At 30.6% G+C, this 144179-nt stretch overlaps 11 protein-coding genes across 17 annotated transcripts; 6 read left to right on the top strand and 5 right to left on the bottom strand.

Moving 5' to 3' along the window:
- Positions 1-18745: 18745 nt before the first annotated feature.
- On the bottom strand, positions 18746-24990 carry LOC107942311 (plastid division protein PDV1). Its single transcript, XM_016875961.2, has 4 exons — positions 24952-24990; positions 22699-22767; positions 20946-21438; positions 18746-19702 (listed from the first exon to the last, which is right to left on the bottom strand). The coding sequence occupies exons 3-4, from the start codon at positions 21405-21407 to the stop codon at positions 19193-19195; spliced, it is 972 nt and encodes a 323-aa protein (XP_016731450.2). The 5' UTR covers positions 21408-21438; positions 22699-22767; positions 24952-24990; the 3' UTR covers positions 18746-19192.
- Positions 24991-28453: 3463 nt separating this feature from the next.
- LOC107942304 (mitochondrial carrier protein MTM1) lies at positions 28454-32834 on the top strand. The gene is made up of 10 exons (XM_016875951.2): positions 28454-28922; positions 29012-29101; positions 29230-29358; positions 29532-29591; positions 29709-29879; positions 30100-30199; positions 31246-31337; positions 31481-31630; positions 31830-31888; positions 32243-32834. Exons 1-10 carry the CDS (start codon positions 28650-28652, stop codon positions 32373-32375), a joined length of 1257 nt encoding a protein of 418 aa, XP_016731440.2. The 5' UTR covers positions 28454-28649; the 3' UTR covers positions 32376-32834.
- Positions 32835-33583: 749 nt separating this feature from the next.
- Positions 33584-36406, bottom strand: LOC107942310 (uncharacterized). Of its 4 annotated transcripts, none has more exons than XM_016875960.2 (4): positions 36260-36375; positions 35223-35884; positions 34105-35119; positions 33584-34008 (listed from the first exon to the last, which is right to left on the bottom strand). In XM_016875960.2, the coding sequence occupies exons 2-4, from the start codon at positions 35869-35871 to the stop codon at positions 33822-33824; spliced, it is 1851 nt and encodes a 616-aa protein (XP_016731449.2). In that variant the 5' UTR covers positions 35872-35884; positions 36260-36375; the 3' UTR covers positions 33584-33821. The 4 variants fall into 4 exon arrangements, with proteins under 4 accessions (XP_016731449.2, XP_016731447.2, XP_016731448.2 ...); XM_016875958.2 differs by having other exon boundaries at positions 36129-36351; XM_016875959.2 differs by having other exon boundaries at positions 36149-36351.
- A 458-nt stretch (positions 36407-36864) lies between these two features.
- LOC107942305 (dihydrofolate synthetase-like) lies at positions 36865-39936 on the top strand. The gene is given in 11 exon segments (XM_016875952.2): positions 36865-37197; positions 37292-37389; positions 37480-37630; positions 37704-37766; positions 37909-38070; positions 38305-38496; positions 38615-38714; positions 38940-39071; positions 39225-39274; positions 39276-39357; positions 39445-39936. Coding segments are annotated over 11 exon segments (1653 nt in total). The 5' UTR covers positions 36865-36927; the 3' UTR covers positions 39798-39936.
- Positions 39937-50534: 10598 nt separating this feature from the next.
- On the top strand, positions 50535-52722 carry LOC107942308 (transcription factor SPEECHLESS). The gene is made up of 3 exons (XM_016875954.2): positions 50535-51227; positions 51323-51856; positions 52306-52722. Exons 1-3 carry the CDS (start codon positions 50844-50846, stop codon positions 52375-52377), a joined length of 990 nt encoding a protein of 329 aa, XP_016731443.1. The 5' UTR covers positions 50535-50843; the 3' UTR covers positions 52378-52722.
- A 12829-nt stretch (positions 52723-65551) lies between these two features.
- Positions 65552-86897, bottom strand: LOC121211478 (probable WRKY transcription factor 53; the record flags this gene model as incomplete). The annotated part of the gene is made up of 3 exons (XM_041084244.1): positions 65552-66155; positions 86385-86513; positions 86590-86897. Coding segments are annotated over 3 exons (897 nt in total), but the record flags the coding sequence as incomplete, so codon positions are not given.
- A 5806-nt stretch (positions 86898-92703) lies between these two features.
- On the top strand, positions 92704-95984 carry LOC107929486 (RNA polymerase sigma factor sigE, chloroplastic/mitochondrial). 2 transcript variants are annotated; one of them, XM_016860920.2, is made up of 6 exons: positions 92704-92852; positions 93194-93933; positions 94048-94194; positions 94684-94920; positions 95240-95503; positions 95611-95984. In XM_016860920.2, exons 2-6 carry the CDS (start codon positions 93229-93231, stop codon positions 95806-95808), a joined length of 1551 nt encoding a protein of 516 aa, XP_016716409.2. In that variant the 5' UTR covers positions 92704-92852; positions 93194-93228; the 3' UTR covers positions 95809-95984. The 2 variants fall into 2 exon arrangements, with proteins under 2 accessions (XP_016716409.2, XP_016716411.2); XM_016860922.2 differs by having other exon boundaries at positions 92730-92856.
- A 6920-nt stretch (positions 95985-102904) lies between these two features.
- LOC107929517 (bidirectional sugar transporter SWEET3) lies at positions 102905-104874 on the top strand. Its single transcript, XM_041083671.1, has 7 exons — positions 102905-103004; positions 103143-103189; positions 103287-103323; positions 103415-103637; positions 103728-103889; positions 103991-104110; positions 104468-104874. The coding sequence occupies exons 2-7, from the start codon at positions 103153-103155 to the stop codon at positions 104645-104647; spliced, it is 759 nt and encodes a 252-aa protein (XP_040939605.1). The 5' UTR covers positions 102905-103004; positions 103143-103152; the 3' UTR covers positions 104648-104874.
- A 1320-nt stretch (positions 104875-106194) lies between these two features.
- On the top strand, positions 106195-111315 carry LOC107929595 (polypyrimidine tract-binding protein homolog 2). 3 transcript variants are annotated; one of them, XM_041083670.1, is made up of 11 exons: positions 106195-106351; positions 106512-106725; positions 106818-107027; positions 108516-108578; positions 108667-108740; positions 109069-109164; positions 109485-109542; positions 109843-109947; positions 110048-110129; positions 110407-110519; positions 110673-111315. In XM_041083670.1, the coding sequence occupies exons 2-11, from the start codon at positions 106540-106542 to the stop codon at positions 111000-111002; spliced, it is 1317 nt and encodes a 438-aa protein (XP_040939604.1). In that variant the 5' UTR covers positions 106195-106351; positions 106512-106539; the 3' UTR covers positions 111003-111315. The 3 variants fall into 3 exon arrangements, with proteins under 3 accessions (XP_040939604.1, XP_016716563.2, XP_016716562.2); XM_016861074.2 differs by having other exon boundaries at positions 106221-106351; positions 106485-106725; XM_016861073.2 differs by having other exon boundaries at positions 106294-106725.
- A 1333-nt stretch (positions 111316-112648) lies between these two features.
- LOC107929605 (abscisic acid receptor PYL8) lies at positions 112649-115752 on the bottom strand. The gene is made up of 3 exons (XM_016861089.2): positions 115032-115752; positions 113870-114085; positions 112649-113152 (listed from the first exon to the last, which is right to left on the bottom strand). Exons 1-3 carry the CDS (start codon positions 115170-115172, stop codon positions 112937-112939), a joined length of 573 nt encoding a protein of 190 aa, XP_016716578.1. The 5' UTR covers positions 115173-115752; the 3' UTR covers positions 112649-112936.
- A 12439-nt stretch (positions 115753-128191) lies between these two features.
- Positions 128192-135162, bottom strand: LOC107929511 (probable trehalose-phosphate phosphatase D). Its single transcript, XM_016860948.2, has 10 exons — positions 135011-135162; positions 130045-130221; positions 129810-129950; positions 129667-129738; positions 129489-129587; positions 129346-129399; positions 129168-129269; positions 129007-129084; positions 128794-128934; positions 128192-128718 (listed from the first exon to the last, which is right to left on the bottom strand). Exons 2-10 carry the CDS (start codon positions 130219-130221, stop codon positions 128563-128565), a joined length of 1020 nt encoding a protein of 339 aa, XP_016716437.1. The 5' UTR covers positions 135011-135162; the 3' UTR covers positions 128192-128562.
- Between the last annotated feature and the right edge of the window lie 9017 nt (positions 135163-144179).

Below are 144179 nucleotides of genomic sequence, written 5' to 3'. Positions count from 1 at the left end.
GGGTTATTAGTAGTTTCAAACATTTTATCGAAAAGAGCATATATAATCAAAATTTATAATGAATTTTTTTTAAAAATACTTAATATGCAAGAAATCAATAATTTTTTTAAAAAATAACAATTTATATATATAATATTTTAAAAATTAGCAATTTAAATTGTTGTGTTTGTTGATAATTAAATTAAATTAATTTTTATAATGTACGGGAATCAAATTCAAATAAATTAACTATATTGGTTTCTCAAAATCAATCCAACACTAGACTTACTGCGAATTGCTAACATAATCATAAATATGCAAATGACTGATATGCATATATCATAGGATAAGATAAGCATGTGCTAAATTTGGATAAAAACCAAACTAATCTTGTAATGTACATTAAATCAAAAATATATATATATATTGTGATTTACATGTATCTAAAATGTATTTATTATACAAAGAAGTGTCAAGTCGGATAGTAATGTATATATAAGAGAGATTGCATATTTAAACATTAAAAACGATATTATTAGAAAGAGAAATCATGAACTACGAATATAAATCGTGAAATAAATATGAAAGATATAAAGAAAATTATTTATTATAGACCAAAATTTAAAATGTTTTAAACTTAAAAGGCTTAAATAACATAAAATTATATTTAGGAAGTCAACATAAAATTATATAAATAGGATTTGTTTTAAAATCATGTTGAGAATTGAGAATTTGACTAATTAAATTTTTAGTATTTTTTTAAAGTTTCATACAAGTATAAATATATATTTGACTAACTACGATATATAATAAAACTAGTGGAAAGCACAATGAATAAAAAATCGGGAAAAAACAAAATTAAACCGAACAAAACCCACACATAAAATATGCAAACGATAGGATTGAAAACCTATATTATAATTGCGTACGAAAAGACTCGAACCTAGATACTGAAAATTCGAAAACCTTCACTTTAACTAATAAATACAATACCAATATTACATTGACGATTTTCGATATTTTTATTTGGTACATTACAATTCATGAAAAGAAATATTTGAACAGGAATTAAACTCCAATAAATAAAATGCTTAATAAGGTCATAAATAATGTAAAATGATTTGCAACATCTTATTAGATACAATATGAATTCTCAATTAGACTATTAAAAAAAATAAACCTCAATTTGGTAATTATTTATTATTTTTTATGATATTGTAGAAAATAATATTTTGTGGTTTTTATGAAGTCAATTCCATGTTGTCCAATAATAAAAAAATCATATAATAATCTGATCAATTATTTAAAGGTTGCTTGAACTGTAGGAAATTATAGACAATAATGTAGAAAGATTTTTTTCTTTTTTCTAAATTGTGAGAATTAATGTCGTAGAAAATTTTGTGTATTTAACGTAAATTGGATGCTTAAAACATTAACATAGGATGTTTGACTATGTATCAATGTCGGAATTATTGTTATTGACCTCTTCTAAAATATATTGAATTTTCTTACATATACCCTTTTTCGACAAAATAAATTATTTCCTTTTTTCGTCCACAAACTTTGGATTTTTTATATAAAAAAAATTCATCTTTATTGGCAGCTTCAAGCAACTGTTTAACTACAAGTATCTTGAATTCTTTTTATTTCCATTAGTTATTGTTGTTTTACATTTATATTTTAATGATACTTAATTTATGATTTAGTGGATAATACCTGTGTTTTTAATATTATTATTATTGCTGTTGTTTATAATTAATAGGAAATTAAGTTGAAATTTCTACTCAAACCCTCCCATTTTTTTATTTTCCGAATATGGTAAATTGCTGCTGCCAATCCTTCATGAATTCATCATGAACGTCAACTTAGAAACTATGGTAATGATGGTAAAATCCTATTTATTTTCAACTAATTTTGTTGGCTATATTAGTACCCTTCATGATGTATTTCATATTTTGATGTTTATTTAAAAAATTGTGATGATAAAAAACATTATTTAAAATTAGATAATTAACACTATATTGTGAATCAATTATTATTAATTTTCTCATCCCATTAATATTAAAAAAAAAGAATTTATATCTTGCTTTAATGAAATAACTTTATGTTTTCCTGTTTGATCCAGGAAAAAAAATATTTAGAAAAATAATTATGCAATTGACTATAATCTCATATGACAATTCTAAAGTAATTTAGAAAATAGAAATTTACAAGACATACCATGAGAGTGATGGCAGGAATAATCTTAAGAAAGAAGGAGATGAAATAATTGGAAAGTGGTGGCTAACTAGTTTTGCTTCACTATTACTCAAAGAGGGATGGCAATGGAAAATGCATAAAGTTCTAATAATTATGTCTATATATCTCTAATAAAACATTATGATAGCAATATTTATTTATTTATTTATTTATTTTGCAAGTGATAATAGAGAGCCGTGGACCAATGAAAAACTTAAAAAATACCCACTACTACCACCACGCGCCTTTAACATACCAGAGGTCGACCGCTAACCTAAATTTTACAATAATTATGTCTATACAAAACCGGTGTCGGATTGGATTTGTATCGAATCTATATATAAAATATGAGTACATGTTTTATGCAAGTTAGTATATATCTGTAAATGGTTAATTTAGTCTTATCTTAGGTATATTATTATTTTTCATCTGTTATTTTACATGGTTTTTCTTTTATGGGATAAATATCAAAATTATATATAAATTTTGATTTTGTATAATTTTATATATAAAATTTTTATTTGATTCAGTTTTCAAAAATTAAAAAACAATAATGTCGAATTAGCATAAATTTTGTTGGATATTACATACACAAATAATTATATTAATCCAGTATGAACATAAATGTATGTTTCCATTTCTTTAAATGTGTGAAAATTGAATGAAAATGAAAATTTCATGTATAAATTTGATATATATCCCTTCTTTTATTAAAAAATTTAGTTCAGACAACATTTTTAATGTTTTTAAAATAGTATTGTATAGTTATACATTTACTTATGTGATATAAATGATATAATATCTTAAGATAAACTACAAAAGTATAAAACGAGTCATGCAAAACCTGAATGTTGAATCCAAGCTTGGTCCATGTTTTAAATAGGACTAATTTTTTTCCAAGTTTGTTTTTCTAGCCACGAACTTTTGTTTAAACCGTTCCATATTCTGAGCATGCCTTTAAGCTTATGCGAGTAGTTCAAACCGTGAAAAAGTATGTTATTACAATAAAATTATACATTAAAATTTTTATTTTATAATTTTTTTATATTCAATATTCGAGTATGAGTGTAAGTATATGCTTAGTTATGATATATGGAAATTTAAAATTTTAATATTCATGGTTGGACTAGGGCTTGGACAAGGAATATTTCACCTCGATCCTATCAGAATTCAATATAAATAGTTAAAAGAATTCGTTTCAATTTAATTAAAAATAAAACATGTTTGTTTAATTTATAGCTATAAGCTAATTTAGGGGACCTAAATGCAAAAAACAAAGAAAATGTGGCGAGACAAATTATAAAAGGGGAAAATAAATAGACCTTTTGAAAAATGGTGAACAATGAAAAACATGTTGAGAAATTTGATGGGAAAATGACAGAATGTGAAAGAGATCAATGAATGGGGTATATTTTTCAGGTGCATGCGGTGAATTTGGGATTGATAGTCAAATAATTAATTGTAATTAAAGTAAATTTCCTCAACTGGAAAGTTTCCATTTTTAGATCCACCTTTTAATTTACATAAATAAAATATAAAAAAACAAAATATACACTGTGGAGTTTTGATTTTAGTGTCTGAATTAATGATTTCAAGTGAGTGATGGAATTGATTAAATTATTAATTTTTAAATGATTAAATCAAAATTTTATCATTTTAATGTGTTAAAATATCAATTTTATATTTATCAATTTTAAAATTTAAAAAAATTTAAATGACCTAAATAGAAAATTTTCCATTTAAGAGGGGGCCGGGGCCCTTGCCAGTCCCCTGGTTACGCCCCTATCGATCCGATAACAACATTCAGACACTTAATTTCAATCTTTCAAATTTATATATAATTAATTATTCTCATCAATTCATCGTAAAACCATATACTTTTCATTACAAAACTAATAAACCAGAAAATGATTGATTATTTTGTGAAAGAATTTTTGGACCTATAAAAAGTGGAATTTGTGCTTGTGGAAATTATCGAGTAATTGGAGATCAAAAGGAGGGCCCTAAATTTTGTGAACAATGCGTAGTTGGATTTGTTGATTCTCGGATACGAAGATATCAAATGGGATATATAAGGCTGGCATGTCCAGTAACTCATGTATGGTATTTGAGACGTCTTCCTAGTTATATGGCAAATATGTTAGACAAACCACTTAAAGAATTAGAGGGTCTAGTATATTGCGATGTGTGATTTAATTGTAATTATTAGTTTACATATTAGGGATGAGAAGCTGTCATCCCATTCAATTGAATTGGGATGCTCTGGATCTGAGATGTCTCTTGGGAAGAGTAACATGAAGCTCAGAATTATGGGCATATTCAATACTCCCAAATAAAAAGGGAATTAGTCTATGGTCATGTAACGACCCGAATTTTACCGTTACCGAAAAAGTGTATTTTCGGGTCTTCGTTTCTGAAAAACAGATTCGTAAATATTTATTAAAAATATTTACGAAGTAAAATGAGTGGTTAATTAGAGTTTAATTAAGTGAATTTAATTTAATTAAGAGTAATTAAGAAAAATAACTAAATTGAATAAGGGGTAAAAGTTGAATTATAGACTAAAAGAAAATAAAAAGGACTAAAAAGGAAATTATACAAAAAGTATAAATTGAGGCGGTTTACCGTGAAGAAAATCTAATATTTTTTTTATGTTTAGTATATTATTATATTATTATATTATTATATAATAAATATTTTTTATGTTTTAATTATATTACATTATATAAACTAAAGAAACAAAAGAAAGGAAATAGAAACAGAATGAAACGAAACAGAGAGCAGGGGAGAAAAAGAAAGAAAGAAAGGGAGAAAAGAGAAAATTTAGGGTTTGAAGCTTTAAGCTTTAATAGGTAAGTCAATTAAGCCATTTTTACTTAATTTTGATGTTTTAGAAGTTTTAGAACAAAGTTTTGATGAAATTAAGTTGATATTTTGAAAGTTATTAGATTTCTAGATATTTTCCATGTTAAATAAAATGATGAATTAAGGGCTAAATTGATAGAAATTCAAGTTAGAAATGATATAAGGATTAAATTGTAAAGTGATTCATAAGTTTTATGCTTTAAGGACTAAATTGAAAGAATTTCGAAATTATGATTTTATGATGAAAAATAGATAATTATGTCTAAGTTTGGTTAAAAATTGAGTAGAAATAAAGTATGAATTAAGATAGAAAAGTAAGTGAATTTAGTTAGGATTAAATTGAAATTAAAGTAAATCAACATTTTATACTAAGACTATTTTGGACAGCAGCAGTAGTCTAAGTTTGAAAAATCGCCAAAAATTGTAGAACTTGAATTAGAGGATGAATAAAATATGGAATTAAAGCTTATTGAGTCTAGTTTCTTATAGAAGAAATGGTATAAGCAATTGAATTGTAAATTATGAGATATAATGAATTTTGTGAGACAAGGTCAGAATGAATTCGGGTTTCCCTGTTCTAACTTTGGAAAATCACCAAAAACTGAAGAAAAATAATTAGAGGTTTAAAGTTATATGTTTAGAATTCCTAATGAGTATATTTTTAGGATAAATCAACGGGAATATTATCCGAGTTCTGCACTGTGAGATAATTAATTTTTAGTGAAGAAGTGACGAAACTGTCAGAAAGCAGAATAGGGGTGAATTTAAAGAATAAACTGTACTTAATGGCTAAACCAAAAATTTTGGAAATTTTATTGTAAGAAGATTTGTGAGTCTAGTTTCAGGAAAAATTAGCGGATCTTAATTTAGAATTCTATAACTCAAGATATGAATTAGTAATGTATTAATGATTATGAATTGTATTAATTTCGTAGTCAATGTGGTACCGGAAATCTCGGCTAAGAAAGGACAAGACAAAGTCAACAGGAGTTAGCTCGAAAATTACGGTTTGTATTTCTATAATCCGAACTCAGTCATTTTTTGTTGAATTAATGTGCATAATTGAAATATATTTGTTGAATTGAATGAAATTGTATGAAATTGTATGAATTGTGAAAATGGATAAATATGTGTAATTATCGGAATGGGATATTGATGAAAGAATTATTAAATTGAGAGAGTGAATGAAATACCCTATTAACTAGTCAGGCTAAGTCGGATATAGTTGGCATGCCATAGGATATGGAAGTGTACGGGATTTGTCGGCTTTACCGATCGGTACTTTATGTGTCGTATTTCAGGCACCTCGTGTGTCGTATCAGGCACCTCGTGTGTTGTTTTAGGCACTTTATGTGTCGTATACTGATCAGGCACTATGTACCGTTTTAGGCACAATGTGTCGTACTGGTGTGTTTGGGTTGGAATCCGTGTATCCGTCAAAGTTCGGGTTTGTTAATAGGGGTAAATAAGGGAAAGATAAATCGAATGAATTTGATTGATCAAGCTATTGAAATGAAACAAGAAATTGAATTGAGAATTGAAAATTTATATGAAATTGAAAATATGAACCAAAGGTTCATGAAATGATTGGAGTTCGAATTGATGATATATGATGCCACTTGATGAATTGAAATGTGATTTGAGATATATGAATCGTATGTATATACTGAAAGCTATTAGGGATAGTAAGTTGATATGATATAAATGAAATTGACTGTTATTGAAATGAATTAAAATGGAATATAATTGATAAGTGTATAGTTGAATATAGTTTAATGATATTGAATTGTGAATAAATTGAGGAAAGCTATACCGAATAGTAAGTGAAAGAACGGAGTAAATAGTAATGGATTTATTTAAGAATTGAACAATTATGTTATTGTGTTTATTATATGAACTGTATAAAATTTATATGGTAAGTAGTTGAAATTTATCTATGAATAAATAATTGCATAATTGTAATTGTTATTATGATCTTAAATATTTGTTATATTATTAAATGTTTGGATTATAGAAATACCACTGAGTATACCATACTCAGCGTACGGTTTGTTTTCGTGCGCAGGTTAAGTAAAGATAGTACGTTGAATTAGTATCCCAGGACGATCCCGAATTCATTAAGGTAAAGTATGTTGAGTATTGATAATGGCATGTACCCAGGATGCTTAATAAGAGTCATTTAGGTTGTAAAAGTATTGATGAAATAAGTAAATTATGGTTGGCAACGGTATATAGTATGAATTTTGAAATTTACTAAAAATTCGTAGTGATTCTAAATTAGTTCCGAATTGAATTTACTGTTCATATTGGATCGTAAGGGCCCATTAAAGGGACTACATCTTAAAACTAGGATGTGTGTGAATATTTATTTTAATTAATGACCGGAATTGGACTGTACTGACTGGTAATGTCTCGTAACCTTGTTCCGGTGACGGTATAGGGTTAGGGGACGTTACAGGTCGAGTCTATACAAATAAATAACTAGGAATTTTGAGTTGTACCTTGTTAAAAAAAACACTTCTTTTTTTTGGGTGGAATTAACCGTTCTCATTTCTTTTAGTTCTTTTAGAAAGAAATGAAATTATGTCATGGTTGCAAGAGTCTATACATCGCACAGAGGCTTAGGCTATACATAACTTAAAAAAAAAATATTCCAAATCACATACAAATCATAACCAATCTAACTTATTAATTTCAAATTTCTATTATTTAATTGTATACATAATTATATAAAAAATATTTCATGAAATCAAGTATATAATTATTATGCCCATATTTATGACTAAATATTTCAAAATTGACAAAACAATCTCTATTCCTCAAATTTTACAGTTTTACAAAATAGTTTGTGAAATTTTGATTTTATAATATTTATGATTTAGTCCCTAAAATCCAAATTTTCACTGTTCTGCAATTTAATTCCATAAAAATAGTTTTTTCTTATTCTATAGTTTAGTCCTAAATCCTGTTTTTACAGTTTTGCAAAACAGTTATTTTCAAAAATTTCTAAAATTTACAATTCAGTCCCTACAACTAAAATTGTCAAATTTTCCACAAATTAGTCCCTAATTTTCAAACCATTAAACTCTCATATTTTGTTTTTCAGAACTGTAAATTCTCAAATCATATAAACTAGCACTAAAACTCACGTTTTGAAATTTTTACAATTTAGCTCCTATAGTTTCAGACTTTACTATCACTATTCAATATATAAGCTCTTACTTTTGGGGAAAATTTGCTATTTATCTTTAAAAATACTACTATTAGTGGCATTAATATTTTTTTGGGTGTTACAAGAAGTAGTAAATAGATCAATTCCAATAGCTTTAGGCATCAATGATGAGAAGTGCAGAAAAACAAAGAACACATAATGTGTTTACGCAGTTTGGTTTCCCTATATCTATAGGGTCTTGCCAATATAGAATTTTCACTATCTTAGCGCCTCGTATAACAAGTGTTTTGAAGCTCTAACAATCACAAGTTTAGACTCCTCACCTCTGTACCTAAGATCTAATACCTCCCCACTAAGTTTTCCCCTTGAAAACTTAGGATATTAACCAAGTCACTCACTTGATTATAACACTCACCGCATTCGAATAAACGTTCCAAAATGAATAAGATAAACTGCTTTCAATTTTGCACAAAACCAATATATAAGTATTTGAGACTTGCTAACATACTATATCTTTTATAATCAATCTTCTAGGCAGGATAAAATGTATAGAGAATATCTTCAAACAACACAATATAAGTCTTTGAATTTTTCAGGATATGCTTTCATGTTCTGCCCAATTCTATTCAATCTATCAATCTTAAGAATTTTATTTCTTTGACCCAAATCCAAAGATATGTTGCTATGTGTAATTTGGATATCAAATATGAGCTAGTAGTAATCCAAAGTAACAACAGGAATCACAGTTTAAGAATTTTTATTACCAGAATTTGTCAACTTAAACATAACAAATTTTCTAAATAGACAAGGTCATTACCAGTTAGCATAGGTTAAGGCATTGCTTAAAAACTGTCTTAACGCAAGTAAGAAACACATTAAGAAAGTCCACAACTAATTAAACACTTAGATCCAAAGTTAACTAATAAGATTAAATATTTTATTTATTTATCATTTGGGTCATATTTTTTTAGGTTTTATTTATAAATTTATCGGTTTGGATAAAAGGATATGCTACTTGGATGTTATTTGACTCGTTCAACTTGTTTCGATTTTAAATTTAATAATGAATTTAATAAAATAATTCAAAATCCAATTTGATTACCCTATTTAAACCAATATACTCGTGGATTCTTAATTTAACAAATCCAACAAACCCATTAAATGCAATTAAAGGGTATATGTTTAAAATATTTGGCTGTATTAGGGATTTATTAGAAAAGACATGGACGATAAATAGGATTCTATATATAATAATAAAAACAATAAAAACTAATAAAATAAAACATTAAAATATAAATAATAGGGCATGGAAAATATGAAAAAGGCTGGTGTACCTGTAAATGGAGATGGACATAACTTTATAATTATCTAAAACCAGAATCATGCTTTTTACATAATTTGAGATAATTTTAATTCTTTAAATACTTTTCTTAATATAATTTGAGATATTCACTGTACGTTCAAAAAAACATGTTTGTATGTTAAAAAAAAACAACATATTTTTGGATCTCCCTAACTAAAATTAGGGTTTTATTATTATTGTTACTTTTTTGGCATTGGATACTAAGACGTAGGTACTGTTCGAGATTTAGGGAGCCTAAGAAACAACATGTAGGTCTACATTTCAAGAAAAAGTGGTAGCAAACAGACAATTCAATTGTTTGTTTTTTTCCCCTTAATATAGAATATATATTTTAGGTGTAGTAGGGTGAGTCCAAGTCAATGGTTTTAAGAGGAAACTTGTAGCTGCTCCAATTTTTTCTTATAATTAATACTGGGATTTCCACCTAATCGAATACCGTTTCTAAATAACTAATTTATATTTAACAGTGACTGAAAAAAAAATTGTGTTAAATATATTATTAAAATTTATATAGAAATTTATGATGTTTGAATTAGATTAGATAATTGGATCAAAAATCAGATTCGATATTGATTCAGAAATGGTATCAAGCTGATTGGATCAAGAATTAGTATGAATCAATTGAATTTTTTTTAATTAATGTTTTTTAATTTATATTATAGTAATATTTTATTAATTGAAAAATATATACTAAATTGAAAAAAACTAAGAAATCAAATTAAGTTTTAAATTATTTCGAAGAGAAATAAATTGCCTAGGTGGTGGGTTCAATGTAGTGCTAACATATGTCGATTTTTTAATAAAAGAAAGTAATTTTAAGATGTCACAATATGTTATTCTTATACAAAGATAGAAACTATCATGTCAGGTGATGGTTTCACTAGAGAATAACACTCGGGGGGCGAATATAGGAGTTGGCAATGCTTTTGATCTCGAAAAATAAAAATTTATTCATATAATCCCTTCAAAAATATTGTTTTAATGATTTGAACTTTAACCCTAAAAAATGAATCATTTTTATCCCTAAAACAATTTTTTTAATTTTACCCTTAAAAATTATTTTTTCTTGAAAGAATGACACGTGCTAAGACACTAACATCATTTGACATAACAAATTTTCTCTTCTCAACTTTTGAAAAATTATTCTACTTTTGCAAACAATTTAAAGATTAGCCTACTTTTCTAAATTACTTTTTCAATTTAGTACATTTTATTGAAAAAAAGAAGCCATAAAACCTGCATAAAATTGATGCAAAAGAATTGTTTTTATTGAGAAATTTAAGAACCCATAAGAAAAGCACATGATAAAAAAGAAAGCCTAGGCAGTGGCTGTTTCACCCCACATGGAGTTCAGTAACTCCATAATACACAGACATTGGGGATTGAAATTTATTTACTCTTTGGGACAGAGCAAGTAAACTAATCATGCTTTTACATCATTTTGTCAATTCCAATGTCTTTTTCTTTTTTTTTTATCATTATAAAAACTTTTTTACAATTTTACAATGTCTTAAAGGGCAAGGTTAGAGACACAGCTGAAACATACATACTGTGAAAGAAATCATCAGAAAATGATTGCCAAAATCATGGGGTTCTTTTTTCTCTATATACTTTTTAAATTTCTACTATATTAATTAAGATGATATTTATGATTAATTAAGGTATTTTTTAATTAAATAAGAATAAACTTTAATGGAATATATTGGTCAAATGTCATCGTTCACGTGAGATGTTAATTTACTTTATTTTTTTCTGCTTTATATAGATATACTTCAAATTCAAGTGATATTTTTCGCCACTGGTTGGTCTAATAATAGCTTTTGAACACGAGATTAGGTTTTCTATTCTACTAGATTATTCCATTGATACAGTGATCATGTTTTTTAAATATTATTTGTGAAATAAAAAGAGTCTTTCAATCTAATAAATGTGAATAATCGGATTTGAAATTAAAAAAAAAAAACCAAAATTATAAACTTTAAGTATATTTTAATTAATATATAAAAAAACTATGAGTTATCTTCTCTCTATTTTCTATTTTATTTTAATTTAAACAATAAGAATAATTTAATAATTAAATGACATATATGTCCTTCCACCAATATTTTAGATTATTTCTAATGATAGCTGTTCATAGATGGCATATAATATCGCTCAATATTTAAGAGAATCTATTGGCTACCCCAATATTAACAAAATAATGAAAAAATTAATTTGTCTGACTCTCGATTCCACAAATGTATAAACGTCTCCAATATCATATAATCTGAAGAGTTTATGCATGGTAAATTTTTGAGTATGGGAGCATCACCTTTAGCATATACACCATTTAGTCCTCAAGCGTTTACATTTGTTAATTTCTGGCCATTTTTTCTTTTTTTTTTTAGTTAAATTTAGCCATTGCCCTTTTAAAAAAAATGTCAAATTACAATTTAAAAGCTATAAAAAAATATTCAAAAAAATAAATCAAATTATAAAAGTTCATGAAAAATCAAATTAAAGAATTATCATGAAATACACATTGATTGCCATTCGGGCCACCATGTTAAAAAATTTAACATTTTAGTTAATATTTTCGTTAAAAAAGATCAATTGACTCTTTTTCAAAAGGTTAATGGTGAAAATTGATTATTTTAAAATGTTGAAGGCCAAATTTAACTAAAATAAAAAATAAATTAACAAAAAAATGTAAACATTAATAGCTAAATTTGATATTATAAAAAAAAAGGAAGAAAACTAAAGGCAAAACTGGACACTACCATTGCTTATTATAGTAAACCTATTAGATGAGGGAGGCCAACGTACTAACCATCATAAAAATTAAATTGAAGTTGCTAATAAGCTTCATTGGCCAAGACCCACCACCCTTTTAATATCCATTATTGAAGCTACTCTCTCTATATAGATTTATGTATGTAAATATCATGTTACATAATGTTGGTGGTCCATTGGCAGCAAAATTAATGAAAGCTATAACAATAGATTAAATAAGCAAGAGTTATTAGAAATAGAGCCACTTGTAGTGATGCATAAGATAGGGGGCTAACGTTTAGCAGAGCTCACTTGCATGCAGTGCCTGCCTATCGTATCACACCAAAAACAGCTATATATGTGTGTGTATATATATATATATATGAATGTAGTTGTGATAATATATTGTAGGGCTGCAGTAATAAATATTTATGAGTTAACGAACAGCGAAAACACTGCCTGTGCTTGTGCAAGTTGCGTACGTATGGGCATCTTTGTTTTTGCCTATTCATAAATCTACCCTCTTTTTAAGCCACCTTTGGTCCCCCTTCCTCACCTTTACATTATAACATCACTATCCGGTTGAATTGGAAACCCAATGGAGTACCAATTTAGAAAAAGACATTAGACCGTTGATTTGAGAATCAACACGAAACAGTTGAATTGGAATTTTTTTTATAAATTTTTAATAATTTATTTAATTGAATCGAACAGATTGATGAATTAATGACTTGATCGGTTCAACTACCGGTCTATTTCTGAAAACTTTGGGACTTGATTGAGTTAAAGTCTGGATTTAATATAAGAGGGCCAAAATAAAATTTTAAAAGATTGAGGATGAAAGGTAAAAAAGATGTTTTAGAAGTATCTAATTTGAATTTGTTGTAATTGAAAGGTATTAAAGTTAATACTATAGCGTAAATTGTATCTTTATTTTTCGTTTAAAATTAAGAATAAAAAAGTTTATGTATTTTAGGAAGAAAAACAAAAAACAAATTGGTGAATTTTATAACAACCAGAAAAAGAAATTATTAATTTAAGGTTAAACTATTAAAATAGTCATTTTTGTTTATCTTAAGTTATATTTTAGTCAATTATATTTGAAATGTTACGTTTTAGTCACTTATGTTAACATGTTGTAACATTTTAGTCACTGAATTGTTAATTGCCGTTAACGGTGTAACGATATATTGACGTGGCACGTTAAATCATCATTTCAGACAAAAAATTTAGATTAAATTATACAATTGATCCTCATATTTTATAAAATTTTAAATATTTTAAAACTTTTTCTTTATTTTCCATTTTTCTTTTATGTGGCGCAAGCAAGGAGATTTTAATTTCAGAACACAACACCATTTTTGGATGAAGCCAACCCCACTGTCCACTTATTAGAAAAAGTATATACAATTCTCTTGCACACTCAAATTGTATCTTAATTTTAAGTTCTCAAAAATTAAAATTAAAGAAAGAAAATATGGTATCCAAGGACGAAATTTCAATAATTTAGGTTCTCTTCTACAGGAACAATTGATTGATTAAATTCTTAAAAAAAAAAGAAAAAAGGGACTAGAATGAGGGTCTCAAACAAGAAATCTAGGCCCATCATGGAGCTTCGATGTTTGGATTATTGATTCTTTTGTGAGTATTTATGGTACTAGATTTGAGGATTGAAGTTGTGATATTGTTTGCATTGCAAGTGAAGGGTGGGGTGGGGGTAGGGATGGGCTCGAAACCGTGAAAATCCCTAGCTCCTACTTATCGGACTTTGGAGACTGTTTGGGACACCGATGAAGATGTGCCTGGTCCTAAGTGTGGTCACATCCTTTGTAACACCCCTAATCTATATTCGTCACTGGAACAAGGTTACGAAGTATTATCGAAGTTTACAGATCAAGTACAAACACTTCATACATTTCTCATTTATATCACAAATCAATCATAAACAATCATATTGTCCCTTATATGAGCTCTCGAGGCCCATAATATGCAATAGAAATAAGTCGGGATTAATCCGAGTACTCAGAGAATTTTTTGCAAAATTTTAAAATTTTTCCTAGGTGCAGGTTACACACACCCGTGTGGTCAGGCCGTGTAGCTCTCATGGTCAATAGACACGCCCATGTCATATGCTGTGTATGCTTTCGAAATAAGCCACACCCTATTAAATTTGGTCATTTTCATCAAATTAAACATGTAATCGGTAAAATTTTCTTAAAGAAATTTTTCATACGATATTTCTATCATAATTCAGACCATAAAATAATATTAAAATAATTTTTCTTTTTGGACTCGGATTTGTGGTCCTGAAACCACTGTTCCGATTTCACTGAAAACAGACTGTTACAACCTTACTACCGTCATTGCCACCAAGACCCAGGGTCCTAGGCTTACTTTCTTTGGTGTTGCCACCTCCATTAAGGGTGGTGCTTCCTCTTCTTCTCCTGGAATCAGTTAATATATCTCCCCATACTCTATAAGTATAAAAAAGTTATAACAAATGGAAAAAATAAGAAAACTACGCTAAAAGAGATGGAGAATGGAGGAAAACAGAGGGAGAAGCTGAAAAGAATGGAAAATAAAGGGGAAAAAATGGAAGTTAAAAAAACATAAAAGAAAAAAAATTGCTTAAAACGAAAAAAAATGAGAACCAATTATATAATTTAACCTTCTTTTTTTTTTTTGAAATGATGATTTAACGTATCACGTTAGCTTACCGTTACACCGTTAACGACAATTAACGGCTCATTGATTAAAATGTTACAACATATTAATGTAAGTAACTAAAATATAACCTGATGTAAACAAAAGTGACTATTTTAATAGTTTACCTTTAATTTAACGAAATACGATGAAATAATGTGAAATTTTTTTAAGTGATGTATCGTATTTACTCAACTCATTGTAATATAATTCAAATTTTGTGATTTAATCGGTGAATAGGGTATGTAATCAAGTCGAATTAAATACAGAATATGGGTTATGCGGACTTATTATATTATTTAAAAATATCATATCATATTTTAAAATAATCACAAATTATTTAATTAAGTTCATAAATTAACAATTTTTCTCGACTAATAAAAAATGGTTACTTTACTGTTTTTTAAATATTTTTTAAATACAATATTAAATTATACTATAATTCATGAACTTGTATATTTTGATATCAAGATATTTTTATTTATTTTTTAACAATTTCATTATAATTTTTAATCATATTTATTCTTTTTGGCATAATACTTAAAACTACCCATAAATTCTCCTCAACCCATAAAGAGAGAGATAATACGCTCAAACGCACTTAAACTCGCATCTTTCTCCATTAACAATAATAATCATATCAATTAACTTATGACAAATATACATCCTTATCTAAAGAAAAGAAAATGGTTTGTCAAAGGAGTGATCAAAAATCAAAATGCTGAAAATCCCGAGCATGGATGAACCACAAGTAAAGTGGTTGACAGCCGTCCAATCTAACCCTTTGGGTCCACAAAATCAAATTGATGGACTGAGCCCATTCACATGTATCTGTATGACCATTAGATTTTCTAACAGTGGGTCCAGACAATATAAGAAATTTTAAAAAAAGAGGGGCCCAGTAGACAATCAGGTGATAGACACGTGAAATTTGTATGGAGACTCCTGTACCCAATTACAGTCCCAGTCAAACTCGTCTTGTGTTTTTATAAATCCACGTGGCTATCATGATCAAGTTCCCAACAGGTTTAATCATGAGACACGTGGATTAGACATATTCATTGGTAGGTAATATTTACCTGTAGCGGAGCACATGGCAAGGAAGAAAAATAAAAAAGCAAAGTCTGAATTTGTTATTTCTATTGAACATAATTAAATAGCATACAAAGGTGGCCGAAGACTTTATTTTATTTAGAGGCATGTTTCTTGACTGTCGGATGCACGTAAAAACACAATCTTCTATTTTCGCAATTTTTAATGAAAGATGTGTGACCTTTCGTAATACAAATATTTCGTTCCATCTTATTAAAGTCAAAAGGGAAGAAAGTTATGTTGCTAAAACATGAAAAAATAAATTAGAAAATTATATATAGCTTGATTGATATCGATATTCTTGTCAGTGTCGGAGGACATGGGTTCGAGTGTATCGATGATTATTTAAGGATTGAGGAGGAGTTATAAATAGTTCTAGACACTGTATCAATAATAACATATATGAGAAGAACATATATTAAATTTCAAAAAATATATATACTACATACATAATAAATAGAAACATAATTATAGATTTAATTATTTTAAATTTTAAATATTCTTTTTCTAAAGAAGGAAATTTATAATATCTACATTATTTTTAAAATTGACTATAAAATAATATATTTTATTGTGTTGTGCTTATAAATATTAACTTAGTTTTTAGTAGATTTTCATGTATCATTAATATTATACGGTTACTTTCATGTGTTTAATTACTTATTTCTTATTGAAAACGAATGATTATATCTACTTAATATGAAAATTGTTATATCATGTAAACTCAAATTAGGCTCAAATTTTTACATCTATAATTAAATCAAAATGAAATTTTCATATACATTCCTCATATCATATATTAAATTGAAATTAAAATATCTATACCCTAATATAAAAGTTGTCTCTCAAAATTTTCTCTGAGGAGCTAATTTTATGACAATACAACAATGTCTTAAGAATTTATTTAGGAATGGTGGCTTGGAATCATAGAATATGATTCGTCTTTGGGTTTATTTAAGTAATTGTTCCTAAATTATTTGTTAAATTTTAAATTAGTTCCTAAATTTCAAAAATATTTTATTTGTATCTTTAAAGTATTATTGTTGTATCAATCATGCCATTATGTCTGCTTAGCTATTAATTTGGACATTAAAGGCTAGTTTGAATCCAACATGAAACATATGTAAAATACGTAGAACAAATTGTAAATACATGTGTACTTATTACATAAACATGTTGAAAATGTAAATGGAATGGTATCAAAAGCATTTTTTAAAAAAGAAAAAAAAATCAAATCTATATTATTCATACACAATTAAAAACGATGTCATATAATTTTAAATACATAGTATAGTTTTGGTGTTATCAAATGTTGTAATTAATTTTATTTTTTTCTATAGTTTTGGTGTTAGCAAAGTGAAGCCGTATTTTAGTAATATAGAAATTGAACCCCGTTATAAACAATAATGTGGATTGTTATCGAGGATATAAAAGAAAAAGTAGAAGATGATATTGAAACTTGGGCCAGGAATTAGTGTAAGTGATGGCAAGTGGTTGAGCTGACAAATTTACCCTATCACCCATGAATGAGTTATAAGAGTGACGCAACTCAAGCTCTGACACTGGAACTTATATGATAATCAATGAGATATTGGTGCCCCCTAAATGCTTCAACTTCCATTCCATATACAAGCATTATACTATTTTTTAGTACTCAACTCACAATCTTAATCCAACTTTTCATTTTTTATATTATAAAATTACATTCTCATTCTTATTATTTAGAAAAGGGGAAGTCGACTTGAGCTTAAAGTCGAGTCCAAGTTCAAGTAAAAATTTGAGACTGTTGGGCCCAACAAGAACTCAAAATATTTCAGGCTAGGAGTTCTTCTCGAAATTGGGAGGATCTCAGGTAGCTGGGCCTAAGAAAATATTTATATTTTCCAAACCCCCAAAACAACAGGCATTAAAGACTGTTGGGCCCAACAACAAACGACTTCGATGTTTTTGCATCTTAAAACTCCAAAACAGGCATTTGATGATTGCTTTGAATTTTAAGATTTTTTTCAAAAAAAAAAAAACTATATTGGATTGATAAAAACCTCTTTCTTTAAACAATTTTTTTAATTAATAAGATTTGAAACTTTAATCTTTTTTATTTTATATTAAAAACAAAATCATCAAATTAACCTGAATCAGTTGGATCAAACTTAAAATTTCAACAGTTCTACCACGAGTCTCAAATTTTTAACACTGTTTTGGGCGCTACTGTTGATAAAAGTACCATGGAACGGAAGTTCCAATACTAGGTGTCAATTTTCGTTTCGCTTTCTTTACTAAAAAAAATGAATAAATTAATCTTTATACGTCATATCAAAGAGCAAACTCATTTTGTTAAAATTTTCATCCATTTCTATTTTTAAAAACTGTCGTAATTGACTAAATAACCAAACATTTACATGGGACATACCACGTACAAAGACAAATTTTTAATAGTAAAAACCAATAGAAGGATAAGTTTGCTTTTTAAATTAACATGCATGGACTAATTTGTCAATTTTTTTAGTGGAAAGGGCAAAATGCAATTGAACTCTTAATACAAGTGCCTCTACTTTTCCCAACTATTTATTTTAAAGGATAGATTTAAGAAAATCCACTCAACATTATATATTATAGAAATTTCAAGACACTTGAGATGAGACAGAGCCATAGCCATAGCCACATCCGGCTCCCATATGGCTCTGCCATTGTGTGAGGTAAGGAAAATAACATACTTTGCAAACCGAAATCATCTTCTTCAGCTTCACATTCACTATCAAATTTAACAATAAATCTACTACCTCAACAACCAATACCAGCAACAGCAATCACAATTTTCACAACAGCTCAAACTATAGGACAATAGATTAGAAGCAAAAAATTAAAAAGAAAAAGGATAGTATTCTTTGCTAACCTGCTCAGCCAAAATCTTGAAACTCCTCCTATTGGGAGAATATGAGAGATAGCAAAGCTTCTTCAAATTTGAAAAAACAGCATGGCCCCCTATCCTTAAATAAGCTTCTAACCACCGTTTTTTTAATGTCTTTACCTTAACCGCGGGCCAAATACACATCCAAGTGGCTCGAATGATCATACGATGAAGGCCCTTCAAGTTGAGAATTCTTTCTCGGGTTCCTTCGGTTGTTGATGTTTTCTTCTGGTATTCCGTCAGTGAAAGCAATCTGATGCAGATGCATCATTGCTATCATGCTAACTGCGAATATAGCTGCATTGCTTAGTATCCCACCCATATGTTCAAATTTCAGGGATTTCTTTGCATAGTTGAAGCTAGAAACAATAAGTTTGATTAGCATATTAGTGTGCTTCCCTTCATGCGATGCAAGATTCTCTCCAGATGGACTAATCGGTGAACAGTAAAGGTTTTTAGGTGAGATGTAACGGCTGGCATCGTGTACGTCTCCCACGAAAGCTAGAGCTTCATCAATTACTTTGTATTTCTTACCATGATGCTCAGCCAATCTCAATGCAAGAATTATCCGGCTTTGTTCTAATCGTGCAATGGCAGCATCTCTCTCAACACGCTGCTGTATTTGTACTGTCTGTAAAAGGAACAAAAATATATACATAAGAGATCCATTTGCTAGGCCAATTATTTGTTCCTGGAGTCACAAACATAAAATGCAAAAGCAAACATGTAAGATCAGAAACAGAGAAGTTCCGGAAAAGAATGAACACCACAGCACCTCAAACAACCAACAAATTCAAGCCCGGTCTTTTTCAGTTGGGGTGAAATTTTGTACGGTTCCTAGCATTAACTCATATAAAATTCCTTCTATTACGTTTTGCAGTTATAAAACCATCTCCCCATTTTCTACAGGCTACAGAATCCACGAAACTAAAGTAACTTCGTTTCAGATAAAGCCCATTTCTATACAAGCTATGTTACACATATCATAAAACGTCCTCATATATCTCCTTAAAACATTCTCTCCAGATTCCACAAAACCAAAGCAATTTTGTTTCAGATAAAGCTCATTTCTGTTCAAGCTATATTACATATATTGCAAAAATAGTAACATATCTCCTCACAACATTCTTTTAAGATTCATCCACAAAACCAATGTAAATTTGTTTCAGATGAAATACGTTTCTATGCAAGCTATATAAAACATACCGTACGCTCCCTCAAGAGAATCTCAATGTAGCATTAAGTTACTAAGACTAGGGTTTTAAGTGCTAGACACGGCTATGTTAATTTTTTTTCTTCATGCATCTGAGATGGGTGTCAAACATGGCTGACAATTCATGTAAAAATTAGTGTAAAAGCAACGTACATGTAGCAGAACTTGACCTTGAATAATTGCCTAACTGACTGCATTTCCGCCCAGAATTACATGCATATCATCTTATCAAATACAATCAGTAGGCTCTCAGGTCCCTATATAACATTTTTCAGTGCTTGTTTTTCAACAGCCCGTTTGGTGCAATAGAGGTTGGTTAATAAGATTCTCAAATCTACAAACACATCAATGCAATGGTAACGAAATCATCACACAAACACATACAAAAAGAAACTATAAATCGAATTTTCTTTTCTTTTTCCAGATTTCACTTCAAGTCCTCAACAACCAAACAGAACTTTAAGTAAATTTTGCAGAACTAGAAGGAAACATTTAGAAATTCGGTTCCAACAAAAGAATTACAGCTCCTTTCAGTTCGTTCTATCGAGCCATTGTCACAATCACCCGTACATTGACATTTTCAGAAATTAATTAACGCTAAGCAACCAAATCCAGTAAATTAAAAAAAAACGCAATCGAAAACGAAAGGATTTAAACTCACGTGGAAAAATTCGAGCTGGTCCTCGAGATTCTCGAGAGCAGTTCTTATATCATTAAGACTCTTGGCCTCTTGAATTGCGGAGTCACCATCGTCGATTCTAAATTCCTTGACGAACACGAAGCCAGTCCTGTTATCGTCCGCGCCGACTACGACATCGTCGTAGAGCTTCTTCTTGTCGGATTTTTTTAGGGCTTTGATGGAGTTAAGGAAGTGAGCTCGCGAAATGGAGTGAATGGCGTCGCTGAGCTTGTCGTGTAAGTCCCAGATTTTCTCGAGAACTGCTTCGATTTCCTCGATCTCCATATCCCATTTCATTTCGACCACTTCGGGAAGAACGAAATGTGAATTATGATTTTTTCTTTTTCTTTTTGCTAGGGTTTGGTTGACCGTAATTTCAGTTATTCTAGACGTTCGCAATTTTGACTTGTTCGGTTCCGGTCCCTCCACACTAGCCCTGTCCATGCGCCGGGCGATTCAACCCAGCCCGAACGGCCTAGGAGAATTTTAATAAAAATATAAGTTAAAAAAATAAATTTAGACAAAAAAAACCGTTTATAAAATGGATTTTTTTTGCTCCAAGCTTAACCGGATCCAAATATACAAAAAATTTGCTTTTTTTTTTTTTTTGCTGTTTTCTTGGTATTTTTTTACTTTTTTTTTTGCTATTTTCTTGTTTTTTTTATTATTTTGTTATAATTTTAATATTTTATTATTATTGTTTGGATATTATATGATTTTTGTTTTATTGTTAATTTTATTACTATTTTAGAGACATTTGCTTGTTAAGTTGCACATATCTTATGTTATTTAAGTATACATATTTTATTTATTTATTTTTAATTTATTGAGAAATATTTATTTTAATATTTTTAGTATTTTTATGTATTATATTTAAAAAAAATTATATCAAAAAATTAATATGAGCTGGTCGGGCTGGGCTTGAGCAAAATTTTAGGCCCACTTTCTAAATTGGGTCTAGGTCTAGCAAACGGGCCTAAATTTTTTATTGGGCCTAACCCATAGACACCTCTACTCCACATAGGGTAAATGATAAGGTAAAATTCTACTATTAGTCCCTATAGTCTAATTCAATCAATTTTAATTTTATACTTTTCAAATTTTGAATTTTCAATTCTAAGCCAAATGGTAGCGGTTAAATTCTAGGGTACTAAGTTGGTTACTCGATTTTTTGGACACTTTTATTTTGGTCACTCAAAAAAAAATCCTTTCAATTTAGTCACTACTGTTAGAAAATTTTATCATTTGGTCACCAAAATAAAAGTGGTTGAAAAGTTAGATGACCAACTAGGTAATTCAACATAGATTTTATTATTAGTCATATATCATGTGTATGGTATAGATTTAATCAATGTTTTTCCAATTTGATCATTTTTATTCTCTATACTTTCCGAGTTTGAAAATTTAATCTTAACTCAAATATTAATAATTAAGCATATTAATTGTTTTTTAGTGAGTATTATGTAAAAAGTGCATTGTAACACCCTTCGCCCGTATCCCTTGCCGGAACAGGGTTCGAGGTGCTACCAGATTTAAACTCATCCATTTATATAAAACCAGACCGTAAAAATTTTTGATCAATTTTAAACTTTTCATACACACGTATATTATCCTTTAATCGGGCTTACAACGCCCAAAATATTCATGAGGCATTATTAAATATTTACCAATATCTTAGTCTTGTATCATTTACTTACTCAACTTTACAACCATATACATGCCAAGATTTACTTACGGCGATAGCATAGACTTGATAATGTGATAATATCTCTGACAGCCTCCAACCCGAGCTAACCTGGCAACCCTAGGGAATATGGGAAAGAAAAGGGGAGTAAGCTTTACGCTTAGTAAGTTCATAAGAAAACAATAAGCAACTCATTAACAAGTTTTATCAATGTTTACAACATAATCACAAATTCACTACTAGTTGTCTTCCTGAGCAATAGTCACTAAATTATTTATAACTGGAGCTACAAAACTCCAAATCAATTTCCATTAATTTTCCCTGAAATTATACTCATATATCTTCCATCCATAAAATTTTCAGAATTTTAGGTTTGGCCAATCAATACCAGATTTTTCTTAAAGTTTCCCCTGTTTCACTGTTTGACTAATCTGACCACTCTTCACTACGAATCAAATTTCTCATTGTATAGAAATCAAAATATGTTCTATTTGATTTCATTTGAAACTAGACTCATTAAGGAGTCTAATCATATAAATTTTATCTTATAACCATTTTTGTACAAATTATAATAATTTTCTAAAAAACAGAACAGGGGACTCGAAGTCATTTGACTCTATCCCACGCCACTTCAAATATCTCATTATCAGCAATTTTTTTGCTTACACGGTTTCTTTTATAAGAAACTAGACTCATTAAGCTTTAATTACATAAATTATTCAGCTTCTAACTCAACTCCAAAAATTTATGGTGATTTTTCAAAATCACGTTATTACTGCTGTCCCAAGCAAATTTATTACAAATTTACTCTTTCACACATTCTTTGCATTCACATTATTTAAACATGTATATCACCAATCAATTTCATCACATATCTATAATTTCACTCAAGCATAATATCAATACAATACATCATGCTCAATGATTCGCACACAACCGTTCAAATTAACAATTATAAGATGATTCCGCACATAGTCCACCCTTATCGATAATTTACGATGGTTTTGCCCTTACTCACATATATGACATAGGCATTTTCACCTATGCTTCTCATTTCACATTCATGATTCAATTCCAATCGATCTAACATGCATAAGAATATATCACATACCTGGCCAACTTAATGCATTAAACAAATTAAATTGCCGATTTAACACAAGGTCTCATAGTCTTAGACTTTTATCAAATCACCGGCATTTAGCCTGCTAGGTTTTAAACCCGATAATATTATTCACCAGCTTAAAGCTTGCTAGGCTCAAAGCCCAAATATCACCATTATAAAGTCGTCTCATAAACAATTCATATAATATAGCATGTATACCTGTTCATTTTGCTCTATTTAATCATTCAATCACAATTTATAATTTCCCTTTGAATCATTCGGTATTTTGTACACTAAGTGTCATTCTCAATCTCGCACACTAAGTGCCATTCTCAATATTTCGTACACTGAGTACCATATTTGATTGCCCCGCACACTAAGTGCCACATTTTGTCGATATGTCGTCAGACATTAAAATATTCACGTATATACAATTTATACAATATTAAAGCATTAGAAACATCAATTTAACAATGCTTATTGCATACGAACTTACTTGGCTAAATTGTAGAGATACCAAAGTTCAGGGGCATTTTGGTAATTGTCTCATTTTTATAGATTTTCCACCCGATCTTGATCTAAATTAATAATTTCATTCAGTATATTAATTTAGACATTAAAACACCTCATTTCATACAATTTGGTCATTTTGTCATTTTTACAAAATTACCCCTAAAGTTTTACTTTTATTCATTTTAGTCCCTGAGCTCAAAACATGCAAATTAACCATTTTTAACCATAATTAAGCTTAGCCAAATGTTCATGGTATCAAAACAGTCCATAATTCACTTTGTGGCAAAATTATAGTTTTGCCCCTAATATTTCAACTTCTTTACAATTTAGTCCCTATATCATAAAAATGCAAATTCATGAAATTGAGTAAAATTCTACTATAGAAGAATATCACTAGTGTCTCTAGCAGCCCACACATTTCATTTATTTGACATTTTAACCACAAAGTTTTCACATTTATCAATTTAGCCCTTAATTGTCAATTTCACAAAAATTCACTTAACAAAAAGTATTTAACTATCAACAAGGACTCATATTTTTCCATTAAAATTCAAAGCCCTATTATACTCATCAATGGAAAACATCAAACTATTCAATGGTTTTGCAAAATAGTCCCTTCATTAGATAGATTAAGCAACAACGATCCCGAAAATATAAAAATAATTAAAAACGGGACTAGAAATGCCTACCATGCATTAGCTGAAAGTTGGAAGCTTCTTCCATGGCTTCTCAAGCCTTCATATTCGGCTGGTAAAAAGAGAATGAAAAAGATGACACCTTGATTCTTTTATTATATTCATTTTATTATTATTTTTAACCAATTTACAATATTAACCTTTATACACTTTATTTATTACACCAAATGCCAAGCCATCATATCCCACTATCTCTTTAATGGGCTAATTATCAAATAAGTACTTCTACTTTTAAGTTCTATATCTATTTAATACCTTTAGGTTATAGAACACAACTTTTGCACTTTATACAATTTAGTCCTTTTTGTTTAATTAACTATCGAAACGATAAAATTTTTCAACGAAAATTTAATACCATCTTATTGCCACTACGTAAATATTTATAAAAATATTTACGACTCGGTTTATAGAAATAAGGTCCCGATACCTCATTTTCTAAACCCACTTGACCTTAGGGTCATACCACTTGAACTTAATAAGTCGCTTATAAAACAAAATTCACAATATCAAAAACATTTTTTAAAATCACAATTAACTCGTAAATATTAAATATAATATTTACCAACCTACTCGTTCGGATTTGGTGGCCCCGAAACCACAGTTCCGATCAACTTTAAAAAAAAACGGACTGTTACATGCATATTGACGTGCCATTTTACATATTATAATATGTTTTATGCATAATATTTTAAAAATAATAGAATTTAATGAATTTAACCATTACCTTGTAATTTCAATATACAAATATTTAAAAGAGCTAAAAATAATTAATTGACAAAATTTAACCTAACAACGATTAAGACGAAGGAAGGAGTGCAAGTAGGAGCCCAACCCCAAAAAGTTTGAAAATTATGCTTTATATCCTTCAAAATTTATAAAATTTTAAGTTAAAAATTAGTAAAATTATAGTTTGTCCTCCGAAATTAATAAAATTTCGATTTAATCCTCTAAAATATTAAAAACTATAAATATATAAGTTAATATAAGAATAAAATTACATTTCAATTCTTATAAAATTATATAACTTAATCTCATCCCGAATAAATTCATGAATTCACCACTTATAATGAGGCTTAAGGGTTAAAAAATTCCTAAATAGTTTTTTTCCAAATAAGTCAATTAAGTCTGTTCACAAAATACACACACTATTAAGCTTGTTGTTGTAAATATTAAGCACTTGTTTAAGTTAGTATCATAAATTAACTGTGCATCAATTCAATTGTGTAATGTTTAAAATATCACTTCGATACAAAGTAAATTATTTAATTTTGAGAGTGTGCTTGTTATTTTATATCTTTTAAATTGGTCCTCGAACTTCAAAAAATTCTAACAACATCCCCAAACTACAAATGTTGTATCCATCAAGTCATTTCCTTATTAGATTCGTTATTTAACCATTAATCGGCACGTGAAATCTTACGTGACGTAATTTGAAATGAATTTTTAAAAGAAAGTTAAAATGTTGTCACATGATTTTTAAAAGTAAAAACTAAAAATAGAGTAACACATGAAAAAAAAAAGAGTTTCAATGTTGGATAAAGCTTCTATAAAAGATTCTGAAACTTTAAAATCAATATATTTTTATACCATCCGTTTTTACAATATTAATTTCCTTTAAATTTTTCATTTTAAATTACGGTACATAAAATATAATTTCAATAGTTTAAGAATGCAATTAAAATATTTTAAAGTTTAAAGATTAATTTATAATAAAGGTCATAATTTAGGGATGTCTAATACAATTAATTCTGAATAATTACACACACAAATTGAAATTTAAACTTAAACTTAAAATACAATTTTTTTTTCAACATAAAATCACATTTGTTATATATATATATATAATATGTATTATGCCTTGAATGTTTATATTTTTTTGTTAGGCAAAGAGTTATCTCTCACCAATAGAAATATCTTGAAGAAACAATAGACTTGCTTGCTAACACCAATCTTTTATTTTTTATTTTTTTTTCGATTTCATGTGAGTTTCATAAAATAAAGAGATAAATAAATGAATATTTATAAATATTTTATATATAATTTATCGAGCTTTTAAAAATCTACAAATGAATTTAGGGTGTGACAAGTGTCACATTTATTTATAGGGAAATTATTTAATGCATTGTTACTGAAGTTTTTAGATTCCATAAGCAGAGCTAGAATTAATAACTGTCCTATAGGAATATAGTAAAAGAGTGAGTATTTGGTATACGAACAATATATATATTTTTGTTTCATTTTTACTCTACAAGCAATTTTAAAAAATTGATATGTGTTGTTTTTTTAAATATTTTACTATACCCATATAGGACACTTGTCAACCTCCTCATTTTGCTTGCGGAGTTTAAAAACTCCACTAGGGTAACAAATAATTTCCTATAGTAAAATATTTAAAAATATATTTAAAAATAAAAAAACATTTGTCAAATTTTAAAGGCTCATTGTAAAAGAAAAAGATACACTACCAATATACCAAATATTAACTAATATTTATATATATTTTTAATTTTTTAACTACATTGTACAAGATACTTGCCACACCCTAAATTTAATTATGGAGTCTACAAATTTTTACACCTAATATACAGAATAATTTTCTAAATATAAATTACCTTAAAAGCTTTTGAGCAATCTCACGGTTGAAGTCTAATTTAGCCCATGAAAGAAAAATTATAAATAGTATATTTTAAAAATTCCTAAATTATAAATACAGGAGATGATGTCAATTTCAGAGACCCAAATACGTATATGAGATAAAGAAACTAAAAGGAAAAAAGATTAAATGGTTCGAAAAGAAAAAGTATAAGGATTATTTATTTGAAATTTTCCTAAATTTTTTATTTGAAATAACAATATAACATGTCAAGTTAATTTGTTGTTCACCGTTAATAGTAGTTAATGATTCAATGATTTAAATATAACAAAATAAATTATATTAATAATTATATCTTAATTTTCTAAATTTTGATAATTAAAATGTAATTTAAATCATATATAATGTAAATTTACTTTTTCTTTAAATAAATTCGTGACTATGCTATTCCTCTGTGTCTTTTTCAAACGTAATATTGAAAAAAACAATACAAATATATCGTGATTGCGTGGCTAGAGTATGGACTGCCATATGGTTGCCTGCCATTAGGAGAAAAAGTGACGTTACATTAGGGTTTCACCAGTCTGAAATTTCTTATCCATGTTAAGTTAGGGTTTTATCGACTCGCCGTTTTGGGCGCCTCGTTTCAAGCGCTGAATAGAAAGCCCTAGAAACATACTCAAGCGGCAAAACTTTCACCAGTAATAAATATAAGAAAAAAAGGAAAAAAAATTCCCTTCATTTTTAATAAAAAATAAAATTAAAGTTTTAAATTATAATTATTTTTTCACTTTTAACCATATAAAAAACCACTGTCGCTTTCGTAAATTCGCCCAAACGCGGCCCAAAGCTAAGAGGGTTTTGTGCGTCTCTCGCTTTTTTTTTTTTTTTTTTTTTCTGGTAAGCATTTTCCACTCAATTTTTTTTAATAATATTAATTTCCTCTTCCCCAAGGAATTCGGAAAAGCCTTTCAATTTTCTCTTCTTTTTTCTTTTTTTAAAGTCAATAAAAATGTCCTGACATTAGGTTTTATGAGAATCAATTCCATCGTTTTGATTCTATTTTCACACTTTTGATTGTTTTTTTTTTGGAGAGAAGATGCAAGCAATAGAGATGGCGGAAACACAGCGGCGAACACATAATCCATGGATGAGTTCGGAGCAATCCTCGAGAGTTGAAATCAACGGTCACGATTTGTCGATCATGGAACCGACGATAACGGACATAGTTGAGACTGAACTCGGTGAGCCTCAGGATCAGCATGATAACAGTACTACCAATTCGAATCTAGGGATCGGAGAACGAGCTTTCTCTGCTGCTGGTGCTGCCGTTTTGTCCGCCATCATCGTTAATCCGCTCGATGTTGTCAAGGTAGTGATAAACTACGTAATCAGTACAGTTTCCTTGCTGTTTAATTGTGGTTTGAAAATATTGCCATGTTTCTTTCTTGTAATTAACAGACAAGGTTGCAAGCTCAGGCTGCCGGCGTACCTTACTCACACCCGTTAAGTAATCTAATTGGTCGAATGGCGTATTTCGGACCAAATACGGTACCAGTGCAATCTATTCCCTCACTTTTGATATTCTGAGAAAGGAATTCTTTATGTTGTGTGTTTTAATCTTTTGATGCAATGTTAGATTGTGTTTAATTTTGTCATATATGAATATGTTGAATTAGATGTTTGCTGATTTAAGATGTTCACCATCTTGCACCCGTGCTGGAGTCCATGGAACTGTATCAATTTGTCCTCCTGATTGTTTTCGGTACAAAGGAACATTAGATGTCTTCAACAAGATTATACGCCAGGTCGGTGCTGCAATGCAGTCATCTTATATAACTTGTTGATAAGATTGTTGTAATAACCTAAAGTGGTTAATTCTTTATCTTAACAATACATGTGACTGAGTATGTTTTCCTTTAGGCATTTGTTTGTGTTTACTACTATTTTCAAACGCATAACAGGATAATATTTTCTGCAGGAGGGGTTTTCTAGGTTGTGGAGAGGAACTAATGCAGGTCTTGCTTTGGCTGTACCAACAGTGAGTTCCCATTTCCATTAACAAACCTTACAGCAGTTGAAGAAAGCATTTTTGCATGCAAACATCATGTACTGATATCAATAGAGCTTTTTGACAGTTGCTTACATTTCTGTACAGGTGGGAATCTATTTACCTTGCTACGACATATTCCGCAACTGGATGGAGGGGATTGCAGCACAATATATGCCTAGTGCAACACCATATGCCCCTTTGTTTGCTGGATCTTTGGCAAGGTCATTAGCTTGTGCAACGTGTTACCCTATTGAACTTGCTAGAACTCGCATGCAGGTAATTTTGATGTTAATTTGTTTACTGAACTATTTAATTTGTATTTTCATGGTAAAAGTGATTGTATTGCTATTGCTGGTATTTAATGCTACTATGTTTTTCCTTTTTGACAAAAATAGGTTTGTTATTGCTTTGCTTTAAAAATTGAATATCTGTCAGTTCGTAGATACCTTTTGTATTGTTTCATCTAATTCATTTTTGTGTTCTGTTTTAATCACAGGCATTTAAAGACACTCAGATCGGAAAGAAGCCTCCTGGAGTTTTTAATACCCTTCTAGTAGTTGTCTCTGATGTCAAGGGCAGAAACCCTCAGAGCAGTTGTAAGTTACTCTACGGAATACCTGTTTCTGGTTATTGTTACTTTTCAGCATTTTAAGATTAGCCTTTGGGAATATACTTTTTCCCTTTGTCTTTTACTTTCTATGTCCTAAACATCAAAAATTTCATAATTCATTGTTGTTGTGGTGTTGCGCCCTAGTGCCTGACAACTAAAGTGCCTCTAACCCTTTCAAGTGAGGCGCATTTGATCAGCTACAGAGCTAATGCATTTTGACACTTTTTATTATGGCAGTAGGTGCAAAGAAGCTTGCCTGATTGAAGTTCTAGTTAATTTCTTTTGCTTCTAACTTCTTTTCATTAGCTATACCTTTCTAGTAAGAAATAAGATATTAAACTCTCTCTGCCTCTCAATATTTGAGTATTAAACAATAGAAATGTGTCAGTAAGGAAGTCGTGCACATTTTAACAAAAGAAAATTAAAATTTTGGATATTTTGTTAATAAACTAGACTACTCTTTAGAGTTCATTATCATAATTTATACCTTAAGCTTTACTGCACATGCATATTGTGCCTTCACCCACGTGGGTTTTCTGTTTGTGCCTTACACCTCAAGCAATATAAAATTAGAGTGTGCCTTGTGCCTTTTGCCTTTAACTTGTATTTCTGCAACGCTTCAGCAGTTCCAGGTGTGAAAGTTTATAGCAAATTGAGAAACTGATGTATGAGGTTTAAGCTTAATGGATATGGTAATTGCAGGCTAATATGTTCTTATATAGATGGTTTAACATGCCAACATGATGACTTGTGTCTGTTATTATTACTTTGGTGGAGTCATACTTAATAAACGAGTGTTTTTTCCTTCCATTTTATTAGAATTGAGTTTCATCCTAAATGATCACTGTATAAATAAGCGACACCAGTGGCTTCTGAGAAAACAAATATGGCAATTTTTGTATGCTCCTGGCTCATTTCCATAAGAATGGCAGTCTAATTGTTACTGAATGGGCATTTTGCTGTCATAATAAGACAACAAAATCCTTTTCCTCCACAATTCTAATAATGGTTTTTTTATGTTTCCCTTGACAGTGCAAGGGTATCGTGTCTTATGGACTGGCATGGGAGCACAGCTTGCTCGTGATGTTCCTTTCTCAGGAATTTGTTGGTCAACCCTTGAGCCTGTGAGTTCCCACTTCTTAGAACTCCTATAGTTTACCCCCCTTCCACAACCACCAGCAGTAAAGTTTCAAGGAAACCCATTGGCGTTTTCAAGTGAATACATGCCAACAACTGAATTTCTTGGTTTATGTACCTATTACTGCAGATCAGGAGAAAACTTCTGGGTTTGGTGGGTGAAGAATCCAATGTCGCTACTGTCCTTGGGGCAAATTTTTCTGCTGGGTTTTTTGCTGGAAGCCTTGCTGCTGCTGCTACCTGTCCTCTAGATGTTGCTAAAACTCGAAGGCAGATAGAGGTTTGTCTCCTTCAAAAGCTAATGGATGGTTCTTGAATATTGCTTCCTGTTGACTTTATGCCATATGCATTACCCAGTTAGTAGTTACTTTTGGTACATATTGAGCATTTTTGTTTTACCCCTGTAAGTACAAAGTTAACGAACTAGACTATGCTGTTTTATATATTCTAAAATATGCCATCTTTGTTGTAATTTTCAGAAGGACCCTTTGAGGGCATTGCGAATGACAACGCGACAGACACTGATGGAAGTTTGGAGGTATCTTTCTAACCCACTGTTAATTGAATTAAGCATCTTTGATGGAGATGTTACGCATGCATGATACGGTTCCATTTCCAAGCCTCAAACTTGCCCTATGACCTTTACGAATAAGTTGTGAATAAAGCTTTCTGTGGCAGCAATATGCTTGAGAAACGATTTTGTGTTGATAGAAATGAAAAAACTCGGATAGCATTAAACATTAAATTGCGTATGATCATGGAATTTAAATTGTTTTATGTTTGTCTATTGCTTGGTTGTGCTAAGAACCTATTACGTTGATAGATTCAAGCTGTAACTTGTATAATTCGGGAAGAGTTGTTACTTATGGACCTATACATTTGTTTGGAACAGGGATGGAGGGATGAAGGGGCTTTTTACAGGAGTGGGTCCTCGAGTAGGCCGTGCCGGCCCTTCAGTTGGGATCGTGGTTTCATTTTATGAAGTAGTGAAGTATGTTCTCCATAACCGTTACGCAAGTTCATGACCCACAAGAGCCAGCTGATCCCAGTTTTCTGGTCTACTAAGAATTTTGCTTCATCAAGGACTTGAAAATTTTGATTGGATAAAGGATACAAGTAGCAGCAGGAATATATGCTCTGATAATATGCAATTTTGGTGGTGTAGATTCCTTTGTGTAGGTCTTTGGACGTTTATAACTTTTTAAATGTGGAATATACAAGCATACACCACAGATTGTCGGTAATAACAAAGCGGGTTCATCGCTGTAAATCCTTAATCTAGGTCTCCAAAGCTCACAAAGTTAGCACGTTATTTTTTTCATTTCTTGCAAAATTTTGTTTTGTCGTGTTACTTTTGTTTCTCAAGGCTCAAAGTCGAGCGGAAATTTTGATTCTTGGATTTTATTTTATTTTTTTGCTGAGGTGGCCTCAGTTCAGTATAGTTTCCCCCTTGAAGAAATAAAGAGACTAATTTTATTTTTTTATTTTAGTTTATACAGATATTGTGATTGGTTTTGATCTCTCATTCTTATGCTTGAAATATATCATATCATGTATTTATATAAAATACGGACTAGTTAATAATTCACATAAAAGTTTTTTGAAGCATTCATGTATAAAATGGAAATGGCTTAATAAGGTACCTGGGTTTTTTTTTTAATATTTGTATTCAACAAAAAAAATATCATTTTAGTATTTAAAAGTAGTTATGTTAATTTTGTCTAATTTATTCAAGCTTTTAAGGTTGATATGATAACAATTCATAATTAATTAATGATTATTAAGTCGTTCCTAAAAATTGAAAGAAAATTTACGACCATTGAAGAGCATTCAGTATATTAAACTTGAAATTAAACAATTTTATAAAATCAATAAATTATGAAATTTTTTGTACCAAAATAAATAAATTATGAAAATTCAAATTCAAAATTTTAAGTTCTTTTTTTCAATAACGTGTATTTAAAAAAAAAAATTGTCAAACCCAAATAATACCCAAAGATATATAAAGCCAATATATATTTATGTTGTTCTTTTTCATATTCTGATAACCAGTGGCAATTGATTGATATCCGTACCCACTTCTTCATCTATGTTTCTATAAACAAGCAGCAAGCTTCTATCTTTTTAGTGCCTCCCTCCATTTTATGCGGGGCAATGATACATATAACTGACTGCAGAGTTCTCTAATAAGTTTATCGAACATATAGCCCATAGTCATAAGCAAAAAGCAACAGAAAGCAAAAGCTATAAACCTTATTAGATACAAGATAAAGTTTACATACAGTCTGTCCTAAGTTTCACCTAAGCTATAAACCTGACATTCGAAAGTTTTACCTATGTTAGCCATGTGACGTGTCCTCGACGATAACATATTAGTATCTAACAGCGAACGAGAACGATAAATAACCAAAAACAACATTCCCTAGCTCTCGAGTTCAGATATCTTTTAAATCAATTACTTGCAGAGAACCTTAAGGAGGAAGAAAATACGGATCCTCTTTGCTTTTGTAGATCTCAAACAATTGCTTAGAATATTTTGTTGCCAAATTTCTACACAACTCGACTGCATTCCGATCATATGCTTCCAATTCCTTCAGGGATTTCATTAAATCACCTTGCGGATCACCATCGGTCAGAAACTCCGCCAACGTACAGCCCCTTAAGACAGTACAAATTCCAGCATATAGATATCAGCCGCTGTGCAAAATATGACAATGATGTTCATCTAAATCATAAACTTACAAGTTCATATACCTGTAGGCGTCGATTTTATTAAAACCTCTCTGATTTTGGCACAAGGCTGCCTTGGAAAGTTTCTCCCCTGATGTTTGTTGCCGGTAGAGAGCACATACAGCTTTCATGCAAAGTTCGGGATCCTTACCAAAGGCTGCGAGCATTTCCCCCTCGAATTTCCAATCCGATTTATGATCCTTTTTCCTTTTAAGTTGAGAAATAATCATGTCGAAATCCACTTCATCATTCGAGTCACTAGAGACATCTTCTTGTCCACTACGAGCATCGTTGCAATCGGAACCATCTTGCAGCGAGTCACTACAACTATCGTCACAATTGGTAGTGTCGGTGTCCTCAACAATAAAACCATTAAGGCTATCGCTGTCACTCTCACTGTCTGACCCAATCTTGTCTGAACCGTCATCTTCAACATCCTCAGTTGTAGGGGTTCGTTTGCAGAATTCACTTTCACTTTCCTTCCTAGATGAGCACCTTTTTACTCCTTCAGATTGTCTAAGTGATACTAGTCTCCGCTTTCGAGGGGTAAAACTACCTCGGGTGGTAGCAGCAGGAACTGCTTCCTCGTGATGCATCTTCCTGAGTGTCGCAATTGGAACATTATCATCATCACTCTCCGTGTCACTAGTAAAAACATTAGAGGCTCGTTTTCTTTTGGAGACTGCAATAAATGAACCAGTATCCTCTTTTCCTTCCTGGTTCTGATCAGTAATCGTCCTGGTTTCGATTTCACTATCCACAATTCCTTCTATTTCGTGTTTACCATCCACATCTTCCCAGTTACTTGTCAAAGGTATTTCATCGTGGACCAAATTAAGTTCATCATCAGTATCATGAATATCAATTATAATGACTGAAGCAGGTTTAACACCAGCCGGGGTGGAAGGAGCCATCTGTTTACCGGGGCTTCTTTCCTCTCGAAATGGCAACAATCTTTTAACTCGTTTACTACTCTCAATTCCGTGATCTCCCTTCTCAAAAGTGAAAAGCTTATACGGTGTGTCATTACAAGGTGTCCCTGAAACAAAAACAAACACCAAAATTGAAGATGACGATTGTAAATCATTATAATACATGTCACTATGAAAACCACAGAATACCGAGAAAAGAATCATCATTACCGGCTGGTTGTAGATTTCCGATGCCTTTACCAGGGGAAACCAGAGTAGGTGCAGAATCCATGAAACTCACTGCTTTGTCTACGGCTGGCAAGTCGTTTGAAGTCACTCCATCTTTTGATTTAACTCCTTCATTCATCATATCAACTGGCCGCTCCGTGCTTTTCAAAACCGAGCTTTCTTGCAGCCGTGGCATCAATGATTCTAATTCCATGAACTTCAACTTCCAAAACTCGGCCTCGTTTTGAGCCTTACTCTTCTCACATTCCAAAACCTTATTATCCGCCATCAGCTTAAAAACCATATCTTCCTCATCGCTCTCTTCGGTCAAATCAACAGCTCCCTCAATCAGCCCTTTCCCTCCATAACCACCTACCATCCGGTCGCCTACTTCATTATTCCGACCCCTCAAGACCTTAATTTCATCCTGAAGAGCAAGATGCGCGGCTTCTAATGACCTGAATCGAGTCTCGAGTACTTCGTACTCGCTTTTCCTCATTCGAACCTCCGATTCCAACTCTAAACACCTCGTTTCGGCTTTCTTGCTCCTCGATTCCAATTCACTACACCTACAATTTCCCACCCCTCCATCATAAACAAAATCGGTTTTCGGTACGTTTTCATCAGCTTCCTCCAAATTTATCTCCATCATCAACTTCAACCACCTATAGCACCAAAGACAAATTTCTTTTTATAGTTTCTTCAACAATTAGCTATTACTAGAGCAAAAACCCTAGTTATATTAAAGAAAATTTCCTCAGAAAAACAATAATTAACAACAATGCAAAAAGAATAAAAAAGAAGCCACAAATCTTCTACTTTTGCTAGGTTTTTTAGAATGCTAAACAAGGGAAACAGTATAACAAGTATATTTCAGAACAAAATAAAAATTCTCCTCCTTTTAAAAACCTGAATTTTCCCTTTCTTACTTCTAACTTTCTTTGATCAAATTTCTCGGGAACCAAACAGAAAGTGAGTGAAAACAAAGCAAAACTAAAAATTTACAAGCAAAGATGGAAACTTAAAGTGCAAGTTTTCACCAAAATAAAAAAGAGTAAAAATGCAAGTCCTTTCGCTCTCCCGATTTACAGTTCTTTTTTATAAAATTTAGTGGGGAATAATTAAAGGGAAGAATTGTAATTTGTAAGAGACCGAGATTTTGGTGATTTAAAAGATCAGTAACGTATGATGTTAACACGTTTCAAATTACTATTAATTATTAATAATTAAAAAGGGTTAATATAAATTTTAGTCTCTAAAGGTATCAGTTATGTGCATTTTGGTACCTACTTTTTTTCTATTTTGATAAATGAACTCGACAAATAGGTCTGTTTAGTTAGTAAACTTGGGTGTTATCAAAATTTGAGGTGAAACTCTAGATTGTTTCATATTGTTACCTGAAATTTTAAAATGATCTTTTTAAGTTCTGACAAGATCTTAGGATGATAATGTCATCAAATTTTTATTCTTGTCAAGTTGAAGGACTAAATGGGCATAACTACCAAGTTTAAGAACCAAAGTGAAAAAAAAAGTGCAGTACCAAATTGGACCTAATTGATAAGTTCAGGGATTAAAAGTTATGTTAACCCTTAATAAATAATAACTACGTATTAAAGAAGCCAATGAATCGACGTCATTTGGGATTGAGTTAAAGTGAGTGCAGCATCTTTTTCCTGGGAAACAAACGGAAAATCCCCCCAAAAAAGGAATGCAAATCCGTAAGCTTATCGTCAGCCAACGCTCTACTCTCACTCACAGAAAACCGTTGTCAAACTTCCATTTGGAATCGAAACAATGGCTCTCGTCGTTCACGGAGGAGCCGGAGCTCGAAGGTTTTATCCAGTTCATCGATTCCCTCATAAACTACGAGAAATCCGGCGTCCCTAAAGACGCCGGTACCGATTCCGATGATGGGTTCGATTTGGGCCGAATGAAACGCCTTATGACCCGACTTGGCAACCCGCTATCCAAATTCAAGGTCCGTCCTCTTCCTTTTCAATAAATTATGTTCCTTTTCTTCCATTTTCAAATCAATGCTGACAATATATATATATAATGAAATGATTATATAGAGTGTTCATATTGCTGGGACAAAGGGAAAAGGATCCACTGCAGCTTATTTATCGAACATCTTACGCTCTGAAGGTTATTCTGTTGGTTGTTATACTAGGTGTGTTTTATGTTTGCTTTCTTCATATTTGGTTGTCGTTTTGGATGATATTGCAGCACTGTAATTTATATATGTTTTGTTTTTAAGCAGTCCACATATGCTTAGTATAAGAGAACGTATGTCAGTAGGAAAAATGGGGAAGCCAGTGTCTTCCAATGCATTGAATTGCCTCTTCCATAGTATTAAACGAAGTCTCGACGAAGCTATTGTGCGCGAAAATGGATGTCTTAGTCACTTCGAGGTTCGTACATATTGAGATTTTTCGTATCTATTAATATCTTTTTGTTGGATATAAGCTAACATGTTTTTCTCAGGTTCTTACTGCAGTGGCATTCGCTTTATTTGCCCAAGAGAATGTGGATATTGCAATCATAGAGGTGGTTTTTATTTGCCTAATGAATCTTCTTTACAGCACCTTTGGGTGTGTATGCATGTGCGGGGCGCAAGCAGTTGTGTCTGCCTTCATGTTGGACTTACTGTTCCTTTTTTTTCTTGTTTGGTTTGATTGTAACGAGACAGGCTGGTTTAGGGGGTGCTAGGGATGCTACGAATGTTATTTCTAGTTCGGAACTTGATGCGTCGATTGTAACGACTATAGGTGAGGAACATTTGGCTGCGCTCGGGGGTTCTTTGGAAAGCATTGCAATGGCAAAAGCTGGAATCATTAAACATGGTCGTCCAGTTAGGTGATTTTCCCTGAAAAACAGTTTTGTTTGATGTCAGTGTGTGCTTTTTGAGCTCGTCATTTAGTACCTTTCTTAATCAGGACCATGGATTCAAATCAAAACTTTGGTACATGATGTTCTTTTTCTTCATATATATATGCATGCGTCAAAACCAATGGATTGTTGCTTGATGGGTCGATTTTGTATTGGTTTTGAGATATAATGTCTGTTTAATGGTTCTAATTTTCAGGTGATTTTAGGCGGGCCTTTTCTTCCCCACATTGATCGCATTCTTCGTGATAGAGCATCTTCAATGTTGTCACCTATTGTATCAGCATCTGATGCTCGAGTTAGAACATCCATAAAAGGAATTGGCATGTTTAAGGGCAGACCTTCTCAAAGCTGTGACTTGGTGATAGAACTTGACCATGGCTCACAGTCGGTATGTTCTTTCAAGCCTTACACTGCAAATAACTTGAGTGCTTTTAACTTGATGCGTTGATCATAACGACGATAGGTGAGTAACATTTTCATGAACTTATATTGTTTAATCTACACAGTCCATAGAGTTACGTGATCTAAACCTGTCGATGCTTGGAACTCATCAACTTCAAAATGCAGTAACTGCAACATGCGCGGCACTATGCCTGCGCAACCAAGGTAGGTGCTTAATCTTCACTATTCTGATCGCTTGATTTCTACTGATGCCAGCATCATAGAAATTCGTGAGTAGCCCAGCAAACTAAACTTTAGGTAATGATAAAGCATGAATACTATGTGGGAATAAGTCATCAAGGCCTTGTTAAGTCCAGTTAAGTTTTTCTTTTTTGGGTTCTCTTTTATCATTTCTTATTGTTTCTTTGGATAATTTTGTGCATGCTTCAGGATGGAGAATCTCGAACGGATCTATTAGGGCTGGCTTGGAGAATACATTCTTGCCAGGAAGAAGCCAATTTCTGACGTCCAAAGAAGCTGAGAAGTTAGGATTATCGGGATCAACAGTATTACTCGATGGAGGTTTAGTCCTCTTGATTTCCTTTGTTTTCTATTTCTAGCTTTAGACGAGAAGAGAAATTAGGATTAACTGCCTATTCTCGTAATCATTCAGCTTATATGAACTTGTCATTCTCCTGGAAGGACTTCTCACGGTGTACTTATGTTGTTTTTCAGCTCACACGAAAGACTCTGCAAAAGCTTTATTGGAAACAATACAAACTGACGTTTCCGGATTCACAATTGGCTATTGTTGTTGCTATGGCTAGTGACAAAGACCATTTAGCATTTGCTAAAGAGTTCCTTTCAGGTTTAAACTGACACCCCATAAACTCTAGAATGGGGTATCATTAGTACTTGATAAATTTAACTCCGATTTTTACCATTACTCTCTCAGGTAAACAACTAGAGGCAGTCTTCCTAACAGAAGCCGACATAGCTGGTGGCACATCACGGACGACCTCGGCAACCGCTTTAAGAGATTGTTGGATACAAGCTTCCAGAGAATTGGGCATTGAAGTTCTTCGAAATAGAATGACACGGTTTAGAGAACTGTTTGAGGACAACTTCATTTCCTCGACAAGGGACTCGAAACATGAAACCATACTTGCTGCCCAGAACTCGCTATCGGATTCCTTGAGGTTTGCTAATCAAATTCTTAGAGAAAGAACGAGGAATGAGCCAGGTATTCTCGTGGTCACCGGATCTCTGCATATTGTTTCACTGGTATTAGCTTCTCTTAATAGGTAATGGTATTGGCTCAATAAACTTTTTACTAGTCACACTTTGCTATTGCTTTGCATGCCAGAATCAGATTTTTTTTTTTGAACAATCTCATTATGTAATAAATATATTTATTAAAATTTTATAATAAAATTGAAATGGTGAAGTTAAATGTTTAAAATTCATTGTCATAGGTTCAAATCTCAATAATTCATGTTGGCTTTGACACCTTCGTACATTCCTATTATATCATGGTTTTTTTACGTGTCGAGTCCAAAATTTCCAAAGCCGAACAGCACTCAGTTTTCAGGACAAACCCGGAGCACCTTGGCATCGAAATTTTGTCTGTCCGGAGCTAGAAAGACTGCCTGTACCCCATCAAGGTTAGGCTGAATAGCTATGCGACAGAAATTGTTGGGGCTTGAATTGAAAAATAAGCAATTTGCGGGTTTTCTTTCTTATTCCGGACCAGTTAACCGACCAGCCGATCCTATGACCTTAATAATTCGTATTCATACATTTCTATTTTATCATGTTTCCAAAATTTCCAAAACCAAACAGCATTCGGTTTTCAGGTCAAGCCCCGGACCGCCTCCGCATCGAATTGTCAGTCCGAAACCTGAAAAGACTTTCTGTTCAACTCCGTATCCCATCAAAGTTTGTTGGGCCTTGTTTAAGAAAACAAACAAACGAGAACCATATGGAAAACGGAACAATCAATTTGCAGGTTCTCTCCCTTACTCCCGATCGGCTGGTTTCAATAACTATGACCAAAGTTTCTTAACCAAAAGGCATTCAGTTTTTAGGTCAAGCTCAGACAACCTTGGTGTCGAAATTGTTGGGCCGGAACAGCTATGGGCAGAAGTGGTTGGGCCTTATATCAGAAAGCGAAGAAAGTTGAAAACGCAGTTGAAGCAGTAAAACAAAAACATGAGTAACATTAAGAAATAGAGGCCCCATGTGTTGGAAGATATTCCTGCATGAAAAATAGAAGGGTGTAGGCGGAGTAAGAGTGGGCCTTTAAAACACTAAATTTTCCATCTCCGCCCACAACTCCATCATTACGACCGATCTCACTGGTCACCATCATCCACACCCACATGAAAACCAAATATCAAACAACGTCTTCATTTTTTGTTCTTTCGTTTGCTAGTGTATAAAACATGCCAAAAGGGCTCGCCAACCATGGGGCATTTAAAGCTGGTTTTCGAGCCATTTCAATCCCCATAATTTACGTAATCTCCATGATAGCTCTCCACCCTCAAAACCATTCACACTTTATTTTTTTTGGAAAATAAAAAATGGCTCCACTTCTTAATAACCTTAACAGAAAAAAAATCCAACTCGGAATTAAATCGTTTAGTTGGTCATTGCAATTACTTTAAAAGAAATGGATTCGAAATCTTATTATGGGGGTGAACGTGACATTACATCGACGACATTTCCGACGTCTCAGAGTGAATTATGATGGGAAATAACACTGTGACACTGTTGGCCGTCGCTTTTTTTTTTTTTTTTGCATTGTAGTTTGGTTTTTTGTTTGTTTGTTTGTTTGTTTGGCTTTTTTCTTCAGACTTAACTGTTTGTTGTCCATTGATGTTCATTCGATTGGTTCTGTGTGTTCTGTTTTTGGAATTCTGTAATTTTATTTTCGTTAATCGAATACATTTCGAAATTCTAACCAATTTAATGCTCTGCTTCATTTAATTGAGATAGTATTTAACATACTAAAATTCAACAACTCATAATTACCCATAGTTCCAACAAATCCATTAATTCCTTAACTTTTGTTTATTAAATGAGTTCTAAATAAAATATAAATTTATCCTTTAAATATATATATTTTGTATTCTATTTTAATATAATTCCATGTTAAATTCCATTAATATAATTGTATCATAAATTGCATTCACAAAAATAAATCTTTTCAACAACTATACTTAAAATTAATCATTATAAAAACTGATATATTAATGTCTATACTATAATAAATATATACAAAGTTTGCATATAATGGGACTAGAAAATTACTTTGAGTTTCTAGATGAATCATTAATATTTTGGAGAGTTAAAAAGTGCAATTTTACCATTAATTTGACTTATAATTTGATAAACTTTAAAGGGACTAAAAGGCATATTTACGATTTGGGTGGAGGGATCAAAGTCATTGCCTGCCCCTCCTATTTACGCCATTGGACATAAACCATAATAAATATAAACTAAGAACTCAGACATAATTTACATAGAATGAGACATAAATCTAGTATCTTAAAGTTCTCATGATCTTAACCTTGCCATTAGGTTAAGGCCTTGTAGAGGGGGCCAACAGCATAGAGAGAAACCTACAAAATATTGTTCATTAGAAGGTTATATTATCCTTGATGGGCTCGTTAAGCGTCTAAAAAGGTGGATCATGCAGACACACATAGTCACTCATCAAGAAAATCTCAATATTTTCTTTTAATGGGATTTAAAATTGTCCGTTAAAGCATATACAATATTTATGAGTAACTAAACTACCACTTAAGCTAGCAATGATAATTATATTTTATTTTTCTCATCTCCTTTTACATTTTATTTATTGTTTAAATTTTTTTTATGTAAATACATAATGAATGTTTAACAATTTAATTATAATTTGAGATAAAATTATTATAATTTTTTTTCATTAAGGTTTAATTTTATATAAAATAATTTGATAAATTTATCTCAAGGTTATAGTTGCTTAAAAAATTCATTTAAAATATTTAATTTAAGTTCAAGCTAAATGTATTTTCTATGAAAGAAGTAAGTATATTTAAATACATAGCACCTCAATATGCAATTAAATTTTCATTATTTTAATTAAAACTAGCGAATTAAATAAACTGAATAGAAAAATATATAAAAATAAAAATAAAAATAAAAATAAGAATATAATTATATTTTATTTTAAATTTACTTAATAATACGAAATTTTATCTTTAAAATTAAAAAAAAATCAAAATTCTTAAAACTATAATAGTAAAAATATTTTACACTTGAAGGGTAAGTAAGTTTTATCTTAAAAAGTTACCAAAAGAAATGAAAAAGAAAGAAAGTCCATTAAATGAGTTTACATCTTAAATGCTAAAAAGGGTGGACAGTACATTGAAGTCCTACGAAGATTTTGGGGACTCCAAAAACAGGTTATTTTGTAGCACTCAATTGCTGTTTTTTTTTTTTACTTTGATTTGAATTTTGGGATTCTTTTACCCCATTAATATTACCAGTAGATAAGGTAGAGGAGACATTTAATTTCACACAAAAAACTTTTATTTCTTCCTTCTTATATGTTTCATTGTTGGGTCTGACACATTTTATGTATGGGTAGGGCCAATCTTTTGCATTCCAATTCTTGCAATCCACACAACATTTTCAATTTTCAAGTTTAAAATAAAATATTTAAAGAAAAGTGAATAGATGTCCTAAAAATTTTAAAACCTTATTTTAGTTTTAGTTTTTACTTTTAAAAGTTAGGTGGTAATATTTATTTTTTTAATTTTTCTTATTTTAAATTATATTATATAATATTTAACGTATCATCTAACGGTTAAATTATTGAATGATTTGATTAGTATAACATTAATAATTTGACAATATAATTAAAATATTTTGAAATTTGAAAATTAATTTAAAATAAGAATTGTAATTTAAAAATATTTGGTACAATTAACTCATTTTATATTGTTGTTGTTTTTTTTTTAAATTTTGAATTGGATTAGTATGGTGGAAAATATTTATAATCGTATTTTTTTCAAAAGCAAAATTTTGATGCAACTTCTTTTTATCACTAAAAAGCTATTCACTTTACTCTTGAAATATCATAAAAATATCCATATTTTTTACAACATTACATTTTAAAATATAATTATGTCTAAAAGTGACAATTGACAAATAATTTTTTGTCTAATTTTATTTTCAATCTCTATACTTTTTATACATTTGAAATTTAATTTTTCTATTTTCAATCCCAATATTTTAGTTTGATTTAATTATTGAAAGATCATCTAAGGAATTCCGTTAAATTTGATTACATGGCACTGTTATTTTTAGAGTTTACAAGTGCAAATACAATGCAATAATCATAGTATAATCACGAGCAAAATATAATTACAAATAGATGTCTAAGCAACTACAACATTGAACCAAACTAATAAAAAAGTTCAAATGGCCTAAGAAAGAGAGTAATCCGGAGAAAACTATCTCACCAAATTAAAACTTAGACATAATAGCAACACATGCTGGGACTGGAGATCCACACACAACAATTGTGCATGATGAGATCGGAAGCTAGATACATAAGGACCCAAGTCCTCTGTCTCTGCCTTTGCTTGCAATACCAATGTCTCGTTGGCAAATATAAGGCATTATTAACGTAAACAAAATAAATAAATAAATTTGCTCAAATGGCCAATTATTGACCTTTATGCTTATCTGAAACAATGTTGAAAAACCTTACACTTATAGATTCACTATTGGAAATCTTACCGTCACAGATTCAATTCAACAATTGTATTTACTTATCTGGCTTTTAAAGTGTATAATATTGACCACGAGAGCAATTCTTTTCTAAATGCCACAAAGTCCTGTTACGCGAAAGTTGTTTAATAATGTTGTCAATCGGACATTGTTTATTAAATAAAAATTGTAAAGGGATTAAATTTTTGGATTAAAAGTAAAGAAACTAAATTTCAAATATGTAAAGGAAATAGGACTTCAAAACATAATTAAATCATGTTCTTCTTTTTTCTCTCCATTGTTTAATTGAATTTCATGGAGTTCATAAGGACTTTAGTAGCAATGGTGAAAGAATTTGGACCCGATTGGTTCTGATTTAATTAAATTTGATAGAGTTTGATTCTTTTTAAAAAAAATTAGGTTTTGAGGCAGGTCTAATTCTTCAATTAGTTGGATTAGGTCGAAATTAGGTTTAGAAAAAAAAAACCTATATGTTGAAAATATGAAATTGACAAATTGATACCAGAGGGAGTGCCTACTCCCTTGCCTACCAAATCGGTGTGGAGGCAGTTTCTATATTTAAATGTTGGCAATTTATTGAACCTTATACCTGCGTTATGTTGATTATATGGTGAATATCTAACACATTATGGATGATCACTTCTTCTTAGGAAGACAAATATTGGTAATTGATTTGGATCAAAATTTTTTAAAATAGTCCTTTGAATAAATGTCTTTGGATTGGATCGTGGATCTCCTGATGAGCTACCATAAGTCCTTATTTACTTATTATTATATTGTATTACTTTTATGATATTAGTATTTTATTAAAATTGTATTAGATCTTCTTTTATAAGCAATTTTCGAAATCAATGTCCATATATTTAAGAGGCTTGCCTAGATAAATTATGTAATCATCTTCTTGTGTCTTGTGTTGTGCTATTTTTGGTCTTAACAACGTCCTTTTTGCTAACGCTATCATGTCTTGAGACAATTATCAATATAGCCTTATATATAATATTAGTTTAAAATATATGATATTTAGCTTGGCTAATATACTAAAAACATCCTTAAGTAATTAAACTTTAGTTAAACAAGCCCTTATACTATTTTATAGTTAAATAAGTCCCTAAATTATGATTTTTACTCATGAAAGTCTTTGATTTTAATATTAAAATAAAAAATATTTTTAAAATGGTTAAACTAATTTACATTTAATGCTTACGTGAATTTAATTAAAGTAGTTTATTAAATTAAAAAACAAAATAATTTTTAAAAACTAAAATAAAATAATATTTTAAAATTTATTGAAAGTGTGACACTCAATTATTCTTTTAAATTTTTTGTTAATGCTAAAGGGCGTGTAATTTATATTTCACAATCGACAATAATTTAACTAAAAATCAAAATATTTTTATTTTAATAAAAAACTTTTATGAATAAAAATAATAGATTAGAGATTTATTTAACTAAAAAATAGTTTAAAGCTTATTTAACTACCAATCGAGTTGAAGAGGGAAAAAAAAAAGAGAGAGAGAAAATCTAATTTAAAATGGAGGAATTAAAGTCGGGTGGAGTGGGAAAAAACCGCCCGGGGGTGAACCGTAGCCATCTCTGGGTTTTGGTGTTGAAGTTGGAGATAGGGACATGACATTAAAAGTAAACGAAATGGAAATCTAAATGAAGATATGTGAAGGGCCTAATGGGACCCATTGTTGTCCCTCCAATCAATCTCAACCGTAGGATACCATATTTTATAAACCACCCTTTATAGTACATAATAATGTCATAAATATTATAATCGACGGATTTAAATAACAGCAGTACAATTAAATTCAACTGCATTAACATACATTCCTTGCTAACTATCTAAATCATGTGACATATATAATCAATTTTTTTTTTATAAAATAAAGTCAATTATCTATTATAAAAACCATATTATATAAAATATTTTTTTGAATATGATATTATAAGAGAGAGAAAAGTGGAGTAATGTAAAGGTCATACATTTCGTGTGTGCTAATAAATGATATGTCTCAGATTGGGAAGTAAATGAAGCTGTAGAATAGAGGCCCCCACTCTTATTTAATTTCCTCTTTATTATTATTATAATTATTATAATTATTATTATGCACTTTTGATTTCAAATTTTGTCTCATTTTCCTCCTTTTTTTTTTACCTGTATCTCATTAATTACATATAGTATATAATATTAGGGTTTCTCAAATTCAAATTTAATTAAAAAAATTTTGAATTTTGAATTTTTGTTGGTTTTTTTCCTTTTTAAAAATATTTTTATATAGGAAAGTTTAATTTCTTAATTTATAAAGATACAAAGTTGATAATGAATTAAATGTTTCAATTTGTTTATAATTATTGATATAGATGGTAGGGTTTTTGTTACTAAAGATGGATTATTTAAGACATCACAATAGCTACAAAAAGATGTAGCAGTTTTCACTTTACATTTGAGACATCATCATGTTTGTCCCTATATGTTAGTACTGTTGAAATATTGATAGATAAAGATGTTTTATATATTCCTAAAATAGCTTCATGCATGCATGCAATTTATATGTATATATGATTACAATTTTGTGACATCCATGTGCATTTTCAACATAGTTTTTTCCTTGTAATTTTGTATTAGTTTTAAAGATAGAGTTAGGGATGATAAGGGGGCAAATCATATCAAAATTTGGATTTTATTATTATTTTTTATTTAATCATATAAAAACTATCTAACGAAATCAATGAAAAGTAGTTAATGTGTTATGATAATAATATGTTATATATGTTCAAAAAAATTAATTAAATATATATATAATTAGTTATAAAATTAATGTAAGGAAATTTTTCTTTTTCTTTTTTTTTACTATGCAAGTTTGATCAAAACCCGAATCATATTGCTACGAAGTTGATTGAAAAATTTCCACCCTTATAAGATCAAATCGAAACACCTCTAGATAGAACAACTTAATTAATTTTCACAAGCCAAAGTAAATAAAACAATCAAAGAGTTTTGCTAGGAATGTAAATGATGAGACACTTTGAAGAAAAAAACTTGAATTCGATTTGGTAATTATCAAGCTGAATTCAAGCAAATATAATACTAAACTTAAACAGGCTATTTGCTTAATCGAGCTTTTTATTTTAATATATTGAGTTTATGTACATTTTTGCCCTTATTACATAAAGAAAATCTTTTTAAGTATGAACAAACTTAATTGAGTTCGAGCTCGAATAGTTGAATTATGTCTCGAGTTGAAATTGAACTTAAAAATTGATGTTTGATCAAGTTTAAATCCAATATCAAATCCCAAATTTCAAGCTGAACTATAAATTAAACTCTTCACTATCCAAATTCCACTCGACTCTACTATATTCCTAAGTTTTGCTACTTGAATCCATATATATACACATTTCATTTGTGTGTATATATTTATAATAGTAGGTAGTCATGAAAGTCAGGGAATCGAAATATATCCATGATGGTTCCAATGATTTCAAAAAGGCTTTTACGTACTAAGATAATAATAATCAAAATATTTTTAAATAAATATTTAAAGAAAGTTAAATGGACTGATTGGTTTTTATCAAGTAAGAGGGGGGGTTGTTGAGGATGGTAAATGTGAGAAATTGATGTGTGATGGAAATAGTTATTGGATATACATATATGAATGTACATATATAATTGTGATAAAAACCGACAAATAGAAATAAAAGTGGTGCTTCAATATACTATAACCCAACGCTCCAAATGATGTTTTTTTTTTTTCTCTTTTGAAATAAAATTATATTTTCCTCACTGTTTTGTAAAAATTTTGCATTAATACATTCTTATTTTGCTTCAACTTTAGCAGCAGAATGTTTTACGCTTTCAAAATCGGTTTAATTATGAATTTCATCCTTATGATTTATAACATCTTAAAAGTTGAAATTAACTTTATTACAGTTTAATCTTCATATTCTATGAAATTCAAAATCTAGTCTAGTTATTTAACATATAGAATTGAATTGTGGATTTTTTTAATGCATATAAATTGCTAAAATACTTATTTCTAGGTCAGCAATTAAACGATAATGATTAAATGCACAATTTTTATAAAATTTGAGGATCAAATTTAAATAAATTAAAGTAGAATTTTTCATTTTTTAAAAAAATTAAAAATGGAATTTAGAAGTAGAGACCATTCTTGAAAATTCACTAATTTTTCATTGATTTGAGTTATTTTTCCTTTTTGGAAACTCATTTTCTTCTATCTTAAAACCCTAAAACAGAGTGCACTCTCATGAACAAGGGTGAATCCAAAGTTAGCAGCACTGGCCTTGAATTCCGAAAATGAAAAAATTACTTTGTATGCTTTTTAAAGAATTATAAAATTATAAATTAATATAATGAGAATTTCGACCCAAAAATTTATAATTCAATTGGGTCATTAAAATTTTCCCCTACCTTAACCCCTGCCCATGAAGAGCTGTTTGGGTGCACCTGCAACAAGATCTCTGCCCCCTACACATTCAAATGAATAATACTCAAAAGTTCTTAAAAATAAATAACCTTAGTTAAACAAGAAGATGTAAGAAATGAAGACACGGAGATGCCGTGTGTGGTCATCGAAAGCTAGTTGTAACCCCTATTTTAGCCCCCTTCTTTATATCATCAGAAAGGAAACTCTTATTTAAAACAGACACCACAAGTTGCAGGCTTTTGTCCCATGCCCACTACCTCTCTTCTCTCTTTCCAAATTTCCATACGTATATATGAAATTATGAATATCCCCCCCCCCTCCTATGCATCTCACAGTCACTCTCAAAGTTTACTCACAGTTATGTTCACTTTGTCGTGTTTTCAATGCTGTAATAAATCACTCCAGCCTTCCCATAGATAAGTTCCCTTCATTCTCTTCATTTTAGTTAAATAATCATTTATAATTTTTTTTAATTCGAGATCTTTCGATATTTAATAATCACATTGAATCTTGACTAAATTTGAAATTTAATAAAATTGAGAGATAAAATTCACCCATTACTTTTTCTTATCCCGAGATTGAACCAATGCTTTATTTAACTAACATTAAACTCCTTATAACTAGATTATATCGAACTAACATTTAAAACAGGGCATCAATGGCATGATTGCATTACCAGTTGCAGTATTTTCAAATGAATGGTAATAATAAGATGGTGGGCGGCTGAATGGGATATTGCAAAAGTCATTACCAGAAAATTACAAAGACAGCAGTAACCAACCAGACAGACAGCATTTTTTAAGAATTGAAGAACCGAACCTAACCATTACTGTGGGTATCTTTGTCATTTCACTGCTATCACTGTTTCCACATTTTTTTCCCTTAATTATTGGTTATATTTTAAGAGTATTCTAGTATTTATTATCTTTAGAATAAATGATTAATGTACATGTATTAAATGATTTTACTAAGACCTATCATGTACGTCAAATAGAGTAGGTGTTATTCGAATAAAATTACAATAAAATTAGATTACCTTTATTTTTTATAATTGGTTTTTTTTTTCAAAAAAAAAATTGAATGCATGGAAAAAAATACGTAAACTAATATAAGCAAAACATAAAGCATAACAGTTGTAAATAGGAAAAAAGTATATAAGCAAAATATAAAGCGCGTGAAATAAATGATTCTAGCTATATGCATGTAAGACAATCTTTTAGGGTAAGCAGGCATGCTACGACGAGACATTTATTTTCCTAAATTATTTGGGTTCGTTTTTAAAAAAAAAACATTTAAATTATATATATTTATTGCTAATCATTATTATAAAAATTCGAATTTAATTATATCGAATTTGAATTCCACATTTTCAGGTTCATATGCATTTGCAAGCTAAAGTTGAAAAGATTTTTCACCCGAATTTACTTTATATATATATATATAAAACACAACATGTTATAAAAGGAAACAAAATAATTAAGGTGACATGCATGCATGTTAATAATATATTTACGTTAAGCAGCCAAACTGAACCCTTAGCATTTGAATAAAAATCAAATAACCTAAAGCATTATTAATATATTTAAACTGTATAGTACGATCAAAAACTAATTAATATGTCACTCCAAGACCAACATAAAAATAATATATATATATAAATAAATCCCAATAAAACTCCATCATCATTCATCATATTGATCCAAGTCGAGTGTATCATTTAATTCACCCCTATTTAATTTTCTATTTAAAACCATCGAATTTTATCTACCTTATTTATTACCTTCTGTTAGCTCTTACCTATTTTTCCCATTTTCGAGTTGCCATAACCTTTTTTTTTATCACTACACCGTTTTTTTTTTTTTACTTTCGACCATTCTTTAGTGAAAACTCAAACCAGCAACATCATCAACCCAACTAGGGCAAATATTCAAATGAAATTTTTAGATACCCATCCTAAAAAAGAAGATTTACTTTGATTGTGATAGTTTCAAAGCTATACCACTGTTCTTTGTATTGTATTTCCTCCTTTTTATAGTAACCCATTTTCCCTTTATTCCCCCCCCCCCTTCACTGCTTTTAGGGTATAACGGTTTTCTTTTCCTTTTGTTTTTGGAGTGCAATGGATGATAATTTGTGTGAGTTTGCCGATGAGCCTGAGTTCGTCGGTGAAGATGATTTGTTTAGTATTTTTGAAAGTTTAGATGGTCTTATTGATTTCCCAGTACCTTTTACTCCGTTAGAAGAAATGACGACGGCTACAACGGCGGCGGCTGTGGGTGTTGGTGGTGGTAGTACACAAAAATCAACTCCATTAATGGAGTCGGAAACGGAGGAAACTTCACCGAAAACCAAGAGACAAAAACTGGGTTCTTTAGAAGAAACGATGAATACTGATGGGCCTCAAAGGATGTCTCATATTACCGTCGAACGGAACCGGAGGAAGCAAATGAACGAACATTTATCGGTGCTGAGATCTTTGATGCCGTGTTTTTATGTCAAAAGAGTAAGCTAAACCCGTCGGCCGTCATTTAAATCTTATTTAGTTTCTTGTTTTTGATCTTAAATTTGAGATTTTTTTCGTGAATTTAATGTTTATAGGGTGATCAAGCATCCATCATTGGTGGTGTAGTGGATTATATCAACGAGTTACAGCAAGTTTTACAAGCACTCGAAGCTAAAAAACAAAGGAAAGTTTACAGTGAAGTGTTGAGTCCAAGGGTGGTTTTAAGTCCAAGACCGTCACCGCTCAGTCCTCGGAAACCACCGTTGAGTCCTCGTTTGAACTTGCCGATAAGTCCGAGAACACCACAACCCGGTAGTCCGTACAAACCACGGTTGCAAAAGGGTTACCTCTCACCAACAATGGCGGCTAGTACTTCACTTGAACCCTCTCCCACTTCTTCAACTTCCTCCGTTGACAACAACAACGAACTCGTCGCTAACTCAAAATCACCGGTAGCCGACGTGGAAGTGAAGTTTTCGGGTCCCAACCTTGTTTTAAAGACAGTATCTCCTCGGATTCCCGGTCAAGCTCTCAAAATAATCTCAGCTCTTGAAGAACTCTCACTGGAAATCCTTAATGTCAACATTAACACCGTTGATGAAACCATGCTTAACTCTTTCACGATCAAGGTAACGAAAAAAAAGAGTCAAAAACATTATTATTTTTTCATAATTATATGTTTTTATAATTTAATTACAAAGAAACAAAAAAAGACAGCAAAAGGTAATCATTTTGTGCAATGATGTTCTTTTTTTTTCTTAAAGTTAGCAACGTTTATTTTTGTTCTTTACTACATCATCTTTGATTTTAAATGATTCGTTTCATCATTGATAAAAAGGAAGACATGAAACTGGTCCAGTGGTAACTCTTAATATTAATATTATGGACCAAAGCTAACTGGTTTTGTCGTAACATGAAAAAGAAAAACTGACATTGATGTGCTTCAAAACGGTACTTTGCTGTAAAAAAAAAAAACAAAATTTAGTGGCATATCTCACTGTGATGAAATGTTGTGTTTGTGTCTTTATGTTAATATAACATTATATATATATTTTTTTTCTGTTTTTTTAATGAACAGATTGGAATTGAATGCCAACTGAGTGCTGAAGAATTGGCTCAACAAATCCAGCAAACATTCGGCCATTGTTAGGGTTTTTATTACTCCATGGATCATATATATATACACATAGAGAGAGTTTCTATTTTCAGTGTTTTAAAATATTTACAGATTCATCCTGTTCTGGGAGTGGGAATCTGGGAATATATGCATTTTACTCTTCTTTTTTTTTAGAATTTCTATTTAACAAATTACATGTAATTGTTGATTAGTAATATTATTATGATTATCATGACTTTGCATGCATTTAGCTTAGATTTTTATAGTGTTTTAGTGTAACACTCATCCTTCGTACTTTTTGTAGTTTTTACTAGGTTAAAGTTTTTTGCATATTTTGCATGTAGGAAACATACAATTAATTAATTATCCATTTGTTTTAAGTTCAATTATTCTCTGTTTCTGGGATTTTTTTCTTTTTCTTTTGTTTTTGTTGGATTTTAGTTTTCTATTTTTTTACTTAAATTTATAATAAAATAACACGATGGAAATAAAGAACAATATTAATTAAAAATATATTAAAGAACCTTTTTATTTTAAAAAATAAATAATATTGTTGTGAGGGTCTTCTTATATAAAATCTATAAATAGTTCTTGAAGCCAAAACATCCTAAAACTTTGGGTAAACTCACTTAATGTGATTAAATTGTACATAAGTTTACATTTTGGTCATTTAATTTTAAAAAGTTGCAAAAATTATCATTGACTTATTCAAAAGTTTCATTTAAGTTACAATACTTTTAAATTCATTGTTATATGACCTTCTCTATTTGCAACACCTACACTAGTCAAAAGCACTCATTCCCCTTCCCTTCTACAATTTTGTTTTTTTTTCATAACATAATTTTGAATGTCACATATTTGCGAAACAAAATTCAAATAGTTTTCTTCTCCGATCTTTGACATTGACCTTCAAACCGACTTAGATCTATGGTATGTTCTTCCACTCATTGATGAATACTAATCCACCGTATCGATTATCAAATCATCACTTGAAACTTACTAACCGAACTTAAAAAAAAACTTAATAGTCTAATGACTCAAATAAAAACTTTTGAATAGTTTAATATCTTAAATGAAAACTTTCAATAATTCAGTGACTAGTTTCAAACTTTTTAAGGCTAAGTGACCAAAATATAAACTTATTAATAATTTAGTGACCTTGGTGTAGTTTACCCTAAAACTTTAATTTTTTCTAATGAGAAAGTGCAATTACACAATGAAAGAAATTATCAACCTATTCACACTTGTTGCACTTAGGCTATATCTTGTTAAAGCCAAAAGTTAGGTGTATTCGACTGAATCATCAAGGTAACGAGTGGTTGTGTCATCTCTTTTGCACCCTTTAGCCAATGAGTCTGTAACACCCCCTAACCCCAAACCGTTACCGGAATGAGGTTATGAGGTGTAACAGCCTGATTTTCAGTGGTGTCAGAACAATGATTCGAGATCACTAAATCCGATAAATGAGTAGGAAATATTATTAATTTAGTGAATATAAGTTAAATGTGAAGTTAGGAAAAATTTTGAAATAGTGAAATGTACAAAATATATATATATTAAAATAATTAGAATTGAAAACGAGGTATCGAGACCTCGAGAATTTTAAATCGAGCCATAAATATTTTTATAAATATTTATGGAGTGTTAATAAGTTAGTATTAAAGTTTCGTCAAGAAATTTTAAAGTACTGATAGCTAATTGAACAAAAAGGACTAAATTGTATCAAATGTAAAATTGTGAGAAATGATTAAATAGCTTAAATGATAAAAGAAAGAGGGTTTAAAAGGCAAATAGACCCAAGGTCTATTTGGGCTGGACTGCAAGAGCATGAAATCACCAAGAAAATAAAGGTACAATTGGAAAATTGCAAAATTTACTTAATAAAGCTAGGACTAAAGTGGAATTATCTAGATTTCTCTTTATTTTTCTGCATTCTCATCAGCAAAAACACCATGGAAGAGTTCCCTTAAGCTGGTTTTTCATATTTTTACTGCAAGTAAGTTCAATTCTTGATTATTTCTTGAAATTTTTGTGGTTTTGTGACTTTTACAACTAGGTCCATTTGTTGAATTCATTAGTTCTTGATTCTATGAAAGAAATTGAAAGTTTCTATGAATATGTGCTGGAATTATATGATGATTTTGATATAGAATTAGAGTTTTAAATTGTTTATATGCTGATTTTATTGAAAGAATTGAATAGAAAGTGAATGTTTGGGACCTAAATTGTAAAAGAGTTTGAAGTTCGAGTTTTATGTGGAAATTCTGAAGTAGTTATGAAATAACTTATAATGTCTAGGAAAAGTGTTAATTGAGAAAATTAGTTTAATTGAGGGGTTAATTAAGTAAGGACTGAATTGTATGAACTGTGAAATTTGGGGCAAAATGAAAATCAACATTTTGCACTAAAACAGTTTTGGACAGCAGCAATAGTCTAACTTTGAAAAATCTCCAAAAATTGTATAAATCTAATTAGAGGATGAATAAAATATGAAATTAAATCTTATTGAGTCTAGTTTCTTATAGAAGAAACGGTGTAAGCGATGGAATTGTAAATCATGAGATATAATAAGTTTTGTGAGACAATGTCAGAATGATTTCGGGTTCCCCTGTTCTGACTTTGAAAAATTATAAAAAAAATTGGAGAAAAATAATTAAGGGATTAAATTTATATGTTTAAAATACTTAAAGAGTCTATTTTCAATAGAAATAAGCAGGAACATCATCCGAATCTCGTACGATGAGATAATTAATTCTTAGTGAAGAAGGGTCGGAACTGTCAGATAGCAAAATAGGGGAAACTTTAAAGAATAAACTGTACTTATTGGCTAAACCAAAAATTATGAAAATTTTATGGTAATAAGATAAGTAAGTCTAGTTTCAGGGAAAATTAGCGGATCTTAATTTCGAGTTCTATAGCTTAAGATATAAATAATTTAGTGACTATGATGCAAATGGACAGTTTTGAAAATACATAAGTAAATAGTGAAATTATTGATAATGTTACTTGTTGCATGTTATATAAATTAAGGATGTGAAATGGAGAGGAGGAGGAGGAAAATATGTATGAATATTCAGCTAGCATGGCTAATTTGTATGTTTTAGGCTCATGGACTAAATTGAATAAAAGTAAAATTTTATGGGTAATTTTGTAAAAAAATGTTAAAAATGACCAATTTGCACGAAATGGATTATTTTATTATTTAAATTACAAAATTGAATGAAATTATTAATTTAGCTCAAGATCAAGGAAAAACATGTTTTAAGGATTAAATTGAAAAGTGTTGAAATTATGGAAAATTCTGACATTTTATAGAATTCATAGGTTGTTATCAATTTGTGTGAGAATAACGGCTGGAAATAAGGATTAAATTTGCAATAATTTTATTTTATTTTAACCTAAGGACGAAATCGTCATCAATTAAAAGTTTAGGGGTAAAATGATAATTTTGTTTAGAGTATTAGTTGAATGTATTATAACATGAAATAAATGAAAACGACGATCAAATTTCTTTATAAAGATCCGGATGACTTGAATACGAGACTTGAACATGGAAAAGAAAAGATATAGGATTAATGAAATATCTGATAAATGAATCGGTAACTCTGGTAATGCTCCGTAACTCTATTCCGGTGACGGATTCGGGTTAAGGGCGTTACATGAGGCATTACCGGACATATCAGACAACTTACGAATAATTTACAATTAATATAACTTTCATAGTATAATATAATAATTAAGTCCCTATCTTGAACTCTCGAAGTTCAAACACGTATTAAAAGTAGAACGGGACTTGTTCGAGTATTCCAAATTTTTTTTTATAAAAATTTCGGCAGCATTTCTGCTTATTTTTACCTAAACCTCCTGCAAATTCAAACCAAAACAACCAACACCGACATTTCACATTCATATAACTAATATTTATATCATTAACAAGATTTTAACTTAATAACTATCATAGCATCATTCAAAATTGATTAAAAACTTCAATCATTTAACAGCTTAATGTTCGTATATCAAAATATAATGTATTTTCCTTACCATTTCATTTAACCATCTAAATTTTATAATTCATCCTTCACTACCCAAAGTAATATACATATTCAAGTGACTAAACAACACCTATGTACATGCCACCTTTACCCAAAAGAAAAATATACATCACCAAATTTGTGTTGGAGTCGGGATTGTTCTGGATGCTGAGCCGGGACACTTGACTTCTACTAACCTGCGCACGGAAACAACTGTATGCTAAGTATGGATATACTCAGTGGTATTACTATAAATCAAGACTATTTAACATTAATAAATTACAAACATCATCCATAAATTTTATAATTATTTAAACTACTTTTATATATAATTATTTTACTTCATAAATCTTAAATTCATAATTCATTTTTCTCATACTAATTCAATTCATAATTTAATTCATACATTCTTTCTCGTACTTTTCAATAGTGCTAAAAAAATAATCTCATTTTCAAAATTTCATTTCAATTATTTACCCTATTAACAAAGTTTGGACTATGACAGATACGCGGATTTCCACCCAAACACACCAGAATATCCAACCCAAACACACCCGAAATATTGTAAATCCTCCATAACACACCGGTATAATATATCCTCTCAAACACACCAATAAGGCATTAAATGCCTATTCGGATAAACCGAAGTATATAATAACAAAAACATCTTCTCGGCCGAACTACAATCTCTTCATTACATCACAAATCCAATGGCATGCCATTTGTATCGAATCTAGTCCGACAAGTTAATAGGGTATTATTTTACTTTTTCTAATTTCAATTTCATTTACACAAAAATTTTCAATACTCATTCAATTCAAATATCTATTATCTTAATTCATATACAAATTAATTTTCACACAAGTGTATACCATCAACACCATACATTTGTCACAATTTATTTATTTTCAATCAATACACTTTTCAAATAATCACATATTCCATAATTCACTTATTCAATTCAATTTGATTCAATTTATATCACTTTCATTTTCACTCAATATTCATATCAATTTCACATACTTACCTCAAGTCTTATTTACCATACATAACAATTAAAATTTCAGCTATCAATAATAATTAAAATTCGAATTATAGTAATACACACCGTAATTCTCCCGTTTTAGTCCTCGATGACTTTCTCCTTTCCTTTCGATGCTGATGCTTTAGGTTCTTTGTTGGCTACGAAAATAATAGTAATTTACATTATTATTTACAGCATTAATTATAATAAATAATTAAATTTCTAAACAACTCCTACCTTATTCCCAATTTAATCCTAACCAAACTTAATTATTTTCTTAATCCAATTCACTCTCTTTTTCTATTCAAATTTTGTCTAAACTTATATTTAACTATAAAATTTCCAGCATATTTCCCTAATTTCGAAATTTCTTCAATTTAGTCCCTACAACATAAAACTTATAGCCTAGTTTACAATTTAATCCCTTAATCAATTCTAACTTAGAATTCATTCAATTAAATCCCTAATTCCATAATTTTTCCAACATGAACCCTACTTGGAAACATATGAACTCTTGAACTATCAACTTAATTTCATCAAAATCTTGTTTCAAAGCTTCTAAAACATCAAAATTAACTAAAAAGGACTTAATTGACTTACCAAATTAACTCCAAGCTTCAAATCCTTAGTTTTCTCTTTTATTTTTCTTTCCCTTTTTCTTTCTCTTTTTCTCCCCTGCTTCCCGTTTTCAATTCTGTTTCTATTCCCTTTTGTTTCTTTATTTCTTTAATTCTTTTATACTTTATTATTTTATTAACATAATATAATATTAATATCATATATTAAAATATCTTTTACTTTAATATTAAGTAAATTAATAATTATATAACAAGTGTACATATTTATATTATTACAAATGTCATTATCTAATTTGCTTATTAAATAAAAATCTCATGATTTAATTAATACAATTAATAATTATAAAATATCTTTATACTTAAATTATAAGTAATTAAATATTTAAATTACAAATGTACCAATACAATTCTTACACACGTATATTTTATTACCATACAATTGCCTTCTATTTAATTTATTTATAATATATTATCAATTAAATAATCATAACAATTTAATATAAAACCATAATAATAATCATTATAATATATAAAACTTAAAAAAATCTTTGATTTTATTTCACCAATATGTCACCTCATTTGTAGTCAATGGCTTAATTGCCATTTTAATCCTTTTTATTTTCTATTGCTTTATAATTAAACTTTTACCCTTTATTCAATTTAATCCTTTTTATTACTTACTCTAAATTAAGCTAAATTCACTTAATTAGATCCTAATTAGACACACCACTAGGCTCATAAATATTTTTAATAATTATTTTCGAACTTATTTCACTAAAACGGAGGCCCTATAACTCACTTTTTCGGTGCCCGTGAATTTCAGGTGATTACAGAGTCTGCTACAAAATTCGCTTCACATACAACATGTATCACTTGTGATTGCCAATCATGGTCTAATAGCCACCAAATGAATCTTACTATTACAACAGAGCTAGCATGCAAGTTATTGTCATTCACTACCTAGACAGCCTCCTAATAATCACTCTCAAATAGCACCCTCCTATACCCTTTATTCTATGCCAATTCTAAACCGATATAAATTGCCCAAATTTTCGCAACCAAGACAACTCTCATACCTACACTTTTTTTTAAATGCCACTAGCTATCACCCTTGCTTTTCTCTCACTACACCTTCAACCATCGACTAGTCATGCACAACATGCACCGTACAATCCACATTAACTATCATCCATCCTTGTAGAGGAACACGGCATTGAACTAGCATCATACCATGGCCAATAAGTGACCAACGCCACATTGCCACATGCTGAAGACTACCAGTCCAACTAATACAATTTGTAACTATTGCTTTCGCACATAGGTTGACACATTGGAGTAACTGCAAGTTCTTATTTTTCCATAGTCGCCAATAGCCCACATCGAATAATACATTCCATATAGCCTCCACCTTCATATGACCCCCTGTTGGACACTCAAGTTGGACATCAACCTCTTCAGAAGTTCTATTGAAAAGAAAGTACCTTGCTCTGCAATTGGAACCATACACTCCCAGATTTTTTTCCTACCTTACGGTCTCAGAGAACATGGATGGGATTTTCAAGTCGCGCCCCACATAAGTCACAACCACAACAGTTACAAAGTCCTCTGCGGTAAAGCACAATTTTACCTAATATCCTCTCTCGTAATACCAACCAAAAGAAAAATTGTATTTGCTACGAAAATACATTCTTTCATATCAATTTCTATTGCCACATCTCATTACTAATAGGAATGCCTACTAGCCTCTTATATGTGCCATGAATAGTGGAAAGACCCAAAGAATTGTCATCCTAACAACATACATCAGACCCAACTAGTGAGCTCGGCACTGGTACTGGTTCTATTTGAAGCAAAGTGCTCATGTCTAATTGAAGGCCAAATTGTCGCTATTTTCATTCGCCATTCAAATTGACCATATCACATGCCTATACATCCTCCAACTGTTTCCCAAACCTTGAAACTAAATTTCGTAACAACCCATGTTCACCAAACCATGCATCATCCCAAAACCAAATGTTCTTTCAATCCCCAACATTCCATCTTAAATTCTCACATAATAGGCTCCACACATCTAGTAAAGACCTCTAAATGAATGAGCAACATGAACGAGTAATTCTAGTTGTGTAAATATCCACAACTTTATATTTCTCTCGCAACACTCGACAAAAGTCTTCTCATTTTATTGACAATAGCTTTCACTCCCCATTACGCATCCCCCACACTTATAACTCCAACTGGAAGGAATATGGTTTACATAAAATAATTGGGTACACTTAGCAACACCAACTTGGCAAGTGTGACTTGACTTGCTAAGGACAACAATTTCACATTGTAACCATTAAGTTTGCTTATTATCTTATCAACAATAAATTGAAACATCCCTAATCCGCCATAATTTGATATATCAAATTAGGCTCTCTCAAACAGTTAATGAACTTGTTCTCAAATAGTTTAAAAGTCTTTTTAATGTTTTTATTGATTATTATTTTTTAGTTTCAATGCTAATTTTCATCGTATTTTATCACTTTTGATACACAAAGTGACAAAACTATGCCATTGGAGGTCTAATGATTGATTTGAGTTTGTGTAGAAAGGTGATTAAGGCCAAATATCAATGAGGACCTCAACTATTGTGGAGGTTGTGACATAGGTGTCTGTGTGTTGCGACACTAACCTTCAATCACTACAATGAATTTGAACTTCACCAAAGTTCAACCTAAAGTAGCCTACTGTAGAGGTCGCGACACTGAGTATAGGGTGTTATGGCACAGAGCCTCAAAGTCACAATTCCAAGCCCTCGAGGGTGCGAATCTAAGTCAAATGTTGAAGTGAAGGGAACCTAATGGCCTGTTGTCCAGTAACGACACCAGCAAGGTCGTGTCACGACACCATGTGACCCTTGAGCCCTCTATGAAGTGAACTGCCATGGTTGTCGCAACACCAAAGCCTAGGTCTCATGAAATTAACCTTCCATCCTCGTCATGACATGGATGCCTATATGTCGCAACACTAACCTTCCATCACCTCAAGGAAGTTGAACTTCTTCAAAAATCAACCTAAAGTAGTCTACTTTTGAGGTCACAACATTTAGTATAGGGTGTTGCGACACTAAGCCTCAAAGTCAAGACTCTAAACCCTCGAGGTTATGACTCCAAGCCAAACATTAAAGTGAAGGGAACTAGTAGCCTGTCGTCCAGGTCGCAACACCAGCAAGGTTGTGTCGTGACGCCAAGTGACCCTCAAGCCCTTTATGAAGCCGATTGCCATGAATGTTGCAACACTGAAGGCTGGTGGATGAAAAATTGCCGAGGCAACTTTTTGTCTAAACAAGCTTAAGTCATCTACATTTTTGTCATCTTATGTGAATTAATAAATCTCGTATATCCGAGTTCAATTTACTAGGGGTCTCCGGGAAAAAACAGTAATTAAACGGAATTAGAGGTGTTCATGGGCGGGGCTACCCGATCGACCCGAATGCCCACCCGAAATGTGGGAGGGTTTGGGCAAAAATATAGGCCCAAAAAATGGGCTTGGACAAAAAATAAGGCCCATTTAAAAAATGGGTTGGGCCTCAAGTAAGGTATTTTTAGCCCAGGCCAGGCCCGAAATCACTAAAGGACAAAAAAAATCTGCATTTTTTTTAATTTTTGAATGTCATTTTCTTGTTGTTTTCTCATTATTTTGCTACTATTTTATTATTATGTTGCTACTATTTTGTTGTTATTGTTTGGATATTGTATAAAACTTATTTTCTTGTTAATTTTGTTATTATTTTAAAGGCATTTGTTAATTTTTTATTATTATTTTAGAGACATTTACTTGTTAAGTTGCATCTATTTTAGTGTTATTTAAGTTTACATATTTTTTAAATTTTATTTTTAATTTTTTGAGAAATATAAGTTTACATATTTTTTAAATTTACATATTTTTTAAATTTTATTTTTAATATTTTGAGAAATATAAGTTTACATATTTTTTTAAATATTTATTTTGATGCTTTTAGTATTTTTGATGTATTATATATATTTAAAAATAATATAAAAAATTAATACGGGAGGGCCGGGCCGGCTCAGGTTTTAATATTTTTATTTGGGTCGGGCTTGAGCAAAATTTTAGGCCCATTTTTTTGGGCCTGGCCCGGCCCATGAACACCTCTAAACGGAATTGAAATGATTGAATATGGATTGAATTGTTATATTTTCAAAAATTGCATAGTTTTTATAGTATTTGAAATGTGATGGAGTGATTGTATGTATATATACATTTGTTTTTAAGTATCATGATATAGTTATGCAAATAAAGTAACCTTTTTTTATGTATTTGTAAATGCACATGAAAGTGTTAGATGCTAGTGGTATGCCATGTTTGTACCAATGTAATTCAATTGCTAAATTATTGTATTGTCAAGGTAAGTTAAGTAAATTTCATATGAATTTACTAAGCATTTAAAATGCTTACACGTTATCTCATTTTTCCTTGTGGATCTTCAATTTTGCAAAACACGTTGATTGGATCACCACAAAGATCACACTATCCTATCAACGATTCGATAGAATTTTAGTCGTTTAAATCTTGGTTATGTGGCATGTACATAGGTGCTTTAAACATGAGTTTATTTGAAAATGATGGTTTCGTTTGAATCATGATTAATGGTTGATCTTTGATAAAATTTTTGGTTGATAACATGTTTCGCATTTTGAATTACCATTTTGAATGTGAAATGGATTGGTTTGGCAAACGATGATTTACCATGAACAAAAGCATGATGGAATCAATGAAACTTTGTTGAATTGATTTGGTATGTTTGGTAACCAATTTGGAAATGTATTCGTTGGAATTGGTCTAATGTAATGTTATAGGATATATTTTGATTGGTTTTGTGCAAGTACAAAGGTGCAAATATGTACCAATCGTGTTAGAAGTTTGGTTGGTTTGGGATAGGCATCAAAAGGCTAATTTTGTGCCAAAAATAGAATCCATGTCGAGTGTAGCAACTCTCCTCATCGCAACGTTGACCGACAATTTGTGACGTCTCGACCTCAAGTGGTCAGACGTCGCAACGTGACAAATTGTTTGACGACATCACGACATGGAGGAGGTGATGTCATGACTTCAGCCTTGGATTTTCAAAACTTTACTATTTGGTCCTATTTCAGGCTAGGGTCGACAAAAGAGCTTTCGTAAGCTCGATTTAAGTTATGTGTCATTAAATGATTGTATGTAAGACATGATTTAATGTTTGGATGACTTAATTACAGTATATTTGACAGTTATTGCTCCAAAAATGGATGTGACATCCTGTAGCTCGGATTCAGCAATCGGATAGGGTGAGGAGTGTTACAAACCAGACCTTTTAAAACCCCACTCTCAGCACAACTCAACTTGGGGAAGTAACCCTTTACAAGATACTAGCCAGATGATATACTATCCACCGAAAGTAAATCATGGAAGAAAGTTAACACAGTATCTTGAATCTTTCCCTCATCATAACATCAAGTGCCATCTAACATCCTCAATGCTTTAATTTGATTATGTCATCGGCTAGCCAAAGCACAACTATGAAAATTCTTAGTGTTACAATCACCTCCCAGTATTCAATTACATCTAGATTTCTAACGCCAAAGAAGCTCTTCTTGGTAAAGAGTAATCTCCAATTCGCCCCGTATTTCCTTTTCTACCTATATCAACGCAGCAGAGTGCCTCCTCTCCATTACTGCATGCACCCCCGCTAATCTTCTTAAGGATTTCTCTTTTCTCCTAACAACATTCCCAAAAACCTCCCTTTTCCAAAAACTTTAATTTTTGAACAATATAGTTCCTAATTTATTTGTAATACTATTCCTTTAGGATAACATTCGAAGTAAAACTCAGCTAGTATATACATCATATTCAGTTCATTCTTTCGCCTAAAAAAAAGTAAAAATAAATATATTTTTCTTTTAGAAACAGAATAAATTCCAGAAAGGAAAAAAGAACAAAAATAAAAAATAATTGAAGAACTGAGGTGTAAAGTGTGGTATAACAATGGTCCCATGTGCATGCAAATCTATAACAAGATTTCTCAGTATCAGCCTAGCAGGCAAAAAAGAGGCCCAAATTTTTGCATGGCTGCCTTAAAGAGGCTTATTATTAGTATATATTGTGGACCACTTGGAAACAAAAAATTAAAATTCCAATTCATTCATTTATTTATTTATTTTGAACTTTTGTCTCTCCTGATTCAATTTTCAACTCAGGTTTGGACCACCTAATAAAAATCATTTTCTCAGCTGCTCAAATTTCAGAAAATGAAATCAAAATAATTATAGCTCTGGACCCTATGGCTGAAATTGGAATGGTAGCTTGTATAAAAAAAATTTGAATGGTGCCTCATCAAATTATTCATCATTACACAAATTTTCATGTGTACGGGCTCTATTGGACTTGACCTATAAACTTTATCACGGCCCAATTTTAGTCTTTTGGGTGCGAATGTTGGGCTCTTAAATTATCATACATTGAATTCTATTGAGCTCAAATCAAATAATAGGTCCATTGACTGACCTAAATTTATTCATATTTAAGACCGGAGTTCGATTTATAAGTTCATTTATGTAATGCAATGTTTGTATGTATGAGTTTAAAATTGCATTATATATATAAAAAAAAACTATGTTAGGCTTAATTAATAAATTATATTCACATAAAAAGGGTATTATATGCTTATGTTCACTCGACTCATAATCTTCAGAATTTTTATTAGTATTTACACTATTATTTAAACTCTTAATTAAATTGGTGTCATGAGTCAACGGAGCTCCAACTTGATTAGAAAATTACGGAAATACTCTTCTGTAATTAAAATAAGTAATATTGTTTTAGGGTATTTTAGTCTTTTCACTTTATACTATATGCATATAGTGGGATTTGAACCCACGCCCATTGCATTTGAAAAACCTTTAATTTATCATTCAACTAAAGTTTTTTTTTTAATATTTTTATACATTTTAATTTTATTATGCACACTTTATTAATTCCATTAATTGTATGTATTAATAATGTATTTGATTGAGATGGTGTCACAAGTTAACTCGACACCAACTTAAGATTAATGACAACACCATGAAAAACAATTTAATCTATTTTTTTTCATTTTAATATCTTACATAATTTATGTGTTATTTTTTTAATTAATTTCAAACTATACTTTTCATTTTTTGTTCTATGTTATTTTAAACATATATTTGTATTCTAAATTTATAATTTTTACACGCATATATATGTAATATAATTTCTGATTTAATTAATTTCATTATATTCTTATGAAAAATATATTATGCGTTTAACTCCATTTATAACTTTCTTAAATATGTGCCTAGTATATAATGAAACTCTTTGTAAAACATGTTTTTGGGGAAATTTAAAAATTTTTTTGTTGGTAGAATTAAATTGGATTAGTGGGTTGAATCGAAAATTAGTGATTCAATCGTATTCTAAAATAAGAGGAAGAGTGAATTTATGTAAATTTGATTAAATAAAATTTCAGTTAATTTAAATATTTAATTTAATGTTAATGTTATTTGTAGAGATGATTATACATACACACATTTATATTTACTTGTTTTGATAAGTAAATTATTCACTTACATATCACCACCAAAGTATTTTTCGATAATTTTAAATCAGAGATAACTATAACATGAAATTAGAGACATTAGATAAGCAGCAGAGATTTAGAATTAGGAAAAGAAACCATTGTCATCAAATGTGAAATTCGGATCCAATCCAGCATTACCGAACGGGAATTCCAACCCGACAGTAGGAGCAGCTTGAATAATCTCAGTAAACTCAGACTCAATGGCAACACTAGTACTACCATTGTTCATCACCCCCGTCGGATTCGGACACGTTGACGTAGGCGAAAGATTTCCCGTCTCATAATTACCGTCGCCGACATCGTTTTCGACCTTTATGTTCAACGAAAGGTAATTAGGGAACAAAGGGCATGTTTGGTTACCAATATGCTGTTGCTGTTGGTATGGCTCTATGGTACCGGTTCCTTGTTCTTGATTGTTGTTGCTACAAGTGTGCCTTCCACGGTAAGAAACGTCGAAGATCGTCGGGTCGCCATCTGATCTTTGAACTTGCTTGGTCGCCAAGCAACCTTGAACATTTCGATGGGTACACCTGTAATATCCTCTGCAAGTAACCCATTTGAACCCATAGCTTAAATTCAATTACACATATACACACACACACACCAAACATTAACATGTTGACAATGTTAACATTAATGGAAGACAATTAATAATGGTTGCCATTAACATTAATGGGAGACAATCAATAATGACAACCACCAACTTTGGAAAAGTGGCATGGGATAATTTTTTTTTGGTCCTTGAGATAATGGGCTATTTATTGTTTGGTCCTTGAACCTCAACTATAAATAGGCCTTCTCATTTCTCATTTCAATTCATCCCAACCAATCTTTCTCTCTTAGTTTTCTCTCTTCTCCCATTTGAGAATTCTTAAGGAATTCTATTTGTTTGTAATACTTTGGAGATAGTAAAGTTATCATCTGGTGTTAGTGCCCGAGGACGTAGGTATAATTTACCGAACCTCGTTAAATCTCTTGTGTTCTTTCTTGTCCTATTTTTCTTTCAATATTTGAGGGTATAATAGTAGTATTTAATTGTGCTATTAAATTACTATAGAAGGGATATTCTGTCTAAGGAAAGACTTGGTATTTAAGAGATCCATGTGATCCACCTCTCTTCCCTGGGAATTGAACTTTGTGTGATTTTTTAGGACAATAATTTACACACTTCTGACCCTATTGGAACAACAAGTGGTATCAGAGCCGAAGGTTAATCGTAGTATGCTCTGTGGTTGCAGTTTAAACTGATCTTCCACATCAGAAAAGATTTCCTTAGGTATATTGAAAGATTATGGAGAAAACGGTCGGTGTAGGAGCTTCAACATCGTCCATGTGGACAAGACCGACAATTGCAAATGCAAGATTGGCCGTGGAGATCTTTGATGGCACGGGCCATTTTGGTATGTGGCAAAGTGAGGTTCTAGATGCCCTTTTTCAGCAGGGTCTAGACATTGCCATTGATGAAGAGAAACCAGATGATGTACAGGAGAAAGATTGGAAGGCGATCAATCGGTTGGCATGTGGCACAATTCGATCATGCCTTTCTCGAGAGCAGAGGTATGCTTTTTCAAAGGAGACTTCTGCAAATAAGTTGTGGGTGGCACTTGAAGAAATTTTTTGAAGAAAAACAGTCAAAATAAGCTCCACTTGAAGAAAAGACTGTTTCGCTTCACATACGTCCCAAGTACCACAATGAATGATCACATCACCAAATTTAATCAGTTAGTCACTGATTTACTGAATATGGATGAGACATTCAAAGATGAAGATTTGGCTTTGATGCTGTTGGGGTCACTTCCTGAGGAGTTTGAGTTCCTAGAAACTACTCTACTTCATGGCAGGAGTGATATATCTTTGAGCGAAGTCTGTGCGGCCTTATACAGTTATGAACAGAGAAAGAAGGACAAACAGAAAAACTCAATCAGAGATACAGAAGCTTTAGTAGTCCGAGGTCGTTCATACACTCAGAAGAAAACTCAAAAGAGGAGATCAAAGTCAAAGTCCAGACTCGAGAAAGATGAATGTGCTTTTTGTCATGAGAAAGGCCACTGGAAGAAAAATTGTCCAAAGCTGAAGAATAAGGGAAAAGCTGCTGTAGATGCTTGTGTTGCAAAGCATGATACCAATGACTCTGAACTATCACTGGTTGCATCATCATCGTCGTTCCATTCAGATGAGTGGATATTGGATTCGGGTTGTACCTATCATATGTCCCCTAACCGGGAGTGGTTCTCTGATTTAGTAGAACTAAATGGAGGAGTTGTTTATATGGGCAATGACAATGCCTGTAAAACTGTTGGGATAGGTTCAATCCAATTAAAGAATAAAGATGGATCAACCAGAGTTCTGACTGATGTTCGGTACGTGCCCAGTTTGAAGAAAAATCTCATCTCATTGGGAGCTCTGGAATCCAATGGTTCAGTTGTTACTATGAGAGATGGGGTTTTGAAAGTGACATCTGGCGCACTTGTGATATTGAAGGGCATCAGGAAAAATAACTTGTATTACTACCAAGGTAGTACAGTTATTGGAGCAGTCGCTGCAGTTTCCAGGCAACAAAGAATTGGACTCAATACAGTTGTGGCATATGAAGTTGGGACATGCCAGCGAAAAATCCTTGCAAATTCTGGCAAAGCAAGGATTGTTGAAAGGTGCAAAGGCTTGCAAATTAAAATTTTGCGAGCATTGTATTCTGGGAAAGCAAAAGAGAGTGAAATTCAGTACTGCTATCCATAATACAAAAGGTATTTTGGAATATGTTCACTCAGATGTGTGGCGGCCTTCCAAGACACCTTCATTGGGAGGAAAACACTACTTTGTTACTTTTGTTGATGACTTTTCCAGAAGAGTTTGGGTGTATACCATGAGAACTAAGGATGAAGTGCTTAGAGTTTTTCTTAAATGGAAAACTATGATCGAAAACCAGATTGGCAAGAAAATCAAGCGGCTTAGGACGGACAATGGAGGGGAATATAAAAGTGATTCGTTCTTCGATGTGTGCCAAGAGTATGGTATTGTTCGACACTTCACAGTTAGGGATACACCATAGCAGAATGGATTGGTAGAGCGTATGAATCGAACATTACTGGAGAAAGTTCGATGTATGTTGTCCAATGCTGGGTTGGGCAAGCAATTTTGGGCTGAGGCTGTGACATACGCTGGCCATCTCGTTAATCGTTTGCCATCATCTGCATTAGAAAGAAAAACTCCTATGGAGGTATGGTCTGAAAAACCGGCTACAGATTATGATTCCTTACATGTGTTTGGATCCACTGCATATTACCACGTGAAGGAGTCAAAGTTAGATCCGAGGGCAAAGAAAGCTCTCTTTATGGGAATCACTTCTGGAGTGAAGGGATTGAAGTGATTTCGTCTTTGGTGTTTAAGCACAAAGAAAATGATCTGTAGCAGAGATGTTACCTTTGATGAATCTGCCACATTGAAAAAGGTAGCAGATAAAGATATTCAGACGAGCAATACTCCACAGCAGGTGGAGTGTACTCCAAAACAGGTGGAGTTTGAGCAGATGGGGATTTGCCCAGTTAATAAGTCTAATTCTTCAGCCACAATGGAGGAATTAGAGGTTGAAGAGGTTCTGACCCAAGAACCACTAAGTACACTAGAACCAGTTGCAGTTGCAAGGCCACGGAGAGAAATTCGTAAACCTGCTCGATTTACTGATATGGTGGCCTACGCCCTTCCCATTGTTGATGATATTCCTATCACTTATCAAGAAGCAATGCAAAGCTTAGAAAGTGATAAATGGAAAAGCGCCATGGATGAAGAAATGCAGTCTCTCCGGAAGAACAATACTTAGGAGTTGGCGCAATTACCGAAAGGTAAAAGGGCAATCGGATGCAAGTGGGTATTGGCAAAGAAAGATGGATCTCCTAGCAATAAGGATATTCGCTACAAGGCAAGATTGGTAGCTAAAGGCTACGCTCAGAAGGAGGGAATTGACTACAATGATGTATTTTCCCTTGTTGTGAAGCATTCCTCCATTAGAATTTTGTTGGCATTGGTAGCACAATTGAATTTGGAGCTAGCTCAACTTGATGTTAAGACGGCTTTCTTGCATGGTGAGTTAGAAGAGGAGATCTATATGACTCAGCCCGAAGGATACACAGATGCTGGTGGTAGAAATTGGGTTTGTAAGCTGAACAAATTGCTATATGGATTGAAGCAATCCCCGAGGCAGTGGTACAAGCGATTTGATAGCTTTATGAGAAGGCATAAGTACACAAGAAGCAAATATGACAATTGTGTGTATTTGCAGAAGCTGCATGACGGATCTTTCATTTATCTACTCTTGTATGTTGATGATATGTTAATCGCTTCGAAGAGCCAAAATGAGATAGATAAGCTGAAGGCTCAGTTGAATCAAGAGTTCGAGATGAAAGATCTAGGTGAGGCCAAGAAGATTCTCGGCATGGAGATAAGTAGAGATAGACCGAGAGGCAAGCTCTGTTTAAATCAGAAGCAATATCTGAAAAAGGTATTACAATGTTTTGGTGTAAATGAAAACACAAAACATGTAAGTACCCCACTTGCTTCTCATTTGAAACTTAGTGCTCAATTATCTCCGAAGACTAAAGATGAAAGAGAATATATGGCGAAAGTCCCATATGCTAATGCAGTTGGGAGTTTGATGTATGCGATGGTGTGTACGAGGCCTGACATTTCACAAGCTGTTGGAGTTGTGAGCAGGTATATGCATGATCCTGGAAAAGGACATTGGCAAGCTGTGAAATGGATTCTACGGTATCTTCGAAAAATCGTAGATGTTGGTTTAATTTTTGAACAGGATGAAGCACTTGGTCAGTTTGTAGTTGGATATGTTATTCCGACTTTGCTGGTGATTTAGATAAACGTCGTTCAACTACGGAGTATTTGTTTACTCTTGCGAAAGCCCCAGTGAGTTGGAAGTCTACCTTACAGTCTACAGTAGCTGTGCCTACTACAGAGGCAGAATATATGGCAGTTACAGAAGCTGTTAAGGAGGCTATTTGGCTTAATGGATTGTTGAAAGACTTAGGAGTTGTTCAAAATCACATAAGTTTATATTGTGACAGTCAGAGCGCTATTCATTTAGCGAAAAATCAAGTCTATCATTCAAGAACCAAGCATATCGACGTAAGATATCACTTTGTGCGGTAAGTCTTTGAAAAAGGAAAAATTCTACTTCAGAAGATTCCGACAGCAGATAATCCCGCAGATATGATGACCAAGGTGGTAACAACAATCAAGTTTAATCATTGTTTGAACTTGATTAACATCCTGAGAATTTGAGCACCTTCAGGTGTATGGCGCTCGAGAGCGCATTTGTAGGCACTACAAATGATAGCTTTATCAAATTTGGGGAGTTGAAGGAAGTGTGTGAAGATGTGATTATCCTAATCAAATCTTCAAGGTGGAGATTGTTAACATTAATGGAAGACAATTAATAATGGTTGCCATTAACATTAATGGGAGACAATCAATAATGACAACCACCAACTTTGGAAAAATGGCATGGGATAATTTTTTTGGTCCTTGAGATAATGGGCTATTTATTGTTTGGTCCTTGAACCTCAACTATAAATAGGCTTTCTCATTTCTCATTTCAATTCATCCCAACCAATCTTTCTCTCTTAGTTTTCTCTCTTCTCCCATTTGAGAATTCTTAAGGAATTCTATTTGTTTGTAATACTTTGGAGATAGTAAAGTTATCATCTGGTGTTAGTGCCCGAGGACGTAGGTATAATTTACCGAACCTCGTTAAATCTCTTGTGTTCTTTATTGTCCTATTTTTCTTTCAATATTTGAGGGTATAATAGTAGTATTTAATTGTGCTATTAAATTACTATAGAAGGGATATTCTGTCTAAGGAAAGACTTGGTATTTAAGAGATCCATGTGATCCACCTCTCTTCCCTGGGAATTGAACTTTGTGTGATTTTTTAGGACAATAATTTACACACTTCTGACCCTATTGGAACAACAAGTGGTATCAGAGCCGAAGGTTAATCGTAGTATGCTCTGTGGTTGCAGTTTAAACTGATCTTCCACATCAGAAAAGATTTCCTTAGGTATATTGAAAGATTATGGAGAAAACGGTCGGTGTAGGAGCTTCAACATCGTCCATGTGGACAAGACCGACAATTGCAAATGCAAGATTGGCCGTGGAGATCTTTGATGGCACGGGCCATTTTGGTATGTGGCAAAGTGAGGTTCTAGATGCCCTTTTTCAGCAGGGTCTAGACATTGCCATTGATGAAGAGAAACCAGATGATGTACAGGAGAAAGATTGGAAGGCGATCAATCGGTTGGCATGTGGCACAATTCGATCATGCCTTTCTCGAGAGCAGAGGTATGCTTTTTCAAAGGAGACTTCTGCAAATAAGTTGTGGGTGGCACTTGAAGAAATTTTTTTGAAGAAAAACAGTCAAAATAAGCTCCACTTGAAGAAAAGACTGTTTCGCTTCACATACGTCCCAAGTACCACAATGAATGATCACATCACCAAATTTAATCAGTTAGTCACTGATTTACTGAATATGGATGAGACATTCAAAGATGAAGATTTGGCTTTGATGCTGTTGGGGTCACTTCCTGAGGAGTTTGAGTTCCTAGAAACTACTCTACTTCATGGCAGGAGTGATATATCTCTGAGCGAAGTCTGTGCGGCCTTATACAGTTATAAACAGAGAAAGAAGGACAAACAGAAAAACTCAATCAGAGATACAGAAGCTTTAGTAGTCCGAGGTCGTTCATACACTCAGAAGAAAACTCAAAAGGGGAGATCAAAGTCAAAGTCCAGACTCGAGAAAGTTGAATGTGCTTTTTGTCATGAGAAAGGCCACTGGAAGAAAAATTGTCCAAAGCTGAAGAATAAGGGAAAAGCTACTGTAGATGCTTGTGTTGCAAAGCATGATACCAATGACTCTGAACTATCACTGGTTGCATCATCATCGTCGTTCCATTCAGATGAGTGGATATTGGATTCGGGTTGTACCTATCATATGTCCCCTAACCGGGAGTGGTTCTCTGATTTAGTAGAACTAAATGGAGGAGTTGTTTATATGGGCAATGACAATGCCTGTAAAACTGTTGGGATAGGTTCAATCCAATTAAAGAATAAAGATGGATCAACCAGAGTTCTGACTGATGTTCGGTACGTGTAACACCCCTTACCCGAGACCGTCTCCGGAATCGAGTACGAGATGTCATCCAATTTAACTTACCGATTCGGAGCATAAAAATTTGCTTTTAAAATTAAATTCACTGTTCATAACAACACTGTCCACCTGCGCAACTGTCACTAATTTAAATATAACTTGAGTTACGAAACTCAAAATTTAAATCCGTAAATTTTCCGTGAAACTAGACTCATATTCCTACTTACCATAAAAGTTTCAGAATTTTTAACTTAGCACATTAGTACAGTTTATTCATTAAAGTATCCCCTGTTTCACAGCTCGACAGATCTGACCACTTGGCGCTAAAAATCAAATATCTAATTGTACAGAATTCATATAAGGTTACCATTAATTTATTTTGAAAATAGACTCACTAAGGAATCTAAACATATAAATTATGACCTATAATTATTTCTGTACAATTTATAATGATTTTCTAAAGATAGAACAGGGGACTTCAAAAACCATTCTGACCTTGTCTCACTAAAATTTAAATATCTCAAAATATAAAATTCTTTTGCCTACACCGTTTCTTTCATGTAAAAATAGACTTGATAAGCTTTAATTATATATATCATTCACCCTCTAATTCCATTTCTACTATTTATGGTGATTTTTCACATTCACGTCACTGCTGCTGTCAAAGAAACTGCTTCTTTGAATTAGTTACCATTTAAACATACATAACTCCAAAACATATTCTTTAATAACTACTTCAATAGCTAACATTAGCCATATCATTTGGACATGCTCAAAATGATTAAGACTCTATACATGCCATAGTTTAAACATTTTGAAAAGCACATAATACCGAGATGGTTATGATAGTGTGATACGAGCTCCGACGGTCCACTATTCGATCAAGTTCAAATCACTATAAAACAAAGGAAAGAAAGAGATGTGTAAGCTATAAATAGCTTAGTAAGTTACATGTAAACAATAATTATTCAATTAATAATTAACACTTTTAACATATAACTAATCAAAATATTTCTTAGCAATTTCAATCACTTACACATACACAATCTTACCAATTCACTTGCATATACATTTTCACACTTAACATTTCATATTCACTTTAATTCATTATTAATCCCGTTGAACACTTGGAATATACACGGATACGTAGAGATTTAGCACATAAGTGCCACACTGATATGTAGCCGAAGCTACCACTGATATGTAGCCGAAGCTACCACTGGATGTAGCCGAAGCTACCACTGAAATGTAGCCGAAGCTACCACTGATCAATAACACTGGAAATGTCCACGGGTCTGCTCACACAAGCTGTCAGGTGTCTGCAACACATGCTAGATCACCCAGCACCCGGGACTCACTGTAACACTGTAACACTGGTCTCTAGTGACATGTCACTTGTATCCAATTCTATTCCTAAGTTCAACCGGGAATTTACACTTAACACTTTATTTTCAACACTTTATCACTTGAATAATTCATGAACAACTTTCCTTCCACATTCAATATTAATCCACATATCAAATATAATTCACAATTTATACAAATATAACTATTATTTACATATAACTTACCTCGGATGCAAAACGACTATTTTTGTAATTTAGTCGATAACTTTCTCTTTTCCCCGATCACTTGCACTATTTCTTCTTTCTTGATCTATATTAACACAATTTAATACATTTTATCAATATTCCATTCAAATACAATTCATACACAACATTTTGACACATTTACATTTTTCCCCATAACTTTTCAAAAATTCCACTTTTGTCCCTAAGCTCGTAAAAATAAAATTCTCTAAATTCTTAAATTTCAAACTTCACTAAATCATATTTCATGCTCATAACGGGCCTCAATTTCACAAAATCACAACTTTATGCACACTTTACCATCTTTCACAATTTAGCCCTTTTTCAACATTTTTCATTGAAATTCATGTAGTAAAACTTGTAATTAACACTTCAAACATTCATTATCTAACATCACTAATCAATTTACAATTATATCATGAATGGGTCAATTTTTAAACTTTAATTTCATTTAAATTAAATGGTAGAAACATGAAATTCAAGCTTCAATAAGCATAAAAATACGAAAATAATTAAAAACGGGGCAAGAAATCACTTACAATTGAGCTTAGGAAAATCAAAACCCTTAACTATGGTAACCTGAAACTTTCGGCAGCAAGCTTCTGATTTTTTTGAAGAAGATGGACACTTATTTTCTCTTTATTTTGTCTTTTACCCAATTTGGACAAAAATGCCCTTGACCCATTACTTAGATATTTTTCTAGAAATACCCTTTTGTGTCCATAACACTAATTTATGGTCTAATTGCCACATAAACACTTCCAATTTCATGCAATAATTCAATTAAGTCATTTAATCACTAATTAGACACACTTTGCATTTTTCTCAATTTAGTCCTAAAAATTCAATTAAGCACTAAAGTATTAAAATTTCCTATCCATATTTTCACACAATATTTCAATCAATCAGTAACTAATAAAAATTTATAAAATTAAACTATTTCACTTCGGATTTGTGGTTACGAAACCACTATTCCGATTAGGCCCTATTTCGGGCTATCACAATTCTCCCCCCCTTAGGGATTTTCGTCCCCGAAAATCTTACCAGTGAATAAGTTGGGATACTGTTTCCTCATAGCCTCCTCGGTTTCCCATGTTGCCTCTTCCACCCCATGTCGTTGCCATAACACTTTCACTAAAGCAATTTCTTTGTTTCTCAACTGTTTCACTTCTCGTGCCAAGATTCGAATCGGTCCTTCTTCGTATGTCATATCCGATCGAATTTCCACTTCAGTCGGTGAAATCACATGTGATGGGTCCGATCGATATCGCCTCAACATAGAAACATGAAACACATTATGAATTCTTTCCAATTCCGGTGGTAAAGACAATCGATAAGCCACTGGACCAATTCTTTCTATCACTTCATACGGACCAATAAATCTTGGACTTAATTTGCCTTTACGGCCAAATCTCAAAATTTTCTTCCATGGATACACTTTCAAAAATACTTTATCTCCCACTTGAAAGTCAATCTCTTTTCTTTTCAAGTCCGCATACGACTTCTGTCGATCCGATGCAGCTTTCAAACAATCACGGATTATCTTCACTTTGTCTTCGGTTTCTTTTACCAAATCGACTCCATGTAACTGATTTTCATTAAGTTCAATCCAATATAATGGAGTCCGACACTTTCGTCCATACAACGCTTCATAAGGTGCCATTTTTATGCTTGACTGATAACTATTATTATAAGCAAATTCCACCAAAGGTAAATATCTTTCCCAATTACCTTCAAATTCCAAAACACAACATCTCAACATGTCTTCGAGTATTTGAATTACTCTTTCAGACTGTCCATCGGTTTGGGGATGGAATGCTGTACTAAAATTCAATTTAGTACCCAATGCCTCTTGTAATTTCTTCCAAAACCTTGAAGTAAATCGTGGATCTCTATCAGATATAATAGACATAGGTACACCATGTAATCGGACTATCTCAGCAATATACAATTCAGCTAACTTATCAAGTGAAAAACTCATTCGCACAGGAATGAAATGAGCCGACTTAGTCAATCGATCAACTATAACCCAAATTGAGTCTTTCTTTTTCGGTGACAATGGCAATCCAGAAACAAAATCCATAGTAATTCTATCCCATTTCCACTCGGGCACCATAATAGGTTGAAGTAATCCTGAAGGTACTTGGTGTTCAGCTTTTACTTGTTGGCACACTAAACACTTTGTCACATACTCGGAGATATCCCGTTTCATACCCGACCACCAATAAAATTTCTTCAAATCATTGTACATTTTTACACTACCGGGGTGAACTGCCAAATGACTATCATGTGCTTCTTGCAAAATTTTCTGAATTAAATCAACATTTTTCGGAACACATATTCTATCACGAAACATTAAACATCCATCTGAATCAATCTGAAAATCAGAATTATTGTCCACTGCACACTGAGTCTTTCTTCTTTGCAATTCATTATCCACTTTCTGAGCCTCACAAATTTCTTGAAGAAACAATGGTCTAGCTTTTAACTCTGCAAACAATGATCCATCTTCAGTCAATGTTAATCTCGTATTCAAAGCTCTCAAAGCAAAGAGAGACTTTCTGCTCAAAGCATCAGCAACTATATTAGCTTTTCCCGGATGATAATCTATCACAAGTTCATAATCTTTCAACAATTCCAACCATCTTCTTTGCCGCAAATTCAGATCTTTTTGTGTCATAACATATTACAAACTTTTATGATCTGTAAAAACACGACATTTCTCACCATATAAATAATGACGCCAAATCTTCAAAGCAAAGACAATAGCAGCCAACTCTAAATCATGGGTAGGATAATTTCGTTCATGCGGTTTCAATTGTCGAGAAGCATACGCTATCACCTTTCCTTCTTGCATCAATACACATCCAAGCCCATTTAGTGACGCGTCACTATAAACAACAAATTCCTTTCCTGACTCAGGTTGCACTAACACTGGTGCCTCAGTTAAACACTTCTTTAATTTCTCAAAACTTTGTTGACACTCCTCGGTCCATTCGAACTTAACATCTTTTTGCAACAATTTTGTCATCGGTGAAGCTATCATCGAAAAACCTTCTACAAATCGACGATAATATCCGGCTAAGCCCAGAAAACTCCTAACTTCAGATACATTTCTTGGAGGCTTCCACTCAATTATTGCCGATATCTTATTCGGATCCACTCGAATGCCATCTCCCGAGACAATATGCCCCAAAAATCCAACTTCACTAAGCCAAAATTCACTTTTGCTAAATTTAGCAAACAATTTCTTTTCTCGCAGCGTTTGTAGCACAATTCTTAAATGTTCAGCATGCTCGGCTTCACTTCGGGAATAAATAAGAATATCATCTATAAACACCACAACAAATTTATCCAAATAGGGCCGGAAAATTCGATTCATCAAATCCATAAAAATAGCTGGAGCATTAGTCAGACCAAAAGGCATTACAAGAAATTCATAGTGGCCATATCGGGTTCTGAAAGCAGTCTTTGGCACATCTGACTCTTTAACCCTCAATTGATAATATCCGGATCTCAAATCAATTTTGGAAAACACTGTGGCATCCTTTAACTGATCAAACAAGTCATCTATTCGGGGTAATGGATACTTATTCTTCACTGTCACTTTGTTAAGTTGACGATAATCAATACACAATCTCAATGTCCCATCCTTTTTCTTCACAAATAGCACGGGAGCACCCCACGGAGAGTAACTTGGTCTAACAAATCCTTTATCTGTCAGCTCTTGTAATTGCACTTTTAATTCTTTTAATTCAGTTGGTGCCATTCTGTAGGGAGCAATCGATATTGGAGCAGTATCTGGCATTACTTCAATACCAAACTCTACTTCTCTAATCGGAGGTAAACCTGGCAACTCTTCTGGGAACACATCTACATATTCACATACCACTGGCACTGATTCGATCTTTATTTCAGACACTTTTGTGTTCAACACATAAGCAAGATATGCTTCACAACCATTTTTCAAACATTTCTGAGCAGACATGGCAGAAATCACAATTGGCATCACATTTGACTTATCTGTTTCAACCCGAAGAACTGTACCACTACCACACTTCAACTCAAGAATTTTCTGACTGCAATCTATCTTGGCCTTATGTAATGTCAACCAATCCATTCCCAAAATAACATCAAATTCATCAAATGGCAACAACATTAAGTTGGCAGGGAAACACTGACCTTGTATAATCAAAGGACAATTTTTGCATATTTTATCAACTATCATATGCTTGCCTAAAGGATTCGACACTTTAACCACATACTCAGTCAATTCAACACACAAATTCTTATCAGACACTAAATTCATGCATACATACGAGTGAGTAGAACCAGGATCAATCAATGCAAGAACATTAGTGTCGTAAAGAGAAAATATACCAGTGATCACATCAGGAGAAGATGCTTCCTCTCTAGCTCGGATGGCATAAGCTCTTGCTGGAGCTCCCACTTCAGATCTTACAGTCGTGTCTTTTGTTACGCCTCTACCACTAGTTCCAATCCCCACATTTCTCTGTGGTCTTCCTCTAGTAGTCACACTGCTCGATCTCACATTCTGAAACTTTTCTATCTCTTCTCTTTCCGGACAATCTTTCACAAAATGATCTTGAGATCCACATTTAAAACAAGCTCGGCTGATTAAATAACATTCCCCCAAATGTCGTTTTCCACAATGTTGACATTCCGGTCTAGTAGGTTTAACACTACCTGTACTTGCCATAGAAGTTGCCTGAGCTTTAAACCTGAATATTGTCTTCCTCGATCTCTTTGAAAATTCACACTAGAAACATTCGATCGAGTATTCATTTCTTTAAACTTCTTCGCTTGAGACTGAAATGGCTTGCCCATTGATCTTTTTCTTTCATCTCTTGCTTCACTTTCCACCTTTCTTTTCTCTTTGCTCAATTCTTCAGCCTTGATAGCTCTTTCAACTAGTACCACTAACTCTTTAATTTCAAGAATTCCCACTAGCAATCGGATATCCTCGTTTAATCCATCTTCAAACCTTTTACACAATGTAGCTTCATTAGATACACACTCTTGGGCATACTTGCTTAATTTGACAAATTCTCGCTCATATTCGGCTACCGTCATGCGCCCTTGTTTCAATTCAAGAAACTCTTTTCTCTTTTGATCAATGAAACGCTGACTCACATACTTCTTCCGGAATTCTTCTTGAAAGAAGTCCCATGTAACTTTCTCTTTAGGCACCACTGACACTAAAGTTTTCCACCAATTATAAGCCGAATCCCTCAGCAATGAGATAGCACATTTGAGACTTTCTTCTGGAGTACAAGATAATTCATCCAACACTCTGATAGTATTATCAAGCCAGAACTCTGCTCTTTCAGGATCATCATTTACATTAGCTCGGAACTCTTCGGCTCCATACTTTCGAATTTTGTCCACTGGAGGCTTTGACAATTTTAACACTTCAGTTTGTTGAGGAGCTATGGGAACAGCTTGAGGAATAGGAGGGGGCGGAGGAGGTTGAGCATTAGGATTAGTTCTAACAAACTCAGTGTACCAATTGTTCATCATTTGGAGAAAAGCTTCTCGAGCCTCATCTCCTTGACCCTGAGTCTCGAATCGACTTTCAACAGGCACATTACTTTGAGCATCATCAGCTGTATCTCGGTTAGAATCCATTACTATAAAAAAAACATTTTAAGATGTCAGGAGTCGTCACACTATCATTATTCAATTATGGCATGTATAGATAGTCTATTACACTCGCTACGTTAGTCCGAGAATCGACTAAACCGTAGCTCTGATACCACTAAATGTAACACCCCTTACCCGAGACCGTCTCCGGAATCGAGTACGAGATGTCATCCAATTTAACTTACCGATTCGGAGCATAAAAATTTGCTTTTAAAATTAAATTCACTGTTCATAACAACACTGTCCACCTGCGCAACTGTCACTAATTTAATATAACTTGAGTTACGAAACTCAAAATTTAAATCCGTAAATTTTCCGTGAAACTAGACTCATATTCCTACTTACCATAAAAGTTTCAGAATTTTTAACTTAGCACATTAGTACAGTTTATTCATTAAAGTATCCCCTGTTTCACAGCTCGACAGATCTGACCACTTGGCGCTAAAAATCAAATATCTAATTGTACAGAATTCATATAAGGTTACCATTAATTTATTTTGAAAATAGACTCACTAAGGAATCTAAACATATAAATTATGACCTATAATTATTTCTGTACAATTTATAATGATTTTCTAAAGATAGAACAGGGGACTTCAAAAACCATTCTGACCTGTCTCACTAAAATTTAAATATCTCAAAATATAAAATTCTTTTGCCTACACCGTTTCTTTCATGTAAAAATAGACTTGATAAGCTTTAATTATATATATCATTCACCCTCTAATTCCATTTCTACTATTTATGGTGATTTTTCACATTCACGTCACTGCTGCTGTCAAAGAAACTGCTTCTTTGAATTAGTTACCATTTAAACATACATAACTCCAAAACATATTCTTTAATAACTACTTCAATAGCTAACATTAGCCATATCATTTGGACATGCTCAAAATGATTAAGACTCTATACATGCCATAGTTTAAACATTTTGAAAAGCACATAATACCGAGATGGTTATGATAGTGTGATACGAGCTCCGACGGTCCACTATTCGATCAAGTTCAAATCACTATAAAACAAAGGAAAGAAAGAGATGTGTAAGCTATAAATAGCTTAGTAAGTTACATGTAAACAATAATTATTCAATTAATAATTAACACTTTTAACATATAACTAATCAAAATATTTCTTAGCAATTTCAATCACTTACACATACACAATCTTACCAATTCACTTGCATATACATTTTCACACTTAACATTTCATATTCACTTTAATTCATTATTAATCCCGTTGAACACTTGGAATATACACGGATACGTAGAGATTTAGCACATAAGTGCCACACTGATATGTAGCCGAAGCTACCACTGATATGTAGCCGAAGCTACCACTGGATGTAGCCGAAGCTACCACTGAAATGTAGCCGAAGCTACCACTGATCAATAACACTGGAAATGTCCACGGGTCTGCTCACACAAGCTGTCAGGTGTCTGCAACACATGCTAGATCACCCAGCACCCGGGACTCACTGTAACACTGTAACACTGGTCTCTAGTGACATGTCACTTGTATCCAATTCTATTCCTAAGTTCAACCGGGAATTTACACTTAACACTTTATTTTCAACACTTTATCACTTGAATAATTCATGAACAACTTTCCTTCCACATTCAATATTAATCCACATATCAAATATAATTCACAATTTATACAAATATAACTATTATTTACATATAACTTACCTCGGATGCAAAACGACTATTTTTGTAATTTAGTCGATAACTTTCTCTTTTCCCCGATCACTTGCACTATTTCTTCTTTCTTGATCTATATTAACACAATTTAATACATTTTATCAATATTCCATTCAAATACAATTCATACACAACATTTTGACACATTTACATTTTTCCCCATAACTTTTCAAAAATTCCACTTTTGTCCCTAAGCTCGTAAAAATAAAATTCTCTAAATTCTTAAATTTCAAACTTCACTAAATCATATTTCATGCTCATAACGGGCCTCAATTTCACAAAATCACAACTTTATGCACACTTTACCATCTTTCACAATTTAGCCCTTTTTCAACATTTTTCATTGAAATTCATGTAGTAAAACTTGTAATTAACACTTCAAACATTCATTATCTAACATCACTAATCAATTTACAATTATATCATGAATGGGTCAATTTTTAAACTTTAATTTCATTTAAATTAAATGGTAGAAACATGAAATTCAAGCTTCAATAAGCATAAAAATACGAAAATAATTAAAAACGGGGCAAGAAATCACTTACAATTGAGCTTAGGAAAATCAAAACCCTTAACTATGGTAACCTGAAACTTTCGGCAGCAAGCTTCTGATTTTTTTGAAGAAGATGGACACTTATTTTCTCTTTATTTTGTCTTTTACCCAATTTGGACAAAAATGCCCTTGACCCATTACTTAGATATTTTTCTAGAAATACCCTTTTGTGTCCATAACACTAATTTATGGTCTAATTGCCACATAAACACTTCCAATTTCATGCAATAATTCAATTAAGTCATTTAATCACTAATTAGACACACTTTGCATTTTTCTCAATTTAGTCCTAAAAATTCAATTAAGCACTAAAGTATTAAAATTTCCTATCCATATTTTCACACAATATTTCAATCAATCAGTAACTAATAAAAATTTATAAAATTAAACTATTTCACTTCGGATTTGTGGTTACGAAACCACTATTCCGATTAGGCCCTATTTCGGGCTATCACAGTACGTGCCCAGTTTGAAGAAAAATCTCATCTCATTGGGAGCTCTGGAATCCAATGGTTCAGTTGTTACTATGAGAGATGGGGTTTTGAAAGTGACATCTGGCGCACTTGTGATATTGAAGGGCATCAGAAAAAATAACTTGTATTACTACCAAGGTAGTACAGTTATTGGAGCAGTCGCTGCAGTTTCCAGGCAACAAAGAATTGGACTCAATACAGTTGTGGCATATGAAGTTGGGACATGCCAGCGAAAAATCCTTGCAAATTCTGGCAAAGCAAGGATTGTTGAAAGGTGCAAAGGCTTGCAAATTAAAATTTTGCGAGCATTGTGTTCTGGGAAAGCAAAAGAGAGTGAAATTCAGTACTGCTATCCATAATACAAAAGGTATTTTGGAATATGTTCACTCAGATGTGTGGCGGCCTTCCAAGACACCTTCATTGGGAGGAAAACACTACTTTATTACTTTTGTTGATGACTTTTCCAGAAGAGTTTGGGTGTATACCATGAGAACTAAGGATGAAGTGCTTAGAGTTTTTCTTAAATGGAAAACTATGATCGAAAACCAGATTGGCAAGAAAATCAAGCGGCTTAGGACGGACAATGGAGGGGAATATAAAAGTGATTCGTTCTTCGATGTGTGCCAAGAGTATGGTATTGTTCGACACTTCACAGTTAGGGATACACCATAGCAGAATGGATTGGTAGAGCGTATGAATCGAACATTACTGGAGAAAGTTCGATGTATGTTGTCCAATGCTGGGTTGGGCAAGCAATTTTGGGCTGAGGCTGTGACATACGCTGGCCATCTTGTTAATCGTTTGCCATCATCTGCATTAGAAAGAAAAACTCCTATGGAGGTATGGTCTGAAAAACCGGCTACAGATTATGATTCCTTACATGTGTTTGGATCCACTGCATATTACCACGTGAAGGAGTCAAAGTTAGATCCGAGGGCAAAGAAAGCTCTCTTTATGGGAATCACTTCTGGAGTGAAGGGATTGAAGTGATTTCGTCTTTGGTGTTTAAGCACAAAGAAAATGATCTGTAGCAGAGATGTTACCTTTGATGAATCTGCCACATTGAAAAAGGTAGCAGATAAAGATATTCAGACGAGCAATACTCCACAGCAGGTGGAGTGTACTCCAAAACAGGTGGAGTTTGAGCAGATGGGGATTTGCCCAGTTAATAAGTCTAATTCTTCAGCCACAATGGAGGAATTAGAGGTTGAAGAGGTTCTGACCCAAGAACCACTAAGTACACTAGAACCAGTTGCAGTTGCAAGGCCACGGAGAGAAATTCGTAAACCTGCTCCATTTACTGATATGGTGGCCTACGCCCTTCCCATTGTTGATGATATTCCTGTCACTTATCAAGAAGCAATGCAAAGCTTAGAAAGTGATAAATGGAAAAGCGCCATGGATGAAGAAATGCAGTCTCTCCGGAAGAACAATACTTAGGAGTTGGCGCAATTACCGAAAGGTAAAAGGGCAATCGGATGCAAGTGGGTATTCGCAAAGAAAGATGGATCTCCTAGCAATAAGGATATTCGCTACAAGGCAAGATTGGTAGCTAAAGGCTACGCTCAGAAGGAGGGAATTGACTACAATGATGTATTTTCCCCTGTTGTGAAGCATTCCTCCATTAGAATTTTGTTGGCCTTGGTAGCACAATTGAATTTGGAGCTAGCTCAACTTGATGTTAAGACGGCTTTCTTGCATGGTGAGTTAGAAGAGGAGATCTATATGACTCAGCCCGAAGGATACACAGATGCTGGTGGTAGAAATTGGGTTTGTAAGCTGAACAAATCGCTATATGGATTGAAGCAATCCCCGAGGCAGTGGTACAAGCGATTTGATAGCTTTATGAGAAGGCATAAGTACACAAGAAGCAAATATGACAATTGTGTGTATTTGCAGAAGCTGCATGACGGATCTTTCATTTATCTACTCTTGTATGTTGATGATATGTTAATCGCTTCGAAGAGCCAAAATGAGATAGATAAGCTGAAGGCTCAGTTGAATCAAGAGTTCGAGATGAAAGATCTAGGTGAGGCCAAGAAGATTCTCGGCATGGAGATAAGTAGAGATAGACCGAGAGGCAAGCTCTGTTTAAATCAGAAGCAATATCTGAAAAAGGTATTACAATGTTTTGGTGTAAATGAAAACACAAAACATGTAAGTACCCCACTTGCTTCTCATTTGAAACTTAGTGCTCAATTATCTCCGAAGACTAAAGATGAAAGAGAATATATGGCGAAAGTCCCATATGCTAATGCAGTTGGGAGTTTGATGTATGCGATGGTGTGTACGAGGCCTGACATTTCACAAGCTGTTGGAGTTGTAAGCAGGTATATGCATGATCCTGGAAAAGGACATTGGCAAGCTGTGAAATGGATTCTACGGTATCTTCGAAAAATCGTAGATGTTGGTTTAATTTTTGAACAGGATGAAGCACTTGGTCAGTTTGTAGTTGGATATGTTATTCCGACTTTGCTGGTGATTTAGATAAACGTCGTTCAACTACGGGGTATTTGTTTACTCTTGCGAAAGCCCCAGTGAGTTGGAAGTCTACCTTACAGTCTACAGTAGCTGTGCCTACTACAGAGGCAGAATATATGGCAGTTACAGAAGCTGTTAAGGAGGCTATTTGGCTTAATGGATTGTTGAAAGACTTAGGAGTTGTTCAAAGTCACATAAGTTTATATTGTGACAGTCAGAGCGCTATTCATTTAGCGAAAAATCAAGTCTATCATTCAAGAACCAAGCATATCGACGTAAGATATCACTTTGTGCGGTAAGTCTTTGAAAAAGGAAAAATTCTACTTCAGAAGATTCCGACAGCAGATAATCCCGCAGATATGATGACCAAGGTGGTAACAACAATCAAGTTTAATCATTGTTTGAACTTGATTAACATCCTGAGAATTTGAGCACCTTCAGGTGTATGGCGCTCGAGAGCGCATTTGTAGGCACTACAAATGATAGCTTTATCAAATTTGGGGAGTTGAAGGAAGTGTGTGAAGATGTGATTATCCTAATCAAATCTTCAAGGTGGAGATTGTTAACATTAATGGAAGACAATTAATAATGGTTGCCATTAACATTAATGGGAGACAATCAATAATGACAACCACCAACTTTGGAAAAATGGCATGGGATAATTTTTTTTGGTCCTTGAGATAATGGGCTATTTATTGTTTGGTCCTTGAACCTCAACTATAAATAGGCCTTCTCATTTCTCATTTCAATTCATCCCAACCAATCTTTCTCTCTTAGTTTTCTCTCTTCTCCCATTTGAGAATTCTTAAGGAATTCTATTTGTTTGTAATACTTTGGAGATAGTAAAGTTATCATCTGGTGTTAGTGCCCGAGGACGTAGGTATAATTTACCGAACCTCGTTAAATCTCTTGTGTTCTTTCTTGTCCTATTTTTCTTTCAATATTTGAGGGTATAATAGTAGTATTTAATTGTGCTATTAAATTACTATAGAAGGGATATTCTGTCTAAGGAAAGACTTGGTATTTAAGAGATCCATGTGATCCACCTCTCTTCCCTGGGAATTGAACTTTGTGTGATTTTTTAGTACAATAATTTACACGCTTCCGACCCTATTGGAACAACAGACAACCTAGGACTGTGTCAAAAAAAAAAACCTCGGATATTTTGCTCCCAAAATGTCTTTTTGTCCATATTTCCTCCAACTAAAGCCATCATCAAGGTTTCCTTCCATTGCAGTACCAGGCCCTACTCGGACTTGATGCGTCCATCTCGGCAGGCTTTTTCTACACGCATACGAATACACATAATTAACGTATATGCGTGAAATAATAAGTACGTATGTGTTTTTTTACGCTATACCTTTGCACGGTGGCAGCGTCACGAACGGGGAGACTTTGCGGCGGCTGATCGATCGTGTCCGACGTACCGGTTGCTTTGTAGTGGAGCAATGAAAGTGCCTTGTCATAAGAAGCTTGGATCTGTTGTAATAACAATTCACGAGTTTCATTACAAGAAGGAAGGTTTAAATGGGCTTGGAGTTGCATAGCTAGCTCTCTTCCTTGTAATAGTTCATTTATCAGACATTTTTGTTCCCATTCTTCCATGTCCTCCTTTAAAGAAAAACTTAAACCATGAAGAAGGGAGACAATGGGGGTTAGTGTTTTAAATTAAAAATTATTACATTACATGCATTATATGAATGCGAGAAAGATAGTGAAAAAGAGAGAATTTTTCTTCTTTTCTTTATTGAGGGACGGTCTTTGGTCGTATAAAATGTGGAAGGAAAGCGAAAGTCAACGGTTGACTGTTTCTATCATTTTTGAACACTCAAAAAAGACCGATCAGTGAAACGTTGCTCTCCTTTTTACACTTCTTTGACTCATTGCGTTTGCATTTGGTAGGTTAAAATATACTATAGGTCCTTGTACTCTTCAAAATGTTGGAATTTAGTCTCTGTATTTTTATTTTTAGGAATTTAGTCTCTCTACTTTTCGGATTTCAAAATTCAGATCCAATTGTTAATATTATTATTATTTGTTAAATTTATTAGTGTGACATTTTGAAATAAAAAAAGTTACTCACTTAATAGCAATTTAACTAAAAAATGACGTTGTAATGAACCTGAATTTAACAAAATAATTATAACAGGGTTAATAGTTGAACTTGAATTTTAAAAATTAAAAATTATAGAGACTAAATTCTTATAAATAAAAGTACAAAGACTAAATTATAATTTTATTAAGAGTATAGAGACTTATGGCATGTTTTAACCCAATTTTTTTATACACAAAATCATAAGCTTCTTGGCAATGTACTAATAATACTTTGGTAAAAAAACCTGTCCAGTACTTTTCAATTTTTATTTGGATATTGAGTAAATTAGTTTGTCTAATAAAAATTGAAGCAATTTAATCTATTTCAATTTTGAATAGTAGGTAACTAAGAACAATTAATGTTTTTCAGCAATTGCATATAATTTTAATTGATATAATAACAAATTAAGCTCTCAATGTTTGCGTGTTTTGTTAATTTGGTCCTACTTTCGAAAAGAATGAAAAGGAAATATATAGAATTTTTTTTAAAATCTGAAAGATTCAAAAAAATAATATATAAAAAAATTTAGCTTCAAATATATAAACAAACATAATGTGTAAATTATGAGGGTAAATTTATTATTATACCAATTAAATTATATGAAGTTAATGAAAAAATTAATACTATGATTTATTGTCTTTAAATGCTTTTTTTTTAAAATTGACAAAGATTATATTACTTTGTTTTTTTACAGGAATCATTTTGCTCAATATTGAAATTGAGAAGGATGGGAAAGATTTATTTTCCATAGTTAATATGGTCTAATTGTGTCCCAAGTACTTGTACTTTTCATTTTTTTTAAAAATTAGTCCCTTTATTTTTAATTCTAAACAAACTGTTTGTTTTAAAAATTTAAGTTTAATCGATAACGTTGTTAATTGACTTGGATTGAATTTGAATATGCGTTATCAATTGAGTTATAATTTTTAAATCAAACTAATAAAAGCATTAGATTTCTAGAATTTCAAAAGTTCATAGAATATAAATATTAGAACATAATTAAACCTATATGTACTTTTAAATTTTATTAATAAAGAAACTTTTAAATATATATATTTTTTGATAAATTACAATAACATGGTAAAGCTCAAATAACAATCACAACTAGCATAACTCAATCATAGGCTATAATTGGGACGATGAACACTTTTGACTATCAAACCTTTATATAGGATTGTAAAGAATATATTATCAATAAATAAAATTGTACTTAATATTGAACCGACTCTTACTAATAGCATAAACCAAAAAGGAAGCTGGAGAAGAAGATGACCAAACAATAATTTTTAAACTTTGCAGCCACTTCCGCATTGTTTCCTTTTTCTTTTCTTTTTTTCCCGAAGAAAATTAACAATTATAATTTGTAATTAGATTAAAATATAACATAGGTCCTTATACTTTATATAAATTTTGAATTTAATTTTTATATTTTTATTTTTAGAAATTTAGTTTCTCTTTGGTTTTTAGATTTCTAAATATAATTTTAATTGTTAACATTGTTAATTTTTTTTTATGTTAAATTGGTTAGTGTGACGTTTTGAAATACAAAAAAAATCTATAACAATATAATTGGAAACTAATATTGTAATAAATCTGAATTGAACAAAATAATTTTATCAACGTTAATAATTGACTTGAATTTTAAAAATTTAAAAATAAAAATATAGAGACTAAATTTTAAATTTGTAAGTGAGAGTAATTTTTTTTCAAATGATTATAATTTATAATAATGACTTGTTAATAATTAAAAGACGACGTGATTTTTCAACCTGTTGCTTACGTTATTACAAGGGTTAAACTTAAACCAAGGTACATCTCAACGTGGAAAATGAGATATTGAGATTCTTTTATATGATCAACGCTTTATTCTTAAATTAGTCCCTAAGCTATATCCCAACTTTTAGATTAGTACTTAAAATTTATTATTAATAGTCTTAAATTATTAATTTTGTAACAATTTACTAAAAATCAATGTATCAATGAATAAGAATATGACATGTGGCACATTCTTATTATATCCTAATTTTTTTATAAAATAAGACAAAATTTAAAATTTAAAAATCATATCTAACTAAAAAAAGCTTTCAATTTTCAAGGGACAAACTTATATTTTTTTCTGGAAGCAAGACCCTTACCTGACCTTAGCGTCACCCTTGCTAATTGTTCCCAAGGCCGCTTAAACTCATTGGGCATCACCTAATGGCAACAAGGATGATGATAATTCGAGACTTGGTTTTTTGTGTATCACTGATATGGTGAGAGTCTTTTGGTGGTTTTTGACAATGGTTAATTGGTTAATCAAAGTTTATCTTTAGAGTGGTACGATGATGAGTTAGGATGTAGTTGTTAGTAATTGATCAAGGTGATGCATACATAGTTAGTTTCTGAATCTTCCATTGTTAGAGTTAGCGACAGTTTGTCTTTCTACTCAATTAGCCTCTTTTGCGGATAGTGATATTTGTGCAACAATTTGTCGTATTTTATTTGTCCTTCCTAGTATATGTTATATCCATGTATCGATGTTGTATATGTTTCTTATTAATGAAAATATTTTTAAAATGTTAGAATGTGCTTAAAATTTTTATACTCTTTGTACATTTAGATTTTAGTCTCTCTATTTTTTGTATTTAAAAATGTAAATTAAATTATTAACAACGTTAATAATCTCTTGCTAAATCTGGGTTCATTATAATATTATTTTATTATTACATAATTATCAAATGAGTATTTTTTTTTAATTTCAAAATATCATACCAATAATCTAATATAAAAATCATAACAATGCTGACAATGAGTACTGGATTTTGAAATATAAATTTTAAAAATAAAAAAAATTAAATGAAAAAAATCAAATGATATAAGGAACAATGCCTGAATCGAAGCGGCGCCGTTGGGTTATCATCAGAAGAACGGACAGAGCTAATTATTTTGAAGAATTCGTCAGCTGCAATTTGAGTCATTTGAGTCCTGGTCTTAGATGTTGGGTCCACTGACCTTAATTTGCTGACTATTCTTTCTTTTTCTTGTCCCTTTCTTATTTCGCAAAATCGTATTTAATTTGCTACTCGGACCAGTCCAGTTACAGATTTAAAGAAAGAATTGATACAAATCACTTAAATTTAACAAATTAAACTTTTTTAATATTTTATTTGTAAATTTGTAAATTTTATTTAATTAAAGAATTCAATTTAATTCACAAATTAATTCATAAACCGATGAATTTCGATAAAATTGATTTAATTAAGTGGACCATAATTATTAAAGTAAGTATTGATTATTAAATTTCATGATTTAACTCCTACTATGATTATGCTCTCTTTTTTCTCAATAGCATGCATATATATATATACATATTAATTTTTAAATATGTAATAAATATATAATTTTTAATCAAAACTTTAAACTCAATTGATTTAATTTGTAAATCTTATAATTTTAAATTAGTATAATTAAATGGATTAAGATCTAAATTATTAAAACATAAAATTAATTAATTAAATCTATTTTAAATTTTAATCGAATCAATTAAATCTGAAAAGCAGTAACACATGATGTCTAAGCTCTTCTAGAAATGTGGACTTGACTAGAGCTTAGACTATGAATCCAAAATTCATTAACTCGGATGCACAAGGAAAAAGAAAGAAAAATCTATCTATATATATATATATAAGTATATAATAACAATAAAAATATTTGATACATCCCTCTATTATAAAGATAAAATTAAATTAATATTTTTATCATTAAATGGATCACTTTAATTTCTTTATTATTAAAAAAATTAAATAAAATAAATTTCGACAGAATTAAGATTTACAATTTAAAAAAAATTGACATTTACTTCTTAGTAGAGTTCATATTTTGAAAGTTTTTATGGTATTGTAAATCTAAAAAATAATATTTTTTATGTCATTTTTAAGCAATAAATTTAACTCTATTACAATGTGATATTATTTAATTATTTTTAATAAAAATAGATTAAATTGGTCTATTTTATTATAGAAAGACTAAATTAATCCAAACCTTACAATAAAAAGACTTAATATACAAATTAAATATTAACACTATTTGAATACTGACATTTGAGATGTCAATACATAACTTAATCACAACTCTTTTTTAAGTGGTGTTTGATTAATTCAGAGTTAAGTATTAGATTTATTTGATGTATTACTTAAAATTAAGTATAGAATACAATTAGATTGTATAATAAATTAAAATTAAAATTAAAATTATGGTTATTTTATTTCATTTTAAATTTTATTTTACATTATTTTAAACAAAATCAAAATTTTTTGAACATAATAACAAACTCAAAATTTAATCATAAAGTTTTTAAAAATTAATATATTGCTAAAATAAAATATAAATATTTAAAAGATAATATAATATTAAAATAAATTAGAAAAAAGTCAACATTAGTTGAAAAATAGCTCATTATATACTTATCATTTTCATGTTTTTTATAAAAAAATATTATCATTTATTTTTTATTATGGATTATTGAATAAATTTAAAAAAATTAAATAAATTTCCAGTTAATTTAATTTTAATGTGTTATCAAACAATGCTTTTCATCTTTATTCACAACTTATAATTATTTTAATTAGTAAAAGTACACGAGGGATTTTACACAAGGAGTTTGATTATATTTTAGTTCATTTATTTAAAAAATAGATAAATTAATCTCATGTTATACCAAAAAGTAAATTAACCCATTTCTCAAAAAAAAAAGACAAATTAATTTTTCTACATTAGATAAAAAACCAAACTAACATTTTTAAACTTAGAAATAAATAGAATTTTTACAATACTTAAAATTACTCATAATCTATTTCTAACTCTTAAATAATAGGATAATTACACTTCAATATATTTAAATTCACATTCTTGTCTTAATAATAATACTAATACCAAATAAACTAAGAGTTACTCTGTGAATATTTTTTTCCTTAAATATTACTATATTTAATACGTGATGAATATTTGAAATTACTTATTTAATATTTAAAAATAAGGGCTTTTTTGCTTAAAAAAAAAAGTTATGGCTACGAGTCATGCAACGTAAGAATACGCCCCCAGAGTCCCAGGCCACCACACGTATTAGGTCCCGCAGACTGAAAACGAAATTCTTTTCCAATAAAATCAAACCACGTGTACAAAGGTCATCCGTTAAATCCCCTAAAATATCTACTCTTCCACTCTTTTTTCGCCACGCCTTTTGTCCAGTTTTCTGCTTTCCCAGTAGCCACGTCATCACACCCTTCTTATTCCTTTCTCTTTGAATCTTACTTGTCAGTCCCTCCACCGTTGGATTCGGAAACTGCCTCCATTCGGCCGTTGATTTTCCCCATTGATATAATTTGTGGACACCATAATTTACGTCTTTCAATTTAAATGATTCTTTTATATTTCGAAAAATCTTTCATCATTTTAGGATTCGTTGTAGCCAGGAAAAAAAAGCGCGAGTTCCTCAAATCCCGCGATCCGAGTCGACTCAGCAACTCGCTTTTGCTTTGTTCAACCAGGTATGTTTTCTCTTTGCATGGAACTGGTTAACGTTTCTGAATTGATTATGGATGAATGTAACAGAGACAAGACATGCCTTTGTTACGATATGTAATTTTGATCTGTTCATGACTTTGTTTAATGTTGATTTGAAGTAGGTTGTAGAAAATTTTGATGATTAATTTATATAAACGCACAAAGCTTGGTGTTTGAAATTTTGTTTGATCAACTCTAGATATAGATGCAGAGCATAAATATTAGTGTTTTTGTGTTAAAAGAACTAGTTTTAATTATGTAATATTGATGAATCTGTTGCATGTTTCTTGTACTGTTGCTGATGCACATGTTTGTTTGGTTGCAGTTTTTTGCTTAAATTTTGCAAAAAGACAATTTGAGATGGGAGTTGTCAGTGTTTCTAGTTCAGCTGCCCGAACTCCAGTAGGATTAGGCACAAAGTTTTCTACTCAAAGATGTACATTTAGAAGACCTTGTATTATGGCATTTAAAGCAGACAAATTTAATAATACGGCTCTAGTTACGCTTCGAGACCATAATCTTTTGCCGGTGGAAACGGCTAAGGAGCACCCGAAGAGACGCGGGAAAGCGAAAAAGGCTTCCAAGACTGTAAACCGTGACTTTACTGATGAAGGTTCTCCGTACACCGTGGACGTAGATTACAACGAAGCCGCTGCCAAACTCGAAAACATTTATAAGCTTAGCCCTTCGACTCAAACATTTGATGAAAAAGGGAGTGAAGGTGAGACAAAAGGACGCCATCTGAGGGGGAAGAGATCTACAGAAAGTGATGGGAAAGCGGATAACGGTGATGATAAGATCGTGGTTCGGAGCCAGACTAAGAAGAACAGAAGATTGGGCCTTGATAAAAGGATTGAACTGAAAAAGAATAGAGAAGAAAAGTCGGTTGTTTCTGGCCAGAGTAAAAAGGGTATCTCGAATGAAAGTGAGAAGATCGATAGGCTTGTCCGGGACTATTCGGCTTCAACCGATTTGGTCAGCCTGGACTGGAAGAAAATGAAGATACCTCCGGTTCTGCCGTCCACCGAACATACTTGGTTGTTTAAGCTAATGCAGCCAATGAAGGTTTGCACCTTTTCAATAAAAGGAGACTGCTGCTAGCCTTCAGTTTTCCATGTTTCTTAGTTTTTTTGAAGCATTGGTAGTGCTTGCCTCTAACATATTTTGCTGAAACTGCAGGCACTGCTTGAGGCAAAAGAGAACTTGCAAAAGGATCTGGGTAGAGATCCTACTGAAGATGAATTAGCTGAGGCAACAAATTCGAGTGCAGCTCAAGTGAGAAGACAGTTAGAGGTTGGTCGAGCTGCTAGAAATAAGCTCATTAAGGTAATTCCTCTTCAACCACCAGTATTGCTTAGAGATGCTTCGAATTAAAAGAAAAGGAACCGTGATAGTACGTACGGTTTAAACTTTCAAGGTGGTTTAGTAGAGCATATACTAGCCTTTCATATATGCTATTGGTGTTGATGTACCACTAGCATACCATTCCTCGGCCAAATTTTCCGTGATCCAATATTACATGTGGGAAAGTAATTTGACCAAGTTTTGATAAATTTGCAGCAGTCATTGAGGTTCCCTTTTAAATATCTTGACATAAGCACTTATGAGGGTTTCTTTCTTGTTGTTCTAACATCAAACCTCACCCATCACCCACACTGCACAGGCAAATAGAACTTTTCTAAAGAAGAGCCATGTTTTGATATCATATATCCATTTTAGCAGTGTTTGCCTAGTTTGTGGCTAAAGCTTATTGTGAGCATTTTGGCATTGGCTTTCAATGATAACTACTGAGAGGTATTGCTTTATTTCACGCAGCACAACCTCCGGCTCGTTTTGTTTGTGATAAACAAATATTTTCAAGATTTTGCAAATGGTCCAAGATTTCAAGACCTTTGTCAGGCTGGAGTTAAAGGACTTATCACAGCCATCGACCGCTTTGAACCAAGAAGGAGATTCCGTCTTTCTACATACGGCCTTTTTTGGATTAGGCATGCAATTATACGTTCCATGACCCTATCAAGCTTCACGCGTGTCTCATTTGGACTTGAATCAGTAAGCTCTCTTCTCACTTAAGCGTATGCTATATATGATTTGCTTGAAACAACGAGCAATATTGGAATCTAACTGCAAGCAGATGATATGATCATGCTCGAAATGCCCGAGGCCGAAATAAAATCATACATTGAAATAGTGTTGGGTAGACCAATGTGCATATTCTGTTTGTTCATTTATTTTAGTGACATTTCGACCGCTGCCTTTTGCTGCTAATTGTTGGCTCGAGATTTTGGACCGATAAGCTGAGCAGTAGAAGCCCTGGCTGCTTCTTTTAGTAGAAATATGAATTATTTTTGAACTGTTTATTGTGATGCAGGTTAGAGTAGAAATCCAAAGAGCCAAACTGGAATTATTGTTTGAACTTCATAGAGAACCGACAGACGATGAAGTAATCAAAAGAGTTGGGATTTCCCCCGAGAGGTACCAAGAAGTAATGAGGGCCTCGAAACCCGTTGTATCTCTTCATTTGAGGCATTCCGTCACACAAGAAGAGTTCATTAGTGGAATCACCGATGTCGATGGTGTTGGAGGCGATCACCGAAGGCAACCTGCTCTTCTCAGGCTTGCACTTGATGATGTGGTAAGCCTCCATCCCCTTTTGATCTACACTCACCGGTAATTGTTATCGGAAAAACCCCATATGCTTACTTGGACCATGTTTTGTTCATTTTTGCTGTATTTTTTCAGCTCGATTCTCTGAAGCCAAAAGAGAGCCTGGTAATCAGGCAGAGATACGGACTCGACGGTAAAGGTGATAGAACATTAGGAGAAATTTCTGGGAACTTAAACATTTCGAGAGAAATGGTCCGAAAGCACGAAGTAAAGGCACTTATGAAGCTCAAGCATCCAGCCCGAGTTGATTATCTCCGCCGATACGTCGTCTGAATCGTATCAACATCCACGGCATCATCTTATATCGGCTCGCGACAGTCGTTTCCGTATACTAATAGTCATTTTAACTACAAGAACATAAAATTCCCATACCTGTAATATAAGTTTCAAATACTCAAAAAGATTGTAAATCATCAATTATACATCACATTGTAATATTTATTTTTTCACCCTCATGATATATGTATATATATAATATAATAAAGTAGTTTGTATTCACGAAACCATATAGTCCAAAAGTATGGTGCCCAATATAATCAAGCTTAAATAATTATATAGTAAAAGTATGGTGACTAGTTCATCGCTTTCACCAAAGATAATGCTAATATGTCATTAGTCAAAATTAGTATATAATTAACACCAAGGTTAGAATATATATTCTTCCTAAAACTCAACTAATACGATGCAAAGCATCATTTGCACCATCAACGTGTTGTTTTAAAAAGAGAGTAATGATTAATATTCTTTTTGTAAACAATTAAATATTGGTAAAATGATACACAATATTATTAAATTATTAGTAAGTTCATCTCTACTATATGGCCTTCTTTAGTCACACCACCAGCACACTAATTGAAAGCTCTCCTTTCTTCCTCTTTTAGAGGTTTTTTTATTTTTATTTTTTATTTTTATGAAACAGCTTTAAACGTTAAGAATCTACGAATCAAAATTTAGACAATTTTCTTTTTTGATCTCCGTCACTAACTGTTAAGTATATTTTTTACTTGTTGATGGGCATTGACTCACTGTATTGATCGTTGAATCATCACTTGAAGTTTACTAGCCGAACTTTAAAAAAGAAAAAAACTTAACAATCAAATGACTTAAATAAAAGCATTCGAATAGTTCAATGACTATTTTGTAACTTTTTAAAATCATATAATTAAAATGTAAATTTATTAATAGTCTAATGACTTTTGATATAATTTACCCTTAAATATTTTTTTATTACAATTATTTTCGTGGTTGTACCTAAAATTATGATATTTATAGTTCTTTAAGAGGTGGTTTGGTTGAAAATTGAAATGAGGTTGATAATTTGATATAAATATTTACACTTTCCTAGCCAGAGACAAAGTGGCAACAAAGAGCACTTGATTAATTTGTCGTTAGTTTAATGCCTTAGCAACAACACTTGCCTACCCTAATATAGTATTGCTATTTTTAGCAAAAACATAATTAAATATAAGAAAAGAGAACCAATTATAATTATTAAATTATAAATTTGCATTATTAACGAAACCACAAGAGTATCTAAAAATCCTACTAAATGGATGGCACCATCAAGAGATGTGATTAAGTTCTTTTTAAAGTTGAAATGTAATCAGCCGATACTTATTTGGAGAAAGGTTTTAAATTAATTTAATTCTGAATTGGAATAATACGAATTAAATTAGGATAAAAATTAGTTTTTAAATAACTTTTTTATAAGTTCTTTAAATTTATTTAATCGAATTATTCACATCAATGAAATTTACGAATCGAAAATTTGATTGATTTTATCATTAGTCCAATTTAGAAAATTTTAATTCTCGTCTTTTCATCATCGTATAAAAATAGAATTTTGGCACAAACTTGTAGCCAAAACCACTAAACTTATGGTTTGCCAAGATGATTAGATGTTCTATACTCCCTCGAGGCTTGTGGTTGGCTAGCTAGCCAAAACAAATCATAAGACGTCACATGTTCTTGCTAAAAAAAAATACTAACGTTAAAAGTTATAGTTGATATGAGTTATCAATAGTGAGGAGAAGATGGTGAATGAGAGTGTCGATTCGCATGTGATAAGCAAAGAGCCGGTGTAAGGAGAATAGAGGAGGAGGAGGATGCTCTAAGGTTGTTGTGTAAGGCTGCTAGGGAGAAAACCCATCCTTAGTCTTATAGGGGGCCACCCATTGTCCTATAGTGTTGCATAGTTGACAGTATAGTATTCTACGTGGTCTTGTGGGTTGGCTAGGTGACAATGTCAATGTAAGTTAGTTGTTACCATCAAGCATACTATGTGGTCTTACTCTAATATTCTCATTCTTAGGGTCATATGGGGTGGTTATGCCTTGGTGGTCCCAACAAATGGTGTGGAGTGAATTGCCTCAAAGCCGACTCAAACAAGGTCTGTGGAGAGTTGTCTGTGGATTGTCTCGTATAAAGGCTTGCTCGTGAATTATTCCTCATGGAGGGTAGATCTGTTCATGGGTTGGGCCACCCGGCCCAGCCCAAAGGCCCGTCCTAAATGTAAGAGGGTTTGGGCAAAAATATAGGCTTGAAAAATGAGCTTGGACAAAAAAAGGTCCGTTTAAAAAATGGGCCAGACCTAGGTTAAGGCGTTTTTGGCCCAGCCTGGCCGGAATTCACAAAAGGACAAAAAAATCTGCTTTTTTATTTTTTAATATTATTTTCTTTTTGTTTTCTCCTTATTTTGCTACAATTTTACTATTATATTGTTACTATTCTGTTGTTATTGTTTAGATATTGTATAAAACCTATTTTATTGTTAATTTTGTTATTATTTTAGAGGCATTTACTTGTTAAGTTGTATCTATCTTAGTGTTATTTAGGTATACATATTTTTTAAAATTTATTTCCAATTTGTTGGGAAAAAATTATTTTGATATTTTTAGTGCTTTTAATGTGTTATATATATTTTAAAATTATATAAAAAATAATATAAAAAATAATATGAGCAGGCTGAGTCAAGCTTGGGTAAAATTTTAGATCTATTTTTAGGTCAAACCAGGACTAGTAAACATACCTGACTTTTTAGTTGACCTCAGCCCGACCCAACCCGACCCGACCCGACCCAAGCGCACCTCATCTACATATCAACAATTTATTAGGTATCAACATCAATGATAGACAGTAAGCTTGGCCTCCTTTATTTGGTAATATTACGCCTTCAAAATTGTAATGATCCAATTAACAAATTGGTAAAATCTCTGTTTCACCACTTTAACAATTTTACAATTCAATTTGAGTCCACTATAAAATTTCTACTTTCACCCCATATCTTAATATAAATTTTTGATGTTACATAAATTTATACACAACCAATACATCAAATAGAAATGTTATTGAATGATAATAAAATATTATTATTTACTAAAAATTAAAATAAAAAATGATTTTATTTGCCTCGCTGGAAAAGCATTAAAATCTCATTTGGATACACTCAACAATCTTTGGATCAGCAATAATTCAGTTTTTATTTATTTCATTCTTTTGACAACATATCATATCTTATCTTAATTTCTACACCTAACCCCAATAACATTGTTACATGTTGCTAAATTTAAGAACTTAAAAGTAGAAGCTGATTCAGCTTTGACTCATTTATATTATTATTATTATTATTATAATTAAAATGATGTAAATTTGAGAACGTTTAAGCGCACATTATCTTTTAAGATTTAATGTGTGAATAATAAAAATAATTAAATAAAAAATTATATACATACAATAAATTTAAAATAAATTTATATCCTTGATTTAAATGTCACATGATGTTATACGATATTATTCACTTTTAATTATTAGAAAATACTTGAAAATAACATTTAATATATTTTGTTGTTTAAATTTGAGTTGAGTTGGCATTGTTGTTATTGCAGTCATGAGGAGAACACCCTAAAGTGCTTTTTCTTTCGATTTAAGGGTTGGAAAAGAGTTACGAGTAAATGTAAGCTTTGTATAAAAAATAAATGTTTGTAACTGAACCTTAATAAGTATATAAAAGACGTAGTTGGACCAAGTTAGAATGTTGAGTTATTGTTTCATCATATAAGATTTTGAAAACTATAAAATTTAATGAATTTAAAAGCTATCGTTTGGTTGTAAATTTTATTTCAAAACTTAAAAAGAAAAGGAATTCAAAAATTTTAAATTAAAAAATAAAGATTAAATTCACAACAACACAATATAAGGATTAATACCATAATTTAACCAATTAATATTCTTAAATAATTATATATAAATAAAAAAATATCTTCAATTGATTCAATAGTATCAAATCAAACCTGGTTCTGATTGTAAGAACTTTCAAGCACCAGAACAATGTACAGCACAACAGAGCATCAGAAACCCCATATAAGGTATATATATAGAATTTTTATTTGATAAATTCGTCGCAGAATTTTTTTCATTTATAAAAATATATATTTAAATATCAATTAAAGATATTTTTCAGTCTCTTAATTCCGTTTATATATATTATATTTTTCAATGACAAATACGAGAAGCAACCAAGAATCGAAAATGGAAAACAACCCATCAAGAGGAAGAAGATGATATCACCATGAAGGGCATAAAAACCTCCATTAAATATATGCCTTTTTTACTCTTGTCATCTCTCATGGATTTCTTTTCAATTTCACCATACAAGAAGATGATGAGAGATGCTTCCCTGCATATATTAAATCAATGTGGGATACAAATATATTTATATATATTTAATTTTTAAAATTACATTATATATTCATGTCATGAAAATTAAAATCCTACATATTTGGCATCATTCGAAACAACAACTATGATTCATGTTATATGATTCTGATTATAATGATATTGAATGAGAATAATGTTTAACTTTTTTTTTATATATATTTTTCATAAATGTTGATTATTAATTTAGGGTCAATATTAAATGTTCTAATAGGATTGGTTTTTATTGGTAGCCATTGAACATCAATCCACATTCATCACTTGGGTCTTTCTGACATGTTATTTCACTTCAAGAATAAAAGAAAAAAAAATTGGATTCTTTGGTTTACATTAATGAGGCTAAATTGTAACATAGAACTAACTTGGGGGAGTTATGATTTTTTATGCATAAATGGAAAGATGGCCATAATTGGGATATTAGATTTATGTATGTCATTAACATATGTTGTGATTTAGGATTTTTTATTTATTTAAGGATGGAATTATCTGTTTAGATCTGAGTTTAGATAATAGAAATTTGAGTTGAAAATAATATTTTGAGTTTTTATGTTGAACTAAAAACAAGTTTGAAAAAGATATAAAGAAAAAATCAACCAGACTCAGCTTAATCCAAGTATATGTCTAATGAGATTTTGAGTCAGTCTTTGCCCCTAACTAAGTGGTATAATAACCATTTTAGTCCCTTCTATTTATAAAAAATTAATTTAATTTTATTTTAAATATATATTTTTTTACTTTTTATCTCTTAAAATTCTAAAATTTAAATTTACCCCCAAATTGAATTCAGGGCTTCACCTATATTGCTACCTGGTCCCTTTGTTAAGAACTTGATTGAAAGATTTTAAAGTTTTTTACTTGTATATAGCCTCATTTTCAAGAGAATACTTTGACTTGGGTTAGAATTTTGTGGTTATAGACTACAATTACTAGTTATAAAGAAAACTGATCTTGATGTTTGCAATCACATGATGATTGATTGAGTTGATAAGAATTGAATAATTTATTTGTGATTCTTGATATCAACGATCTTTCTTAATCGGACGGTTAATAGAATCCAACATAAAATCCTTCCCCAAACATATATAATAACTTTGATTAACCTTGAAATAAGATGGTCTCCTCCCTAGTCGAGGAGCCATATAGAAACAACTTTAGACCATAATATGTTTTTCTTAGTTCTTATTTTTTATCGATTGTGTTTTGTTGAGGAAAGGTAAATTTTTTTAAAGAGAATTCTCTTGATACACTTCTCAACAGGGCAATATTATTTTAGTCAGAATTTTATCTTTGGATTGCAGTGAGCTCAAGTATTTAAGATTATCTGAAGAGACGATGGGTTTACAGAACAAGAACAGAGCTTATCTAATCAAATCATGCATAGCACACAACCATCTACCAAAGAGACGAGCATTCATATTTGGTAGAGTTTAAACCTATGCCCTTATATGGTATTTATTACTTGAAATTTAATAAATGTCACCTTTTCAAAAAGTGAACCATAAATGAATTAATTGAATTAATGATAAATTTTAATAATTGATGTATTGTTTTCTTTATTACCATGGAATTGCACATTGATTTTAATTGAATTAGATTTGTTTTTTCTTTTTAGAACTGTTTCCTAGCTTAGTTATCAAATGGTGGCAAAACCTCTTATTTCATTAATTGATTTAAAATTTTCTTCATTCTGTAGAGAAATTAAACAAAATTCTACATACATTTCCATTTTTAGTGTCAAACCAATTATTTTCTCTTTATCGTTGTCAGCTAACTTGCTTCTTCGTGCATTTTTACATGCATGATTATATTTTAAATTTTAACTTATTAAAATATTATTTATATATAAAATTATAAAAAAAAATTGATTAATTTTAAATGAGTATAAGTTGATATATTTTATATATAGGATTTCGTATATTTATCAAGTTCAGTATTGTCTTTGACAAGGTTTTATTTATTCTTTTATTCTATCGAGAGCTCGAGTAGCATGGCGTACTCAAAAAGGGGAAGGCAAGCACGAGCCTTAGCCCCCTTGCTAAATGGGTATTACTTTTTAGCCCCTCCCAAAATTAAAATATTCAATTTAGACTTTTTTTTTTAACTTTTGATTAAATGGAAAGATTATAATTTTAGTTTTTTTGAAAAAATAAAAAATTTAATTTAAGCATTTTTAATACAATATTTTTAATTTTGCCTCTCTCAAATTTTATAATCTTATATTGACTTCCTTTAAATAAAATTTTTAATTTTACTCTTGTCGAGTAGATTCATAAAATGATTTTATTAAAAGCACGATGCAGTGATGAATTCATAGAATTATAGTGGCTTAATAATTACACATGATTAAACTCGAACTCATACTGTATTAATTGTAAGAAATTTATGAGTGAAAATATTACCCCTTGAACGAAAGTTGGGGGTAAACAACTAAATACTAAGAAATTAGTGTTCCGAGTGGGGGTAATGGGAGTGCTAGCTAGCGATATATTCCACTAACCATAAACAGCAGATATATACTTCATTTTCCATTTTCCATTTGACCTTATTATGAAACCTAACAGAACAATTAGAGAAAAAAAAATCTTTATTTTATTTTTCATTCTTATTGAAATCAAGCTATTGGCATCCACAAGTCCCTATAAGACGTAGACAGAACTTCCTATTCTTAAATTCTCTCAATTTAAAAAAAATAAAATTTATTATTCCTATTCTTCTTCCCCCACTTTTTTTGATGAATAAAATCCAATATCTCACTGGTATTTATATCCCTTCAAGCTCATTAAAACAATCCATAAGACATAACTAAATTATGTAGTTTTTTTTTATGAAGTTTTTCACACCTTTTGGACCATTTTATTTCTCCATCTTAGGGACCATTTTTTGTTTCTTTTTAGGTACAAAATCATGGGTGATAGGCTACGCCTAGCAGTTGGTATCATGGGTATTTAATTCTCTCATCTCCTCTATACCTTTTTTTTTTTTTTTTAGTTTTTTGCTGATACAAAAAGCATAATACCTACACGATCTTTCTCTTGCAGGCAATGCTTCTTCTTTGTTGCTTTATGCTGCACCAATGTAATGTCAATATATCCCTACACATACATACATGCATACATATATATACACATACATACATACGTGATAAATAAATATATGTGTTGTACAGCTTGACTTTTACAAGGGTAATAAGGAAAAGAAGCACTGAAGAATTCTCATGCATCCCATACATAGTTGCACTATCGAATTGTCTCCTTTACACATGGTATGGATTGCCTGTTGTGAGCTACAAGTGGGAAAATTTCCCTGTCATCACCATTAATGGTTTAGGGATCATCTTAGAGTTATCTTTCATCTTCATCTATCTTTGGTTTGCTCCAACAAGAGGAAAGGCGAGTTTCTTAATAAAACCCTGTTTTTCTTTTTCTTCTTTCATTATCATGTGACCACCATTGATGGTAGCTTGGTGAAAAAATTTGCAGATTAAAGCTGGTACCATAACGACGATGGTTATGGTAATATTTACCGTAACTGCAATTATATCGGCTTTTGTATTTCATGATCATCATCATCGGAAAGTTTTTGTTGGGACTATTGGGCTGGTGGCTTCAGTGGCAATGTATGCTGCTCCACTTGTCGTCGTGGTAAGCCCTTTAAAAAAGAAAAGAAAATTCCATTTTTTTCAGCTTGATTCGTGTCATCTTCGTGTGGGAATTGATTATTTTTCTTTATTTTAAATTTGCAGAAACAAGTGATAATGACAAAGAGTGTGGAATTTATGCCGTTTTATTTATCTTTTTTCTCGTTCTTGGCTAGTGTTCTTTGGTTGGCTTATGGACTACTGAGTCACGATCTCCTTCTAGCGGTTCGTATTATATTTATTACATTATGGCGCATCGAGATTGATAAAAAAAAATATAGTTGAATGTTTAAAGTTTTAAATTTAAATCTCATAAATTTTTTTATTAACATATTTTAAAAAAATAAATTACACTTATAAAAATATAAAAATAAAATATATATTATTATAAAGATATTTTTAACTGTTTATATTCTATATAAAAAAAACTGATGCATAACAACATTTGAACTAACATCATTGTAGTTAAACCTTGGATTTTATCATTTCAAAAGAAAGCTTCATTTGATTTTTATAAAATTTTTATAAAAATCAATAAATGTTTTTTTTCTGACATAGTTTATATGTTATTATATATGGCAGTCACCAAATCTGGTTGGCCTCCCTTTGGGCATATTGCAACTTGGACTTTACTGCAAATATAGGAAAAGAGGAATTATAGAAGAAGAACCAAGCAAATGGGATTTAGAGCATAATAATATCCAGGAGAAACCCAAACATATGCAGCTCTCAATGAACGAAGATGTCAATGGAAAGATCTGAAAAGCATATTAAACCTTAGGGTATGGATTTGTAATAATTATTATTCTTAAAAGCTAAAGGTGAAAGTTATTAAAATATCAATTTCTTGTTTTTTCTTTTAAAAATTTGAGAGCGCAAAGAATGTAAGAGTTTGATGCTTTACCAACGGGGAACAAAAGTTAACAGTGTTATGCGTTGTTGTAAACTAAAACCAAAATGCTCCTAAAAATATTAGCAAGTTATGATTCTGTCATTTGTGTTGATGGATTGGTAGTAGAGATGATTGGTTCACTTTATTTAAGATAGGATTTATCGATCAATGGAAAGAGTGGCAAGAGTTGTATGGGAAGGCTAGGGAATGAAGGTTTTGGCGAGAAGGAAGGAGGATAATGCCCTCACTTCTGACTCTTAATCTTTTATACATTGATTGTCTCGTATTTTAAGATATTATGTCCTGAGTTGATATTAGTGAGTAAAAACAAATGGCCTAATATTATAAGTTTCGTAAAATGGCATTTTGATGTGTCTCGTGTCACTTTGGATTGGATGTGATAGTTGGAACTTAATATGATGACTGTTGAGTAAATCCACCTATCATGTAAATTGTTAATTGGGCAAGTTTTCACAAGAAATCTCAAGTGAGAGCTGTACATGATTGTTGGAAGGCATAACCTTTTTAAGATCTTAGTAAGTTGTAATAAAATCTTTATTTAAAGTTTAAATATTAAAAACGATATTATTAAGAGAAATAATACTCATCTAAATATCAAACAGAAAAGAGTATATATTTATATATATTTGGTATGGGAAATGGAAGGACCACCCCGAAGAAAACCTTAAAATAAGACTATGAAGTTGCCTTAGAGACAACAATCAACAGTGCTACAATTTGGGTAATGATTTACAACCACAATTTTTATTATGTTAATCATTGTCATAAGAAAATTGAAATTTTTTATATGTATAAAGTGTTTAGTGACAAAGAATGTGCCTTTTAGAACTCATTCTACATTGACAATTACAAGACAAATGTCAGTGATACAATATGGCTAATCACAGCCACAAAGCATTAAAGAGAACACTTAAAACTAAATTATAATATAAACTTTGATCGTAATAAAAAAAATCAAGATTAAAACTATGAAATAGGCAAAACAAAAAATAATTATAATAAGATTTTAAATTAAATTATAAAAATATAAAAATTAAAGGGGTTATAAAAAATTTTGTCAAAATAAACAACACTGATTATAAAATACCAGAAATAATATTACATAATTTAAATTTTCTAATCTATGTTCAGAATTTAAATATAAATCAATAAGTTGTATAAATATTTAACGAAAAAAATTAATACAATATATAAAAAATATAAAATTAATATTAAAAATTAATCCATTCAAAATAGAACAAAAAAATTATAATTTTGTAAAATTAAATTGATACCCAAATTAACTTAGGATTTAACTCAAACAGAAATATTTTAAGAAGGAATAGGTATAGATATTTCCCTGCTAAAGTGCGCCCGTTCCGTCAAATTAACTTTTCCCTTGTTTGCTAACGTCACCGGGGGGTGCACAATACACTTATCCGGCGCCAGAGTAAGTCCCAAACGTTAACCGCGTGATTAAAAAAAACAATAACAGTAATTCATTTTTCTCTGCGAAACCCTAATATAATAATTATTAAGAAATTCTGACGGGTTATCTCTTCAAAATTTTTCAGGTTAATTTATGTTCTTTTAATTACCCCGTACATGGGCTGATTTTCAGCTATTTATAAAGATATATGTTTCGATCTGATATGAGAACTTTAACGTTTTGTATTTCTTTTTTTTTTTTGGATTTTGAGCATTTAGGGTTTTGATTGTCTTTTTTCGGCGAAGATTTTTCATAGGGGTTGTGCTGAACGGAATGGCATCGGTATCAAGTCAGCCGCAGTTCCGCTACACTCAACCACCGTCGAAGGTGCTGCATTTAAGAAACTTGCCATGGGAGTGTACGGAGGAAGAGCTGATTGAGCTGGGGAAGCCATTTGGTAAGGTCGTTAATACCAAATGCAATGTTGGCGCCAATCGAAATCAAGCTTTCATAGAATTTGTGAGTTTAATCTGTTTTCTTCTCTTCAAATTTCATCCTATTTTGTCAAGAATGTTAGTAATTGCTCTCTTTTTTTGTTTATCGTTTTTTAGGCTGATTTGAATCAGGCTATTGCTATGATATCATATTATGCTTCATCTTCGGAGCCTGCTCAAGTTAGGGGCAAAACGGTCTACCTACAATATTCTAACAGGCAAGAGATTGTAAACAACAAAACCACGGCGGATATCGCCGGAAATGTTCTTTTGGTAACAATCGAAGGTCAAGATGCGCGGCTTGTTTCCATTGATGTTTTGCATCTGGTAAGGAAGATCTTTGGTCTTTCTTGCTTTCCTTTTTGGGTTAAGAATTTCTAGGTTTGATCTGAGTTTATGTAATTACTAGGATTTGTGTGGCTTTTGTCATGCTCTATAGAAAGAAAAAGCTTTCTGTTGTTTTGACATGAATATGAATGAATTAGCAGGATCATGTCAAGGGAATTATCTCCAATGGCAGCTTAGTGCATCCGGAGAAAGAGCACATGTGTGTTTGTCTCCTTTCTCCTTTCCTTAACACTACCTCTCTTCCCTACTCTTCCTTACTTACCTCCAATTCCTACCTTTTAGGGTGTTTTTCTTTTTCATTTCTTCTTTCATGTGCATCAAGCTCCCTCGGACTTTTTTGATGCTTTATATGATCTGTATTATATATTTGTGCCATAAAATAGATGCTAGCTTTCTTGAGTGCCAAAATTTTCGCTAGTGCGTGTGAGCAGGGTAGTCTAATTGAGTGCCTTAGTTCGTCTTTGCACTCAGCTGAAGCCATGGTACCAAACAAGCTCTGATTCCATGGCAACTTTAAGTGAGGTGCTAGTGTTGGGCATGGGTACTTCTGATTCCTGATTTAGTAGCCATTCATTAATGTTATAAGCATTATTTTTTGTTTGCTGATGCCTGTTATTTAAGATTGAATGAGTGGCTAATCAATCCTGTGAAGATGAAAAACCCCTCTGTTCCTTCTGTGCTCATGCAATTGTACTTATCTCTTTCTATTTTGGAATTAAACACTATTTGTAGTTGTTAATGTAGTTGTGAAATCACATAGCAATGGTTTAAGGGACTAATTGTTACAATCTAAATGTTTTTCTCTAAGATCTAGACAACTATATCTGCTTTTGGGAAGTAAGCTAGTAATTTTCATTGATACTATTCTACTAGAGAACAGTAGTTATTTTTCTTAGGGAACAATGTAATCTACAAAGTATAATCTTCATAGTTCCTGCATTTGTAGTTTACTTCGCTTCAATTTACTTGTAGCAACTAAAGCTTTATGTTTTACCCTTAAAAGAATAGTGATTGTATCTGATTTTTTCTCAGAAGATGGCACAGTTATTTATCTCATAATACTTGATAAAATTGAAATTTGAGCAGCCTGAAGTGTAGCTTTCGTTTGTTTTTTTTTTTTGAAGATTTGAGGATTCTTAGCACATATAGGTCAATTTTTTCATCCTTTTTCTTTTTATGCGTTACTTCATTCTAGTACTTCGGCAAAATCATAGATTTTACATGTTCTCTAATTTTTGTTAACATCATTAGAAAATCTGAAATGCATCACTGCAATTGTTAAGTTGTATTCTGTTAATATGTTCTATTATTTCTGTCTCGATGCTTAAGACCTGGTATGTTGAAGTTATCTCCATTCCTTATTTTCTGGCAGATTTGTTAGTGGAAATTCTAGGTTGTAATGACTTTTTGGAGTCCTTTTACTTGATTTATTTTCCATTCATCTTTCTAAAGGAGTTAATAATGCAGGTATTTTCAGCTTTTGGATTTGTGCATAAGATTACTACCTTTGAGAAGACAGCTGGATTTCAGGTCAATGAATTAAATCTCCTTCTTCCTAGATTGATTTGTTTGCTTGAGCCTTTGAAAATAAGCTTGTTCTATGTTTTCTTTTGTACAGGCATTGGTGCAGTTTTCAGATGCAGAAACAGCCACATCTGCAAAAAATGCCTTGGATGGACGAATCATCCCTAGGTGACTGTTGCATTAATTGTTAGACATAAGTCTATTGAACACATATTTCAACATATAGCTTTATTGTGGTGCAATTGAACACATAAGTATATCACGCCCAAAATCTTTTGACGACAGTGTCTGACAAATATTGCAACATTTCCTGTTGTTTGCCATCTTTAAGTCCTTGAGATAGTGTATAGAAAATTCACCATGTAGAAATAAAGTATAGTTCTTATAGTAACAGTCTTAACTCCACAAGCAAAGCTTTTAATATTGCCGCTTATGTTGTTCTTATGTGACTTTATTTTCTTTTATGATGATCTACTGACCTTTTCCTGGGTTCCAGGTATCTGCTTTCTGAAAACATATCTCCTTGTACGCTTAGGATCACATATTCTGCTCATACAGATTTGAGTGTGAAATTTCAGAGCCACAGGAGCAGGTATTCCTGATGTCTACTCTTCTCATCCGATCATGATCATATGTATCATATTCAATTACTAATTGTTACTTATTTTGCTTATGCATCAGTGATTTCTTCACAGTTAGTTTTTTTTTATTTAAATAATCTAAACTTCTGGACATCCCTTTTGTTGCAATGCCATTTACTGGCTGCTTCCCATCTCTTCGCTGTTGTATAGTTTTTTTTTTTTTTTAATAATCTAAACTTCTGACATCCCTTTTGTTGTAATGCCATTTACTGGCTGCTGCACATCTCTTTGCTGTTGTATAGAAATTAAACAAATTGGTTTTTATTTTCAGGGACTATACCAATCCCTATCTTCCTGTTGCTCCTTCTGCTATAGATGGAAGTAACCAGGTAAAGAACATGCTATTTGCAATTGAATTTCTTAACTGCTGAAAGAATTGTAATATTGCTATTTACTAGGTGCTGTTTCTAAGGGCACAGTGCATTAGTTTTAGCACAACCAACTTGACAAATTTCATAAAATGTTTAATTTTTTCTCATGCATGGTGTCACATTCATTGAGATTCAACTCTCGTTAACTTGTATATCTACCGTGAAATAAATAATTTTTCTGTATTAATATGCGGGCTCTATACCGTTTGTTTACTAATTTGGTTCTTAATGAGATTCGTTTGTTTGTCACCATTGCAGTTCAATTTGGGTGTTGATGGGAAAAAGCTAGAACCTGAAAGTAATGTTTTACTTGCATCTATTGAGAACATGCAATATGCTGTTACCTTGGATGTGCTGCACATGGTATTTACAATTTACTGAAAGTGGCTTTTGTTGGACTGTTTAGTACCTGAATTCATACCGATTATCTATTGATTTCTTTCTGTCTTGTTATAATGTTCAGGTCTTCTCTGCTTTTGGCCCTGTTCAAAAGATTGCCATGTTTGATAAGAATGGTGCCCTGCAGGCTCTAATTCAGTACCCTGGTAATGTTCGAACATGTTTATTTCTAGTCTTAAATTAGGCCTCAGAATTTGGTTACTTTTCCATCAAGATGGCCCATTGTCGAGAATCTCTCACTAGTGCTGAAAGGTTACTTTTAGACTAAGCCTTCTTATTCTAACAAATCCATAATAGCCATTTATGGCCTAATACATTATTGATTATTATTTTTATATTAAAGCCAAGAACATATGGAAGAGATTGGACACTTTATATTCGCTGTCCCTTGAATTCAAGTATTAACGGTTCCATGCTTTGCAGATGTTCAGACAGCTATTGTTGCCAAGGAGGCATTAGAAGGGCACTGCATATACGATGGAGGGTTTTGTAAACTTCATCTCTCGTATTCACGTCACACCGATCTTAGTATAAAGGTAATTGGACAATACAGTTTACGAGTTGTTATCTAAATCGTTTGCTTTAATGCAATAGTTTAGCTGGGAGGCAGAATCCAACTATGGTTGCATTATACTGTCGGTTTTGTTTGGTCCCAAAGTTGCATTATGCGGTTGGTCTATTCTTTACAGGTCAATAACGATAGGAGCAGGGATTATACAATCCCTAATCCTGCTATGGTGAACCCACAGCCTTCAGTTCTGGGGCAACAACCAGTTCAAACAATGGGTCATCAATACAATGGGACACAATACGCTCCGGGTAGACAACAACAACAACCTACAATGCCTCCACAACCTTCAGCTGGATGGGGGTCATCGGCTGTTCCACTGATGCCCCAACCTATGATGAATAATCATAATCCTTACATACCACCAGCCTCAATGCCGCAAATGACTCAGGGAATGATGCAAATGCCAGGCCAGGGTGGCATACCTCCTTTCAGACCCACTCATATGTAATAGCATCTATCTATCTATCTATCTATCTATCAAGTATGAAAAACCATATAAAAAAATTGGGGGTGGCCTCAGTTGCTACATGAGTGGTTGCTTCTCGAGTTTTATATAGATATTGAATGGGGGGCATGGTAATCACTCATTTTAGACGACATTTTTAGCTTCTTAAGTTTTGGAATATCGAGGAGTGAGTGAGAGAGAGTGAACCGGTTTTTATTTTTATTTATTAGGCTTTTAAATCACGGTTGAAACAAGCGGACTGATTGAACCGGTGTTTAGTTCAATTTCAATCATATTTCGGTTTTTTAAAAACTAATTTTGATCATTATTTCTTTATTATCTAAGTTTTTATTGTGCATGGCCGAGATGGAACGATTTTCGCCAATGGGAAATGAAACAAAAATTGAGATATTATTAAAGGTTTATCTTTTTGGCCATTAATATTTAATAAAAGGGTTCTGAATGAAATGTTTTCGGTGTCGGTCATGATTTAAATTAAATGAATTATTAAATTTTGATTTAAGTGGTTTAATCACCAGAAGTTCAACTGATTCGTTTTAATTTGTGAGCTAATTTGTTTTTATGATAGATTTTCAGTTCAACCAATAATATTGTAGCAAAATGAAAAAAGATCATTTATGGTGGTAGGTAGTGTTATTTATTGCACAAGTAATTGTTGGATGCAGCTACCTTTAGTTTTTGTTTTGTTTTATTTTATGATGCAACTAGCTTTAGTTTATTGTTATTGTTTTTGATAAATAGGTTGCTTATCTATAGTGATAGAGTTAGTATGACGAATGTATAAATTATTTGGTATTTTTAACATGTTTCAAAAAATTAGTTCATCAAACTAAAACAAAAACTAATCAATGTGGTTTTGGTTCAGTCTTTTTATAACATTGGCTTGCTACCAAACACAGAAACCGTCTACACATATTTTTTGGAGTAACTGTGAAACCATGTATTATTTTAACCTTTTTATCTAATTCCGGAGTGACAATTATGAAATCTTTCCCAATGCAATTTTAATCCCAAAAATAAGTAACAACGCTCTTATTGCATGTAGTCATTGATGCTTGGATTACATATGGAAAGCCACTTATAGGATTTGATTTTGCAGATGTCCAGACAGCTATTGCTGCCAAGGAGACATGATAGAGCAACTTATGATACCTCCACAACCCTCGGCTGGATGTGGAGCCTCAGCTGTTCCGGCAATCGGTGTCAATACAGATAAGTAATCATCATAACCCTTATATTCCACGGGCCTCGATGCCGCAAATGACTCCCGGGATTATGCGAATGTCAGGCTAGGGTCGCGTACCACCACCAGCTTCGACTGTGCCATTAAGTTCTGGGGGTGTTCACTTAAAAGAATTTTAAAGATTCTGAAGGGTTTATAAAAAATTTCAAAAGTTTTGAAGGATCTAATTAGAACTTTTCAAAAGCTTAACTAAAATTTCTAAAAAAATTAAAAATTTTACTAGGCATAATAATAATGTTTTAACTAAAATATGGTATGCAGTCCAAGCAAGCTGAAATTTTTAAATGGATTGATTATGATACATAACAATATTATTAGTACACTCTTAATTACATCAACCTTATCTCCCATTTTTCGTCCTGATAGAAACTTCTAAATCAGCAAAGGATCAAGTGGTCTTTTCTTTTTAAACCTCCAATAGAATAAAAGTTTATAACAAATGTGGTTCATCTACTACAGACAGGAAATCCAACACATTAAGTTCAAATAAAACATGACAGACCCAATGACACGGTACAATGATGCAGCTTTGAGTTAATAGTGTAGAAGATGGGAACACCCACAATTGCCAGTCCATCCTTAAAGCCCTTCCGTATATGAAAAAGCCTTTGAAGCTTCATCCATGGCAATTACAGCCACCACCTTATTTTTATATCTCCTCCGTTCCCAACTTTCATAGATCAATGGGTTCAGTCCGGTCTTGGATGGCTAGCCCCTCCGAGATGTCCGCGAGTGATTTGAGATTGCACTTGATCAAAGCTTCAACAAAGTAGCATGTCTCGTCTTGTGTGTTCCCTTCAGGGACATCCACCACAAAGGATTCGATCACTAATGTCCCCGGTCTTCCGTTGATGATCTCCGGATGGAGTGAAATGATTGAAGAGTAGTTCTGTATGAAATTTTTAAAAATTAAGGTCAAAGACATCAATCAGGGCCTTGATTTTCATTTTACAACCGCTACCTTAAAAAGTTGAACTTCGTGACCATGACTTACCAACTAATGAACTTTTTGTGGGTAAAAATATCAAGTAGGCCTATGCAAGGAACCAGATCACATTTTACACAATTTACTCAAAAAATAGACAAATTAGTTATTGTATGTTAAATCAAATAGCAAATTGTTCCTTTCGGTCTAAAATTTCATCCATTTGTACTATTAAAAACTGACGTATAACCAAATAATGACATGTGATGTGCCATGTACCCCTCATGTTGATATATAAAGACCAATTTTTAACTGTAAAAATGGATGAAATTTTTAACATAAAAGTCAGTTTGCTCTTTGATTAATTTACCCAATTTTTTTAGTAGTGGAGTAAAATACAATCTGACTCCTAATACAGGGCCTTCATGGTACTTTTACAACTTTTGTACCAAACATTCAAGAAAACAGATTTAACTGCAGAATCTTACTTCTTGGATTTTCAATATTGAAGGGAAAAAGATATTGTCCACAATTGAGTAACAAGAATACTTTCATGAATCTTAAGCTACAAGCAAACGCACTTAAATTGCTTTGTTTTAAGAACAAAAAGATTTTAAATGGAAGAGATAGATGATATCAAATGTAAATGGAGAAAAACAAAACGAATTTCTAGTTTTCTACCTTAAGTCTGTGATCACCACAAACAATCCTGATGCTGAGGATATGCTCATTATCATCAAGGAGTTCCAATCTTTCAGTACTTGTAGTAGCCGGAAGTCCCGACTTGACATAAACTTCTCTAAGACTTCCAATCTCGAGGTTTCCCTGTGCAATACACCTGCTGACAAAGGGTTTATACTTCTGAGGTTGGTCGAATCTCCTCACCAAAGACCAAACCTGTAAAATAAAAAGACAAAGCAATACAAGTTTCATAAAAGACTAGGCAAATCCTGGAAAAAGAAAAGAGATTCAACCAAGGTGATAGATTAAAAATTCGTAAAAATAAGAATCAAGCTCAACAGTTCTACCAACAAGCTACTAGTCTAGTCAAAACATGTATGCGGGTTCAAGTTTTGATCCCCGAAAAACCCCTTCCTCCACTTTGAATGTAATGTAAGCTTTGTTTGTACCAAGAAAAAAGCTCTACGGTTCCAGAGGAGGGCATTATTTCTACATTATCAAAATATCGACTTAGTTATCGATCTTTCCTCTTTCTTCGGCCATTGAATAAACCATTCTTAAGGTAGGTGCAAAAATGGAGAAAGGAAAGGAAATAAAGATTTGGAACATATACTCACGTTATTCCCATTTCTAGGAAATTAAATAGCCAACAAGATAAGTTCCATTTAATTCAATTAGATCATACATAACTCATTGTTTCTATATAAAGAAATGGAGAAAACCATGGCAATGTGACCAAATCAAAAACTGTTTAAAAATTCAAATGAGCAAAACACCTTTAATGTAAGTTTTGAGTTGTTAAAGTGAATCAAAATGATCTCTGTCGATAAAAATTTCAATGTAAGACCTTCAAAATTAATGTTTTACTAGTTCAAAAATTATGCAAAATGTTTTTTTGTTAAACATAAACCAGCAAAACCAAATATAACGAATTCAATCAAAACATTCAAAGGTTTCTACTAAAGAAAACCACCATAGATCGAGATTAATCCTTGTGGAGGACCAAAAAAAAAAGTCAAACACTGAAAAACAATCTCAATAAGCAAACATGCAAAATAATCACAAAAAAAAAGGAGAAGTCTATGACGCTAACAAAAAGAGAGAGCACAATGAAATCTCTCAAATAGATCTAAATAGAAAAAAGAAAGAAAAAGAAAGTTACGAGAGGAACAGGAGCTTTGATGTGTTTAACAAGAGTTGAACTACACTGATTCTCTCCTATCTCATGCAGATGATGTCTCCTTATATACTCAGCCGCCGCAACCGCCGCCACACTACCGAATCCGTTGCTATGCCCATTCATTTTCCTCTCTTCTCCTTATTTACCATATAAAAAAAAAACTCGTTTTCCTCTTAGGAAACAGCAACAAACAACAAATAAACGCTCTAACTCGTCTCCTCCGACGGTAACCGGAGCTCCGATCATCAACCGGACTGAATCTCTCCGACGAAGCTTCTAGAAATCGTTTTAACACGGTTTATCTCAATAAAAAGAAAACCTTGTGAGTCACCGCAATAAAAAGAGAGAAGCTACGTTGCCTCTTCTACCTCTAAGCCTCTCTATCACCCATCTCATCACCTGAAATAATAATAAAATAAAAATCCAATTAAAAAGCTTCAATTTAAAATATATATATATATATATTACTGGTTCAGCTCTTGGATTTGACATCCGGCTAAGGGTTTTATTACGAGAATTGCCATTCTTTGGAATTCTAGATTTATCTGATATTTATAAAAACAAAATTTCGCTTTGCCCTTTTAATTAACATTTTCAATTTAATAAATCATTGGTTAATTGGATCTTTGGTTTTAAAATGATAAAAATGGAGACTTTAATATTTGAATGGTTTTTTGGGAAAATGTCGGTTATTTATGGTCCATCCTCATTTATTTGTGTACCAAAAAGTCCTCATTTATTTAGGTCGTACTGCCAAAAAAATTATTAAATGTCATTTTTGACCTTCTTGCTTTATTTATTTTTGCTTTCACACTTCTGAAAAATTTGTGGAGGAAATTTACATTTTAACTTTAGCCCTTAATATTGATTTAGATTTTTTTTTTTGTTTTTAATTATTTGATTAAAAATAAAATCTGCATTTTGTACCTAAAAAATTGTTTGCTTTTAGAAATTTGTTATAATTATTATTATAACATATTTAAAGAAAAATATAGCTAACGAATATCTTTTAATTTAATTTAATAATTATTAAATATTATAAAAATACAAGTAGTAATAAAATAAAATTTTATTAGTGTCTAAAAATATATATTATTATTAAAAATAAATCTGATTTATTCAACATTTTCTATCTTGATTGAAAATTTTCTTCATACCAATGTTGATTGATATGATATAGTATTTTAAGTTATTCTACAAAATACTATATTTATTAATATCTTTAGTTAATTTAAAATTTTCTTTGGAAACATAAAGTTAATTTATTATCATATACAAATAATTAAAATTCAATATAATTATATGTTTGAAATGTATAGAACATAAATTCCAAATATAGATAAATATATATCTAACAAATTCATAAGTTTAAAAATAATTATAATTATTATATTTAAATTTACACATGCTTAATTAATAATTATAATAAAATTTCTAAATTTTTTTTTCCAAGGATAAAACAATAAACAAATATTAGTGTAAATAAATATTAGATACAGTTATTGGAGTTTATATCATTGTTCCCCAAGTAAAGTGTTTCGTTGGACGATGTTCACGTTGAATTATGTAATGCACCTATTGTAGTAGTGAGTATATGTAATCCCATAAAGGTTCTAATTTCTTGTGGACACTACAGTTTTGAGATATTATCGATTTCAATTTATTGTCAATTGTAATGATTGTCTCATAGCTAATTGTGATATCTTCTAGTTTAAAAAGGAGATAACATAAAAGAGTTAAATTTATCATGAACATTGAAACTGGGTAAACTCTTTATGTCCGAATCTCGCTTTATTCAACTTACCAATCATGTATTCAAACCACGGACTTATGGTTTTCTATATTGATTATGTATCATTTTGAGACAATGTGGACTTCACATTTATAATGTCACGATATTATTAATGATGAGTTTGGATGGACGGCGTATTTACTTGTGATTAGTGTAAAAATAATTATAACAATACTGTAACATGAACTAAAAGTAAGTTAAACATACTGCACTTTACCTCACCATCCATCTAAATATATATACGTGGAAACGTTTAAGTTGTGCTGGATTTTCTTTCATACCTAAACTAATGAATATTTTTGAAATTGTTTGGAAAACTTCAGCAACGTGATCCAAAAACCAATTTTAAATTAATAAAATTTAAAGAATGTATTAAGTATCGTTTAGCCATTAGTTTAACTTTTCACTTGCTCTAAAAGCCAATAAAATTTAATTAAAATTTCTTGAACTCATTTTCAATAACAGTAATATAATAATTTAAATTTTAGAAACAATATTATTAAAAAGAGTTATCTCGAATTTTAAATATAAATTATAAAATGAATATGAAAAATATCAATAATATTTAAAAATTTTATATTCATACGTGTTTTTTTAAATAAAAAAGCAACTTACAATTCATATAAATTTTGATATATAAATAATCCATATTACAAATTTTAAAGTGTTAATATAATTATGTGGCATTAGCATTAATTTTTGTATTCTATTACATTCTATCTTGTGTTTTAATTATTTTTTCGAATCATATTTGTAGAGCTCAAATTTTGCCCGGGTCCAACAAGTAGAGCCCAGCACACCAACCATCCAATTAACACCCCACTAAACCGATCACTAACTCTATCACCCCACTTGCCACCATGGAAGAAGGCAATCACTTGTAAGATTTGGCTATAAAAGCCATTCAAAACTATTGTAAAAAGGGGTTTATTTGGAGATGAATCAAAGATCAAAGTAAAAGAAGTTTCTTTGTCTATTCTCGTTTTAAGTTATTTGTTTGTTTATTGTTTTCCTTTCAATTTTATTTTGTTTTTTACACGGAAGTAAAAATAAAGGGAAGAAGCTTACCCATTTTAGAATTACCGAAAAAGGGTTTTTTTTTAAGTCTGGCTGCCGTGTACAGTGGCGCCGACGGCGGCTCGTGGGGGTCCGGTGACCGGAGCAAGGCCGGACCGATGGCCGAATTTAGAAGGGAGGGGGAGAGTGTTATTTTTAAATATTGTTATTATTATTATTATATTTATTATATTATATTTATTTTATTACTGTTACTATTATTTTATATATTTATTACCATTATTTATTTATTATTATTATTAATAACATATTGTTATTTTTATTATTTTATTATTATTATTATTATTATTATCATCATGGTACTATATTAAATAGTTTTGTACTGTTATTACTACTAATATTATATTTTCATTCTATTTATTTATTTACTTAAAAACCTTATATACCTTTACTTTATTTTATCATTTATTTATATCTTCTTATATAATATTTTTTTCTCTATATTATTATTATTATATTATTTTCATTTTTATTAATATATTATTATTATTGTCTTCTATTTTGTTGTTGTTATTATTATTTTAATCGTTATTACTATGTTTATAGTTACTGTTAGCATTATTCTATTATTACTATTATTATCGTTAATTAATTTTATATTTTCATTATCTTATATATTTTCTTTTTATATTTGTTATGATCATTATTACTATTATTGTTTTATTATTATTTCTTACATACTTTCATCATCCTCATATATATATATTATTTTCTATTTTTACCATTAAGATTATTATTAACGTATTATTTTTTTATTAATGTATTATTATTATTTGCGTTATTAACTATGTTATTTTGTTATCATTTCTTTTGATTGTCTATGTTAGTTTTAAAATTGGTCCATCTTTTAGTTTTCATGAATTTTTTTTAATATTTGTGTTTTGTAATTTATTAGCGCGACATTTTACTCACAAATTATTGTTTAAAATAAAAAAGCTTTTCGTTTAATTGTTTCTTTTTATTCGAAAGTTTTTTTCAAAATAAGGCAATATTCGATATTTGGCATCTTCGAGAAGATTGTGTCCTAACTTACTGGGTTCCAATTTTCCTTGTTGAATCTAAGTAACCGGGTACCATTTTTCAATCAAAACGTATAAGTTTCAAATAAAAGCTTATTCTCAGGAATTCGATGTGTTGTGTCCTAACTCACTGGATATGACATTTTGTATTTGATATAAGGATTTCTAAAAAATAAGAAAGTTTTTCATGTTTGGAAATTCAAGAAATCGTGCCCAATCATACTGGTTTTCGATTTTTCGTTCAACCGAATAACTGAATATCCTTTTGAAATTCCGTCCATGTTGTCTTAAATTAAAACGAGGCAATATTTTGTGTTTGAAAATTCGAGAAATCGTGCCCAATCGTGCTGGGTTTCGACTTACCGTTTGACTAGATAGCCAAATATCCTTTTCAAATTTTAAATGCATGAGTTTTAAAAATTATAAGATGATCTTGTATCGAGGGTTTGAAATGTTGTGTCCTATCATGCTGGATATGATATTTTATTCCTTTTAGGCGAGAGAATTTTAATATCCAATTGAAGTTATCCAAACGTTTTAAAGGAATTGTATTTTAATTTTTTTTTCAAATTTTCAACATTAGGACATTAATTGATCAATACGGTACTAATTTTGGGCGTTGCGAGGGTACTAATCCTTCCTCGCGCGCAACTGACTTCCGAATCCGTTTTCTAGTTTTTCGTAGACCAAAAATGTTATTTTAATAAATCAAAATGCTTTATTAAAATGATCGATCACAAGGTGACCCGATCACACCTAAACAAAAAGGATTGGTGGCGACTCCATTTTCGTTTTAAAATCGACCTCCGTTTTTTAAAATAAAAATGATTTCGACAATATTCATGCATGTATAAACTATAAAGAGGTCCATTTTTAACTATTTTACCTTTATGGAATTTATTAAAAGCATAAAGATTCAGATGAAAAATCAATAAAAGCTTTTCTTTTTCTTTTTTTTTTTGGATTTTGACATATTTATTATTTGAATAAAATAAATAAAATTAAAACTATTTTTATCTGTTTATTTTGTAAAAGAATTAGTTGGATTTTTTTTATGTAACTTCACCGAATAAATAATTTTCCCAAGAGAAGAAATCAAAAGTTTTTTTTTTTTGAATCAAAAGCAATTAAAAGTTTCGTTTGACCTTTTTTGGGAGGTTTTATGAAGGTTTCTTCACAAATTTAGAATTTAAATTTTGTATTTTTTCTTTTTATATTTTAAAATTTAAGTCTAATTGTTAATATTGTTAAAATTATTTTATTAAATCCAATTTCATTATTGCGTTATCTTTTTAGTTACATTATTACCGAGTGAGTTTTTATATATATATATATTTCAAAATATCACACATACAAATTTAACAACAAAAGTAACAATTTTAATTGGAACTAAATTTTGAAATTTGAAAAATAAAAAATCTAAATTTCTAGCAAAATGTATAAAAATTAAATTCTAAATTTAGCAAGAGTATAAAAATTTATATCATATTTAACTTTTTATAAATAATTTATGCTGATACTGTGAGATGATAAAAAAATAATGGTCCTATTTGTTTGGCAATTGACTAGTTAGTTGGTTTAACCAATTAATTAAATTGATTTTTTATTTAAAAGTGTTTGGTAAAACTTAGCTGATAGCTAAAAATTAATATGTGTAAAATGACAAATAAAAGCATGAAAGATTTTATTGTTAAGTATTTATTTGTTTAAAATACTTTAATATTTATTGGGTAGAATTAGTGAAATAAAACACTATTATCAAGGAGTTAAAACATTTATTATGGAAACTAATTAGTGAATTTTTTTAATATTTAAATAAACAAAATTTTGAAGTTCCTTATTTGCAAATATTAACATTGCGAAAATTGATAAATATTAATAGTGTATCAATATAATTGTAAACTATATTCTTAATAATAATTATGTCATGTTCATAGTATATAAATTAGTGATAATTATATCATACTCTGAATAAATTTGTCAAGTAGCACATTTCAATTAATATAAAGTTGTATAAGAAAACATTTTACACAAGTAAATTGAAAATAAATTAAGAATACATAAATATTCAAGAAATAGATACATGTGACAAATGAGTAATTTTTGAACAAGTATGGTCAGATATATCATTTTTATATATCTCATACCTAATTAGCCGTGAAAAAAGTTACCCATATTATTATTTTTTATTTTGGAAGTTTTAGTTCAACAAATTCCTTTAAACCTCTATTTATCAAACACTAAAATTAAAAAATATAACTATCTAATTAACCATTTTTATCCAAATTAACTAAAAAAAAGCCAAAAATTCTATTTCTCAATTACTCTCACAATAAAAGCCATAATTGAGGTTATTAAAATGAATTGATTGACACTGATTGTACTTTGGGTTCAACTAACTCAAATTGTGGAGGATATTATATTATAATGCCATAATCAAATCATAATTGATCTCACTGCGTACGTATTGATTTTTTATGGATGATATGGGTTTATCATCATCATCCACTGTTCATGCCCATCATCAAATCTTCATAACCCTCATCTCTTAAATCTTTAATAAATTTAAGGATTTTTTTTAAAGTCAATTACATCAAACGTAATAATTTATTACTAAAATTCTAATTAGTGAATAAATTTTAAAATATTTTGATTGAATTTTTTAAATTAAAATATAATTTAAAATTTTTATTTTTTCTTATTTTATCCTTCATGTTAGGATATTTCCTATATTTTTTATTCAAGAGCTTTTCGCGAGAATTTCGTCACGATTCCTTCAAATCTAATTATATTAATATTTTCAAATCTATAGACTAATCAACTCTAAAAATGACCACATTAAAATACATAAATTCAAACTATACCTTAAGTTAGATTTAGTTTGAATTTATCAAGAAAACAATCATGCAACAAGGGATCTCCCTAGAGTTTATATGTCATTCTTTACTTATAAATACTCCCACTTTCAAGAAGAGAAGATAGAGAATATAAGATCAACTTTATAGCTCACATTCAGTTCAAACATTATCCCACTTTAAAAAAATCAACATTCTTAATGATTTTTTATATAAACCACCATTATTTTTAATGACTTTTTACACCATTTAAAATGTGAATCTATCACCATTATCTTGATTCGGAGTTTCCCTTTTCTTCCTTCCGCAAGTCCCTTTTGATATAAGAACCATGAAGCAAGGAAGGACCTTGCAGAGAGGTGATTGTGTTGAATGTTAGGCATGGGTTGTGGTCACAAAGCAAATCTGAATTCTTGTGTTGCTCTTTAGATATTTAGGGTTTAGAAATTAGGGACCCTTCTAGACTATCTAAAGAATTGTCATTGCAGTAGACGACTATCTTTATAGTTTGGCTGTGCACATGATTCTCTCTTGTTGTTTTCATAGGTTTTTTGTTTGGTTCATTTGTTGTTTTTTAGCGTGCTTTTGTTTAATTTATGCGATGTTTTCATTGTTAGGTTTCTTTATTTTCTTTATATTACTGTTTTCGACTCGCTACATATACATTGTCTTTGTGCCCATAAATAAACTTTAAATCAATAATATATAAATTAAATTAGATCGATTAGATTAAGAACCAATCGAGATATCGGTTTGAAGAATGATATTAATTGAGTTGAATTACAATTCAATATTAACCGATATAACAAACAATTGAATAGATTAAACCAATTTTTTTTTATTTTTAATGTTCTTCATTTTTATAATTTTTATAATCAAACCGATAGCGGACAAACTAATAATTTAATTGACTCAACTACCAATTCGATTTTAAAAAAAATTACTTTTTATTTACCAATCAAAAAATCCAATTTTTTTTTTCATATTTCACCAAGCAATCAATTTTAGATTTGACATGGCTCTATTTTTAAACCCACCAAAATTGACATCAAAACTAACCCCTAAATTGATAGAAAAAATATATGATTAAAATAAACTTTAATATAAACATTCAATCAAAATATTATAAAAATCACGATGAATTCAAAATTTAACCATTAATTTATTATACTCAATACACTTAATTATTTCTTAATTAAGTTTGCAACAAATCTATCACTTTCTTATAGTCTCTCTATTTTTGTCAAATAATACCAAAAAAAAAAAGAAAGAAAAAAATCATTTTCAGTTCATATCAAAACATGTCACTTTTCCATCTATGCTTTTAAACTCTCCCCATCCCACGGCTCCAATTATTCCATCACATGCTATCAGCATAATTTTCATAAAATCAATGTTAGATTTTTTTTTCGAATAAATTAAATAAACTAATAAAATTTCTTGGGTGCCAAATTTTTGACCAGATTCGTTGAATGTGGACGACTTTATGGATATGAGTTTGGGTTATTTTGAGACATTAAGATTATTGTCAAAAGAACAAAAAGCTGTTCAAAGTTTTTTTTTTTTAATTTTTATGGATTACATAAAGACAATCCAAAAACATCTAGTGAGATTGTGCTGTAAATTTAATTTATGTTTGTCTAATTATAACGTTGTCTGTTATGATTAGGACAAAGTTTGGTAAATTTACTATAAAAGTCTTTTATTATAAGTTAGTTAGTTTTATTATTATTATTATTATTAAAAGATAAGTAATTTAGTTTATTTACGAGTAAATTAGTATTTTCTATTAAAAACTGGTGTGGTTAACGAAATAAACAAACAATTATATGTAATGTGTTACGTGTACCTTATGCTGACTTACAAGAATCAGTTTTTAACAATAAAAATGAATGTAATTTTCAATAAAATTACATGTTTGCTCTTTGATCTAACATATAGTGATTAATTTATCTATTTTTTGAATAAATGGAGCAAAATACAATCCGACTTCTAATATAGAAGCCTTCATAATACTTTTACTAATAAAGTTTATACAAACAAAAGATGATTTACTACCATGTTGTTGGTTTTTTTACGAGTTATTGTGAGATTCAAATTGGTTTTAAATTTTTATAATGTTTTAATTGAGTTTTAAAAGTGTCATCAAATTTTAGGGGATAATTTTTTTAAGACATCAGATTTGGTAATTTGATTCACATGTATTTTAAATATGCTTTACATTAGATTTAAGCTAGCATTTAACACTTAAACTAAGAATAAAATAGATTAAATACTAATACATTAAAGACTCAATTAAAATATTTTAAAATTTAAAATTATATGATGAAATGAACCCTAAATAAATAAGCCATAACTTTATCATCCCTCAAAACACCTTCAAATTTGTGTATTGGGATTTCTACAATAATATGTAAAACCTCTTTTCTTTTTTAAAGAAAAAGATCAATTGACATAGGCAAATGGCAATGTTGTAGCTAAGGCATGTAGATATTGGCACTTGTCACATTATGGATTCCTTAATGTGGGGGATAATGCAGGGAATATATGCAAACATGGGGTACATTGAAAAAGTGAAAAAATAAAAAATAAAAAAGTGAAAGTTCTAGCTTGTCTTCCACTTCTTCACTTATATCATATATTTCATCTGTTATTTATTTTTTTATAATTAAAAAAAAATCCAATTTTTAGGTCAATTATAAACTTTTGGTGCAAAGTGATAGCCCTCACTATTTTTTTTCTGCTAAAAAAGAACCAATAAAGTTATCAACTTTGTTACTTAATAATTGTTGTATTTAATACAAATATTAATTGATTGAAAATCCAATTAATATTTAGCAAGAAAAACATATATATGTGGGGAAGGCATATTCCACAGTTGAAATCATATGTATAATAATTAATTTGTGGCTAACATAAACCTCAAACAACAGGCAAATATTTAAGAACCATAGCTAGCAATAGCAATGACACCCTCACCTTGTTTTGGGGGGGAGAACCTATGTTATCTATGCTTTTATTTTAAAGTAATCTAATTATGGTTTTGATTTGAGTTTTTAAACTATTAATATTAGATTAATTAACTTAATTAATTATATTTTTAAAAAATAATTTTGCTTAAGTTTGTCAAATTTTTTATATATAATTTTACTTTGAATCAATTTAAGTGGTGATAATAAATAAAATGAGATTCACTTTGTTTAAGTCTGTCGAAATCTTCTTTATATATATTATATAGAGATATTCTTTCAATATATATACATAGATATGGGTATGGTGATTGTCATGTTGGCAGCACTTAAATCTCAGTGCATGTTTAAGGGTTGTCATTAAATAACATAATTCAATACTTCAAGATATTTATTAATCAATAGAGATCTTTATATCCACTCCAATTTGATTACACCATTAATCACTTGCCCTAACGATGATTAAATATCTTGTTTGTCATTGGTTCCTGCAAATGCCGATGAATTAGCCATTAATTTCCAATAATAATAATAATAACTAGTAATTTGAGTTTAAAGGAGTATGGAAAACGATACAAAGTATGATATGTAATAAAAAAAAGTGAAATAAAAATAAAATTATTGAGCATAAATATGTTTAATATAGAGGGTAAAAGTATTATGAAGTTTCATATATTAGGAGTCAGATTAAAGTTTGTTTATTTTACTTAAAGAAATAAGTAAATTAATTTATGTACATTAAATTAAAGAGTAAACTAGTCAATTTGAGTTAAAATTTCCATCCATTTTTACTTTTAAAAATTAGCATACTTGATGGAATAACCAGTCAATTACACCTGGCGTGCCACATGTAGCTCATGTCAATGTATATGGACCAATTTTTAATAATAAAAATGAATGAAAATTTTAACATAAGGACTTGTTTACCTTTTGATCTAATGTACAGAGATTAATTTACTCGTTTTTTAAGTAAATGGGGCAAAATACAATCTGACTCCTAATATAAGAGCCTTTATGGTAGGTAAATCTCTACTAAAAAAATTGGCAAATTAGTCCCTGTACTATCAAATAAAAAAGTAAATTGGTACTTTCTATTAAAAATTTCATCTCTTTGTACTGTTAAAAAATGGGCGCGGCTAACAGAATAACCAAACAGTGACACTTGACGTGCCACGTGTATCGTATGTTGACGTGCAGGGATCAATTTTTCATCATAAAAGTGAATGAAATTTTCAACAGAATGACCAATTTACTTTTTAATCTAACGTATAAGATTAATTTACTTCTTTTTAAATAAATAAATTAAAATACAATCTAACTTTTAATATAAACCTTCCATGATAATTTTACCGCTGCCCTTACACCTTTTGAAAATCTTGAAAAATGACACAATGACATAAGCTATATATACAATGAACCAAAAAAATCAATTTCATTTTTCTTTCCCCACTTTTCCAATTAGAACTGAGAGATTCCCAGTGATAAGAGCATAAAGGTTCAGAGACAATGTTGGTTCATTGTTTTTTTCCTTACAGATTCTTATCTTTGACCAAGAACTACATATGTTCAATTACTTGAAATATTGTGTGTCAAAAAAAATCCATGGGGACTTAAGAAATTTAAAAAAATAATTAAAAATTGTTATAAGAACAATTGCATACATTTGGAAGAATCCTTCCATTTTTTATTTTGGGTTCATTTGTTGCCCACTTTCAAGTATATGGAATTGATGTGAGGTTTTGTTTTGGGTACATATGTCATTGATAGAGTTAAAAGCAATATGTATATATATAGATGCATATACTTTTCATGCCCCCCCCCCTTTTAATACCACCTTATTGTTAATTAATTTACAGCTCCTTGGGGTTTTGCCAAGCAACCCATACACACTATACATACCTGTGTATTTGTATGTGTATATATATATTCACCAAATAGATAATAGATTGATGTTGGTTATTGGAGTAGGTAGCAACCATTTCATTTTTTTATATTCATATTTTGTTTCAATAAATAGGTTTGAGGCACTTCTCATTATCATCTATGGTGTTTTTGATATATTAAATTAAAAATATATTGTTGAGTCATATTGAATTTCATTTTATTTAATTCAAAAAATTAAGTAAATTCGTTTATATATGTTAAATTAAAGATTAAATTGATTCTTTCAGTTAAAATCTGACGTGGTTGATAGAATAACTAGAAAGCTAAACATGAAGTGTTACATGTACCTCATGTTTTTGTATAGGAATCAATTTTTAACAATAGAGATCAGCGGAATGTTCAACGAAAGGACTCATTTTGCTATTTGGTATAATGTATAGGGACTAATTTACTCATTTTTTGAGTAGAGGAGGCAAATGCAATCTAACTCCTAATATTTATCGATATATTATGTAATTATGTTTATTATTGATATCTGATATCTTGGTAATAGTATTTTATTAAGAGTTTTGTGTTTAAGTCATTTATATATATATGTTTGATTTTATTTATTGTCATGTTTTAATTTTATATCATGTTGAGGTTGTTGTTATTGTAACAATTCAAAATGCTTCAATATATAAATTTCCTTTGATTTTAAGATTTGAGAGGATGAAATTGTATATAAGAAAAAAAATCTCTGCAATAGTTGAAATATAGGGCTTAGTATAGGTCCATGCCCATCTTTTGCCTCACCATTTCTCTAAAGCCCAGCAGTTTCCTAAACCAAGATAAACTAGTCCACAACTTGAGAGGTTGTGTTTTGGATATAATTTATTTTATTTTAAAGAAAAATATTTATAGAAAAAATATAAATTATAATAACATAACAAATTACTATTGTATATATTTTTAACAGATTTATAAAGTTTATTTTTCTCATCTGTTTACAAAAGTTTGATTTCATATCAAACACAAAGATACAAGTAACCTAAAAAATGAGTTAATTAATTCAAACATCCCTAAATTATAACCTTCATTTTAAATTAGTCTCTAATACATCCCTAAGATATCGGTGTTATATCAATCATGTCCTTCCATTATTAAAAGTTTTAATTTAACCATTAAATTACACGTAAAATCTTATGTGACATGATTTAAAATAAAAATTTTAAAGAAAAGTAAAAAGTTGTAGTATAACTTTTAAAATTAAAAACTAGAAATAAAATAAAACTAAAAAAAATAGAGAATGAATGATAATTTCTGTACAAGCTTCGAAAATCTAAAAAACTAAGATTTTTAAAATATTCATTATTTTCTTGAAATTTTTCATTCTAAATCATGTCATTGAATAAAGGATTTTAGTAATGAAAGGACCTTATTGATATAAGGTCAATAATTTAAGAATGTAATTAGAATGCTTTAAAGTTTGAGGACCAATTTAAAATAAAAGGTCATAATCTGGGGATGTTTAGTACAATTAACAAAAAAAATACCATTTCACATATAAATATAAATAGTTTAATTAATAATCCAACAAATGCCAAAAAAAAGTTAGAAACCTTGAAGGGTACAAATGACCATTATGGTCCAAACCAGTAATAATGTGAAGACTCTAAACTGCTTCACATTAAAAAACGAAAAAGGGACTTAACACAGAGCCTTGCTATTAAAAATGACAAACTGATCTATCATTTACAACACCTGAATGGAATTTACAACACCACTTTCAAAAAAAACACCTAAAGTGATGTTTTACATCCATTCAGAGACCCTTTATTTCCCTGTTATTTCCATACATACATATATATATACTATATCATATATATGAAGGTGACATATAATGGCTGGTATGAGAGACAAAACCATTGATGAACTCTACTTGAAGAAATGAATCTCCGATTTCTTCCATTTAGCCAAACGTAATAAAAAAGCTAATACCTCGGACGGATCACGTAACGAGAGCCAAGCTATGGTGTCTTTTGGTATGGATGAAACTATTATGGGAAATCCTTCCCTTCTACTTGCTATTACCTGCAACACAAGTAATAGAAAAAGTATTCATACATAGAAAAGGAAATACTAATATGTATGTATGTATGTATGCACCTTGAATGCATCTTCATCGGTACGATCATCTCCGATATACAAAGGTAGAACATCTTTAGCATTACTGAATCCCAATGTATCGAGCAAATAATTCAGGGCGTCGCCTTTGTTCCATTCTATTGCTGGCCGGACTTCTAAAACCTATGATACAATGAACATTTAAGGTTTATGCCAACGATCGCCAAACAAAAATGGAATGTTTCGGTTTCCTACCATTTTACCCTCGGTGAGACAAAAGTTGGAGCGGTCTCGGACTATATATTTCACTTTCTCCTTCAACAATTCGTGGTCCTATACATGGACATTCGAATTTAAGTGATGAAAAAACTACATAACGTATTTCGGGTCGGAGTTATATTCGAAAATTTATTCACCTTCGATGGAACTTGACGATAATGTACAGAGATACAAAACTTGTTATCTTCAATCCTAGCACCTTGTATTTCTCTAATGGTGTCTTCCAATTCTTTGGACATCTGTAATAAACAAATTAACTTTTGCACCTTTAATTGAAAAGCTTGAATGTAAAAGAGAGAGAATTTATTAATTTACCTTTTGAATTTCAGGTAAAAATAATTTTGCAGGTTGAAATGCACCTTCATTCCCCTATAGAACCCCAAAAAAAATTTAAAATTTACTAAAAATTTTGATTTTTAAAACCCACATTTTGGTGACTTCAAAGAAAGGAGACAGACCTTTTTATCACAGGCCTTCACTGCTCTAGGTGGTGCCATTATATCCAAACCATGGCTCCCAGCATAATATACATTACTTAACTGTACAAATTCTGTAACCTGGATCAAACACCGATACCTTGTTATACAAGAAAACAACTCCATTCGGCTAAGTTGATCGGTTAATTTTTTGTTTTACCTTTTCTCGGCTACGACCGCTGATTATCGACGTCGGAAAATGCTTTGCAACTTCACTCACCGCCTTACGCATCTGACATTCAAAAATCATTAAACACATGAAGATTTATGTGAATCAAGGGCAATATTGATATTGAAGGGTACCTCAGCAGACATGAATGCCTTGTCGGGGTCATCAACGATAGGGGACAAGGTGCCGTCGTAATCTAAAAACACGACCATCTTTTTCCCTTTCGCTTCTTTCGTTATCGAATCGAACATGTTCAATGCAGAAGGATGTTTCGCCTAATAAAATAAAACACAAACAACCATATACACGCGAATAAGAACATGGCATGCAATGTAAAGTTCAATAAAAGATTACAGGACATATATTTACCAGCCATGAAGCATAGCCTGGAACATCATCAGGTATCAAAGAGCCGCCGTTGGTTCCGTCATTGTTGTCGTTGTAGTTGGTCGGACAGGAAAAAGGTTTCACTTTTTTCGGCCTGTTAGAATGTGTTATTTGGAATCCCATTGTGTGGTTAAACTTTGTCAACCTTCTCATCATCATCTAATTAATTATATATAGAGAAAAAAAAACAGAGACCATTAATAAAAGAACAAATGGTTTAATCTAATTAAGAAAAAAGATAATAGCTAAAAAAAAATCATATCTAAAAAAACTAAGATTATATGCCCAAATATTCAAACTTTTATTTTCCCAAAGCATAATTTATCTAAAAATGAGAGTTTAATTAGTAAATATTCGTTAACAATAATATTATCATTAAAAGAAATATTTTTTATTTTGACTTAAAAGGAAAACTTTATGTATCAAAAGAAAAAGGGAAAACTTTAAATTTATTCCCATTATTAAATCACTCGATCGCCATATATGGGAAAAAGAAAATACTACATAAGAACACGTTTATCCAAAAATTTTGGGGGACAAAAAGGAAACAAAATATTCAAATTATCAAAAAGAAAAACTTTCTTAAAAACCCTAAATATATAATGGGTCTAATGAGAATTAAAAAAATGGTCCAAGACCAATGGGTCTCACAGTAGAGAATTGGATTAAGGAAACCTTTTTGAACCCAAACCCTAACTAAAATATTTAAAGATTTTAACACTATTTATGCCATAAATTATATAAAATTTAAAATTATTCTCAAAATAATATTTATTGCTTCACACTTTTAATAACTTTATAACTGAATTAAAATTTAATTTATAAATTATAAAGTCAAAATCTAAATGGAATATAGCTTTATTAAATTAAATAAAATTTTTTTCAAATATTTCAATAAAATTAAATCCTTTTCTCTTTCTGAAAATTGCTACCAAACTTTGAAATGCAAATATATATATAATTATTTCTCCCTAGCCCACTCTTATGGAAAAGGCTATATAAAATTTTAACAAGTGTTTTTATAATGAAAAAAACAATATAATGGCAATGGGGGACTTTCGCTTTCACAAAGGGAATTATGGTGTTTCTAACAAAGGTCCCTGTCGAATTGAAAACAAGAAGAAAACAAAAAGACAAAATGGTATTTGAGATTTTTTATCAGATAAGTTAGATTTGATGAGTCGACAACACTAGACATGGCATGATCCTGCCTGCAATTAAACTAATGGGGCTTTTGTCTCACTGCAGTTTAACCATCACTGCTGATTCAGCCGATACCGACATCTGCTACTACAAGTTCAAACAAACAAACAAACAAACAAAAAAAAACCAAGTAAATTTGCTCTCTTTTTAATTACCTTCTACTCGAATTTATATAATGATTTTTCAAAAATATAAATATTTATATATTATCGTATTTGTATGTTACACTCACTTTAAAAGCTATCCTGCACCACTTGTAAATCATTCTATAATTTGCTATGAAAACGGTCCTTTTCCTCTCATTATCATCTCTTTGGTCCCCATCTCCTAATACTATCATGTACCAAATGTAAACTATTTTATGGTCCTTCACTCTTTTTCACTTTGTTTATATCAAATATTTAAAAGTTGGTACAAGTATCTTTTATGTTCGTTTTGTGATTAACAGAGGTTAAATTTTTTAGGATTCATGGTTGCTCGACTCAATAATATTATTTTTAAAGTTTAAATCTAAATTCTCGTTTTAAGAGTACACTCAAACCTATTACTATTATATAAAGAGTAAATTACACTCAATGTTACTAAACTATTAGTATGTTTATGCTTTAATCATTCAAGTTTAAAAAGTTACAAAATAGTCACTAAACTATTCGAAAGTTTTCATTTAAGTTATCAAGTTGTTAAAATCATTATTATATGGTATTTTCTGTTCCCATCGTCAGCTCCAATTGAAAGCTCTCCTCCCCTTTTTATTCTACAGTTCAATTTTTTTTTCATAAAACAGTTTTAAGCATCACTAAATTGCAAATCAAAATTCAAACAAATTTATTCTCCAATCTCTAACGTTGACTAATAGATGGACTTGAATCTAAGACATGTTTTTTTACTTATTGATAGGTACTAATCTACCGTACTAATTATCAAATTATCGCTTAAAGTTCACTAAATAAATTTAATAAAAAAATTTAATAACCTAAAATCTTAAATAAAAACTATCAAATTTTTGTAATTTTTTTGAAAAGTGCAGTTCACCCATATATATAAAATATATTCTTTTTTGTTATTGATTAATAAAACTGGGTTGTCAGAGTCGTCGTGCAGTTCCGACTAACTCCCCCAATAAACAAAAAGCTCCTTAACATGGCACGTTCACAGAAGACACGTGTATCCAATGCATACATGAATTGACATCTTATTACTTTTATTAATTTTATATATAGCTAAGGTGACTTTTTTGAACCTATACCAAGTGTGTGAACAGAGGAAATAACATGAAACATAATAATTTAGTTTGTACGAAAGACAGATAGATTTCACGTGTCCATGAGGTAACCGCCTGATTGACTCACACCTGCACATATTTGGAGTTTAAGGCCGACACGTCCAAGTACACGGTTTAGTTTAGGGTAACATAATTAAAAAATAAGTAAACTCCACCGTAATTAAATTATTAGTAATTATTTAATTTTAAAAAATTATTAAATAATTATTGAGTTATTCAAAAAAATTTTATTTAAGTCGTTAGATTGTTAAGTTTTTTTTTTAAGTCTAGCTAGTAAACTTTAAACAACGTTTCGACAATCAGTACAATGGATCAAATACACGTTCGTAAGTAGAATAATATATTTTAGATCTAAATCGATCTGATGGTCAGTGTTGGAGATCGGAAAAAAAATTTGTTTTGATTTTGATTCGTATATTCATCATGTTCAAAACTGTTACATAAAAAAAATTAAACTGTGGAAGAAAATGTCAATGAGAGCTTTCAATTGATACAAATGATGCAAATTGAGAAGGTCATACAATAACGGTTTTAACAACTTAATTACTTAAATGAAAATTTTTGAATAGTTCAATGACCATTTAGTAACTTTTTGAAGTTAAGTGACCAAAACATAAATTTACCAATAGCTTAGTATCCTTAAGTAGAATTTACCCTTAAAAAATTGAGAGAAAAAAAAAACTCAAATAAAAAAATTAGCACTCAAATGTTATCAATTTATTATTAATTCCGTCGCATTTAACCCAAAACATAACATCGACCGATACAAATGCAATAGACGAATAAAATAATAAATTTAAGTACCACATCTAATAAAAAAGTAATTTAGGTACCTAAATGAAATACAACATAATTTGAGGTCAAATTTAAGAAAAAAAAAGTCTTGAGGAAGCAGACAATAGGGAAAAGGACGAGAAATATGGGTCCAAAGAAACTGCCTGGAACTGAAGTTTGAATGATTAACTATTATTTTATTAACTTGGTATATATATAGACGGGTGCATGGCCATGGTAGTGACACATTAGCTCACTTTATGACTTGTGTTTCAAGTTAATTATCTCATTCACTTACCTACTTATTTATATGCATGGTCTTAGACCACCTAAATCACCATCAATTTGGTCGGATGGTACCATCAAAATTATTTTTAAACATTTCAATCCTTCAAACCTAATGAAATAAAAAATATATAATATAACCATCAAATTACAAATTTGATTCACTATACCACTTTGACACTCATTTTTAATTCTTACCCTTTTTTATAGGTTTATTATTTTTTATGTTTGACTAAAAAAAATCAAAATACAATCCTATATATATATATGCTGAATTTTTAAAATATTTAATTAATTTGGGCATGAAAACAATTTATATATTTTTTGTTCATGCGAACATGCATAGAAAAGAGAGAATTATGCATGAGATTTTTCAAAAACCCATATGGGTCAATAAGAATAAGTAAGACTTAAGTCCTGTAATTTTCTATTTCGTTGCTTTTTTTACTTTAGAGTGATTTAAGGAGAAAAACAAAGAATTACATGGTAAACAATTGTCTCGTTTTAAAAAATAAACTAAATTAATTAACCTCTCAGACCAATTCATAATTCTCAATCTCATATATTTTTATATTAATAACAATATTTATACCAATAAATTTAAGACTGAAAGGATAATTTTTTATTTAAAATTTTAGTTAAAAAAGATGGAGTCTGTTATTACACAAGGTTAAACATTTTTTGAATTTTTCGATGTGTGTAGAAATACAGACAAAATAAGGGGTCGCTTTACTATCAGAACATACCACTAACCGTTTTCAGGTATAAGTCGTTTCTTTGAAAAGTGCCTTTGTGTGGGCCGTGGCATTTACCGCCTACCCTTTTTGCCTTTACCCCACCTCCAATTTTTTTTATTATATAAAATTACGAGAACCTTTTAAAACTAGTCGGTGGAACCTACAATCTCAACCCTCCACGTGGCAAATATTAGTTTTAATTACCACGTGTCGATCTCTTCTACACCAGATTAAAAAACCTTGTGGTCGAGCCTGGTTTTGTGGTTATAGTTTTGGGTCCTACAACAGACACGTGTACGGTTCAGATCAGTTCGTTTTCATTCTTTGACTTGGAAAAAGAGAGAGAATTTTACGAATTTGTACTTAGAAACTAAAAACCACGACCTACATGGCGCGTGAGAAGCAAACACCGGCAATAAAACGCGCGACCAGTCGCGTGCAAAACAGGGGAATCCTAAGGAGGTGTTTCAATACCAAGAAACGAACACTAACCGTTCTTTTTTTAATTTTCGGCTAAATTGTTCTTAAATTTTATTACTTTAAACGTTTAAATAAACAAACACTTCAATGCTAAAATTCAAAATAACGAACAAAAAAAAAACATTGCAATATAAATATATTATATGCAGAGAAAAATAGGAATTTAAAAAACGAAGAAAATGCTTACCAAAAGTTGAGCTGTTTTTTTTCTCGAGAAAATTGTGTGAAAACCTGGGAATCAACGAAGCAGGAAAATGAAGAGAGGAAAGTGTGTGTGTGTTGTGAAGTTAAATAAGGGGCAAAAGGAAATAAAGGAAAAGAGGTGGAAGGGGGAACGAAGAAGGGTTTTAATTTATAGAAAAAAGGAGAGAGAAGGGTTTAAGGGAAACTTCATTTTTAAATTATTTTCTTTTTTGGAAGTTTGCAAAAAGGTCAGGTAATTTACTCCTTCCACCATTAAAACTTCCTAGAATTTTACCATATTTGATGTTTTCTGGGGTCGCTTCGGTTTCACCAATTTTTTAAAATTTTGTTAATTATGCCTGAATTTATAATTTTTGGACTTTGATATTTTAGTCTCTGACTGAATTTTAAATTTCATTCTTTCCAAAATATTATGTTTTAGACATATTTTTACATGTTTAATATCATGTAATATAGTTTATTATTTCCACATACAACAAACAAAAAAATTAGATGATTTTACTTAATTGTGCTGAACTAAAAATGATTAATTTAGGGAACAAAAATTATATTTTCAACTTCTGTGTAGTATAAGATTAATAGTAAAATTTAACTTAACGAATTTAACTGAGTAAAGATTAAGATTTCAAATTTTAAAAAAAATATAGAGTCTCGATTAGCGTGTAGAGACTAAATCCTAACTTATGTATAGTGCATAGGCTAGAAGTAGAATTTGACCTTTCTTTTCTTTTAGGTTTAATTTTGAATTTCACCCATCTATTTTATGAAGGGGGAGGAGATAATCCTTTTTATTTTGATTTATCAAAATTCAACCTTCATTATTTTCGTTAATTCCATAAGTATAAATAGTTGGATTGTTGATTTAGATCAACAATTTGTCTATATAATTTAACAATGTTTTCTAATTAGACTAAGTTTTTAAAATTTTTTTTATTAAGTTTTGATAAATAAAAGGGATGGCATTGGAAATGAGACATTTTCTAAACTCTAATCTACAATCAATTATTTTAGTAATTATTGGAGTATGGCATATTTACTATATAAGTGAAAAAAAAAAGACATGTAAAAATATATTTCATAAAAATACATAAATATTAAATGATTTTTTTTTAAAATGATAAAGTCGAGATTGTTGAAACCATAGTGATTTAAATTCAAATCCAATTATGTATAGGCATTTTATAGTTTTTTTTATGGAAATATTTAAAAATTAAAAAGAAGTATCATAATAATATTTATTATTTGCTTTGTAAATATGGAAGTATTAAGTCATTTCTAATTGAATTTGTGTCTGATTAACACGTAAGGTTAACTTGTTAGACACATTAGATGTAATATAGACAAAACTATACTTGAATAATAACATTTCGGGTTTAATTAGCTTCTTTTTATTTGGTTCAATTGTGATTCAAATAATATTCTATTTATTTGATTTGATTTTTTTTATCAAACTAAATCCCATTATTTATTTATTTAAATATTCAATTTTTGTAATACTTGTTAAGTAAAAAAATTAAAATATATCTATATTTATATTTACATTGATTTGAATTATTTAATTTAGTTGGTGTTAAAAGTTAATTCATTATTTGAGAAAAATCTCAACCTGTCATTTATTTTTTATATAATATTCTTATTAAGATTTTTTTTAATATTAATATTATTATAAGTTCTGATCATATCAGCTCTTTGTGAGACAATATCTAGAACTATCCATAACCCCTCCGAAACCCATAAATAGGAGAAAAATACGTTTTAGCGCACTCAGACCCACCTCCTGCTGCATTACCAACAATATTCATACCAATCAAGCTATGAACTTTCTAAAAGTATACATATATATTTAATTAACAAAAATATTTATTTCAAAGATTTAGAAAAATTGACCCTAAGACACTTCTCTAAAAACACTACCTACTTGAATTAACCATTTAAGTATTTTGACTAACAAAATTACCTAATCAAATAACTTTTCAACGTTGAAAAATATTCTACTTTTCAAAATATGATATATGTGTTAATTCATATTCAAGATTTAATATTTTTATTATAATACTTTTGACTTAGTTTAATATCTTGAGTCAAAAACACCAACTCAATTAATTTTTAAAATTATAACTAAAAATAAATGAAAGTATTTATGATTTTTAAATTTCATAATATCACTAAAAATAACCATTTAATTAAAACTCTTTTTATTTTAGGTTTTAATTTAGCTATATAATTATTTTTAAAAATAATTAAAAAATTACGAGGGATGAATTATAGTACTATACAAAAATCCTTTTTTCATTCTTTACGAAAATTAATTAATAAAATTTTTAAATTTTGATATAATTCAATTTTAACGATATTTAGTTTGACTTTTAGAAAAATTCTAAGGTAAGTGTTATTAGATTTTGACACAAATATAATATTTGTGAAAACAATTTATGTAATAAATATATTTTATAAAAAATATGCTTAAAATAAATTAAACTTTGATTAAAATGATAAAATTAAGATATTAAAAATTATGATGCCTTAAATTTAAATTTTATGTATTTTTAAAATTTTTATATAAAAATGTAAAAAAAAAAATCTCTTATAGTAATATTTTTTTACTTAGTGAATAGAATTGGTTATTGATAATTTAATCAATTGAATTGAGACTTGATTAATAAGTGATATCAACTCAGTCAAATACTTTCGGTAGAATTAAGGTTAAATAACTTTTGGAGGCATGAACTTGACAACTACTTCCACATTGGGGTTTAAACCTTTCATAAGTTATAATAGAAGTGTCTCTTTATTTGGATGAGTTGTTCCCATATCAATGTTTTCAAATATATTTTCATTCAAGATCCTCACTTTTCCATAATATTGAAGTGTGCTATGTATATTATCGTTGTCGACAACAATTTTCTTTTGTCAACTCCATCATATTTAATTATGACATAACTGATTGGGATATCCTATTATATTCATAATTTCAAGCACCTGAATCTCTTTTGGGGTTTTATAGAAAATTATGTTTTGGGTCTCTTCATAAGTACCCGTCTCCTTCAGCATGTGACCATCTTCATTTCTTTCTCCTTTCTTTCAAGAAGTTTTCGTTTTATGGAATCAATTTGTTTACCATGCTCCTAGCATGCTCAAGACTTATTTTTGTCACGTTGTTCTTCTAGGACATATAATTGTTTGGAGCACTTTAGTTGGTATATGTATTAGCTAGTATATGCAATCTGTAAATGCCATCACTAAACATGCCTGGCAAATAATTTTACCCCCTAAACTTTATGCATATAATAATTTTCTCAACTTCATACTTGATGATTATCTTAGTGCGTTATGGTGAATCATAAAATAGATATTCCACATCCAAATATTCTCAGATGAAATCTATTAGTCTATAAATGAAAGCCAATTCTCACAAGACAAATATTTCTTACATGTTGGCTTGATGCAAATAAAATTACATGCTTATTGTAAAGCTATTCTTACTTAATGGTTAAGCAATTAAATGGAGGCATAGTTTTGCTAACCATTAAGCATAACATATATAAGCAAGACAACTTAATATTATCACAGCTAAAACTATGGAAATCAATTTTGGGATATAATGAATCAACGTTATTAGCACAAATTGCATACTATAGAGATTGTACATAGTCAAATTATTTCAGGAAATAATAACGCAAACTTCAGGTTACACACATGTGATACATAAGCTCATATATTATTTGGTTATCATCTAAAAATGTAACTGACCTCTAACTTTAGTTGGTGTTAATTCAATTTTTTCTCCAAAGAACTAGTATTTATGATAATTATTAAAATATAACTTCCAATTCTTCAATAAAATCATATAAATTTTCATTAAATTATTTTGCTTTATCATTGACTCGGGATTGTCTAACCGATCATACCAACACTATGAACTTCTTTTCACTATCTCATATGTCAATCATACAACTCTAATGTATTTCTTCAGGGACATATATAATACAAATACATGAGTGTAATCATTTTATCATATGACATTAATGAAAATTTATTTTAAATAATATACACTTTTGCACTTCTTTTCAACATGAATGATAAAAATTTCTGCTCTTCAAAAGCTCTATTATTTATATAAAATTAAATTGAATAGGTATAGATAAAACATATATTAAACATAACAAATAATAAATTCATGTTACTAATAAATCAGTGTGGTTAGATAATATTTTTTTATATATACCATAACACAACAAAATGCAAAATATTATAACACAACAAAAAGCAAAAATATTATAAGATTTGATTAAAGTAACTTGACAGCTATAAAGGTTTAAACATAAACATTTTCTAACATTCACCTCAATCATGAAACTATTGAGAGGATATCTCAAAGTTTATGACATGTAAGTATTTTTATTCCCATTTCGCAATAATCATATATCTTAATAAAAATAAAAATTAAACCAATCAATTCTATTAAAAATAAACCAATAAAAAATAAAAACATTTATCTGCACATAAAAATCTCAATAACTAAATGAGCAAAGAATTTTATAAATTCATAGAGTTACGGATAAAGAATTATATAAATTGGATTTCTTTATAGAAATCAAATCAAATTTCAAAATAAGTTGATTAGACGGATTTAGGTTACCATGGATGAGAAGTAGTAATTATAAGCATCCTTTAGTAATGAAGAGAAAGAGATCATCCCCAAGCAAATATCAAGTAGAAATTGATTTTAATGATTATTAAATCAAACAATTAAATTTCAATATTTGGATCCCAATAAAATTTTGACACAAACTAAGAACATATTATTCATCCTTGTATGGATGGTCAACTTTAGCAACATATTGAAAATTTTCATATTTTGCCGAAGAATTATCCTCAATTTCATCATTTTGGGATAACGAAATTCGTCTTAATATTGTTTCCCCTTTTTTTTAATGGATGCTTTGATAAAATTTTACTAGATGCTTAAACATAAGACAAGTACATGACCAATGCATTTTCATACCACATTGGTAGCATGAACTTTTAATAACCTTAGAATATTTTGACCACCATTTTCTTAATTTTCCTTATTATTATTTTTCTAGTGATTAAAAGTACAACTATTATAACAACCATGGTAACATGTATTAATATGTCTCCAACCACATTTTTAATTACAACGATAACCACGATCTCTATATTTTGATTTTTCATAATTGTTATGTATTACCACATTCACTTTAGAGAATGAAGAAATTTTCGCTAGAAGGCATGAGATCGTTTTTAAAATATTTTTTAAAGCCTTTTTCACAATATTGCTACTACAGGGGCACATAAAATATTCCAATCACAACAAGCTTTAGATAGTATTGTCATTTTCTAATGGTTGAATCATTCTTTCAAATTATTACGCAATTCATGAGTCAAAAGAATCTTTTGCAATTAAATATTCCACTTTTAATCTTTTATGTAGATAATGTTGGACAGTAACAATAGTTTTTGCGTTGTCTATATAAAAATTCAAATTCGTTTATACTCACAAATCATGTGTGGCTTGATTAGAAATAATCTAGTAGGCAACATAATTATCATATTAATGACATATGTTATGAAAGATATACAGATTTAAGTAAAAATATTGAAGTTGTTGGTACTCCAATCTTATTCAAAGTTTTAGGTCATAAACAAGCATACCATAAAATATATAAAATATAAATTCATACTTAAATACGAAGAAAAAAAAAAGAGTATCATTTTTAATCTTTTTTTTCATTAAGAATATTGAAATATCAAAATTTTTCAAGCATGCATAGAAAATTACATACTTTAAGACTGTTACTTCAACAAGGACATTGTACATCTAGATTACTTATTTTTCAATAGAATATTAAATATTATCGAGTAAGATTAATTATAATCAACATCCACTTAATAGTATTCGTTATTTTATATTGCCAAATTTAAATTACCCATTAAATTATTTGGAAGTATGAATAGAGTTGGAGACAACATTTACATTATTGATAGAATCATTGGCACTATATAATAATGTTTTAATCTGGCTGACAACAATAATTATATCATATATCATATATATATATATTATATATTTTAAGGTCGTTAAGTTTTTAATTTGTTTACCTTATAAAATTTTGAGATAATAATAATAATAAAAGTAAGTAAAGTACATTTTGTGAAGGGAAAATTGCAACATAAACCCACTCCATTTTTCTATATAATTTTAAATGGTATTTTGCGAATTATATTTTTATAATAAGTCATTTTATTTTGCTTATATTTAATAATTCAACTTACAATTTGACATATTAGGTTATTGTAAATTTTAAAAGGGTTTAAAAAAATCTTTTAAAGTTTATCACTATTTTTACAAATTAAATATACTATTAAAATTGAAATAGATACCTAAAGATTCAAATAATGTCACAATAAATTATTTAGTTGTCACAATATTTAAATTTAATTAAAAATTTATATCCACTAATTAATAAGTAAAATTAAGTTTAAAACTATATGAAAGTACTATCTACTATTATAATATTTATATTTCAAAAATAATTTTAAATTTTTATTTATTTAAATTCAATCTAATATCAATTATCATATTTTTAAAATTAAACTTATATATTATTTTATTTTAATTTCATAACCATATTATTAACGAAATGTTATAACATTTATGAAAATTTTAATAAATATTTAAATGTAATTTAATTAATACAGATAAAGAAAACTAATGATATTATAATATACAAACCACATCAATAAAAGTTTAATTATGTTCAAGAGGGAAGTAAGAAATATTTTCTTTGAGTATGACCAGATTTGAATTATGAATTTTTTTAGAAAACTAAAATGAAATTTTATTGTTATATTAATTTAAAAATTTTCAAAATGTTAAAGATTAAACTATATTCTTCTATTTTTGGATAAAATAAAATTGAATCTTAAATTTTTAAGGATTAAAATGTAATTTTATCATTAAATTGACATAATTTTTTTTTTCAAAATTTTATAAAATTTAAAAGAATCTGAAAACAAATTTCCATTTGAGAGAGGGGAGGCCTTACCTCCTAGTGTCGCTTGCGATATTGTTGACAAGACTTAATCTCTTAAATTTGAGTAATATCGCATGAAATTATATGTGGATTCAATTTAATGTTTATAATAATTGATTTTAATCGGAGTTATTATATTTTAGTTATAACTTAATATATATATAAAAGTTAACCAAGGGCAAAGTCAGAAATTTTTTTTAAGAGGGGCCGGATGAAATTTTAATTTTTTATAGTTTATATCTTTATAATTTGTAAAGGGTTAAATCGAATTTTTATAATTTTAGGGGGGCCAAAGTGAAATTTTACATTTACTAATTTAAAAATTTTTAAAAAAATTAAGGGCCTAAAATGTAATTTTACATTTTAAGGGGGGCCGTGGCCCATGCCAGCCCCCGGGCTACGCCCCTGACGTTAACTGCATTATAATAATAGTACTTGACAAGTATTTTTTAAGGATATAATAAATTAATAAAACATGTATATTAAAAAAAAATACATATGTCAAATTTTTAATGTTGTTTATGGAATAAAAATAAATATATTGTCAGTGTACCAAATATTCACCAATATTTAAAATATAAAATTATATTAATATTGATATATTATAAATAAAAATATTTTTAAAATTATTTCATTTAATGTTAAAATTTACTCTAAGTTCCTGTACTCTTCGTAAATTTAGAATTTAGTCTTTCTACTATTATTTCACAAATTTTAGTCTGTATACTTATCAAATTTCAATTTCACGTCAAAATGCTAACACCACCTAAAATTCATCTATCAAATTCACTAGTGCGATATTTAGAAATTAAAAATACCTATTTCGTAGCCATGTAACTAAAATTAACGTTGTAATGAGCCCCAATTTAATAGAAATACTTTAATGATATTAACAATTGAACTTACATTTATTAAAATAAAAACAGAGGAATTAAATTCTAAATATACAAAAGATATAGAGACTTAAAAGCATATTTTCACAATTATATAAATTCAAATCAAACAACCTCTACACATGTGAATAGATTCATCCAAAATTAATGTCAACTGAATATTTAAATACAATTTCTTTTTTATTATTTCGATTAATTTATTCAAAGTAATCATAAATGAAAAAAAATCTAAAAAGAATATTGTGTTGGTGGAAATTCCATTAATTTGGTCTATGAAAGGAATTTACCTATGAAACTTCCTTTGGTATGATTTTTTAAAAGGAAACATTAATGGTCTTCGTTCCCCAATTAATGAGGAAAAGAAATTTGGTCTTAAGACTCTCCTTCAATTGTCGGCAGAGTCTTATGCATTGATGTCAACATTCACCATATGTCATGTATTTAGCTTCAATAATAATTTAATATTATTTTAAAATAATTTTATATAATTTGAGTGTTTTAAAATATATTATCCTCCTATTTACGTCAAAAAGAATAAATATGATCATAACCTATAATGAGATTATTTAAATATATATATAATTTATTTGTTCACATATTTGTATCCCGATCAATGTAATGTATGAACTTTTTTTCGTATTTGTTTTGGTTAGTTAACTTGAATTGAATTAATTATTGAACTAATTATTCCGTTCAGTAGTTTATATTGATTGATTCTATCAAAACTATATAAATGTTACGAATAACTTCTTAAAGGTTTAACGCTGGTTTTGCCTTTTGTTTTATAGTGAAATTTTTACTTTATTCCTTTTACTATTTTTTCAATATTTATTCTTGTTTACTTTCATTTTGTTCATAACTTTAGCTCATTAGACATTAGATATCTCTGTTTAAAAGAAAATTCATACGGCCATTTAAGCTAATCAAATGTGAACATTTAGACAGCTAAAGGGAGAATTTGACTATATTACAAAAGTCAATGTGAGAATTTCATTATGGTACTAAGAATTTCACAATATGAACCGTGCATGGGTTTACACAATGTTGGACTTTAAGCCCACCATTGACCCCTTGGAACCAACCTAGTCCTTTGGAGAGGTTTGTACAGAGTGTCCTTGTTAGCGCTAGTTAATTTGTCGCTCTTTCTCCCTCGGTGAAATTGAGAGGTCTCCCGAATTCCGTTTGTGTCTCTTGAAAACCC

Source organism: Gossypium hirsutum, chromosome A12 (assembly GCF_007990345.1).
Source record: "Gossypium hirsutum isolate 1008001.06 chromosome A12, Gossypium_hirsutum_v2.1, whole genome shotgun sequence".
Classification (NCBI taxonomy): Eukaryota; Viridiplantae; Streptophyta; class Magnoliopsida; order Malvales; family Malvaceae; genus Gossypium; species Gossypium hirsutum.
This window is presented reverse-complemented; position numbering and strand designations above follow the sequence as displayed.

What these genes read in the sequence shown, in the direction of transcription:
- LOC107942311 (XM_016875961.2), bottom strand. Translation starts at nt 21,407, where the DNA reads ATGGACAGGGCTAGTGTGGAGGGACCGGAACCGAACAAGTCAAAATTG. An exon ending in ACCAGCTCGAATTTTTCCAC is followed by an intron (nt 19,703 to 20,945) that starts GTGAGTTTAAAT and finishes TTCCTTTTACAG; the next exon opens with ACAGTACAAATACAGCAGCG.
- LOC107942304 (XM_016875951.2), top strand. Translation starts at nt 28,650, where the DNA reads ATGCAAGCAATAGAGATGGCGGAAACACAGCGGCGAACACATAATCCA. An exon ending in TTGCTTTGGCTGTACCAACA is followed by an intron (nt 29,592 to 29,708) that starts GTGAGTTCCCAT and finishes ATTTCTGTACAG; the next exon opens with GTGGGAATCTATTTACCTTG. An exon ending in AAACTCGAAGGCAGATAGAG is followed by an intron (nt 31,631 to 31,829) that starts GTTTGTCTCCTT and finishes TGTAATTTTCAG; the next exon opens with AAGGACCCTTTGAGGGCATT.
- LOC107942310 (XM_016875956.2), bottom strand. Translation starts at nt 35,871, where the DNA reads ATGATGGAGATAAATTTGGAGGAAGCTGATGAAAACGTACCGAAAACC. An exon ending in CGGAAATCTACAACCAGCCG is followed by an intron (nt 35,120 to 35,222) that starts GTAATGATGATT and finishes TTTTTGTTTCAG; the next exon opens with GGACACCTTGTAATGACACA. An exon ending in AATAAAATCGACGCCTACAG is followed by an intron (nt 34,009 to 34,104) that starts GTATATGAACTT and finishes TACTGTCTTAAG; the next exon opens with GGGCTGTACGTTGGCGGAGT.
- LOC107942308 (XM_016875954.2), top strand. Translation starts at nt 50,844, where the DNA reads ATGGATGATAATTTGTGTGAGTTTGCCGATGAGCCTGAGTTCGTCGGT. An exon ending in CGTGTTTTTATGTCAAAAGA is followed by an intron (nt 51,228 to 51,322) that starts GTAAGCTAAACC and finishes TAATGTTTATAG; the next exon opens with GGTGATCAAGCATCCATCAT. An exon ending in TTAACTCTTTCACGATCAAG is followed by an intron (nt 51,857 to 52,305) that starts GTAACGAAAAAA and finishes TTTAATGAACAG; the next exon opens with ATTGGAATTGAATGCCAACT.
- LOC107929486 (XM_016860920.2), top strand. Translation starts at nt 93,229, where the DNA reads ATGGGAGTTGTCAGTGTTTCTAGTTCAGCTGCCCGAACTCCAGTAGGA. An exon ending in AGCTAATGCAGCCAATGAAG is followed by an intron (nt 93,934 to 94,047) that starts GTTTGCACCTTT and finishes CTGAAACTGCAG; the next exon opens with GCACTGCTTGAGGCAAAAGA. An exon ending in TCTCATTTGGACTTGAATCA is followed by an intron (nt 94,921 to 95,239) that starts GTAAGCTCTCTT and finishes ATTGTGATGCAG; the next exon opens with GTTAGAGTAGAAATCCAAAG.
- LOC107929517 (XM_041083671.1), top strand. Translation starts at nt 103,153, where the DNA reads ATGGGTGATAGGCTACGCCTAGCAGTTGGTATCATGG. An exon ending in CCTAGCAGTTGGTATCATGG is followed by an intron (nt 103,190 to 103,286) that starts GTATTTAATTCT and finishes TTTCTCTTGCAG; the next exon opens with GCAATGCTTCTTCTTTGTTG. An exon ending in TTGCTCCAACAAGAGGAAAG is followed by an intron (nt 103,638 to 103,727) that starts GCGAGTTTCTTA and finishes AAAAATTTGCAG; the next exon opens with ATTAAAGCTGGTACCATAAC.
- LOC107929595 (XM_041083670.1), top strand. Translation starts at nt 106,540, where the DNA reads ATGGCATCGGTATCAAGTCAGCCGCAGTTCCGCTACACTCAACCACCG. An exon ending in CCTTGGATGTGCTGCACATG is followed by an intron (nt 109,948 to 110,047) that starts GTATTTACAATT and finishes TATAATGTTCAG; the next exon opens with GTCTTCTCTGCTTTTGGCCC. An exon ending in GGCTCTAATTCAGTACCCTG is followed by an intron (nt 110,130 to 110,406) that starts GTAATGTTCGAA and finishes CATGCTTTGCAG; the next exon opens with ATGTTCAGACAGCTATTGTT.
- LOC107929605 (XM_016861089.2), bottom strand. Translation starts at nt 115,172, where the DNA reads ATGAATGGGCATAGCAACGGATTCGGTAGTGTGGCGGCGGTTGCGGCG. An exon ending in TCAAAGCTCCTGTTCCTCTC is followed by an intron (nt 114,086 to 115,031) that starts GTAACTTTCTTT and finishes TTTATTTTACAG; the next exon opens with GTTTGGTCTTTGGTGAGGAG. An exon ending in GTGGTGATCACAGACTTAAG is followed by an intron (nt 113,153 to 113,869) that starts GTAGAAAACTAG and finishes AATTTCATACAG; the next exon opens with AACTACTCTTCAATCATTTC.
- LOC107929511 (XM_016860948.2), bottom strand. Translation starts at nt 130,221, where the DNA reads ATGATGATGAGAAGGTTGACAAAGTTTAACCACACAATGGGATTCCAA. An exon ending in AGGCATTCATGTCTGCTGAG is followed by an intron (nt 129,739 to 129,809) that starts GTACCCTTCAAT and finishes TTTGAATGTCAG; the next exon opens with ATGCGTAAGGCGGTGAGTGA. An exon ending in ATCGTCAAGTTCCATCGAAG is followed by an intron (nt 129,085 to 129,167) that starts GTGAATAAATTT and finishes GTCCATGTATAG; the next exon opens with GACCACGAATTGTTGAAGGA.